The sequence below is a fragment of the Scleropages formosus genome, chromosome 19, assembly GCF_900964775.1.
Source record: "Scleropages formosus chromosome 19, fSclFor1.1, whole genome shotgun sequence".
Lineage (NCBI taxonomy): Eukaryota > Metazoa > Chordata > Actinopteri > Osteoglossiformes > Osteoglossidae > Scleropages > Scleropages formosus.
Window position 1 is genome coordinate 14,082,580 of NC_041824.1, and position 144,179 is coordinate 14,226,758.

At 42.4% G+C, this 144,179-nt stretch overlaps 3 protein-coding genes across 10 annotated transcripts; all 3 read right to left on the reverse strand.

Annotated features, from left to right (window-relative positions):
* Nucleotides 1–14,451: 14,451 nt before the first annotated feature.
* Nucleotides 14,452–23,528, reverse strand: LOC108939099 (probable peptidyl-tRNA hydrolase 2). Of its 4 annotated transcripts, none has more exons than XM_018760229.1 (7): nucleotides 23,253–23,528; nucleotides 21,567–21,676; nucleotides 19,346–19,417; nucleotides 19,167–19,241; nucleotides 17,495–17,592; nucleotides 17,149–17,263; nucleotides 14,452–16,509 (listed from the first exon to the last, which is right to left on the reverse strand). In XM_018760229.1, exons 2-7 carry the CDS (start codon nucleotides 21,660–21,662, stop codon nucleotides 16,423–16,425), a joined length of 543 nt encoding a protein of 180 aa, XP_018615745.1. In that variant the 5' UTR covers nucleotides 21,663–21,676; nucleotides 23,253–23,528; the 3' UTR covers nucleotides 14,452–16,422. The 4 variants fall into 4 exon arrangements, with proteins under 4 accessions (XP_018615745.1, XP_018615747.1, XP_018615744.1 ...); XM_018760231.2 differs by lacking the exon at nucleotides 23,253–23,528 and adding an exon at nucleotides 22,737–22,957; XM_018760228.2 differs by lacking the exon at nucleotides 23,253–23,528 and adding an exon at nucleotides 22,649–22,957.
* Nucleotides 23,529–26,264: 2,736 nt separating this feature from the next.
* On the reverse strand, nucleotides 26,265–32,393 carry LOC108939232 (SRSF protein kinase 3). The gene is made up of 12 exons (XM_029246444.1): nucleotides 32,334–32,393; nucleotides 30,883–30,992; nucleotides 30,272–30,380; nucleotides 29,908–29,995; nucleotides 29,595–29,682; nucleotides 29,340–29,446; nucleotides 29,007–29,175; nucleotides 27,379–27,455; nucleotides 27,133–27,240; nucleotides 26,928–26,997; nucleotides 26,743–26,835; nucleotides 26,265–26,467 (listed from the first exon to the last, which is right to left on the reverse strand). Exons 1-12 carry the CDS (start codon nucleotides 32,384–32,386, stop codon nucleotides 26,283–26,285), a joined length of 1,257 nt encoding a protein of 418 aa, XP_029102277.1. The 5' UTR covers nucleotides 32,387–32,393; the 3' UTR covers nucleotides 26,265–26,282.
* Nucleotides 32,394–45,080: 12,687 nt separating this feature from the next.
* plxnb1a (plexin b1a) lies at nucleotides 45,081–115,737 on the reverse strand. Of its 5 annotated transcripts, XM_018760512.2 has the most exons (40): nucleotides 115,502–115,737; nucleotides 92,512–92,626; nucleotides 89,930–90,017; nucleotides 70,378–70,451; nucleotides 69,081–70,194; nucleotides 68,369–68,551; nucleotides 66,430–66,558; nucleotides 66,166–66,266; nucleotides 65,528–65,660; nucleotides 64,975–65,131; nucleotides 63,733–63,841; nucleotides 62,687–62,795; nucleotides 61,439–62,275; nucleotides 60,443–60,577; nucleotides 60,179–60,295; nucleotides 58,897–58,990; nucleotides 58,609–58,775; nucleotides 58,296–58,447; nucleotides 58,056–58,161; nucleotides 57,400–57,536; nucleotides 57,127–57,303; nucleotides 56,699–56,933; nucleotides 56,215–56,457; nucleotides 55,430–55,606; nucleotides 55,077–55,225; nucleotides 54,736–54,836; nucleotides 54,299–54,516; nucleotides 53,036–53,214; nucleotides 51,675–51,741; nucleotides 50,898–51,044; nucleotides 50,556–50,721; nucleotides 50,169–50,272; nucleotides 49,907–49,991; nucleotides 49,338–49,504; nucleotides 49,003–49,163; nucleotides 48,632–48,779; nucleotides 48,396–48,460; nucleotides 47,827–47,902; nucleotides 46,278–46,352; nucleotides 45,081–46,180 (listed from the first exon to the last, which is right to left on the reverse strand). In XM_018760512.2, exons 5-40 carry the CDS (start codon nucleotides 70,170–70,172, stop codon nucleotides 46,076–46,078), a joined length of 6,603 nt encoding a protein of 2,200 aa, XP_018616028.2. In that variant the 5' UTR covers nucleotides 70,173–70,194; nucleotides 70,378–70,451; nucleotides 89,930–90,017; nucleotides 92,512–92,626; nucleotides 115,502–115,737; the 3' UTR covers nucleotides 45,081–46,075. The 5 variants fall into 5 exon arrangements, with proteins under 5 accessions (XP_018616028.2, XP_018616030.2, XP_018616027.2 ...); XM_018760514.2 differs by lacking the exons at nucleotides 89,930–90,017; nucleotides 92,512–92,626 and adding an exon at nucleotides 82,261–82,372; XM_018760511.2 differs by lacking the exon at nucleotides 89,930–90,017.
* Nucleotides 115,738–144,179: the final 28,442 nt, after the last annotated feature.

Genomic DNA, 144,179 nt, shown 5'->3' on the forward strand with positions numbered 1-144,179 from the left:
CAGTGCTTCTCTGGAGTCATGGAGCCACACTGATAAAGGGCATCACACACCAAAATCAGTCTGGTGCCATCATACGAAAGGGGTATTATTCAAGAATGGTTTCATACTATAGCAGTATCTTACCGTGTTTTACTGCTGTAGATCTGTATTATGGTAGTTTCGTACTGTGGTGGTGTGATACTGTAACATACTGTGTCATAACATGGTAACAACAAACACTGACAGTCTTACTGAAACATGACAATATTTCATGAAGGCAATGTCTCACTATGGCAGTGATTACCATAAAATTGCTTTCAGTTAGCTATGCCGAACTCTTCGTTACTGTAAAGATCCATGCTGGGTGAAGTGCAGGTCATCATGTCATGCAAAACCATTCTTTCAGAAGGGCTTCAGGTCCTGGTGGGTTGCTTCACAGCTTTGTCTGCAGCTCAGATCTGCAGCAGTTCAAGTCCTGACGATCTAAGGTTGGTAGGTGGGGAGAAAGAAGAGGAGAGCATAAATAAAACAAACCATACTATGAAAATACATGTTCTTGAAAACAGTGAAAACAGTCAAACGAAAACAACCAGTTCTATTCCCATAAGAAGACTGGCATAGGTGGATGGCATATGCTGGAAGCCAAGATGGCCTGAAGGAGAGAGGAGTTTTCTTAAGACTAAAGAGCCGTAGCTTGTTGCATTATGACAGGAAGGGTCAGTGTTGAGTAGCAGGTAGGTTCTTCTACTAAAACATGCACAGTGCAGAGAATCTGCCTTGCTATATGCACTCTGACTATATTTCAACCAAAACTTTGTAATGCTTTCATGCCATAAGCAACAAGGATCAAAAAGGTGCTGTAATACTCTTCAGACATAAATTATACTCATCCTATTTTAGCATTGCATAAAATTCTTATCAGTATGTGATCTGCAAATTGAACATATAAACTGTACATGTGTGAAATGTCATTTTATGGTGAAAAAGCAAATACCATGCTTCTCCAGCCACAATTTCCTCCAAACATCAGTGATCAGGTCAGCATCTATTTTTAGCAGCAAAAGCAAAGGACAGGATGCCCAAGGGACATGTGCAATTCATACATTAAAAAGCTGTCACTGCTTCCTGGCAAAGTGCATAAGATCTCTCTGCCTCTGGGAAAAAGGAGGAGAAAGAAGAGACTAGATGCCTCATATCTCAGAAAGTGTGACACTTGACTGCCTCCTGGCTGATAAGGGTGGTGTGTAACCCTCAAGACGGAGGATAATAGAAGGTGAAGGCCAGCTGCAATGGCTTTGCCCATTTTGCTCATTGACTCTTGGGAAGGATCCCGTGTGAACAACATTAGAGTTATAGGCTCTGGGTTCTATCATGTATAATGGCCATGAAGGAGCGCCTAAGCTTTCTTAGCCATAGCACCTCTAACCCATGACCTGCTTCCTCGCCCCAGCTCTTAACATTTGAATAGGAAATAAAGACTTTTGCACTTTAAGTCCTTTTGTAAATCTAAGAGCTTCAAAGGCAAGTAGAACCTAGAAGTTTGTTGTATAAGGAGGAAACCGGATGTCCGTAACATGCCCCTAAAACAGAAATGAATTCACACGAGAGAAATTAAATGAGGGAAATAAAACAGGGCACTCTCATTCTACCAGGCAGCACAACTGAATGCTTTATGGATTGAGTTTCAGAGGGCCACTCAAAACTGGGAAACTCTTTGTTCCGAGGCCTGACCTTCTGCCAGATTAGCACGTAGCATAAGCATTGACAGTTCCTGCCCTTCAGTCAAGTAAGATGCTTTCAAGAGAATCAGAGCCCACTGGCATCTCTTGCGAAACCTTGCTCCTGCCACAGCTTCTGCAGTGTTGGGAATATGCCAAATCTCACAAGTTCACACATCTGCTGACTTGTACAAAGTGTTCCAGTTTTCTACGGGAAGAGTGTTTGTTTTCACTCTGCAAAAGCAATGTGCCAGCCACATCAAGAGAGAAATATGGGATCCCATCCCCTTCAGAAAGGTTTTGTAGTTGTGATCTCAAAGCTCTGCTTCCAACATCCTCTGTGTCCATCTGTGGTAAAACAGTGTAATATGGGACAGGGAGAATCCCAAGGAGTTTACGGTAAAATGCAGCCATACTGAACACTTTGACTTAATGCCAATCCAAACATGTATACATACTCTAGACAGCACTGAGTGAGTAGTACCGAAAGGCTCGGGTCTTTGCATTTCGATTGTGATCAAGTACAAATTAACATAGTGATACAACACCCTAAGGTGAAGTAATTTTACCACAAACATTGGATAAGTTCAAGGAGAAATTTAGCCAAAAAAGCTATGTTGAAAGTGGGATCTTATTGCTGATACCTCTCATGGTGGGCAGTGGAGGAAAGGGCTACAGGTTAGGCAAGTGCATTTACACCTACTCATTTAGCTAACACTTTTCTCCAAAGCAATTTACTATCATATACCTATTTATAGAACTGGGTAATTTTACTGAAGTAGTACAGGGTAAGTACCTTCCTCAAGGGTAAAACAGCTGGAGGTGGGATTTGAACCCACCTATCCAAAGGCAACGGCTCTAACCATTACACTACCAGCTGTCCCCAAAGTATATAAAGTTGAGCTGTTACAGTGTTATGTTCCCATGAACTAATGGCACAGAAAAACACACACACATTTTCAGAACCGCTTGTCCCTTACGGGGTCACGGAGAACCGGAGCCTACCCGGCAACACAGGGCGTAAGGCCAGAGGGGGAAGGGGACACACCCAGGACGGGACGCCAGTCCGCCGCAAGGCACCCCAAGCGGGACTTGAACCCCAGACCCACCGGAGAGCAGAACTACGGTCCAACCCACTGCGCCACCGCACCCCCGCACAGAAAAACAGCTAATGTAAATATTGTTTTAAAAGTTGCCATGCTGGCTAAGACCTACAACTATGAAGCTTCGTTATTACGTTACGTTAGCTACAAAGCCAAGGTAACGTAATATTAAGCTACATTAGCTACAGACGCTACGTTATTCTTGCACAGGTGCCCAAACCAGCATGGCGATGATCGACTGACTTTCTTAATGTTCTTTTCAGTCACAGTTTAGTTTTGTCTTTTGTATTAGTTTGGTCTTTTTATGGCTCCTAGTTTAAACTTCCATTTTGTTTGTGGGGAGTGCGAGTGAAAGAGCTCAGTTTTGTCCCCGCTGGCAGGCAGGTCAATTGCACGCCAGAGTATCGTGTACTGGGACCGTGTCCTTGTGCCTCTCCGTGGCCTTGCTGTGAGCAGCTTGCCTCTTTTTCGCCTTCAGCCGAAATGGCCGGATGTCTCAGGCCACTGTGCACCGTCATACAGGTAAGGGCCTCTGTCTGTTCCTTTCATCTGCAGCTGTATCTGCTGTGCTGCACTGCTGGCTACGGGGCAGGTGGCAGTGTAGTGATTAGAGATTCTGCCTTTGGATCTAGACTTTGCATGTTTGAATCCCACCTCCAGCTGTAATACGCTTGAGCAAAGTACTTACCCTACTGCAATAAAATTGCCCAGCTGTATAAATGGGTAAATGATAGTATGTACCTTAACATTGCAAGTCGCTTTGGAGAAAAACATCAGCTAATGGCCAATAGTAGGTAACAGCAGTCCTTTGAACGCTGCATGGTGGTGCAGCAGGTGTTGCTCCTGCCTCACAGACCTGGATTGTCCAGGCATAGGTTTGAATCTATGGCAGGCATATGGAGAACATGGGTTTGATCCTCTCTCAGTCTGTGTGGAGTTTCCATGTTCTCTGTATGTTTGCCTGGGTTTCCTCCCAAAGACCTGCTGTTCAGGTAGATTTGTGACTCTAAAATCACCCATAGTGTGTGTGTGAAAGAGAGAAAGTCCCTTTCACTCATATGTGGATGAGTGACTCATTGTAAATAGTGTATCTTATATTGCAAGTCACCCTGGGTTAATAGGGTACGGTATTTTGTTTATTGGAAGTAACTTTGTAGAAAATCGTCTGCTAAATGAATAAATGTAAATCTGGCTCAGTCTGTGTGCAATTTAATAGGTACCTCCTTTCGCTTGTGTGGGTTTTTTCCAGGTACTCTTCGTTACCATAAAGATCCATGCTGGACTCTCACAGTCCAAAGATGAGTTTTGTTTTAATTGGTGACTATAAATTGCCAGCAGTATGTGAGTGAGTGTGGCCACCTTGTGATGGACTGGTGTCCTGCCCTGTGTGTACCCTGCTTTGACTAATGCCGTGTGAATCTGACATAGACTGTGGACCACTGAAACCTTGATTTGGGCAAGTGCTTAGCAATGAGTAAGAGAGAAGTTCTTTCACCTATTCTGCATTGAAGGAAAAAGCATGTATTTTTTTGTAATCTATAATAATCATAAATTGTTCTAAAGTATATACATATATTATGTCTAATGGATATTTTTCAACAGTTAATGTCACCTGAACATATTTTTGCAAGTTTGCATATTAAGATAGTTCTTTAGAATAACTACGGACAAGCATTTTCGGATGAATACGCATTTTCCTAATTGTAATAACTTTGCTCAGATAACCAGTGTGCAACAGATAAATCAGGCGACGGCCAAATGGTCTGAGTCCGTAACAGTGTGTGTGCGCGTGTGTAGGAGTGTGATTGTGAGTGTTTGCGTTGTGGCACACCTGAGGGAAGGTTGCCAGGGAATGGAGGGGAACTTATCCTCCTCCTTTTACAGTTTTAAAATTTCAACCCATGGCCATAAATTCCTCTGAAGCTTTTGCGGAGCTCTGGGAGAGGTCCCCTGAGGTCAGCAGCGAAACACGTGCGGTGATGCGGATTCTAAACGACACGGCTTGACGGCTTGCTGCAGTTTAACAAGAAGCACGCCAGCACACGGGGTCCAGGCACAGCTGCATTGTGCCGGTGGCTCCTTCAGAGCACATTTATTTCCTCTTGCCACTTTTACAATATGACAAAAACATTTTTTGTGCATTATGAATTATTGCAGGATAAAAGGTACGACATGTATGAGAGAGGGAGACATTTTTCACAACGTAACAAGACTTGCAAGACGGGATTACACTAAAGTATGTGTTGTTTGTCTAAATCAAGATCATAGAAAAAATATTATTTCATCAGAGAATATAATTACAAAAACCACAGGCATGAAAAATAAGGTGATGGATACATTTAGCATTTGTGTAGAAAGTATTCACACCGCCCATACTTGGACCACAATTTGCTGCGTCCCCAAAAGTTACAACACAATTGATACGATAACCATATTCTTTGTATGGTTAAGAAAACATACTTAACATTTTAATGGGTTGTGATCACTTTTGCTGTAACAGAGAAGTAAATAAAAAAATAGCAAACCGAAAAGTTTTCACCCCTTCACTTCTAAGGCAGTTAATATTTGGTAGCTTTCACAGTGGTTTCGACCTCGAGTACTTTCTGGTGTTTTGAAACCAGTTCTTCGCTTTTCACTGGTTTAATATTTACCCACTTCTCAATCAAAAATTGCTCAGATTGTTGAAGGTTACTTAAGGTGCGGCACTATACAGTAGCCTTAATTTCCTGCCATAGATTTTCAGTGGCATTTAAGTACAGTTTCACCTTTTGAAGCCATTCAAGAGTACCTTTGTCTTTGTGTTTGGAGGCACTGCTTTGCTGAACTCATTTCAGATCTTTTGCAGGCTGTACAAGTTTCTCCTAAAGTCTTTTTCTACATTTTGTTCAGTCCATCTTAGTGTCTACTTTGATATGCCTTCCAGCCCCTGCCGATGAAAAGCTGCCGCACAACATAATGCTGCCACTACTATACATCAACCTATGGATGGTGATTTTAAGTGCTCTTATTTCACCACAAATTACACTTGGCACTATGGCCAAATAACTCAGTTTTTGTACCATCAGATGTCTTTTCTCCATTCTTTCACTGGCTCCCGAATTCATTTAGCAAAATTAAATTCCTTGCCACAATATCATACAGCCCAGATTGGTGGAATTCCTGACTAGCTGTTGACTGACTCAGTTCCTCCCATCTCTAAAATCCTAAATATTTGTTCTTGAACTCTTCACTATTTCTCAGAAAAATTTTCTACTCCCTCAGCTGAGTTTCCAGGGGGCAGTCTGTTCATTGAAGATTCTTGGTAGTTTAACGTAGTTTTTACGTATCCTGCGTTTCCCAATAATTGGTGTAACGGTGCTTTCTCAGTGCCTTTGAATTCCATTTTTATCCCTCATATGACTGGCGTCTGTCAAAAGCTGTGTTCCTCAGTTCTTGGCGAAGCTCTTTCTTCTTCACATTGATTTATATGCTATAAAAAACAGGATGATGTCACACAGAGAAGAGTATTTAACCTTACAAAGGAAGGTGAACTGAGTTTAAGTAGTCTAAGTGCACAGATGTGGATTCCCATTGTTCACATTCTAATGGCAACAGCTTAAAAACACACTTTTTCGTTAAAATAAATGTTAAGGCAGTGAATAGTTTTCAAAGGTCGACTTTTCAGTTTCATATTTTAAAAGTGATTGTGGCTCATCAAAATGCATATATGTTTTGTTTTCCAATTAAAAAAAAATAAAAAAATCCCGTTCAAATGTGTTGAAACAGAATATTGTGAGCCAGTCTGTGGGGCGAATAGTTTCAACACCCCACTTCATATTTTATATAAATCCTGTAATGTTATTTTCACGTGACCTTAAGTTAGAACATATAGAAAAAGGTTAAATGTGTTCAGTATTTAAATAAATTGACTTTTCAGTTACAAAGTCTTTCACACAAGCAGTAGTACAGTGCCAAGACAGTGTCTTGTATTTCTTTGCTGACCTTTTATGACTTTGTTTCACGGCAGAGTGTGGTGTTGTCTTTTGTGCATGTACAAAGAGAGGCTGTCCAAACCTAGACAGATCATCACCAGGAGCTGTAACAAGCGTTTCTGTCCTGCCTACAGCTTCTTCTGTAAATTGTAAGTATCATCTCAACCAGACATCCAAACCCCTCAGGGGGATCAGAATAAAAAGACTCCTTTAGGTTACTTGGGTTACCTTGTACAAACAGCAATACACACTAGGAAAGACCTTATAATGTAAAAAATATGACTTGATAATGACTACAGCCCAGTGACACATAACTCCCTTTTCCCCACAGAGGCCTATGAAGCCCACCTCTAGGCCAGAGTGTCTCAGAGTGGCCACTGCTAGGTACTTTGTGGTATATCGACACCATCCAGGGTGACAGTGCTGGGTCTACAGCTACTTTAGCTGATCCATTTCATACCTACCTCTTTGCACCTTAGCAAAGGGACCCACCAACTCTTATCCACTATATTTATCTCCATTCTGCCCATCCTTGCCAGCATTCTCTGCATTCTTTCCCCCCTGTCTTGCACTGGTCAGTTACTGCAAACAATTACAAAAACTGTAACTGTTCATATTTCAGCTTGGTTCCATATCATTTTGGATATTTTTGAAGGTACTGCACTGCAGTAAAAGGCAACTGTGCACTGGAATAACATCCAAACTCCAGGGCCTCTGAACTGTGTGTGGTCCACAGGTGCCACCTGCCAACAACCGAGAGCAAGAATGAAGTGCTAATTTGATCTTGTGGTGCAGTTCATTCCTCAAATTGTATCATAGGTGTGTAGCTGTTAACCAGTCTCAGGGACCTGCACCTGAGGACACAAAGGAAGCGCTGATAGTTCTCACCTCCATGGTGGCACCTCACACTACAAGGTTTTTTCTGCTGCCGTGTGGCTATAATTTGGTCTCCAACCGTTACAGCATCACCTGATTTTAGCGATGACAGAATATTTTTAAAAGCCCTCTATGAGTCTTTTGCTATCCAAAATTATCCCTTTTGCACACATTTCATGCACAGATTCAGCACCTTTTCCAGTTAAGATCTAGGCAGGCTGTCTTTCCTTCAGCTCTCCAGCATCCATGTGTTTTTGGCTATTGACCTGATTTGTTTCAACAAAAGCAAAGGAAAAAAGTTGCCTTAATAAGCTAATTAATTGCACATCAATCCAGGAATGGGCGTTTGGCATATTTAAATGACACACACCTGTTTAAACTACTTCTGGCCTTTTTGGTGCTAAGGTGTCAACATTTCACGTAACGTGTTCTTCGTGTCCTCCAGGAGATCAGTGTTTCAAAGAACAATATTGCTCCAGCCTGCGCCTAAACCCAAGCAGCATAAAACCCTTGACCTGGTTTATGGAAGCAATGGGTAAGGCCAAGAAGTGCAAATAATATTGTTTGCCCTGCATGTTTCTTATGTCAAAGAATGTGTTTGAGCTTCAGTGCATGAAAACACTTATGTTCCAACTCTTATGATTTCCTCTGTGATTATAGCGTGTACCCTGGCGATTCTAACATTACTTGAGAGTGTAATTGGAAAGCAGCAGGAGGCTGATGAACAAATGGGAAAGTGGCTCATTGTGGCAAATAAACCTTTATTCAGCAGGTCATTCCAGTGGAGCACCCCTCCCACTGTAACACCACGACAACAAGAACTTGGACTCACTTGCTGTCTTTTAGCGAAGGGCTATAAAATTCCAGTTTATGGCCAATGTCTGAGCCCAGCTTGAGGTCAAGGTTTGCGTCACGTTCCTAATAAAGACGGGACAAAGGGACACACACAGTGCTCTCAGGAGGATAATGGGTGGAACAGGAGTACGGGACAGGAGCGGGTCCGCAGAGGCGCGAGGGAGATAGGGCTGGGATTCGGGACCTGGACAGGGACATGAAGGACTGGTGCAGACAGGACATGAACAGAAATGCACGTTAAAAGAGACTTTGAGAAACAGGTACATCAACAAGGACGTTTTGCTGAGCGCAGGCAAGGCGGTGGAAAGTCGATTAATAATCCGCAAGCACGGTACCCCCTTCACCCCTTTTATAGTGCTGGTCAGTAATTTGGGATCAGGAGCGCTGATGGGGCTGGGTGGATCTGGAGCGGCGTCCCTGCTGATCCTTCGAATCATTCTTCTGGGTTGTGGTGCTATAAGCAACAGTCTGGACTCGCTGTTCTATGTAACATCAGCCATGTTTAGAGAATGCCTCTCAAGTGACTTCTGAGCAACAGCAGAAGTTTATCTTAATATGATCTATTGCTCTGAGGAACACAGGCAGCGATGAGGGAGGCTCAATATGTATATGTGGCCTTACTGAGAAACCCAGAGGTGAAGTTAAGATATGGCTACTCTGACTTTCACCAGACAACAGTCACTAGGTTCCATCGCGATTTTAATCGAGTCGCTTAATTAAAAATGTCACAGAGTATGTTTCGGAGTCATATTACAAACTATCAGTAAACCACATCTCAGGCAAAAGTACACAATCCCTTTGCCACGCTGTGCTTCCATCACTACCTGGTATCAGTCAGGGTAACAGTGTTCACCAGTGCATTCCTCTAGTTAGATCAGCCTTCCACATCTCTCCGAGAGAGATGGGTACAAAATGTGAGCTATTATTGTCCGCTGGGGCAGAGCTCATCGGCATCCGCAGAGCTCAAATGCTGCGAAAAAGCAGAGGGAAACCCTGGATGAAATGAACCAAGTGTCCCCACCAAGCTCTCAAATCACAACTTTGAGAAATGGAACTAGCGTTATGTGCCCTTGTGACGCCATGCCACCCACGAGGGCACGTGGGTTCACACAGAGGTTGAGGTTATCGTGGCTAAACTGCAGCACAGCCACAACATATTAATAAGCATTAATACCGTCCATCAAGAATTATGCAACACAGAGTCTCACAATCAGAGGAAATATATCCAAAAAGGATAAAGGTACAACTGCTTTTTAAATGTTATTATTCCCAGTCAAATTGTTACTTATTGCTCTTGGCAGAGGACATACATACACACACACACACACACACACACACACACACACACACACAGTCTCGAGCCACTCTTCCCGGTGAACCGGAGCCTAACCCAGCAGCACGGGATGTATAGCTGGAGGGGAGGGGACACACCCAGGACGGGGCGCTAGTCCGTCGTAGGGCACCCCAAGGGAGACTCAAACCTCAGACCCACCAGAGAGCAGGACCTGGTCCAACCCGCTGCGCCACCGTGCCCCCTCATCCTGGCAGAGGAATATTGTGTAATATTGCCTTACACTGAATTGTGAGTGTACATTGGGTAAATTCTCTGAGTTTTACATGATTACTCAGTTTTAGAGAGAGGAGTGTGACAGTGATGCCATAAAAAAGATAGCCAAGGAAAGCCGTGCTGTTTACTTTGCACAGCCATGAATATAATAGCTCTTGTGAGATGGACAGAGGCAGAACAAGGTCATGGCGCGGATGACAATTGATGGATAGAGCCACAATTCATGTCCTGTGCCAATTTTCCAAGCAGTCTCTGGTGAGACAAGTTGAACTGCTATAAAAGGCAGTGTGTCTGCCGCTGAGAGATAATAGGGGTGTATGTACTGAGGCCATATCTATGTGTGATTGATAGGCGCTTGCATTCATTGACTTTATTTTGCCGTTATTTTAGTTTTTCTCTTGGTATTATTGTCACATTTTATGTTGTTTAGCTAAATAAAAACCCATTTTTGCAAAAACTTATTTCTGTCCAGGACCTTTTTCCTGCTTTTTGGCATCCTTCTAATAAATGGAAATATGCCCATTTAATTTTTCCTTCCATTCATTCATTTTCAATAAACATTTTTCCAATGCAGAATTGCTATGTCGCACAGCCAATCCTGCAAGCACATGGTGCAACCGAGGGTACACCCTGGAAGGGACACCGGTACATCATGGGGCAATTGCACGTGCACACACACACACACACACACACACACACACACACACACACACACACACACACACACACACACTTAAACTTCCATATACATACCATCAAATTACCAAAAGACAAACATCTCAGGTTCTGTGTGGCACCAGTGCTGACCCACTGCACCACTGAGCCTCTGCCCAGCTAATTGTTTTTTTTTTCTTCTCTCTCTCTTTTTTTTAATTTGAAACAGAACAGAACAGAAGCAGATTACAAAAACATGAAAAGAGGATCAATATCTCAAGAAAAATGCAGATGCATGCAATACAGGTAAATAACAGCACATGGGCAGATGGTTGCAATATTTAGTACAGGTGGTCAGGTAGCACTAAGAACTTCAAAAATTTGAGCACATCCTCCAACATGAATGACATTTGTATCGACTTGTATCAACCACATATTTCGGAAGGGACATGTGCTGCAGATCATCAGTTAATAGATTACAGTTTTTCTTGGTAAAAGTGACAACAGATTTACATTTGCGTGATGTGAAGATCTGACAATGCAGACATTTCTGAGCATTCGATATTCATGCTGTTCTTTAATGAAGGTGTCGTGGCAATAGCTTCAAATTTTCATGTAATCTTCTGTTAATTTAACATTCCATCTTGACTGAATACAGCCGTAATGCTGTCATGGATATTCGTTTTTTGGGTGAAGAAAAGTTAATTGCATTCTAATAACCCACTGAAACATGGCCGGCCACAGGTCCCCTTGTCCTGTTCCCAAGGTAAATCCGGTTAGCTGGCAGTCTCTCGTCATTCATCTTTAAACGCTCTTCCACATGAAGTAATTCACACAGCTACACATTTACACTGTGCAACCATTTAAATTGCAATGCTCTATTTAGAATTGAGGGGGTGCGGTGGCACAGCGGGTGGGTCTGGGGTTCGAGGCCCGCTTGGGGTGCCCTGCGGCAGACTGGCATCCCATCCTGCGTGTGTCCCCTCCCCTTCCATCCTCATGCCCTGTGTTGCCGGGTTAGGCTCCGGATCGCCGCGACCCCTCTCGGGACAAGCGGTTCCAGTCAATGTGTGTGTGTATTTAGAATTCTTAAACTATATTTGCTCTGCTAGAATTCTGCTGTTCATGCTTGCATAAGCAGCACTTCTTGAAAACTACAGCTGCCACCTTTTTACTGCACCGTTCTCTCTTGATTTTGCTGTTTGCTCGACTTACGGGTTTACTGTGCTGTCTTGTTTCTACCTCTGCTTTTACCACGCTGTCAGATTTCCTACTATTCTCTATCCTCTGCATACTACTGCACTGCTCCCCATGCCTTTGCCCAGCGCTGTTGGCATCACTAACTATTACACCGTTTCTCCACTTGCCATCCTCAGCAGGAAGCACATCACTGCTCACTCGTCTTGTACTCGACACAACACTGCCTCCTATCGGTTAATTTGGCCGCTACAATGATCTCCTTGCATTGTTGCTTTGCACCATATGGTCTTCTCTGCCCCTTTCCCCTCCTTGCCTCTCTCGCTCCCAGACTGTCCTCTACTGCACAGCTCTCCCGTTCCACTCGTTTGTTTCACCGAGTAAGCTGCCAACAGCAGTACAAGAGTACATCATATGCTGGTATTTTACTATACCGCTGTTGTGTTTCATGCGAGTTATCTGTAGTAACGAAAAAGCTGAGGTCTTCTGAGCTGATAAGTACCAGGGAGCTGAAGCTGTCTGAAAAAGAACCGAGACGGGACTTGGAAGAAGTGACCCAGGGAATGAGACTCAGGAGGTAGGTGTGGGTTCAAGGTCCAAGAAGCTTGGTTGCATTTGTGGTTGAAAGAGCAGGATTAGGATCCAAAGACCAAGCAACAGAGCACAAGAAAAGGCAAGGTTTCTCAATGAGATTCCACAACCACTCCAGGTCTTCTTCTTTTAAAGACTGTTTTATTGAGCTGTAGGTGTTTGGCGTCTATTTGGAATGAGACGATGACCTTCTCCTGTGGTCCTCTGGTGGATTTTCCCCGAGGTTGTGACAATTGTTTAAACCTGATGTAGAATAATTAATGTAATTCCATTGTCGCCAATGTTTAGTGCTTTCTCTGTATTCAAGATACAGTTCTCTAAATCTGAGGTGATACCATTAGGTTGCTTGCTACACACTTTTGGGCTTTCTTTATTTAGAATATTTCTCATGTCTAAATTCAACCAGATGTTCAAAGCCAGCTTCCTTCCACTCAGAATTAGACAGGATGCAAAAAAAAAACGGTTCAGTCTGTAATAGAACAAAAGTGGCCCAGTTCAACGTATTACACATGGCTCATATATCTCAAAATCACCAAAATAAATTCATACCACATTCCCCTCCAAGTGTCCTAATTGCAATAAGGTCACAGGCAGTCTGACTCACTGTGGTCCTGCACCCAGCTGCAGATGTACTGATGGACAGTCTCCAAAAAAATACAGAAGATTCTGGGAGTCAAGGTGGACATGGATCCAGTTTCTCTCTTTCTTGGTGTTTCAAATCATTTTGAAAGAACAGTGTCAAAAAGGCTTTAGGCTGGCCTGTATGCCCCTAGAGTCACATGGAACCAAGGCCAGGGGAAGGCTGACCCCAAGAGCAGGATAGTTTAGTTAGAACCAAGGGGTCAGGCGAGTTCTCCTTGTCGGGGACGAGCGAAGAGTCGGCGGTCAGAGTGGGAGCGAAGATCCCTAGACAAAGTCAGGGGGAGAGGCGAATGGTCAGAAGCTGGGACCAAAGAAGAGGAACTAGGACTGAAGGAGACCGGGACATAGGCGCAAAGGGGGACGGTTGTCTCAATGAGATTCCACAAGCACGAAGGGCCTGAGGAGGGTCTTTTAAAACCAATTGCTTTGATTGTCATTAGGTGCTGTTGATTGCGGTGCAGGGATGGACGTGACACCTAGACAAACCAAACTGTTATGTTCCAAGTGTGTGAACCCTTTTTAGTACATACTCATTCAGATATAAAGTATTTACCATACTGATGAGGGAACTTAACTAATACAGCTATACTGGCTCTACATTTGAGAAATTCACGTGTTTAAACTTGTTTTGAATATATGGCTTTATGGCTGAGCGCTTGTTTTGTTTTATTGTATGCTGTGATGGTTGAACGTTCATGTTTTGTTATACAGAAAAAGAAGTAAACATATACAAAACAGCAATTTGCATTATTACTGCAGAAAATCATACACAAGAAACATGCAGGGTATATATCAAAACATAATTCTTCACAAATTTGACATGAATTTTACATACTGAAACTGAAGATCAGTTTTATTACTTCCTAAAAATTCATGGTATTATTGGTTTTTGAGACTGAAGCAGCGTGTGCCATTTAAGTGCTCTTATATTTTAGTGAGTGGAGAGTCTAGTCAAAATCAGACCAACACTCCTGGTACTGATTTTAAATGAATAGCCCAAATTTTTAACTGAGGATCTAAGGGTAAAACGAGGAGTCCGTACGTACCAGTGGAGCTCCCAAAACTGCTACAGTCCCCCAAAATGCTTTCGGAGTGTATCCATCCCACTGGAAAGAATGCATTCTCAAAACACATGTGTTTGTGTATTTCTGTTCTATTCCAAGTTCTCTTTCAGAAGGAACATTGCAGAGAGACGGTATAAACTCGTTTGCCTAAAATTAATAAACTTTTCACTAAAAAGAATGTTAATGAGAAAAGAAGCAGTAACTAATGTGAGGACATTTTTTTTTTGGATTCTTTTAATAGTCACGCAGAATAAACAAGTTAAGAGTTCACTGAAGAAAGAAGTGCAAGCAAACAAAACAGCAGAGTTATTACATTTTGGTGCAGGCTGTACTTATTGTTACTGTCCAGCAAGGCTGCAGTGTACAGTGTATGGTAAAATGAAAGCGATAGCACAATTTTCCACCGATCCTCACAAATACTGAAAAATAAAAAGAACAGAACACTTGATTTTTAAGCTGCCTCTTTACAATATAACTGATGCATGTTGCCTGTGCACTATATACATAAATACAGCACCTGAGCAGTATCGGTGTCAGTTCTCTCTGTTGTTGGGAACAAAATAAAGAACGTACACCCCATCCTGCTGCACATTCCATGACTGGGAAGACGAAGGGCATCTCATGACTCAGCACAGCACCAAATAAAACCTTTCCTTTTCTGCACCCTGACTTGCTTACTCCTGATATTTTCTGGAAAGCTGTAGTGTGTGCCAGGTAAGATTTAAGAAAACCTTCCTTTACAGAAATATCAAATGACACAAGGGATAATGGGAGGGGAAGGGAAGTCAATGAAAGAGAAACACGTGAATACAGGATTTTCGGCAGAAAAATCCAGACAGTTTTGATACAACTTTTACAGTATAGCTCTACCTGCCACCAGGTGGACTGTGGCACTGAATGAATGAATGACTGCACAGCAACAAACACGAAAACTACATTAACATATTTCCCATTCTACAGCCTTTCTATAACCTTTCTATGCTATCCTTTGGGGAGAGCAATATTGTCAACTTTGAAACCTTATAAAGTAACAGAGCAGATTTTCACAACAAGTAAAATGTAGCTTTGAATTATATGCAGTACCATGTTTAAGCAAATAACTACCGCATTTACTTGAATATAACTTGTTCTCACGTATACCTCGCACTCCTAATTTTACTTTACGAAAAAAGAAATTAAAAAGTTTCGCATATACCTCGCACATGAAAAAAGTTTAAAGCTGTAAGCAATAGATAATCAATCAATGTTGTTACAGCAGTTTCAGATATTTTGGAATTCGGTTAAAGAGAATCAGCATTTCAACAATTGTTGGCTCGCCTTTGTTGATGAGTCGCCTACCAATGTTGTCCGTTTCACGCTCCGCTTTCAGATCACTTCTCATAAGTCATTCCTGAAGCATTCTTCGTAAAGTATCTCAAGTTTTGGAAATTACCAGTAATTTTTGCTTGAAATGTGGAGAAACGTTCTAGTTAGAGTGCTGGTTTTAAACTCAAAGTTATTGATTTCACAGAAAAACAGGGCAATCGAGCAGCAGGGCGTGAGTTTACAGTGACAGTTTACAGAGTGTTATGTGTGATATTGGCATAAACAGAAACTTGCATTACAAAACACCAATAAGTCAAGAAAAGCATTCCGAGGAACTAAATGTAGAAAGTTTCCTGCATTGGAGGACGAGTTGTTTGAATATGTGTTAGGTTGCGTAAAGAATTTTCTAAAGAATGTGAGCAATTATAAATTATAATGAATACTGAAGATTTAATTATAAACGTCAATTTAATTTTTTCCCGAGAAACTTTAGTTTCAGAAATTCCCGCATGTATCTCGCACCCGGATTTTTTAACTTTTGGGGAAAAAAGTGAAAGTTATATTCAAGTAAATACGGTAATTAATCAGGGTCCAATAATTTACAGTATTTTGGGGGAAGTGGTGAAAGCAACAGACAGTATATGAACATAGTGCTAAGGGATCTCATTCAAATTAAGTAAAAACAAGAAATGTTATTTTCATTGGAATCCGGTTATCCTCCTTAAAATAAGTGGGTTTCTGTTCTTCCAATCACAGGTGAAGGAACAGAACAAAAAAAATGATGAGCATCTGTGGAGGTTTTGGTGCCCCCCTCATGTGCCACAGACGCTCCTACAGGGAGGGTGATGTGGCCCCCTGCTGACTGTCCCGTGGCACAGCAGGGCACAACACCCCCATTTCTCAGAGCAGCTGCAAGCTTCCGGTCACGTTGTTCAGCAGCTCCTCCTCTCCCATCAACGCCAGGACAGTGTGTAATCCAGGCTCCGCCTAAGCAAAGCAAGACACGCTCTGCAGTCGTGTGTTTCTTTAAATGTGTTACATGTCCCCCCGAAATCCTGCAGCTACTCTGCAATACAACTGGGGAATATGTGGCTAGACTGCAGGTACTACTATGAACTGATGTCACCCATTCAACCTTACAGGCTGTGTGTCTCTGTCAGTATTATATTGCATTGCATGGTCGTTTACAATATTTAGCATTTGGTACAAACAGCTAAACAGTTGAGTAAGTAGCTTAACATTGCAAGTCATTTTGGAGAAAAGTGTCAGCTAAGTGAATAAACGTAATTGTAAATACATAATTTTAGTTTCTGTAATAATAATAATAATAATAATAATTAACACAGTGTCTGATCATGTAAAAGACACATTTTAATTTTTTTTTTTTTACTTAATTTAGCTGAAGCTTTTCCCCAAAATAATTTACTCATTTGTACAGCTGGGCAATTTTTACTGGAGCTGCTAAGGTACCTTACTCAAGTGTACTGCAGGGGCAGTGGGACTTGAACCTGCGTTCTTCAAATGCAAAGCAGCAGTGCTGACACCACGTCACCTGCCTGGAAGGATCAGGCCACCGTATAGCTGACTAACTGCAAGTCCCTGCTGTTGAATGCAGTGGGATCCTACCTGCGTCTGTCCCGCATCCTGCACCAGGTACGTGGGCAGACTGAGGCTCATGGCCAGAGCCTGCAGCTCCAGCAGGTGAGCCGTGTTACTGCCCTGCATCACCACCTTCTTTGACCTGCAAAGCACATCCCAATTATGAACCGATCTGTTGGATTTTTCCTCTCACACAATGCCTTGTCATTCCCATCTCCACCTTGATGGATAACCCTGCTGACCTCTGCGACAGACTGGACTGAATTAACACAGAAAGAGAATGAGCAACAGCAGTTTGAAATGGGCTCCGAGCTGTAGCAGGGTCAACAGACTCGAACAAGTCTATCCTGTCCATCTGCTCAAGAGGTCTCACCCAGTGTGGTCCCACTTCCAAGCCATCTCTCTCCAGCTGTTCTTCTCCTGCAGAACCTGGTAGAGCCCCACAGCAGCATGCCCCACCTGTGTTGCCACCTGCAAGTAGGTATGTTGAGAGCACTTCACACCAGTTTACACTTTGAATCTTTCACTTCATTATTATTATTATTATTATTATTATTATTAAGCAAAAAGCCATTCTCTTTCTCAGGTCACTAGAAATTCACACTATACCTTGGATTCTGGTACTATGATTATTCAACTTACAATTTTCTGAAGATACACTTTCCAGAAAAATTACTTATCTTTGTCTTTTTCTCAATCATCTTTTTCTTCTAAAATTTCTCTATTGTGGAGCAAAAGCAACCTGTATTTCCAAGGCCAGACATGAATTCCTTAATTCAACTCACTTCCACGGTGTTTGCAGCTCATGTGGGATGTTCATCAGTTCCAGTGATCAGTAACAAGGTATTGCAGGTGTTTTTGGAATGAATTGCTCTAAAACTGATAACATAATGTGGACTGAATAAAAATCTTATAATAAAGAAGCCTTAAAAATAAATTTTGATTTATTATAGGTATGCCCAAGACTTTTAAAGAACTTAACCTGTAAATAAATGTAGGGAAATCTATATTATTAAGCTTTTATTGACTCTTTAGATAATTTGAAAGTTACACTAAGAACCTTATGGCATACTTAGTTCAAATTGAACAGGTGGTGTGAAGAGTGCTTTGTTATTTTCTGTAATTTTAAATGAGCTTTAATTTAGTTGAAATTAACAAAAAAAAAAATTATAAAATCCTTACAGAGCATACGTTTTATAAAATTATAGCTGCCTCTGAGGTTTTCAGAGAATCTGACCTGTAAATACGTTAAGGTGCATCCTTGGTACAATGGACTATATGGGGCAGGCAGTGTCCGTTTCTCCGAAAATCATGTGTTTTTCATTTTTTCACATTTTCGTGTATTATACACACATATGCATATAAATACATAGCTATATGTATGCACAATGTTTTATTATGTGAAAACTTAAATATGCACATATCTGTGTATGTTCCTGAAAAAACTCACACACATCGAGAGAGAGAGAGAGAGAGAGAGAGAGAGAGAGAGAGAGAGAGCCCCACTGATCTCGGCTCATGTACAAGGCTTGCTCTGATTGGTTGATATATAACACAAGCTGTAATAGGTCCACACACGGCTCCACTGAATACACATTTTACACTGTCTGTATGTACACACATAGAGGTATTGTGCCTATATTGTGTTTTATTGTCAATAAATTTTATTCAAATTTTTCCTCTTCATTTTTTAAAATTAATTTTTACCAAAAATGAAAAAAATATTTTTTTGTCCAATGTCCACTGTTTCAGTGTTAATTGTTCCACAGGCAGACTTTATTATTAACTTTTTATTGATTGTGACTTAGTGGTAGAACTGACTTTGTATTTACAAACAGAGCTGAAAACAGACTTCAGGTCTTAGCCATGTTCCTAAGGTAAAGAGCCAGCGTACAGTGCTTTTTCAGGTTTATATTGTAATTGTAACTCTACTGAGCTCTGTAGTCAGTCTTGAAAAGCCATGAAATCTGTGACAACTAACTGGAATACAGATACAGCATTCAAATTTTACCTACAATCTAGATATATGTGAATAAAAAACTCACCTTTCCCACTCCCATGGACAGGTCCATGTTCACCACAAATACCATCTTAAATATAAGATCATCATCACCTTCCTCCTGAAAAACCCAAACGGGAAAGCTTTACAACCCAAAATTTTACGCTCAGCCCTGTTACACACAAAGAAAATCAAATGATTTGAGGGAACGGGACAAGAAGGGACCTCATTCTCCAGCTTGTTGAAGTAATACATGGCGGCCTCCTCCGCGGACACATTCCTGGTGTGGAGCAGGGCCTGCAGGGAGCCAGTACGCCACACATGACTCATTAACTTAAGGACATCACTTATGAACCAACTGTGAGACAAAATACCAGTATTCAAAGTTTAACAATGGTCAAATTCAAGCCTTCCTTTGTGGTCTACACAAGTTAAAGAGAAGATGGTGGAATTTGCATGAAAGCCAAATTTTTGGCCCATGTGAAGCTGAAACTCTCATGCCCCCAACCGCGTGCCCAATAACCACACTTGTGGGAAATTAAGGGTATAAAAGCAGCAGCCTGGAAACACCTGACTGTGTAGCCTCACCATTAAGAAGATGTAACTCGCTCCACGACCTGTCTCCCTTGTTTGCTCCTCATTCTTTCCTCCCCATTCCTCTCCACTCCTCTTGCCTCCTCGCCTCTCCCCCTCCTTGTCCCAGCATCCTTGTCTCGGATGATCCTTGGCTCTTCGACCTATGGCTTCGCTCCACCGACCATGGCTTTGCATTACTCCCTGAACGTTTGTAGATCGCCTGCCTAACCCTTGCTCATCCCCGACCACGCCTTCATCTTTCCCTGACCACACACAGCACTTGCGATTGAGTCTGTCGACTCGGTCTCCCACCATGACAGAACCAGCTATGATATTGCACATCTTGCTTAAATATGTCAACTCCAAATGCACTGACATACTTTTCAGGAGTCCTACTTACATTTACTGATTTAGCTCACAATTTTGTCCAAAGCAACTCATATTGTTAAGGTGCGTAACAGTTTGATGTATATATACTGCTAGGTAATTTTTACCGAAGCAGTTTTTTAGGGTAAGGTACGACAGCAGGAAGTAAGATTCAAACCAAAGACTTTTAAGTTCAAAGATGGCAGCTCTAAACACTATCACATCTACTGCCCCTATGTAATCATCTTCATTACAAGGGGCCAAATTGGGATCTTCCGTTCTATGATTCAGGGGCGTGCAGCGGCGCGACAGGTTTGGCCGGGTCCCGTTCTTTGGCAGGTCTGGGGTTCGAGTCCCGCTTGGGGTGCCTTGCAGTGGACTAGCATCCCATCCTGGGTGTGTTCCCTCCCCCTCCAGCCTTATGCCCTGTGTTGCCAGGTGGCAACACGAGAGGTTGTAGACATTGTGTGTGTGCATTTCATGATTCTTCATGAACACTACAAACACAACAAATACATAAACTATGTATGAAATTAGGGTTTCATTAACTGCAGTAAGGCCTTCACAAGCACTGTCCAGGATTTAATTACCTTTACTTCGGCCTTATTAATAATCGCTGCCGTCTCTGATGAGTAGACAGGATTCAAACAGCACCGTCATTCAGCAGAATAACAAGAGGATCCTTATGGATATTTGTTTCTAAGATGTCAGGCAATGTTTTAGATACAGAACAACAAAATGAGTCTGATCGGACAATTCCAAAACACTTAAATTCCTATCTGTCACGCCCATGATCGCGTGCCCTGCTCCTGCACCTGCGACTGATCAAGAAGGAATGGGATAAAAGGACGGCTCAGATACTCCTGAATATGGAACCTCTAAGAGAGCAACCGCAGCACCTTGCCTCGGTTCTTCCCCAGTGCGGTATCCTTCCGTTCGGCCTCTTGACTCTTTGTTCTCGTCTTCCCGGTTCTGACTTCAGCCTGCCCCTTCGCGTGACATTTGCCGATCAACCCGACCCGTGCCCGTCCCTGACAATTCTCTCGCCTGCCCCACTGGATAAACACGCTACCACATCTGAGTCCATCAGCTGGATCCCCGAGTTCCACCATGACACTATCACTTTATCTTCACGTGGAATAATACTCACGCGGTTAAACAGGCTTTGCGAATCAGCTTGTAACGAATAATTTCGTGAGCCAAGTTCTCAGAGGCCCAGAATTTGTTTCTGCGTACTTTATTCCAGTTTGGTTTAATGCCCAAGTCTCTCTCCCAGTTCTAAACAGATGACATGCTCTGTGCCAATTCTGCTGTAATGAAAGTTTAGTATTTTAAATATGTTAAATATGTTTCGGTGACTGACGGGTGTTTCTCAGAGCTGTACGACGGACAGGCTGCGCTTAGAATGCAAACTAGGCAAAGCGTTGAAGGCAGCCCCGACGAGGCGGGACGGCGCAGCTCTGGCGACGGGTAAGGTGTGATCCGACGCGCGTGTTGCCGCCACCTGCTTGGCCGCCTCCTCTGGGATGTCCAGCTCTCGCAGCTGCTGCAGGTACACAGCGTTCACCTCCTGCGAGTCCGACTGCTCCGTACCCTCCATAGTCCTCCGCCCACCTAGACACGGACACACACGCCTTCCGGCAATTAGCGGCCAACGCGCCACATCCACAGATCCTCCACATTCACATTTGCACGTACTCCTTTGGCCGGCGCTTTCCTCCAACGCGGCTTGGTTGGTTTGGGATGTCCGTTTAAAGCGCATTTCCGGCAATGCGGCTCAAATGTAGGTAGTGCATTTACCGGGAAGCGAGCGGTACTCTACTACGTCTACCACAGTTGTGCACAAGTCATTTTTCTCACGTGTCTTCAGGTTATAAGTCACAGTTCAGCAAACGCGGCACTGGTCGTGCCATGTTTTGCTTATGTGAACTCTTCATAATTTTGGGCCTCTGCTTAAGTAACACATGAGTCACATTCACATGTTGTGCCTCTCAGCTCCAGCAAGAGCTCGTACGACACAAACGAGGGACTGTTGTGTGTCTCCACACACACACACACACACACACACACACGTCGTCAATGCGTCTCATGTGATGAACGTGTCGTGAATGAAAGCAGACGAACCGAACGGAATGGCTGCGTTTCACTTTTAACATCATCATGAGCAGACCGAATTCCTCACTGACGCCTCAACTGCATGATAAACGCAATAACGTCGTGGTTCAGGCTTATTTATTATTAATTAAGCGCGCGGAATCATGGCTCCGACATGACATGTAGTATGTAGCCGGTATCATCATTATTTTATCATACAAATTTCTACTAGCCTGCGGTCGCGTGACAGCAGCTCCGGCCACAGAAGTGACTGTGTGCAGCAGCTGGATTTCACCGCCCGCTTTAACTATTAGCTACCGCCTAGGATTTGTGCCATTTATTTTATCGCTCACTATTATATATAATAGTACGCGTTTTGCCTTCGGGACCAGCGAGTAGCCGACCTTTTTTCCTGCTCGCGTGCTGCTTTACGGGTCCGCGATGACGTCAATGGCATGCACTCCCCACGCGGCGATGAAGGACACGTCTAACCTGGACGCACAGGGCGGCTCCGCTTCCCCCCGAAGCTTCTGCGCGGCTGGTCGCGTGTCGGCGCGCCGCTTTCCGCTCTCGCGCTTACCTCCGGTCACACTATTTATTGCAGAGCCGGTCAGTGTGGCAGCATGACAGCGCGCGCGCCGAGCTCCTCAAAAAGCGGACACGCGCCTCGGTTCCCGGTTACACGCGTCGCCTGTCACCTTGTCGCAGCATCGCAAGAGCGCCGGGCCGAGGCTGCGCTCTAAGACAAAGACGGCGATCGAAGAAGGCGTTTTCTTTTTTTCTTTTTTTTTTTTTCCTTTTTTTTCCCCCCCCCCCATTTCATCCCGCGGCGCAGGAATATGTACAGGACCGCAAAGTGGCTGAAAACGTCACAAATATTCGCTGTGAACTTGTGTGATGAATTCGACCGCAGCAAATTCTCTGACAATGAACGAGTGGAAGGAGGGGACAGGGGCCGATTTCAGATGAACTGGAAAAACGCAGTCAATTTTCACACATCTCACGTGTTCCGTTCGCAGGGGAGCATCTCTATCGATGCCATTTGCCCGCGTGTATTCGGTGGCGGGCGCCCGGCCGCACAGTGACGCGCTCTTACCGCGTCTCCTCTCCGCTAAGACGTTGATGCGCGGTAGCAGCTCCACAAAATCGGCCCCTTCTTTCTGGACATTTCTTCAGGAAACGAGACTTCCCACTAACGCCTGAGAACTGGAAGAAAAAAAAAAAAAACGGTTCCGCATAGATTTAGTTTGTTATTAATTTATTTGGTTTTCTTCATCATTACATATTTCTGGTGGCCCGTCAGTTTCCGCTGCTACAGTTACAGAGGTTCCACCGCAACGTTTCCGTTGTTAGAAATTGTAGTAAATTGTGTTGTCGTGTAGCTGCGTGTGGGAACAGCAGTGCTCAAAAGCCCAGCATCACTCCTGGAGAAAGAAAGACCCCCACCTTTACCCCTCCCTCGCACTTCTTCGAGCTTAACTTTTTGAGCGTTGTACTTTTACCACCATTGCCTCTATTTAGGGTACTTAATTAGTCTAGGATAGAAAGTAGAATAAATGTTACAATAAGACTATAAGTAGCACTTCTGAAGTGCAGGTGGTTCTGAAAAGGACACGCATCATATGGGAAGTTTTCAGTTTCAATACCGACAAACAACCTTGCGCAATTACAGCAATAATTAACACTTAAAAAACACATCAGTACAGCTCTAATTACATTCAATTTCTTTTTCCTTCATCGTTTACAATCATATGCCACGCAAATTAGAATAAATGTAAATTGGAAAGAGGGGGCACGGTGGTGCAGTGGGTTGGACCACAGTCCTGCTCTCCGGTGGGTCTGGGGTTCGAGTCCCACTTGGGGTGCCTTGCAACGGACTGGCATCCCGTCCTGGGTGTGTCCCCTCCCCCTCCGGCCTTACGCCCTGTGTTGCCGGGTAGGCTCCAGTTCCCCGTGACCCCGTATGGGACAAGTGGTTCTGAAAATGTGGAAATGTAAATTGGAAAGTAATAGTGCATCTTGCTTTGTCATTCTTCGGGTTTTATAAAGGCTTAACATATTGTTAAAATTTAAATTTTCGCCAAGGTATAATAGCGAGAACCTCAGTTAAATCCCAGAAGAACCAGGAATATCATCAGGCACTGACCTTCCTGTTGAGTACCACCAAACCATGGGGTCTTCAGACACTCCCACCCTCTCCACCCTTCCTCTAGCCACAGACATTGAAACAATCGTTGTCGCATCTCTCAGATGTGCATCCTCTGATATGCACAAGGTGATCGGTGTTGCTTTGGGTCAATAGGCCGCAGACCGTAATTCCAGTCAAACGAATGAGTGTCACGGCCGGCTCCGGAAGGAAGCGGCGGACCCAAGTGCAGAGCAGAATTCGTGGTTTGTTTCAGGGAAATCCGAGAGCGAAGCTCAAGGGACAGGAAATTGGCCTTCGAGGCATGAACGTTGTTACAAGGAGAATCCAAAAGGCAAAGTCAGTACACAGGCAAGAGGTCGATGATCATAGAAAGGTACAGGATCAAGGGAACAAGGGACGGGATCAGGGAACAGGAAGGAGTAAAGCAGGAGACTAGGAGATCGCCGACAACAAGGCTGAACAGGGTTCCGCATCAGCTGCTGGTTTGACGCAGCCTTTTGTGCCCCAGTCTGCACCGCGTCCCAGGTGTTCTGCGTCAGCTTGAGGGTGTGGGCATGGCAAAGAGAGAGGCCAGATGTCTGTGATGTGCCTGATGGAGCAGGTATACAGAGAGCTTGTACCACTACCACTGTTGACTCAGAACCACAAAAAAATCACAGGTATGCTCAAAAGGTAAAACGTTTTTGTTTGTGAACTAATTAAGATGAAACATAATGTTGAAAGAAACATAGTGCTTGTAGTTATTTTAATGAAATTTTTTCATATATATGTATTTACATTAAGGGGGTGCGGTGGCGCAGCGGGTTTGGCCAGTGCCTGCTCTGTGGTGGGTCTGGGGTTCGAGTCCCTCTTGAGGGCGCCTTGAGGCAGACTGATGTCCAGTCCTGGGTGTGTCCCCTCCCCACTCCAGCTTTGCACCCTGTGTTGCTGGGTAAGTCTCCAGCTCACCACGACCCCACTCGGGACAAGCGGTTTCAGACTGTGCGTGCGTTTACATTTTTTTAGCAGATGCTTTTCTCCAAAGCGACCACCAATGAACTCTTATGTAGTCTTATTAGCCAAACTTTCAAATGCATTTCATTTGACAGCAGATATTGATTTTATTGTAAAGAATTTGTTAAAATGTACAATATGCACAGAATTACAGTGAAAAGGGAAACACAGCAGTGTAAACCATGTTCATAGTTCATCGATAGTCATCTTGAGGACTATGATGTAACAGGTTAGAAAATAAGGAAAATGGATTACATTTTTCCTGGTGCTCTAAGATTTTTTTTTTGTTCTCCTTGTGGCCATGATGTAACAAAATAAACACAAGTAAAGCATCAATGTCACCGAAAAATAAAGATGTGCACATAAGAGCACAATGCAGCATTGAATTCAAATGCAAAATACAGTGCAAACATGAGGGTGAGAGATGGTGCCCAGTCCCAGCATCCCATACACACATTAGTGTATGTTCATCTCTTGGCACTAGTTACTGATCGGTTCTCTTAAGGACCAAGAAATCCACATTACTAGCAAAAGTCCTGATAGCAGGTTTAGTGTACAAAGTCCTGAAGGCTTCAGAAGTGAATGTTGGTAGAACAGGGTATGTGTGCTGTGACTTTGTGTCTGTACATTATTATAATAATTACAATAGCGGTTCACGCAGCCTACGGTAAGTGGCAGTTTTGTTCCAAACTAAAAAAGTCACTTTGAATCATCACATTTAAATAAATTTAGCATTTCACTGTCACATTTTTTCTTGCACTTATTCTTTTCATTCATGTTATAACAACACTGTCAGAAAACACCTCCCGTCTTCCAAGCCAGCGTCCTCTAATCTGATCCATAGATGCGCAGTGCTTTTTAGTTTTAGAGTACTTTCGAAACTAAATTCAGCTTTTCTTCGATTGCTGTCATCATAAGCCAAAACAACCGGTACTCTAAGACTTTAAGTGATGGTAAAGACGGAAAAGAAAGGCATTTCAGAGATCAGGAGTTGAACCAGGGGTGAGAGAGACACTGGGCTGCAGTCGCCCTTCGCTCCGGCAGAAAGCGCAGCATGTTCAACAGGAGGTCGGAGAAGAGCGAGGCTTCGCTCAGCCCCAAATGGTACTTTTCCACTAAAACTTCATACAGACCCCATGGTCGCAGCACTTTAATTCTACGGAGATCTCCTGTGCCACCATGGAAGGAGAACAGAAAAGAGAGATATGTGATGGATATTCAGCAGGTGGAGTTGACAGTGTTCATTTGTAAATTACAAGTGGAATTTAGAATTGTAAGGGAGATATCTAAAAAAGACAGTACAAATACAAGCAAGTTATATTTTTCTGTGCAATAAAAATGCATTTCTTTTTTATTTGGACCTGATAAACACTGCAAATCATTTTGAAGCAATTTGTATGAAATAATCAAAACAAGGGCGAGTGCAAATGTCCAACATATTTACCTCGGTGGTTAAAGTAATTTGTAGAATATTTTCCAGAGAGAATCACTGCAACAGGGATTTTTCCCAAAAGCTCAATAATATGAGCAAGGTGGTCTGAAAGCACAATATATGGTTAAACGAGGGCGAATGGGCCAAAAATCTAATTAGACAGCTTTCGCTGCTTTACAGCACTATTTTCAACATACCTTCCTCTAGAGAGAATGTCTTCCCTGCTTTGGGCTCAAACAAGGCCTCTCCAGTAACCAGCTCAAACGCCTGTATTGGTGGCAAACTTTCACTAACATGGTCCAACAGACAAATTCCAAATAAGAAAAACCAACCATCTGCCAACAGAATCCCTAATAACAGACAAGAAGGAGGATTCAGCATGCGGCTGAGGGTTTTACTCACCATGCAAGCTACACTCCATATGTCTGCTGGGGGGCCGTACTCTGCTCCCAGTAGGACTTCAAGTGAGCGGTACTGACGGGTCTGGATTTCATCACAGAAATGCTTGTACTGCCAGAGCACAGACACAAACACACAATGAGTTAAGAGATGGTGGAGAAGTCACTTGTGAGTATCCATCGCTTCTTCTGCAGTGTGAGAACCAACGGTTATTGTACGTTATGTAAAGCCTACATAGGTCAAGCCTACCACCCAGCAAGAACTGCCCAGGTCAGCAATCTTCACAGTGATCTTTTCCAGCTGGCTTGAAGTCCAAGGGATCCTCCCTGGAGCCGAGGTTAACAGAGACACACATTTGTGTTCACTAAGGCCTTGGCAGTGCAATCTATGGATATACATTGCCATATGTGATGCTGTGTGTGTGTGTGTGTGTATGTGTGTGTGTGTGTGTGTGTGTGTGTTCTGTCTTGTTACAATGTACAATTCATTCTTGCTTCTGTTTCTTATTTTGATATTACTGAGATTTCTCAGTTATCCTGAGTTTGGAATAAAGTTGGGTTTTACAATCTGCAAGAGACGAGGTGGAAAGAAACGCTGTGATTTGGTAATTTTCCTTCATTCCTCACGTTTACACTCAGGGAGCATTGTCATAGCATTGTGTTTAACATATCAAATTATAATTTACAAGTTTTGGTGTTTCAAGTTATTCTGCATTGCACGGAGAACTTGTGGATCCGTTCTAGAATTATCGATCAGGTGTGACGTTTTCTCAGAATCTTAAGTGTATTTTGCTGATTCGGTTATATGCTTACAATGAGAAACGTATTATTTGTGTTAAACAATTTATTCATTTACCGTATATTCTAAGTATCGCTTAAGTTTGTTTTATGAATCTTTATACATCTAATGCTGGATGGGATGTGAGTATTTCTTTTTGTTCTTTTCAGTTTCACACCTTTCTCAAATAAATAACGCCGACAAATCATAACAAGCATACAACGTGTATAAGGGCTCACGGGCACACAGCTACCATCAGTCCAGGACACCCACACCACACGCTGCCCCAGAAAGATGATGCGCATCATGAAAGATCACAGTCACCCTGCACGGGCACTTTTCTCTTCTCTGCCATCTAGAAAGTGACTCAGGTCTATTCGAACCCGCACTGCTAGGTACAGGAACTGCTTTTACCCCACTGCTGTAAGAGTATACAACACTCACCAATGTGCCACCTTCTGTAACTAGAGTTGGACTGCTCCTCCCAAGCACATTGGTAAATTACACTGTCACTTAAGCATTCTCATTCTCTAGTTCCGAGTTCTCTGGCTGTCAACTGTTACCATTATTTATTGCTATTGCTGTTGCACTACTCACTGTCATTGTCTTTGTTTTGTTTGTGCAGTATTTCTATTGTCTCTGTCTCTGTCCATAGTATGTGGAGAAGCATTCAGGAAGAATTTCATGATACTTCTACGTGGTACTTGTACCTATGACAATATAGTTGAACTTGAACTTGAACATGTTATTAAGGGAGCAGTTTAGCTGCCGGTCAAAGTATACGTTGAATGTGTACAGAGGACAGGACAGCGTGTTTCCTACTCAAGAAGGTGGCAAGTTGTTACAGTGAAGAGTACAGCTTTCTATATAATGTCAGAACATACTGTCAGCGATTACAGTGAATACAGTGATTTATGCTGCCATCAGTTCATCTATTAGGATTAGCTGAAGAGCTGTGATAAAAACCTGACGTGCAAAAATGTTCGAAAATACACACGAATGTATGAGACGGAAAGAAATTCTCAAGCAGCAATGCCACTGACTCCATATGACAAATGAGAGCAAATGGAGCATCGCAATGACATTGTTACTCTTATCACCTTCACTGTTCTGTAGCTGTGCTTCCATGAATGAGGGCTCCTTTGACACTGTGCCCTCTGCAGTCTTCCCATGGGGTTGCTTCTCGAAACACAACAATATGTTCTCAGGTTTGATGTCTGTGTGTATGATTTTACACTTGGTGTGCAGGTAGTCTAAACCCTGCAGAACCTGTAGGTGACAAAAGTTCTTATGGCACAGTTGTACATTCCATATAGCATTACAGAAACAGAAAAATAAGCATATTTTAAGGTAGAAGGCTAGTCAACTGAAACAGTAGTAGAATTTGGCTTCTTTCACAATTTTTTTATTAAAAATCAGCCTCTGACAGCTACCTGTTTAATGACATGTTTAACACAGGGCAACGAGAGCCCAGGGTTGCCAAAGCACTCCTGCCAACTGTGGAGATCTGGGCCCAGCAGCTCCAGAACGAGACAAACATCTGAGTTACTGTGTCAAGGTATAGTGTAACCTTACTAATCACTAGTGCAGTTCTCCACTCACAGTCTATACATCACAATTCCGTTTAATATAATATATCTAATAAATATTGCATATATACAGTATATAAAATCCTCATTAAAGGATACGGATACCGTTCTCTCCCACCACTCTGAACTCGTCCAGCAGCTGGACAACTTGCTGGCTGTAGATATGCTTCCTATTGGGTCCACAGATCTGGAGGGTATGATAGTAACAAGTAGAGACAGGGCCAAGCCCAGCAGTTGGATAATTGAAAACTGTTAAAACCACTATTGTTCTGAAAGGTCGAGCAGAAAGGTTTATTTTTTTTTGAGGAATGGAAATCTGTATATATATATAAACAGTTCCCTATAGGTCAGTCAAAAACTGAAGTGACAAGGAGATGACATTCACACATTTACACGCCATGCACATACTCACACAGCGCAGTATTGCTAGCTCATCCAGCGCTGCCTGCGTGAAGCACGGTCCGCTCTTCAGCACCTTGACTGCCACCTGTCGGCCCAGGCTGGCCCACCCCAGCACAAAATCAGCATCGTCATCCACATTAACATAGTCACCAACTGCTCAAAATTATTATTAACATCAATATCAACTTAACATCAAAAACTGTGCAATATCAGCAACATCAACATTAATGTCAAAATCAACATCAGCATCTGCACCCATTGCCCATGTGGGACCCAACGCCAGATGCCTCAGCTGGCTTCAGTAAAGCTGGATTTGATGAGGACTACTCTGAGTATGGAGAGGTGGAGAAATGGATTGTGTTGCGGATGCCTACCTAAGGTCCACACAGCGCCACACTGTGGAGAAGTAGCCCCAGCCCAGCTTTGACACCACCTGGTACCGTCTGTTGAGCGTGTCCCCTATCTTTACCGGGTGGTAACCCCCTACAGAGATACCAGATGGAGACTGTAACTGAAAAGCAAACTGGATCACGGCATGCATGTCTAGTAATGTATGACCTTGATGTTATACAAAGAATCAATTAAGTTGTAACATACAGTATAATTACTGTTACTTCAGTACTATTATAATACAGACACTCCTTGATTTACAGAATCTGTGTATCCAAAATTTTGGTAGAACAACTCTTGGCTTTTAATATTAAATTTTTGATTTACGAAACAAAAAATATCAGTATAACAACATTTATCCAAAGTATGTTAAAAATATTTGGAAGTCACTTGTTGCACAAGCGAAGCCAAAGTGCAGTAATGTACTGTGATAATGTTGATAATGATAATGTTGCAACAGCAAACATTTTCTGAGGGTTTGATGAATGCTAGATAAATGGTTCAATTAAAAAAATATTTCTGCAGAGCTGAAGCACACTATGGGTGTGTTAGCAGTGATGTGCAACACTGCAGTTTACACATTGGGCACACACACCATAGCAGTACTCGCTGGGATTCTCCTGCTCCCAAACCGCCTCTGGGTGCAGCTTCAGAAACTGGCTGATTTTACACTGATCGACAGACTGTCCCTCTTGGGCTCCCTTGCTGCAGAAACAAAGATCCACAGGACACAGGAGGGAAGATACAATATGTACACTCACACAGTTACAGTTAGATATGTGTCTCATTTAAAGGGGGTTTGCAGAGACAACCAAGCCCACCTTGGCAGCAAACTCACACCATGCACACAGGGACTAAGGGTTGCCTGTGCACCACAGAGTTTCGGGTTACATCTCCTAAGGAGTGGAATTCTTTTAGAACTCAATCCAGCTCCAGTTATAAGGTCCGCACGCGACACAGGGGAAAAAAAAAAAAAAGTGGCACGCTACTTTTTGAAAAGTCCAAGAAGGGATTTCTAGTGCTTGATTCTTCTTACTAATGTTTTGCAATTGTATGCAACATGGGGGGCACGGTGGTGCAGTGGGTTGGACCAGGTCCTGCTCTCTAGTGGGTCTGGGGTTTGAGTCCCGCTTGGGGTGCCTTGCAATGGACTGGCGTCCCGTCCTGGGTGTGTCCCCTCCCCGTCCGGCCTTACGCCCTGTGTTGCCGGGTTAGGCTCTGGTTCCCCGCGACCCCGTATAGGACAAGCGGTTCCGAAAGTGTGTGTGTGTGTGTGTGTGTGTGTGTGTGTGTGGCATTTTGTAAGACATCACAAGTGTGCAGAAAAGGAAACAAGCCAGATTTTAAATTATGAGTAATGATTACTAATACTGATCAGAGGTCTTGCAGTGTGTTTTTAAAATCTTTTGATCAGTAACATCTTAAGTTGATGGCTTAAAAAAAATGTTAATCTAGTGTTCAGCTGGCTTTGATTTTTGTCATTATGTTTTATATTATGACGTACATCTTGAGGGAAAAATGTACAAACATTTATGACATATTCTTAAATAAGTTCAAATCACAGTGATTTAAATGTAAAATACATACTGGATTTGGCTCCCAAATCAACCCATGACGGTGAAAGGATATATGCAGAAACAACAGCATCAATCCTCGTGCTCTGAAAAAGCAGGCACTGTAACCATAGCAACAGTGGTAACGCTGTCATGTGAAAAGCAGTTTGCGGACATACAGTATTCAGAATAGTAAAATGACCTATCGTAACTGTGGGTCATGCCACAGAGTTGGGGGAAAAAAATGCCACATATTGCTACCGGACATAACCCATGATGACAGACTTGTTAGTAAACATCACCAAACCGTTGCTTTTCTCTAGGCGTTTTGAAGCAATTTCTCAAGCTGATTTTCTTTCCAGTCATAAACGAATTCTTCATTAGTTCATGTTGCTCTAACTCAGCAGTATGTAATTCCACAGTGCATTTATTTACTCTTCTGATCTAGGTTTTTCTGTAGCTTGCGTTCACTTCACACTTGTCATGTACTCACGGGTCAGGGGTCCCTTGGTCTTGACCCTGTCCTGCACACAGGTCCTTCTGCATGACTAACCAAGTGAGTCTCTAATAGCTGTTTTGGCCGTGAGTCAGTGGCATCTGCAGAGTGCACAGGAAAACCTCGTTGCTGACCCTCACCCTCCCTTCAGCCACCAACTGAATCCCTCCACCCACCCTTCCACAAAGGAGCTGAAGGATATTTTGGTAAGGCTAGACAGTCAAGACTGGCCTTTCCCCAACAGCTCCCCCACACCCACGGCGAATGGCTCTAGATTGCTAACGCACCTGGTGGGAAAGGAGTCTATATTTTCCACCGCACCCGAATATAATTCATAGCCATTTTAAGAGAAGTGCAGAAACAGAACCACAAGCTTGGTATTTTCCATTAAAAAATTCATTACCCATCGAAGCAAGATCACAGCGTAGAATGTGAAAAAAATTCATCAACAGATCATCAAACTCATGCTCCTGAGCTATCAGTCTCCACTTTTATCTCTAACTGAAGATCTCCTGCCCACCTCCATACCACGAGTTGATAGAAAAAATTGGGTGTGTCTTACGTTTGTCCCATTTTTGCCATTGTTTAACGGAACAAGGAGAATCGAGCCAGATGGCAGCATCCTTCAGCTGCCTGGAAATAGGGCAGCGGTAAAAATACCAACACTTGATACTCGGGTTCCGCAGCTGGCATATTACTGCTAACGGCCTGTAATGTTAACACTGTCACCTGGCAGGCCGTTAGAGACACTTTCGGAACGGCAAAGTGGCCTGCGATAGGATGGCGGCTGGCGTCACAGCCCTAGAAAAAGAGCAGGCAGCATTACGAGAAGCACAGTGACATCCAGGTCAGCTGAGCAACAGCAGGATCAAGGGACCCGTGGAAACTTGTTACCCAAGAGGGTTGTTTTGCTGCTTTCACCGGAACCCTCCAAATATGGAACTAAAGCTGTATTTTTGTGAGGGAAACCAATACATTTAAACAACTTGCAAAGACACTAACGAATTATTAATAATATAAAGAATATGGAATGTGAGCGTAATTAGATTAGGATCCTTCTCGGATCCTCGCAGATAGCAGTATGTGCTCGCAGATTGAAAATGGTATCCTCTTGCCCTTGTTTTAATGAATGTGCAAGTATTTGGAATCTCCTGGTGTTCTGTTAATGTGTTGATGTGACCCAATCCACTGTTGTTTCATCAAAAGCAAACAAAAAATACTACATCAAAGAGGAAATATAAGTAGCCTAAATAAGCCTTTATTCTGTGATAAAACTGCAGTGTTTTACATACCCTCAAATCTTTATCGAAGAGAAGGAATCACTGAGGAAAGGCTCACACCTTGGGAAGCTGATGGGGAAGGTGAAGAGCTGACAGGACCACATGGTGAGAGGTTAAGTTTCAATAGCATCGGCAGCAGATGTCAAGTGGTGGAATCTACGCGGTTTGCTTGCTGGAGAGAAGCTTCGTGACGAGGTTGAGACAACATGTGAACCAGACGTGCGTAGCATCTTGCCCTCTTCACAGCCACATCAACCTACATCACTTCATCTTTGACAGTTCCATCCAATAAAGTTCTGCATATAATCCACTACCCAGAGGGACACACAGGGAGTGTGGGACAAGCTGCTAGTGTTGGTAGTGAATGGTGGACATAATGATTTATGTCTCCGATCCTGTCCATAGGTTCTAGTTTCAGTATGAATGCAAGCCTGCCTTGGTAATAAAATCCATTCCATTCCTGTAGTGTTTCAGAGTGCCTTTGTGTTACTACCCTTGTTCCATGTCCTTGCACACCCCTCACTTTACAGGATAACAGTCTTTATGGTGTTTTGCAGGGCAACTGCTGAAATAGATTGCTGCTCTCAAATTAGCACACTAAAGCACCTCTGCATGGTACTGATGTACCAAAAGGAAACAGCAACCTGAGTAGTCCCACAGGAGCCAGATGGGCATGCTGCATGCACATGACCACATACGTGTGGGGAGTTTGGGAATGGGGTCAATGGGGGCAAAAACTAGGGCCATGGAGGTTATCTGAGAGAGAGAGAGAAAGGCTTCCTAAGCCTAAGTTAAAAGCATGGTGGATTTAGCTATATAAATATTGATCTTTATAACCATTAAAATGGTTGTTATGGGAAAACTAAAAAGTGTTTATGGGAAATGTATTCATTTTACACAATTAGTCATGCTAAAAAAAAGGACACTGAACACAATTTAAAATACAATACACGTTACAATACAAAGACGTTATACAGAGTAGCAACACACACACACACACACATTTTCAGAACCGCTTGTCCCATACGGGGTCACGGGGAACCGGAGCCTACCCGGCAACACAGGGCGTAAGGCCGGAGGGGGAGGGGACACACCCAGGATGGGACGCCAGTCCGCCGCAAGGCACACCAAGCGGAACTCGAACCCCAGACCCACTGGAGAGTAGGACCTGGTCCAACCCACTGCGCCACCGCACCCCCAGAGTAGCAACAATTATAGTTAACTATAAGGATAAGCTAGCTAGCAGCTGAGGAGAGGAAAACAAAATAACTCTCACTGAAAAGAAAGGAGATAAATAAGCCTCTAGGAGCCCAAGTGCCAGAGGCTGCCCACCCCTCCTGGGTATTCTAACGTGGCAACACAGGACCTATTTAGATACTTCTATACATCTCTCTGGCATCTGTCTGCAGACCTATAATCCATGAAATGCAAGGTGGGTCTCCAGACCCCTGGGTGCTGATCCTGTTGGTTGAAGTAGGCAGTCATTGGCATCTAGCTTCAGAACCCAGTGATAGTTGTCAGCTCCTGGCACGTGGTAACCTCTTATGGGGTCCCCTGGGGCTGCTGTTCTCGTGGTGCAAAGGCACATCAAGGAAAAAGAGAATTACTCCCGAGTACATCAGTTGTGATCAGCTACTAAAGTACAGTTTTAAAGAAAAGGGTTTGTTCCCTAACTTTAAACACAGCAGACATCTTCTATTGTTTTAGGCAGAGCATTCATGGGTGGTAGAGAAAGAACAATGGTATTCTGTGAATATAAGGAGCAAATTGGCTTTTAGCAAGTGAGGAAACTGACGAAGTAAGTTGGTTCCACACCCTTTAGAACCTTGTTTGTCAGGAGCAACTTTAAATTGAATCTATATGCAAAGGGTAAAAGCATGAATAACTGGAGTACACACACACACAGACACACACACACACACAATGTCTACAGCTGCTTGTGTCAAGGGGGGTTGCGGCGAGCCGGAGTTTAACCCGGCAACACAGGGCGCAGGGACACATCCGTGACGGAACGCCAGTCCGCCGCAGGCCACCGTAAGCAGGACTCGAACCCCAGGCCTGTCATAGGGCAGGTCCCGGCCAAACCCGCTCCATCACCGCACCCCCCCAGAACTGGAGTAGCACAGCAGTATTTCTGGGAGCCGGTGACAATTCTCTTTGTAGAATCCTAGATGAGTTGAAGAGGCAAAAAGAAGTAAGCAGTCTAGTCAGACTGGAAGGATTGCAGAGCAAAGCCTACTTGAAATTAAGGCATGGACTAAATGCTTTGTATCTGGTACATGGAGAAATTGCAAACAAGTCTTCATGAGTGCAATGATATGAGGTTTGTAAGATAGCTCTGGCTGTAAGAGAACACATATTCCTTGCAGATGATGGAAAGCAAAAATGTAGGGCTTTGAGGTTCACATGAGAGAGTACACCGTTCAGAATTTTTGTCCTAGAAGCATGATCTCCATTTTATCCCTATTCATGGTAAGACAGTTGTCACTTATCAAGGCCTTGCTGTTGAGGGAGCACGACAAAAGCTTAGTAAGCATATCTGAAGGCTTGATTAACAGACAGAGCTATGGTGTAGAAGTGGAAATTACCATTATTCTTCCAGATAATATGACTTACCAGAAACATAGAAAACAAGAACAGCGCTGGCCCCAGTACAGAACCCTGAGATATTCCATATTAGACAAGAGACATTTAGGATGGGTAAGATATGATGAGTCAATACTAAGATACACACACACATACACACTTTCTGAACCGCTTGTCCCATACGGGGTTGCAGGGAACCGGAGCCTACCCGGCAACACAGGGCGTAAGGCCAGAGGGAGACACACCCAGGATGGGATGCCAGTCCGTCGCAAGGCACCCCAAGCGGGACTCGAACCCCAGACCCACTGGAGAGCAGGACCCGGTCCAACCCACTGCACCACCGCGCCCCCTAATATTAAGATATACACAATGAAATCCATAGACAATGCAGGAGTTAAACTACTTGGGCACAGTACCAGGCCCATCTTCAACCTCTGCAACAAGATATCAGAATCAATGGTTTCAATGACTATAGTGAGATCCAGTAGGATGAGCACTGCTGGAAAGACTGACAGGATGCTGTTAGTGTCTATGACCAGGGTAGTTTCAGTAGTATTGTGTGAGCAAAAGCCGGATTGATATTTTTCAGATATTTTGTGGCTAGACATTAGAGGAACCGTTCTGCAACATCAGAGAAAAGGACTTTCGGAACTGAAAAAATTCCAAATTGGTCTGGATGTGCTGACAATAGAAGGATTTTAAATTGGTTTCAATGACACACTTGTTTTATTCTTAATGTGTGCAAGTAAAAACAAAACAAAGAAAGCATATTAAAGAAAACAATCTCTCAAGACTGACAGCGTATATCTTAACTTTTACCAGACATACTAGTCACCTATAGAGGAAGGATAACAAGTCAGGGTAGTGAGATGGAATTGGAATGACATCAGCGTTGAGATAAACACTCGCTACTCAGGGGACAAAGCGTTCCCCCTGCAACTCATTAGAAACCCAAGTTGAAGCCTACGCTTGGTTGCTCATGACACCTTTGCCAATTTTAAATCCAAACATGAAGATGCACTGGCATCAGCTACTCGGGGAGAAATGACATTGTGAGTTATCGTGGACATTGAAGTCTGGCTCACGTGAGAAACCCTCAACACTTGGTTCTAATAAAGAACAAGAGTCACCTGAATGCCCAGTGCTGACAAAACCACAAGATGATGAGAGTCTCACACTTGCAAACGTGAAAGCTGTAGATTCAAAGAACATCCAGGTTCAAAGATTCAGCGCCAAGTCATATTTCAAAAAGGGATGTATCGTCATCCACATTAGAGCCTTATGAAGAGTTCACAGCCTAGGTGAACAATGAAGTTGTACTGACACATTTAGTCCTCTATGGTTGTTTGGTGGTGTAGCTTCTGATGATAGGGTAAGTGATTGTGGAAAGAACTGTTCCGTTGAAAATAGTTTTTATTTAACTCCCCCTGTGTGCTACCCTGTGCTCTCCTGCCTCACCTTGCCCCACTATGTTAGGGATCTGCAAGTCCTGGAACATAAGGTATTCCCTAAGGGTCAGTGGGAGGGCAAAGGAGCCAAGGGTTTGAATTCGAGCAGGGCCAAGGGCACGGCGAACTGCCTGCCGACACTGGTGCTTGAGAGAATGTGGCTGTCGCACCAGGTTCTCCAGCCAGGTCAAAAGCGTGGGCCTGAAAGACAGCTGCTTTGGGGCCTCGCCAGTCTTCTGCAAAAAAAATGAACACGCTACAGGTGGGTGAAGCTGAATAATTCTTAAAGATTACACTAAAGATTAATGTAATTACATTACAGAATTAAATGTGGAGGGGTAACAAATGCTGAAGCCAAGCACATTCCCAAGAAGTTAAGAAGTAATTTTTCATGGTTGTTACTTGAATTTATATAAAAGTATAGCTGTATAACTGTATATCTATCTTTAAAAAACTGCAGACCAGATTTCAGGTGTTTACATACTCTACCTTCTTCTTGTAGAAGATCTTGGCTTCAGCTTGAACTAGCAACTGTATGCACTCAACCTGCCCACTGCACGCTGCCAGGTACATAGGTGTGACTCCCCAGCTGTCCGGGAGGTCCACACCTGCTCCATGCTGCAGGTAGACGTGGGAAAAACATGGATTATATCCTACATGACGATTACTATTAACCTTTGTTTAGCCGACGACTCCAAGGTGACCAACACAATGAGGTACAGCTCAGAAAATAACGTTATGATAATCTGTGTGGACGTCACAAAGTTTTTCCTAATGAAACACTTTGTCCTCGTGTGCCATCCTGATCACACCTGTCTCACCTGTATGAGAAGCAGAGTGCGCTTGGGGAAGAGACCCACCGTAGCATGCACAGGTGTGCTCCCATGTTTGCACTGTGTGTTCACAACTGTACCATGTTCAAGAGCAGCTGCATGGAGGCCTTCTGATCCTTGTAGGCTGCCCAGTAGAGAGGTGTCTTCCCATAGTAGTCCTTCTTGTCAATCTCCTCTTTGTCTGAAGAGAAACACTGAAAATGGGGGGGGGCACACCAATATTCCCTAGGGCTGTGCATAGTGCAGTATTTATGCTTTGAAGTCTAAAAGTTCAAATTCCACACCTGCTGTAGTACTTTGAGCAAGGTACTTACCCCAAAACTGCTCACGTTAAAAAAAAAAAAAAATTATCCAGGTCTACAAAGGGATAAATAATTGTAGGAATATTAACGTTATGCATTGCTTTGGACAAATGAGTAAATGTAGTGCTTCCTTCTTCGTTGTGAAATATTTTGGAGCATCACTAACATTTCCTAGTGTACCACTCTTCACAGTGTGACACTCTGTTACAGTGTGCGTCTCTTTGCTGTGTTAGTTCCCGAGGTGCTGTACTCACTGTCGGGGCCTGCTCTGCATTCTGTGGATCCCACAGTAAAATACTATGGTGTAAAAGTAGCCCAGAGTCATCGATTGTCTCAGTATCCTGCTCTGTAAATCATCTTTATCTTCATAACCTTATACTGCAAATCACCATGGACAGAGCTGTTGGCTACATGATTGTCACACAATTTTTTTTTTTTTTTCTCTACACATGATGTGCATTTTAATAGCATTTGGAGGACTAGGTGGTGTGGCCACAGCTCAAACACCACAACACATGTACTTCATGTTGCAGAACAGACAAGAAAACAATTATTGCAGTAAAAACAGATGTATTTCTCTGCACTGGCTTCCTATAGCTGCCCAGATCAAATTCAAGACCCTGGTTATTGCCCACAAATGCATCAATAGAACTACTCCCAGCTATTTACAAGACTTAATCAACTGCTACACCGCAGCCAGACCCCTTCGCTCATCTACTTCTGCTTGAAAAGTAAAGCACGGAGGTTCTCGGATCTGGCTCTGTTGTGGTGGAACTACCTTCCCCTCCCATTCAGAACTGCTGAAACTTTGTCTACTTTCAAGAAGGGTCTGAAAGCTCACCTTTTCCGGACTCCAGGCTCCATCTCTCCAGCTCATGTGAGGTGTAAATGTTCATGCACCGTAACCCCCAGATAAGCCTTTACACAGCCGCTACTCCTGTATATTGTACGTGAATGTTTGTGTACCTTATTTAAAGAAAAAAAAAACAAAAAAAGAAAAAAAAAAAAATGTAGGAAGGTGATCAGGATTAGTCTCCGAGTTTTGTGCATCTACTCTTGCAATAAACATCGGTGCATGAAGTTGAAAGAAACAAACTACCCGGAGGTTTACTTAAGAACCATGTCTGCAGCCATGTCTCTTTCGCCTACGTTATGCACAAATTGTATTTTCTCTGTATTTACTGAACGTGGCTTTGGAGAAAAGCTTCTGCTGAATTAATACATGTAAATGTATTAATGACAAGGAAAATAGTTCAGGCATCCAAAGTGACGCGTTTAAGTGAATTGACAGTAAAGAAATCATCAGATGATAACCGAAAGAGTGTGAAGTGGTGACCTCCTCTCACCAGAGCAGAGCAGAGCAGAGCAGAGCAGAGCAGCTTCGCCACGTTGCCGCGGCTCGCGTGGTGGTGCAGTTCGCTCCAGCTGCACTTGTTGCTCAGCGCGGACTGGTAGCGACGCAGGGGCTGCGCAGCAAGAGGCAGGGGCTGCGCAGCAAGAGGCAGGGGCTGCGCTTTCACGCGACGCACGTCGGCTCTCGACAGCGAGCTCATGGAGAAACCCATTGGCCACGTGAGGCGCAGCGTCGGCGCGAGGACGGCCTCATCTGACTAGGGCTGAACGCGCGGGAGCGCTGAGCGTCACTCTTCAGAGTCATTAAATAATCATAAAATACCGAAAAAATCTCAGCACTTTCACAGATTCTGAAGCTGATCACTAATATTTAAAATGAAACTATATTGATTTTTACCAGAGCAATGATGTGTTCTGCCTGTCTCGTAAAAGTATGTAGACGTTTGCAGAGATAACTACACACAAGGATCTTACTGCATATAAATTATCAATCAATGCCTGTTCCATATTGGATCAACGTTCATGCCGACTTTACCTGCTCGTGCGGTGACGTCACAATTTGCGCCCATGTGGATATTTTGAAGAACTTGATCGACATGATCTGCTCCTCTTTTCAAACAAAGTAAAGAAAGTGCCATAATCGATTATATCTGGAAAAACTGCACTAAGAAATACACTCCCCGCAGAGAGTGCAGTACGAAATCCGGGCCGTCAGCCCGTGAATATCTTTATTAAACTCACGTTTTTTAAACGCTCCGCTCTGCGAACAGGTGCTGTAGCTTTGAGTTGTAACTGCGCATGCGCGCCACTCTCCTCTCTCTACAGCGCCCGTGTTGCAGCGGAGCAGCTGACGTAGATTTACCACGGTCTTACCACAGACTTATCACGGACTTATCATAGATGTACCATACACTTCTCAGAGCTATCATAGATTTATGAGAGTTATACTTTTATTATAGAATTATCGCTAGAATGGAGGGGGGGGCGCAGTGGGTTTGACCGGGATTTAACCGGGTCCTGCTCTCTGACAGGTCTGGGGTTCGAGTCCCGCTTGGGGTGCCTTGTGGTGGACTGGCGTCCTGTCCTGGGTGTGTCCCCTCCCCCTCCAGCCTTGCGCCCTGTGTTGCCAGGTTAGGCTCCAGCTCCCTGCGACTCCATATGGGACAAGCAGTTTCAGACTCTGTCTGCGTGTGTGTATTTACATTTATTTAGCAGATGCTTTTCTCCAAAGCGACCACCAAAGAACTGTTATGTAGTGTTAGCAGCCCAATTTTCAAATGGACTTCATTTGACAGCAGAATGTGTGTGTGTGTTGTTAGAATGGTAATCCATGTACATTGCATTTTGCTATTCTTTGGTTTTTAAGATAATTTAAAAAACTGACACTGATAAAAACAGTAATACTAATACGTGACCTCCTATGTGCTAAAAATGTGTAAATATTTACATTTACTTATCAGATGCTTGTCTCCAAAGCAACTTCCAGTGAACTCTATGCAGTGTTATCAGCCAACACACCTTATTCACCAAGGTGACTTACACTACTAGATACACTACTTACAATGGGTCACTTATCCCTACATAATGTTTGATCATCAAAAAAAATCTATGCCACTACTTGTGTAAAGTACACTGGTTTATGTGGTGGTATGTGTCAAACTGACTGTACTCAAGAATCAGTGTCTGCATCCAGATCTCTCCTTCTGTTGCTGTAATGCACTTTTTCTATTGTTCTCTGAGATGTAAGTCGCTCTGGAGAAAAGTGTCTGCTAAATGAATAAATGTAAATGCAGACACTTGTCTAGTCCCTTGGGAGCAGTAGCTCTAGTGAGCGCCAGGGATCCTATTCAGTCACTCGGCGGAGATCAGCACACCTGTTCCCAACAGGCCAAGAAAACTGCGAAAGAGGAGAGGACATGAGTTGGGAATCTTTTGCCACTTCTAGCCAACTGGTCCAGGGAAGCGCTGACTTCTTTAGGCCCTGTAAATAAACTTTGCACCTGAGTCACTCCAGTTAACGTCTCTGTACCTCCTTGACAATAATCGTCTGGGATTAGATCTCAAGCATTGCAAAATGCAAATTAGAATTTTTGTATGGTTTTCAACTCATCCTTTGCACCTTCTATGGTGTACAACACTTTTTTTTTTTTTTTGTTTTCGTGCAAATCTGGTTGTGGCAGCAGGCAGTGCAGCGGTTAGAGCTGTTGTCTTACAGTGTTAAAAGTTCTTGGTTCAGATCCCCCTTCTTGCTGTAATACCTTTGATTATAGTACACATGCTATGTTGCTCCAGTAAAAGTATACACTGCTGTAACATGGAGGCTCTGGTCCTTTGGATTGTGCAAGTCACTGCTGCAGATGTTCCACCAGTCTGTTGCAGCAGGTGCAGTTTTGTACGCCGCTGTATCCTGCGGCAACGGTGTCTGCGCAGGTGAAGCCAGGAAACTGACTGAACGCTATGTAAGGCTGGTCAAGTCCTACAGATTGAACTGGACTCTCTGGACCAAGCAGAAAAGAGAAGGACTCAAAACAGCTACCATCCATCATGGACAATGACTTGCACCCTCCCCATAGCACCCTTGATGAACAGAGTAGCACCTTCAGCAGCAGACTGGTCCAGCAGAAATCAAAGGTCATTCCTGCCAACGGCCATTAGGCTCTATAGTTAATGAGTCCTCACGATGTCGCTGTTGGTACTGGGCTATCGGCAACACTACCCTTTCTTTCCCATTTCTTCTTTTATTTATTTTCCTTTTTATTTACTCAGATTGTCCCGATTTGATTATTTCTTCACTTATAGTGTGATTCCAGTGTCTGACACTGCGTTGCTGTTCTGCTGCTGTGTTGCTGCATGTATCATAGTAAATCATAGTAAGGTGTCTTGGACAGAGGTCTCAAATAAGTGAAGGTTAATCCAGATTGTTGGAAGCAGGCATTGCTGGTTTAGGCACAACGTGTACCTTGCAGTCAGAACTCACTTTGCTGAAGGAGGGTAATGATGTACCAGAGCTGCAGAGCCAGGTTCTTTTTCAGCCTGCTTACAGAAAGAACTTTTCTTGTCACACTCATAGCTAATCCATCTTTCATACAACCATCCAAAGTAATACAAGATAACACTGAGACAAACACATACAGGATAGGCCAGGTCACTTGGACATGGAGACGAAATGGATGCACCCTTACAGCACCTGTTTTTCTTGCTGAACACACTTCTTATGTGACCTTCCAGTAATAATACCGAGGCTGGATCATCAAACAAATTACCTAGTTAAGATGGCTTTATTAAATCATTATTTACAGTGCTATTAACAGACAGCATTAAAGCCCTTTAAAAATGCTGTTTCCTTCCCAGTTCTTCCAGCAGAGTCTATTCTACACAACTTTTGTACAGCGCACAGAAATTTCAGTTTCCTTCGACTGAGTTTATTTTCCATTTACTTTAACAAGTTCTTCATAACAGGATAAATAACTACATTAGTTGCATTAGTCAGTAATGTCGCACTACTCCCTACCAACCTGTTTACACAACTGCTCATTCAGTATTTGTCATTGCCCTGTCTACTTTAACTAGCGGGAACAAATAGAAGCAACACCTTTTAAATGTAACCAAGACACATCACATGAACATTAATGAGAGAAGACATTCTTCCTTTCTTTCACTGAAATTATTTGCAACTGTAAAAATTTTTTTAAAAATCAAAAATTTGCACTTAAAGTTTTAAATGAATTTTCTGTTCACTGGATGACAACACACACACAAAATATATATATATATATATATATATATATATATATATATATATATATTATATATATATATATACTTTTTTTTTTCAGTGTACTTTCTGAGGAGGAGGGTGGCAAATTCAGTTGTCTCTTATTTTATATTTTGCACATGAGCAGGTTCTTAGAGGACTTATGTACTAAAGCATTGCCATGAATAGTGACAAACCTGAGTAGTGCTCATCTTTAAATCAATAGCAGCTCCAAACCCTTCTCATTACATTTTTTCACAACTATATGCAATAACATGCGTCTTTCTTACAAGACTGATCACACGATACATACAGGACATTATCGCTTACATCATAGAAGGGTGCTTAATACATTTTTCAAACATATAATTGGATTAATTATAATTTTATTATATTGTCTTAATTCTTATTTTTAAATGCTTTCCTCGGGTTTTTCTGAAACTGAACGTTACAATGGATGTTAGATTTTATTACTCATAGAACAGCCACCTTCAAGCCTCACCACCCGCTGACAATTAAGTACATTTTTTACGGTACTCAGAATTAAGCAGTGATACTATTAAAATATTGCACTTCACAATGACATTAATCACTGCAGCATAAACAACTGTGACCCTTATTAAGCACAGGGAAAGCAGAAATCAGCCAAACTTTGTAATCACAGCACTTTGTGCACATGAATTTAGATTCAGCAACAATATCACTGAGCGGTTGTTTACTAAAGGTGCTGCTAAATGACCCTCCTTTGTGTGCAGCAAGTAATCAAGGTTCCTTCTCAAGTCACCTGTCATGTTTCTTCAGCATAACATTTCTCCCCTGAAAATTAACTGAACCAACAGGCCAGATAAGCTGTGAAAGGAAAATGGACTTGATTCCAACATTACAATAGGCCTGCAGCACTTCACTTTAGCTTCCTTTTGGTCATAATTTAATTACGAGTATCAGGTAGAACATTACTTGGGTGAACTCAACCGTTAAGGTACCAAGACAGAAACTGTAGTTCAACAATAAGAAGAAGCCTTAATGGAATCTTTAAATTCCTGATCCAAGCTTGTTAATATGAAAGACTAACTTCAAACCCAATCCACCTTTGTGGTTCCAGAAAAAAGCCTAATTTTTGCACAAATCTGAACAGAATTCTGACTGGGACTAGGTGACAGACAAATCAGAGTGACCTGCTTCATTTTGTTGCTCTAGAGAAAAGAAAAAACCCAGAAAGGAACTGCAAAAGCAGGAAGACAGGAACATCTTACAGTTTCCAAAGAACATTTTCCCATTACAACGTGAAAGAGAAACTCACATTTTAAAGACATTTGCACACTGTGTAGCAGGCCACTTAATAAAAAGAAGAGGTAGAACGTGGCTCATGGATGCAATAATAAGACTAGTTTCATTCATTTGGGAAAAAAGACAGGACAACATCTAAGAGATCATACAGACTGGTTCTAGGTCAAACTGCAATTTCTTTAGCCCGAATGACCACCCATTTTCTTACCAAAATGGACCATTAAATACCATTTACCAGTGTAAATGTATCTCACTGTCACAGCAGTGTGTGACAACTGTGGATCAAAGAAAGCACTGTTAGCGCTGTAATGCCCAGCCTCTGCATAACAGTGTATGCGGAACAGGAAATGCACTACAAGAACAGTGCTGCCGCACAGCGCCTTTATACTAAGACACTCAAGAGGGTAACTTGTGAACTCTTTTCAGAGATATAACAAGCAAGACTGAAACAAATGAACCACTGTGGAAAGTAAGCACTGATTATTGTTGATGTTCTTCAGAGCACTTGCTGTTCGGTCCCCAATTACTTGTTTCCACTGAGAAGCAGCTATCAGCTTGAAACACTTTGGCAACCCCCCCCTTCCCCCCCCTTCCCAAGAATGTCAGGGAAGAAAAAGATTGCATGTGAATTTATACATGCAGCCCCCGTTTCTTTCCATGGTGCAACTGACAATGTACAACATCTCTAATGTTCTAAGAAAAAGAACCAAAACATAGGAGGCAAAACATTGGGCTTCCAGCCAGTGGCTACAAGGGGGTGGTAGAGAGGCTCCAGGGTCGCTCCTCTCTCTTCCTGCACGCCACCTATTGGGGAGAGAAGAGGACGGCTGATCCAACGTGGCCTCCTGTCCCTTCCCGAGGTCTCACTGTCCTTGGCACTGAAGACATCTACACTGTCATAAGTCTGTCACTTTGTTCTCCACAGCGGCAGCGATTTGCTGCAGCCTGTAGCCAAGCTGCATCTTCTGGGCTGTGGTGTCCTCCTCTAAGGCAGTAATGATCTGGGGAATCATTGAAGCACAGACTGTTATGAAATCAGCACAGTGCACCATAAACCTGCCCTTCTCCTACTTCTCCCGAGAACTAAACGAAACATACCTGGTCGTAGTACTTGTTGATGTATTTATACAATTCGTGCAGCGCCACAAGGTAATTCAATTCACCTGAGTAATTCTGAACAGAAGAACAATCATTAAAAGAATCCAATAATTTCGCTCCATTTCACTGCCATGTATTACTTCACTGAAAGCACAATGTGTGTTTTTCTAAATAGGCAAAATAAATGTCCCTTCACTGGCCACTTTATTAGGCACACAACTGTTTACACATATAGATTGCCCCTCACAGTTAGTGAGCCACGTGGTTGTGACTCATCACATAAAGCATGCATGCAGGGTCCAGAGATGCAGTTGCTGTTCAAACGAATATTGGAATTAACACCATGTATGATCTAAGTGGCTCTGAACGTGATTGCTATCGCCTGTAGTTCCAGCATGTCAGAAACAGACACCATCCTTGGATATTTAAACAGGTGCGATACACAAAAACCATCCATCCAGTGAAACTTCTGTACACTATAACACACTGTTAATGAAAGAGGTCAGAGGGAAACAGGCAAATATGTTAGAGCTAACAGGAAGACTACAAGTGCAAAAATTACAGCTTAGTACAACTATGCTGCGCTCAAAGGCAACACCAAACAACTCATTGAGCCTTGAAACAGAAGCTTACTGTGGATCATCTCCTGTGAGCTCAGAGAAAGCACACAAGATTCCAGCATTCATACAGTCACTAAAACTACATGGTCAAAGAGTGGGAAAACATCGTTCGGTCTGTCAACCCTCAGTTTCGGTTGTGACACGCCGATGGAAAAGTTAGAAACTGGTGTGAAAAGAGCAAATCCATACAGCTACTTTTGCAAAAAGAGTAAATCCATTAAACCACTTTTCCTGGTGTTAACAGCACAACTTGGTGCTGTAATGGAGTGCGGAATGTTTTGTTGGCACACAATATGTTTTTTAGTGCCAAATGATCATGAATTGGTTGCAGCAAAATACAAAGACACTCTTAGTGAACAAGTGCATCCCTACAAGCCCAGTGTAGTATTCCTTAAACTGACAGTTACAACAGGATAATGTACTATGACACAAAGCACACCTCATCGCAGGATGGTTCCACAGGCATGAAAGAGCCTTTACTTTACTCCAGTAGTCCGCACAGTTCACATCTCTCAAGCCAACAGAGCATCTTTGGGATGAGGTGGAACATGATGTTAGCAGAATTAACGTGCAGGTGAAAAATCTCCAGAAACTGTGTGAAGCTGTCAAGGCAGCACAGACCAAGAACACTGTGGAGTGTGTCCAGCTCTTTGTTACTGGAGGCAAAAGAGGATCCCACCTGACCCGATCTAAGTGTATCGAAGAAAGTGGCCAGTGAACGCATTCAATCTTCAAAGAATGTGCAGCTTTTCTGTGCATTATTTCTTTATATTGTGAATGATAGCATATTCTGTACTTAGAATTATGAGTACTTAGTGCAGTAAAGGTATTAAGTACAGAGAACACGGGAAATATTCCACTTTGAAAAAGAAAGATGAAGGGAATTTTTTTAGGTGCTGTTGCAGGTACACACAAAACAAGAAACCTACTCTGGACAGCTCAGCCAGAGCGGAGTTCATCTCCTGGTCGCTTGCAGAGATGGTCTGTCGGATATCGGCATAGTACCTGTTCAGACAGAAGGGTGAACAGGAATACGGGCACTTTGGGGTTCTTATCATATACGCAAGGACAAGACAGCCCACGCACATATTTTACATGAATATCAACTCTATATTGCTCTAAAATTACCCTGACTGCTAAGCAAAAAATGCAATGCTTCATATAAATGTTAATTTATCCTGCTATCCAATGTCATTAACTGCTTGTCCTGATTAGGGTTTCGGGGGTCCAGAGCCTGTACTGGAATCACTGGCCGCAAGGCTGGGGGGTTATATAAATGTTATATTAACATTTTTATACGCATGGGCTTTTACCATGCTCTTTGTTGCTGCTGCTGAGTTTATTAGAGGCTCATGTTCCCTTCCTGCTGGGCTCTGTAATGGATTCCATACGGTCCTATTACCCAATAACAAACTGCCAGGTCAGGCTCTGTTCCATGAGCAGAAAGACACCTGCCAAAAGCCCTCATTCCCCTGTATGCCAAGTGGCCAAGTCTCACCTCTCCACCATCTGTTTGTACCGCGGGATATCTCTTGCATACAGCAGCTTGTTGATTGGTGAATCCTGCAAATGGGAATTTAAGCCTTTTTAAAATGGTCTTGGTACAGAACTCTGAAGTGCTGCCAAGTTGCAGAAAACCATGTGGATTAAGACAAACACACCAAACAGTGACAACAGAGACATTGCCTGTCCCCCAGCAACTGATGTGATTCTACTGTACAAAGCGACTCTCACCCTGCCCAGCTTGTGCTCCGCAATAGTACAGGAGTCCATGAAGGTCTGAGCGATGACTGATAGCACAGCGTCAACATTATCCGAGGCCTGCACGTCAAAGATGAACTGGGGGTTCTTGATGATGTTGATCCAGAATCTCAAGGGCAAACTTTGGGGAGAGCAAAAAAAGAAATGACCTTTGGTATTTCCACCAATGTGATGAGGAAGGAAGAAAACAAACACTTTAAAACTGCAAAAGGAAAAAACAACATTTAATAAAGAGAGATAAAAATGTAAGACTGCTAAACAATCTGGGAAAACAAGAGTCAGATGGATAAATTCAGACACTCAAGAACCGTCCACAGGCTGTCCTGCAAAACAGCTCATCCTACCTGTTGGTCTTCCATATATGGATAGTCTCTGGATCAGTGATACCATGTTGTGCTGCATGCTCATCAAGCAGGTCAAAGAAGTACTTGACAGCTAAAGGGACTGGCCTGCTAGTGCTGAGGACCACTTGGAACAGGTCATCCACAAATTTCTGCAAGGTGCCCTGAAGGGGAACAGGGGCGAGAGAGAGAGAGAGGCAGAGAATGAAAATTGCTGTAAACGATGAACTGACATTCTGCACTAGAATTGTAAATTAAACCTGTGTGTTCCCCATATGCTTTTGTCCTTCCCTTTATTCTGAATGTGTGATGCTCATAATTCTAGACTGTGCCAGTACCTTCATGGAAAGCAGACGTGTGAGGTAGATCTCTGGGATGGCCTTGGCCCTCTCCCTCTCCTTCAGGCTGCCACGCCGATGCCTGGGCAACTCTGTTTCCTCACTAGCCTTCACCAGATGCCACAGTTTCACGCCACCTTCATCGGCATCCTCCAGCATTGGTGTCTCTAAAGGGTAATGGAGGTGTACAATGAAGGAATGAAGCCCATTCAGTCACCAGATCATTCGACTACAGTGTACAATGTGTACAATCCACCTCCAAAATTCCAAAACAAAGAAGCAGAAGAAGAGTCATTACACTTGTTTGTGTAGTGTAACTGTAATCTGTAATTGTCTATTCTGTTCTGGCATATTTGCATTACCTCATGTATTACGTGGACCTTGTCACTATGTGCCGTGTCTTAAGCTGTTGTACGTGTGAATTTCAGTCCAGGGACTAACTAATGAAGTACTTAGCCCATCAATGGTGTTGAACTACACTGTTAAAAATGGCTTGCAAATTTTGTAGCTCCTGACAGGACTAATGAATTCGTATGAAATGCTCAAGCCAGTGGCATAAGGATTCTCACTCTCTCCGGCAACATAGTCATGGCTGTCATGGTGAATGTGCTTGTTGAGGCGAGGAACCAGTGCCACAGTTGCTCCGTCTGGCACCTGGGGATCAGGAGCACAGTGAAAAAGTATGATAAACAGAAAAATATCCAGGTGTCATTTTCATATATAAATAATCATTGTTACACTAATGGAAAACTCATACACTTTGCAAAGTCAACATCCCTCAGCGTACAAGAAACTGCACTTAAGTGAATAAGAGACTGAACCCTAGCCTACCTTGTAGTGTTGCAGAGTGTTGAGGCGTTTCCAACTTCCCTGCACCACAGATGTGAGATCTTCATCAGAGAGGATCAAGTGGCCTGCCACGCCTGAACGCCACTCTGAGGACCATCATACAAAAGTAAAAATCACAGAGAAGGCTGGCGGAGCTACTAACAAATAAACCAGCTGGGTGCAACAAAAGTGTAGATGATGATGCAGCAGAAGCTCAGGGGGCCACTATTTCATAGTGTTATCCGCCTACAGCTCCAGAAATAAAGTGTTCACCAAACAGTTTTCACTTATGCGTAACAAATTAGGTGAGCACTTTGATTTAAACACTACCCATGATTCTAACATCGATTTGCAAAAAATTACAGGTGAACATCTAAAATGTCAGATTACCAAGGTCAAGGGAATCTGTGTGTGGCCGGTGGGAGAAGGGGGTTCCCTTGTACACCTGGTCCAAGATCTTCTCCTTCACCTGAGTGATGGTGTCACAGTCCAGCACCTTGGACGGAACTGACTGGGCCTCGTTCCCAGACCCACTCTGCATCAGCACATTTAGCGTCTGGGAGTGGAGGAGCATCGGATTAAAATCTCTTTCCTTTTGACACCTGATCATCCCAGTTAAGTAATTAATGCACTTATCACTGTGAACACATTGAGTGCACTGATCAGGATGACTTCTTTAAGCAGTGACTTTCTCGGCAGACCCTGAATTTCCAGTGGTAAGGTGCTCCTCACCAGCGTGTGGTACTCAATGTCATCCCTCAGCAGGCGGTTGTCGTTCAGGGTGTATTTGGCCTTCCCTGTTATGGCATCCACTGGGCCCTTGTCCACCTGGTGCTTGATGGCTCGGAACAGCATGTAGAGGGACTCCCCTGCGGAGTCCTGGAGACGATGTTAGGGAGACAGATGGACTACTATGATCAAAGGCCCGCTTGGTGGTTCCACATGGAAAAGATCCAAAAGTAAAGCACAAAGATTCTCGGTTCTGGCTCCAATGTGGAGGAATGACCTCCTCCTCTCACTCAGAACTGCTTAATTTCGCTCTACATTTAATCAGAGTCTTGAAACTCACCTCTTCCCAACTCACTTCTCCCATGATCTCTTAAGTTCACGTAATGTGTAAATGTTCATGCTCTATAACGTTCAGATCGTAACTGTTGAATAACAGATAAACTTTTGTGCAGCTACTTGTGTAATTAAATATTTAATAATAATTTTAAAATATTATTCAGAATTGTTGATTATTTGGTTAAACCTTTATGCAACTACTCGTGTGATGTACATTGGTTCATATGGTGGACAGTAACTAACTGTACTTTAGAATTACACGTCTGCATCTACGTCTCTCTTTCTGCTAATGGAATGCACACATTGTATTTTCTACGAGATGTACGTCGCTTTGGGGAAAAGCGTCTGCTAAATGAATAAATGTAAAAGTAAATGAAAGCCCATCACCACGCAGCAAGGGCTGAGTGTGTTCGGGTGCGCTGCTTTACACACGTTCAATCTTACCCTCAGGAAAGCATAGAGGCAGATAGACATCCAGTTAGTCAAGAGCTTCTCCACCACAGACTCCGTTCTGCAGGGGGGAACAACCAGGAACACTCCATAAAAATTCTCACTTAACCCAGAAAACTGAATCCAAGACAATTTCCCAGTTTACATTTATTCATTTAGCAGACACTTTTCTCCAAACTGACTTCCAATGAACAGTGTGTTGTCAGCCCACACCTTATTCACCCAAGGTCACTTACACTGACAAACTACTTACAATGAGTCACTAATCCATAAGCCGTCGAAACATGTTTTCTTTCTGTCACTCACACTCTAACACACACACACACACACACACACACAAAGGGTGATTTGGGAGTCACCAATCCACCTGAACAACATGTTTTTGAACTGTGGAAGGAAACCCATGCAGATATGGGGAGAACATGCAAACTCCACACAGCCTGAGCAGAGATCAAACTCATGTCCTCTCGCACCATCCAGGTGCTGTGAAAGAGCAGTGTTACTTGCTGTGCCATCATGCTGGCCAGTTTAAGAGAGTATTTCAAATAAAAGTATTTAGTCATATCATATCCTCATATCCTCTTGGAAGACACAGCTGTACAGCAGGGAGGGGAGAAAAAAAAAAAAAAAAAAAAAAAATCACATTAAGTCCTGAACCCATAGATGTTATGCAAATCATTCTGCTTTTAGTCAAGGGTGGATGCTGTGAAAGGCTCTGGAAAGTTCATCTAGGGTGTGAACCCTAGTCTGCTTAAGAAAACATTTCCCTCAGAAGAATCCTTAGTTGTTCTATTTAACTAGTCTTATACCTTCCTTATCTTTATGGGCAGCGGTGCCAAGGTGCGGCTGGGTTTAATTCCCTTGCCTGCCCTAAATTACTCCCCTATTTATTTTTGTTTGGGCTGTTACCGCATCCTCTGCTTCTTGGATGTTTTAGTTATTCACAATCTTTCATGAGTATTAGGATTTTACAGCAGACCACATTTCTAGAGCTCAAACTTTACTGAAGTGTTTATTTCTTTTGTTTTAAACCTGATTGGTTCATGAGCCTTGTTCATGCAGTGGACACAGGCCTCTCTGGACATAAATATCTGGCCTGTTCAGGGGGGTAAATTTAAAAAAAAAAAAAAAAAACTTAATGACTTCCTGTCGCTGGCAGTATTCTGTGTAATGCTTTGGCTCAATTGCAATTTTATTAACAAAATATTTTACTTTATTAGCTGCAAGAGTCTTTGCTATTCTTCCACAATGTCTGCAATACAATGTTTTCTCTTATCCTCTGTATGTGTTTCATGAAGTGACACAGTGTTTTGAGCCTCACACACCCAGCCTCGCTCTGTTCTCTGCTTTCTCACCTGCGGAGCATGAGCTTTGGGTTCTTGGCCACATACTGCTCCACCAGGTCATTCAGGAGCGTCCTGAGGATGTCGGTGAAGTACTCCAGCTTGCCATGCAGAGCCACAGTCAGCAGGGAGGCCACATATGCACGGTCCCGGGGTGAGAAGGTCCTCTGGCTCTCCAGGGTGTGGATGAACTGAAAGAATCACAGAGGGATATTTACTGAAGTACTGCACAAATGCTAATTTTACTTCAAAACATTTTTGTCTTGTACTCCAGCATACATAAATTATTGAACTAAAATGGGGGGCGCAGCGGGTTGCTCTGGTGCCTTGTAGAGCCTCGGCTGTGTGACCGCATGTGGGTTTGATCCTCACTCCCCACCCTTGTGAGTTCTCGTGAGTTTCCTCTGGGTGCTCTCGTTTCCTTCCATAGCACAAAGACACGTGTTTCAGGTGAACTGGTGACTCTAAATTGACCATAGTCTGTGAAGGTATGTGCATGTCTGCTTGGCCTGGTGCCCCATGCTTCCTTGATCGGCTCTGAACTGCTGCAAACCTGAGTTAGGATAACAGAATGAGTGAGTGGACTAAAAACTGTCTCCATATCCTGATATAGGTGCTGACATAAAAATGTACCGAAGATAGCAGCTGTAGAAAAATATACATAAGTATATGGAGAATTTTTTTACAAGGAATAACTAAATGTCAATAGACTCATCCCTCAGTTATTTGGTCTCCTGACATCTTGTTTTTCATGTATCCAGACCACAGTTATTAACTGGTCTGAATTTTCATATATGCATATTGTGTCTGGGCTGTGACATTCAGTCCTGCTTGACAAACTGACATTGCATTTGAAAATTGCACAAAGGAACTTTCTAACAGAGACGATGACATGCACTGCATTGTGGGAAGCATGTATCCACATTCTCGGTTGTGTCTTAGCACTCTTGTCTCGCTAACGTACAATTTTGTTTGTGTCCTCTGATTTGTACCATTTTGGGTTAATTTTCAAATTCTTTTTTTTTTTTTTTAAATGTGACATATAGCATTAATCTTTGTGAAGCCAGCGCAGGCACATGGCCCTTCATGAAATTTCTACCAATAGTTTGTTACTACCCTATAAATGCTGTAGAACTGGATAATCGGCAATATGTGTATACGACCTAGGTTACTTAGTAGGAAATTGTAATCCATACATGTGCTGTAATATAGGTCTACCATCATGACACAGTATGTTGCACTGTATGCTACCCTTGATGAGGACTCATCCTTTACCTTAGTGAGGAAAAGTTTGCTGTTGAGCAGGTTGGACAGCTGCACCAGACCTTGCTCTACGGTTTGCCTTCGGCACTCCTGTACATCTAGATCACGATGAAGCGGTGACTCGCGATGCCCAGGGAAGAAGATCCGTTCTGCGTACATACGATAATCCAGGAAGGGGATACCAGAGCCAACAAGGTCACTGGACATATCCATCATCTCTGTCATGAGATCTGAGGGAGGGGATGGAGAGGATGAAAATGACATCATCATTTCAAATTTAAGCCAGTGCAGAAAACATGTTGATATCTCTTGATATTTATAACATTTCACAGAGCTCATTAATCACATAAGAATAAGTGAAGAATGAACTGGTCAAAAAAAAAGTTTTGCTATCTGCTGAACATGAATTTTTTTTTTTTTTTTTTTTTTAAATCAACTTCCTATCTTACCAGTGAATTCCTTCTTGCAGCGGTCTCTCACGCTAGTCTCAAGGTTCTCTAGTTGAATCTGGACCTTCTTGTAGTCCCTCAGGGCTTGTTTGCTCTTCCTCCTGCCAACCGGAAAATTGCCCATGGAGATGTTAGCTGTATCATTTTGGCTAAAAACAAGCTCATGTTCACTAAAGAGGTGAGCTCGGAAATAAAACCCAGGTGGGGCTGGTACGTAACTGCCAGCATAGTCTCACAGTGAAAGCAGTGCTGACAGGCTCTGTTGGCAGCAAAGGTGTTTTTGTTCCTACTTATTTGATTAAACTACAGGGAGCAGGAAGGCTGTTTGCTGAGAGCGGCACCTGTATATGAGGACGATGATGAGCACAATGAGAGCCACAATAGAGGCCCCAACACCAACTCCAATTTGGGCCTCCAACGGAAAAGTGGACAGACTTTGGATGTCGTACTGGACCTTGCCCAAGGAGAAGTTCAGGTTGCCCATCAGGACCTGTGCTTGGAGAGCAGGAATTCAAGAACAAAGGTGTAGTGACAGGTTCAGCCTGGCCCAGTTAACACTGCATTTTGGGTTGGAGACTCAGTAGAAAACAGCATGTCTCGCATCTGCTGTCAGCTGCTGTCTTATTTGTACTCTACAGAATCCTGTTAACATTTACAATCAATACGAGGCCTATAAAGGTTTGTTAGGACTCACAATGAACTCTGGGAGGGCATCTGTGCCATCACGCTTTCTCCCGGGACCCGCCAAGGGCTGCAGGGCCGGGGGCTCGCAGTAAAGGTGGTTTCGAGTCAGAGTCTTTACAGAGCACACTCCCTCTCCAATCAGAGCCACCACCTCCTCCTTGAAGATTGCCAAATCCAGGTTCTCTCCCTGACAAGGACCCAAGCCAAAAAACATTTAAAAAAAACATAACTTGAAAAATGAGCTACAGATGGAAAGTTGATTTGAGTATTCACACTAAGACAAGTCACAGAGTTGCTTGAAAGTATGTGAACCCCTTGTGTCGCTTAGTTTTCCCACAAAATGGTTACTGAATGAGAAGCAGTGTTTCTCGTGTGACAGAATAGGTGTTTAATTACCAATTCCATATTTTGCTTTAGAGGAAATCATGTGTGTAGTAGAAAAAAACTGAATAAGTGCAGGTGCAAAAATAAGTGAACCTCCAAGTTGCACTGATTAAACAAAGTAGGTAAGTGGAATCAGGTATGTAAATCAATCATTTATTAATCTTTATAAGTTTAAAAATTAAGAGTAAGATTTTATTAGTTTATTTTAATATTTTATACAAGGATAATTTTCCATCCCTATAGGGCTCACATTCTTTCAAGCAGCACTGCATGTAAGTAAAAGATAAATAAAATAAATTCAGGAGTTACTAAATCAATGTTCAGGCAATACAAAGCTATATGGTACATCTGTGTATGCCTATTACTGCATATCTATGGTATATCTGAGAGGAGAACAGCAGTGTCCCAGACCTCCACTGAGATGATACTGCCTGGTTTGTATCTGTAGGGCTTGCTGGGATCATGGTGGTTCAGCTGGTGCAGTGTGGGGTTGACTTCATAGCTGAAGGCGGTTGGGCTCACGGAGGCAAAGTCAAAGCGCAGGTTGTCCAGGAGGAACTCCACCTGAACTCGAGCACGGTGAGCCTCAGCCTCCAAGGTGGGCGTTGGGCACAGGATCAGGGTGGAGGTGTTCACTTGGCAGCGCTCTGTATACTGGGGCCACAGATGAACAGGAATGTGAGGTAAGTGGGTAAGAAAGGCAGACCCAGCCACACTCTAGACCACACTCAGTGTTTGATGTTCCATCCTGGGGAAGGTACATTAACAGTTTTTCTGTGTTTCCAAAGACATTTATATTTACAACTATTCATGTAGCTGACAACTTTCTTTAAATCGTCGGAGGCAAAGTGAAAGCGCAGGTTGTCCAGGAGAACTCAACCCATCAGCGACTCACCTGTTTCATGATACAGAGTACATCCTTGGGACAGCCAGGTTCTGGAACAATGCGCCGATGCCTCAGTGAACCTGCGTCGAGGGACTCCGGTTCTGCGGCTCTTCTGGCCCTGCTCCTCCTCCTCCGCCTACTGGTTGTAGGGTGGTGTTGCTCCAGCGGGGACACCGTCACCAAGATGTGAGGCTCTTGAACCACATCCAGGTTGTGTCCAGATACATGAATCATCCGCCCACCACTAAACATGTATGGAGGGGTTCGAAATGAGGTATTTTACTAGTATTAGGTCCTTGTTTTCCCCTCAAGTTACCTCTGTTAGTAGGTATTTGAATACCTCAACTACAGCAATACAAATACATTATCCAAACTACACAGCACAAAATGGAGAGGAAGCCAAAAAAGATGGTTAAAGGGAAGGATAAGAGTGTCACCTCAGGAAGCTCTTGGAGGGGGCAGCAAAGGTGATGTTGGGATTTAGAGTGTAGTGGTAACTGCTGCCCAACAGATGGCGCTCAGCGCTGCCGTAGCGCACCGTTACACGATGCTCCCCCGTCCTGTTGCTGACACCAGTCCGGCACTCAATCCTGTTCTCCTGCACTTCAGAAGAGCTGCATGACAAGAACATTGCGTAGACCACAGGGGTTTATGCCGGACGGCTGATATAGGTAATTCTATGTACAGTATTTCTAAGGAAGAGAGCTCACATGAGGCAAGGCACGTCTCCAACGAACACGCAGACCTCGCTGAGGTGACCTGTGAGCAAGTTCCTTCCTGTAATGAGCAGCAAGGTCCCTCCTGCTTTTGGGCCTCTCAGAGGTGACACACGACTAACCACCGGGTCCTGGAGACACACAGACAAGTCTTAAACGTGAATCACTCGCAAAAACATTTTATGAGGTTCATACATGTTTCAACAGTTCTGAAGAAGATGGTAAAACTCGGATCGCTGTCTACAGCGGGTTATTAACACAGCAGAGAGCTAAACTGCTAACGCATTAAGGTACATTATGTACACCCATGTCCTGTTATAAAGATGCTGAATTTATAGACATTCAGTTATGTGAATTTCAAGAATTTGCACCACTTGACCTGGTGGCTTTAGTGCTGCTGAGATCAACTAACCCCAGCAGATGAACACACAAACAGTTGTGTGTACACACTCAAGATGCTGGGAATGCAGCCCAACTCTGTATCTGAAATCCCACACTGATTTTCAGGAACAATTTAGGTTCGTATAAAAGGAAATGGGTGTATTAGCAAATTAACAATGTTTGTTGTCACAATGAGGAACCAGATAAGCCAACCGATGTTCAACTAGTTGTTTTAATCAAACAGTTCAGATCTTTCATGCTGTGAGTACCTGGTAGCTGAACTTCTGGCTAGACAGCCCATACCCTCCACTGGTCACTTCCACTGACACCAGTCCACTTCTCTCCCCCATGCTGGCTGAGGTCACACACACAATTCTGCAATAGGGCAGAGCCAGAATGGAAACAAACCACCACTATCACAATTTAAGCTTCAAGCCAAGTCAGTGACTATCTTGCTCTGAGCACTCTTGCGCTACTGCCCTCTCCCACTTTGACCCGAGGCCAGTTACCTGGAGGAGACTTCATATCGACTGAGGAGCACAGAGCAGGGAAGGCCGGCTACAGTGACAGAGTGCTGGATGTCCTGGGCTTTCTGGCCCAAGTTGGACCCTGTGATGGTGATGGCGGTGCCACCTTCCAGTGGACCTGACAAGGGCTCGAACTGCCGGAGAGATAAGGAGGCCCAACTGCCCTTAGATCTGAATGTGACAGAGATGCTTTCTGGCTCAAAGAAGAAGTGCGAAGCCCCCCGGTGTGACAGAATTGCAACGCAAGCCCACATTTGCTGCATACTGAAGAGAGAAGTTTCAAGCTGAGACTCACAAAGTGAACGAGGGGTGCTGGGCAGGTGGACTCGACCTGATTGGCGCAGGTATCCCTGTAGATACAGCGGGCCTGGGTGCCCCCGCACCACACGCAGCCATACTTTTGGTGAGCCGTGCGGCAACGGCTGCAGTCAGAGCGTCCCACAGAGCAGTTGTACAGGGTCACTGTGGCGCAGTAGTGTGAAACAAAGGAAGACACAGAGTGTGAACACCACAAGTCCATGTGGTAACCAAGACACAGACCACTCATGTGAAGGTGCCTCTGAAGCTCACCATGGCTGCTTACCGTGGAGGTCCTCAGCGCTGTCCAAATGGAAAGAATTTCTTCTCTTTACATGAACCACGACATTATACTCCTCAAGGGAAGCAGAATACGAATACTGCAACAGCAACAATACCACAATAACCTGTCATGAGCACAGGAACTCTCTGTACCACCCTTAAGCACCCATTACATACCAGAATCCTGAACTCTGACCTCTGCACCCACTCCCCATCCAGAATGACACCAGCCGCTTTCGTAAGGTGTACAGAGACTGTCCTCTCAGGGCCCTTACAGGCTCTGCTGAAACCTCACTTAAATTGGTGTCCATCCCAAGTACAGCTGCTGTATTTCTTTAATACGTTCCATATCGACTTAGATTAGGTCACACTACCCCTCATTTCCAAACAATTATTGTACAAAAAACCTGACTTTCTTGCACTACCGCTTTAAAATCTGTTTACATTTCTATTTATTGAACCGATCACACCACTGCACTTTATCCCATAGTGTTTTTAGTTTAGCAGTTAGTAATTGTGAATTGTACGGTAGTAGTAATAGTACATGTATGTCCTCTGTGTCACACTGTGGTCTAAGAGAAATGCTATTTAACTCCGATGTATGTTCTAAACATATTGTGGAAGCGACAATAAGGTTGACTTTGAGGAAGATCAGAAGCAGAACACGACGATATTAAGCTGAGGGAACAAGAAAAGTCCTACAAATTCCCCCAAACGCAGGCAATGGTTGATCTATAATTCTACACTCACCAGTAGCATTGCACTCGTACTCTAATGAGAAACAATTGCCCAAACTCTCCATTATTGCTATTAATACGATTTACTATTGATTTGCTAATAATGACGCTGTCAAAATAAAGGAATAAATTCTTCCTCTGGGATCCAAAGCTAATTTACTTTTTAAATTTGTTCTCAAACTGACACAATGTCACTTAAAAATCACTGAAAACATTTTTTTTTTTTTTAAAAAAAAAAAAAAAAAAAAAATCACAAAATTACATCATCCTCAGTACATTTCTGTGTTCGTCTGCTGAGGCCAGTTATCCATCAGCATGTGGTCATTTCACCCTACAGACTGAAAAGTTCAAATAAGTTTGGTCAGTGTCCTTACACCATAGTGAATGGTTAAATTTTTTTTCCTAAGCGCCCCTATACCCAGTGGGCATATTACAAGGAAACGGTGTGCAAATGAGTGCGTATTGAATCATCAAACAATGTGAACGAAAGGACAACGCAATAAAAATACATATATACATACATACAGAAAAAAACTGAAAAAATCTGACCTCATGCAGCTGGCAAGTGATATAGAAGAGTGAAATGTCCAAATCATCCACTTCCACATATGCATCTACAACCACGGCTTGTCCTTCAATCATCAGTTCACACTCATAGTCTTCATCCTGCGCAAAATGAAATTTAAAAAAAAGAAAAAAACAGAAGAGTTTAGTTCACAAAAAGACCTTACAAATATGCTGCACACAGCCACACAGGACAGATTAAGTAACCCATCCAGCTCTGATTCTCAACAGTACAGGTCAGAGTATCACCTGAAAGAGGTGAAGGTTGCGTGCTATCAAGGTGATCTTCCTTTCCACACCTACGGGCAGGAGGGTGGAGCCCTGAACGGTCTCAACACAGGGGCAGGCTGAAGACCCCATGTTTCCAGAGACCCCTTCGTCACCCTGCATTCATAGCACAGGCTTCATATTAAACCTCTTTTTAATAGAGCAACTGCAACACAGGACTTAACTGGGCAGAATATCTTTGCTGCACAGGGTCAAACATTCTTCACACACACCTAACAGAACTAACATGTGTAATTTTAAATACAGTCCTACCAGACTGTTATGCTTCTGCACCTCTGACCGCTTGGTCCATGCCCAAAATCAAAGCTTAAAAGTTTTTGATTCTGGCTCTAATGTGGTGAAACATCCTACCTCCCTCACTCAAAACTGCTGAATCTCTCTCAACAAGCAAGCGGAGTCCCAAAACAGATCTTTTGGACTCACATCTTCCCTGACCTCCAACATGCTCTCTAAACAGGCATATTATTTGTTTCAAAAAGTTATATACAGCTACTCTTGTAATGCGTATCGGTTTACACAGTGGTATGTGACAAATTGACTGTACTCAAGAATCACGTGTCTGTAACCAAATCTGTCCGTCTATAATGCACTGTTGTATTGTTTTCTGAGACATACATATGTTGTTCTGTAGAAAAACATCTGGTAAATGAACAAATTTAAATGTATATATGATCCAGGACAAGCTATATGGAAGGTCAAAACATATAAATGCACAGGCAAAAAACAACAGTCTCGGTTTGCACCCAACCGTTGTTTTTCATATTTGAAGCTCATCTTGAAAGCAGTGTCAGTGTGAGTAACAATGAAACACTTTCATAATACGATGCACACAGCAAGCTGACAGACTTGAGAGAACACTAGGGGTGGGGCTCTCTGGTGCACAGGGAGGCTTACAGTGACCCATCAAAGGGGCAGCCAGGATTTTGACCATGTCGGCCCATCTGGACTCGGACTCACCGGCAAGTAATAGTCGGAGTCATATTGGGGGTCTTGCAAGTGTGAGTAGGCAGCAGGGGCCTGGTCGGCATCCCCATCCCCTGAAAGCACAGTGGCTGAGAACACGGTTGTGTCACTTTCTGCATTGGCCTCCATCTCATGTCCTTTTCCCTCTGCCAGCCCATGTGAGGTCTCGGGAGCATCATCTGTGCCTTCCTTAGGGTTTAATGTGGGTGGCATTTGGGAAGGAGACCTTTGAGGTGGGTACGATGTGGCATGTTGGCTGTCTGGCACCGTAAGGGGGAGAGATAAGACACTAGAGATTGAAGTGGATCTGTCAGAAGATGGCTCTGATTCAGTACTGAGTCCCTCCAAGGACAGATTGTAATCAATCACAGTCTCCTTGGTGAGATTTACATGAGGCGGAACTGGAGTGTTGAGGACATCCTCCTGGGGCTCAGCAGGTGGCTCCACTTCCCCTCTGCCCCGCTCTTTGGATATTAACAAAGAGGTGACATCCTCAGTGCCCTGGTCTGAAGTTGTCCCTGTCTGCAGAAGGGTGGTGGCTTCAGCAAGTGCAGTGGTAGCGTGGTCGAGTGTGGTGGGCCGAGGCGTTGTGGGTGTGGTTGCTCGTGGTGGGGTGGCAGGGATCATGGTGGGCTCAGGGGTGCTGGGTAAGCTGACTTTCAGGGTAGTTGCTGAAGTATCATCTTTGGCCCCGACAGTAGCCTGTGCAACCGTGGACGCGGTGGTGAATGATGCAGAGGAGATGGTAGGTGGTAGAGTCGCAGCTGGGATGGCTGACGTTAATGCTTCAAAGGCAGCATCCATAGGTGTAGGTGAAGGGGGAATTTTGAACTGGCAGTTGATGAAATGTTGGTCAAGGAGTAGGGAGGAAGAAGGGAGGAAAGAGACAGAAGGAAACAGGCAGAAAAAAAATACAAGAGCAAACACTTAACACAAAAATCACGCACAAAAAATCCTGACTGGTTTGGCACTTCAGACGGTGACAAAGACATGGAAATCATCAGCAGACACACAGCGCATGCGCCCAATGACCGATGGGTGTTACTTGTTCTTGCAGCTTTGGTATGTTTGGACATGAAGCAAAACAAGTTAGCAGATACAGAGACAAGCTTATCCATCAGCTATAATCAATCAATACATCACAGGCCATCTGTGCATGTCAACTTACCGTGTCAATCTGGAACCCAACAACACTAAGGGCCAGGGTACTGTGCTGTTGAGAAACAATGCAGTGCAACCTACCTGCTCATTGTAAATGATGGCACTGTGGTCACAAATGGACTTGTGGGTACATAGATGCTGGTGGACACACCAATGACAGCCCCAGCGGCTGTGCACGCAGCCACGACACCTGTGTTAGGGTAGAAACACAGAACACCAAGCTGCCTTGATGGTAATGCAGTGATAATGTGGTAATTAAAACCCCATGGGCATAGGAAACAGAGTTCCATCCAAGAAAAAGCACAGCAAGTATGAATATGAGCATCCTGGGTTCAATTCCTATTTTATCTGTAGTACATTTGAACTAGGTACTTACACTCAATTGCTCCAGTAAAAACTACCCAGCTGAAGAAATGGGTGAATACACATAAGAACATTAATATTTACTTATTTTGTAGACACTTTTCTCCAAAGTGCCTGCCAATGTACACTATGTAGCAGCATTTAGCCAACACCTTTTCACCCATGGTGACTTAAAATGCTAGACGTAGAACATACAATGAATCACTCCAGTGAATACAAACACTATGGGCAATTTAGAGTCATAATTTACTTGAAAGCATGTATTTGGACTGAGGGAGGAAACCCACAAAAACACAGGGATAACGTGTAAGTTCCACACAGACTGAGTGGGGATTGAACTCATGTGAACTGTACAAAGCTAGCATTGCAAGTTGGCTTGGAAAAAATAACAGCAATAATAATAAGAAGAATAATAATAATATCTAGGTAAAATAGATCCCTGCCTTTAAGGGAAAAGATGTTCGCAGCCTGAATAGAAACATACGACTGAGGAAATGTAACTCTGACCAAAAGGCTCTGAGGTTCAATCTTTGAAAGGGTCCATTTCCATAATTCATGATATTGATTTGCATCCCTCCTTCTGTAAGTGTGAGCTGAAGATCACTGTTGGCTTATAGTGACCTCTCTCCTTTCCTCTTAATTCTAAAAAATATATTAATGAATTACTGAATGTTCATATAGATTGATGCTACTTATTCAGAAACTGAAAATAAGAATGACAGGGAGTCGGAGAAGTTTACAGATTTCAGGAGCATATGACTCACGGCATACTTCCGGAGAGCTGCTGGATGGCGCTGCAGTCATAGAAGGTGAACTCCGTGGTGGCAACAGTGACATTGAGGAAGCGGAGGGACAGGATGACCGTGGTGGAGTCTGTGTGGGGGAGACAGTGTTCCACATGGAATTACAAGTGAGTTATTTGGCCAAAGAGGTGAAGGTTTGTCTGTATTGATTGGGAATGCTTTCAACCATCTCACAAAAACATGCATTTCTTGACAGGAGTAAGAATGACACCAATATGCATAGTGCTGTCTGTAAGAAAGCTTCCACATCAAACAAAAAAGTTATTATTTACAAGTCATCTACAAACAAATCCTTTCTTGCCATCTATTATAGTGATATGTAAAAAAAAGTTGTGTTCATGTCTTTTGTCACACCAGTGTCGTGTAGTGAAAGGTCTCAGTCTTGATCACTAAACTTAGACAACTTCTAAGGTACTGGTCTATGTCATTAACTACCACGCACAATTGCAGCACAGGAGTGCAGCAGGTAGTGTTGCTGCTTCACAGCACTTGGGCAATTTGGATATAGGTTCAAATGTAGCTCTGTGTGTGTGTGTGTGTGTTCATGTGGGAATTCTTCCATAGTCCAAAGACATGTCAGGTTAACAGGTGACTGTAAATTGTCTGTAGTGTGTTTGTATGTGTGTGGCTTCCCTGCAAGGGAGTGGTGTCCCATCCAGGGTGTAGCCCCCATAGCCTAGAACACAATGATTCCAGAGTAGGCTCTGGACTGCCATGACTCTTACAAGAACAAGCTGTTAAGAAAAGTGAGTACTACTACCACTAATAATACAAATAACACTGAACTTTCAGCAGACTTTTCTTCCACAGCATCCAATGCTGTACAGATAAGTTACTTGGACTTGGAGAAAGCAATCATGCAGTGTAATGTGCCCTTTAGGAAAGTAAATAATGCAATGAAAACAAAAAAAAACTGCAAAAACTGACAGCAAAATTTCAACACAGCAATAAAAACAAAGGCACTGCTGACATATTTCAGTATTATTATATGCATGACAAACAGCGAAACTGCTGTTTGCTGCATTTTTTGTTTCCAAATACTTTATTGGTCCCAAAGAAAACTGGATTGCACTACAGCAGCACACATGAAAAAGCAGGCAGAAGACAATGGAACAAGAAGCAGCACTGATGCTCAACTGTCAAAATAGGAAAGGAACATTGCTGTAATCAGTGGAAGTCTCCACTGCATTGGAAGATTCTTACCCTTCCCAGTGGGTATGGAGGGCACCTGGCTAGCCTCAGGGGAGGAACATGTGATGCCTGCCTCGGTGACAGTGGCAGGGCTCTCGTATCCCTGAAAGAAGCAGGAGTATTCCTCCTCTTCTGCAAGGCTGGGCAGTCCTGGTACCGATAGAAACACCTACACAACAGGATGGGTGAGGAGAGCGGGCCAACAAAAATGCTGACACGGAAAACCTTGTTTAACACAGAGGGTTGAAGAGTCTTACGGCATTTAAGTAAATCCCAGTGAACACCTTCATCAAACTTATTGTCTCTGATTGCATGCGTCAGCCGACATCATTTAAATCTAAAGGCCTTTCTCTTTTATTGATAAAGATACCACTCTCAGGTTGCACTCTGAATTACTTATCCGGACGGATTAGAGCAACTGACTGAATGATGAGAACACTGCATGAATGATGATAGTGGCTATGGTAAGAAAAAACTACGAAATTATCTGCACTACGGCAAGAGAATCCAAGACACTATCTTGACCCATAACCCAGCCCCATGTCATCCAGTGGGGAAGGCATACATCTCTCCTTTCCTCCCGGCTGATGTTGGCAGGGCTCAGTGAGAGGATCTCAAGACACCGCTGCTCTCTTTGGAAGCTCCAGAGCCACTGTCCCAGCTGCTCCCCGCGTGTACACTCCCCTCGCAGTCCACACCTGCCACATTGGCACAGAAGGGAGGAGGGTCAGCTTTGTCTTTCCACTGAGACAGCTGAGCAGATGTGCAGGTCACAGGTTCCACAGGTGCTTGCCAGGCCAGCGCATTGCTCGGTTATCACAGCTTTGTGCGCCATTATCAAAAAGATACTTGGCTCTTGCAAAAACCTAATGAAAACACCAAAAGCAATCTGAATGTTTAGATATAAAGTGATTTTACAAAGCTAGTGACGCAGGAATGGGTTGGAAAAACAGCTCTTCTGATCCATAAAAGGCAAAAAAGAAACATTCCAAAAAAGGAGAACATAAACTTGAATGTTCTGGGCAACAAAAGTGAATTCTCCACATGTCTGCGAAAACAAGGTGGAACAAATGCATAGAAATAAATACTGTCTGTGTGCTGTAAATTATCATAATTAGAACAATGCATCAAATATATTACGCACAAAGGATTACCAACTAAAAACATGAGTGGTACAGTATATTGGTGATTCTGTAAGCTTACCTTCCCTCCAGCACACACCAGCCACAGTACGGGTCACGGGCGGATAAACAGGACAGGCAGTCTGAATGGTCATGGCACTCAGCTACTGGCCTCTTCTCCACCTTTACCAAAACCATACAGAAGCTTTGTTACAACAGCATAATATTATTAGTAGAGAAAGGGTCCAACAGAGGAAGGGGTTTTAGGCTGAATCATGGTCAGAATTGCTGGTTTGAAACGTTGGTGAAGCAAGAAGGTGGCGGGTGAGCTGTCCGTTATACGGACCGTATGGCTGGTCATGATGAAGAGATTCTCATGAGCCTGGTCCAGGAACAGATCCCCGCTGATGGCTGTGTTGGCCTGGACAAGGACAGTAGAGTATTCCTCTACCTCACCAGAGGGCCCCAGGAACACCTACAGGAAGAACACAGAACTCTATGTAATAAATCAAAATCTTAGGCAGAATACATGGTAAAGGTCACAAAAAATACCTGTGAAAACTTTCATCTGAGTACCTGGGGGGTAACAATTTCAGCAACAGTTGCTGTCAGTGTTAAATACTCCACAGTTTCAATATTCCATAGTCTTCAAACTTAGAATACTAGGTTTTATTTTACACAAAGCCACAGTACCTAAAATACCCATCTAAACAGCCACTGTTCCAACAGTGAAAGGACTGTAAGACCATAATCATGGGTTCTAAATGGTTTCCATTACCAAGAAAAAACATACATGGGGGAAAAAACTAAATCTCCCAGCTGAAAGAAAAAATGTTTGCGCAATAACACATAGCTGAAAAAAGCCAAGAAATAATGTGCAGTGTACAAGTTTAGGTTTATACATCACTCAAGGTGATATAATGATACTGATATGAAATGAGAGAACCATAATGAATGTAATGCAGTAAAAATCTTGGTCAATGGGGCTTCAGGCCTGCCACTGCTAGACTGCCACTGCTAGACTACCTGCGGTCAACTGTCCTGTCTCCTTCCAGTGTTCCTTGAAAAACAGGATGGAAGTACAGGGGTCTATCGTCTCCCCCTTCAAATCATTGCTTCATCTTCTCATCCCCTTTCCTTCATACATTACGGTACGGTCCTCTTTCTCTTATCGAGTCATACTTTTCCACCTAGATCTTGTGAGAGAAGGGGATGCCAGGAGACACATCTCACACCGCTCTCCGCGCAGTCAAGAGGAGACAACAGCGCTAAGTGCAGCGTACGGATCTTCGTTTTTCTAGTTCTACAGATTTTACATATGGCTAAAGACCTGACACGTGTGCACATAATCTGAAGAGCAGCACCTACAGCTACTCACAAATCATTAAAGCAAGGTGTTTGGGAAACTCCTAAACACATTAAAGCTAAACCGCCAACCGCCCGTGGTTTTCAGTTACATCTGAAAGAAACATAATGTAGTTTTAACTCTGGAACAGTTTGCGCAAGAGTTTCAGGTCATAAAGTTATCTGACATTTAAGATCTCAGGTTACCCAGCTTAATATGGTTTTAATAGATTTCGCACTGCACCGGCCAGCGACCAGCCTAATGTAGAAGTACAGAGGAGGCAGGCCTTGCCCCAACACCTCACATTAGAGCCCGCAGTGTGTAGGTGCACTATAGGATACAGCTCTGAATGATTAGATCAACCCTCTGTAATGGCTCTATGACTGGTGAGCTGTGCTCAAAATTTCTTTGATTATAAAGTTTCCACTGTCTGCAAGTCACAGCCCAAATGACTATAAATGACTATTATGTGTTTGCCCCTCTATGTAAATTGTTCCCGAATGTCGGCGTCATCGCTTTATCAAAAACACGAGTGTGTATACTTGTCTATCAATCAAGAGAGCAAAGAAGAAGCCCATGTTCTCCTTTGAACTTGTTTTGTAACGATTCACTGAAAGCACTTGTCAAGTGTCATGAGAAATGATGACGTCCCCAAAGTCCCATGCAAGTTCACTTCAAAATGCCTCAAATTGTTTTCTGCATGCGTACTGATATCTTCATCTGTTTGCATTTGGCTGACAGCATAACGTAACGCACAAGGAATTTCACAGCACATCCATGCAAAAATACGTGAGAAAAATGGAACAAAGAACTTGCTAGGAATTCATGGCGTTTTGATGATACTCACAGCATCATTCGCATAACTACAGCTAATAATGAGGTAAGAATGTGGTGTGTATGCCTGTACACTCATGATTTATGTTAAAAAGAGCTACACTACCTTGTGTAGATTTCCTTTGGAGTCTCCCAGGAAGGCAATGGCATGACCATCCCTCACACTGACAGCCACTGCTGTGAGACGGGCAGCGGGACTATAGAACACAGGTGCTGCCTCCACTGGCACCCGACTGGCCATTGGGCTGGGGGTGTGGTCAGAGCCACAAGGGTAGGCTGCCAGGGTGTTCTAGAGATGATTAGAAAAAAATAAAAGCTTCTAAGAACAAAATGGTCTGTCTGTCACAGTCAACTTGCTTTGCATATATGTACCACAAAGCAATTAAGTCTGTCTTGATCTCTGCTCATTAACCAGGCCTCCTCTGAAAAAGTAAATGCGATCAGCACTTCCTAACAGTACCACATTAACTTATGGACCACTGCAGCCACGGAAGAGGATGTGCAGTGTTAACAGGAAAGTACATGCTCCACTGCATCCAGGGCCCACCCTGTGTTTACAGCAAGGCTTATTAAATACAGCACGGATCACTGGCCTTCCGCTTCCCAAAGCGGCACAGACTGGCCTGGACACAAAGTCCATAACAGTGTTGAGCGTTACACTGGCTTCCTATAAACATCATTAAAACGTCAGAGCAGAAGGCCCTTAATGTTGCAGAACATAGAGAGAGTTAAAACGATTGAAAAATAATAGCTCAGATAAGCAGTATGCAAGATCTCATGAATCTCTGGAGCAACAGGAGATGGAGCAAATATCTTACCAGAGGCAAGTTGGCACAGTTGGACTTGACCTCATACTCAATGTAGGCTGTCTCAACTCCTCCCTCGGTTCGGCCATCCTGAGTGTAGCACAGGTCCCGTGTGGAGTTGATTTGCTTGTCTAGCTCCTCCAGAGGGAACACACAGAGTGCCGAGTCCTCGCCAGGCTTACTGGAAGAAGCCAGACGAGTGGAGAAGACCCCCAGGAGCACCTTGCTGCCCGGGCCCCCATTTGGAAGGCCCACACATGCCGCCTGCAGGAGGCTGTAGCTGTTCCCCTGTGGAGAGCGGCAGACCAGCGGCACCTCCACGTATGAATAGTAGGAGGTGTCGTCAAGACAGACACGCGATATGTACGTCTTGTATTCGCGCGATTGCGATTTGATGTCCCGCCGACAGAAGAGAAAGTAGACGTGCGAGCCGTGGGAGAAAGCCTTAACAAAGTGGTGGTCGTACTCCGAAAGCCGGCCAGCCACCGCCAGCTTGGCTGTCTCCTCGTAGGAGAAGACGGGCTCAGAGGCTAGGTTGCGGGTTGAGATAGGTGGGTGGCTGCTGGTGTAACCCCTCCCTACGAAAAGCACTGGCAATCGACCGCGTGACTGTACAACCAAGCCCACAGTGGAGACCAGAGGGTCATTGGCTGCCACATATTGTGTGTCTACAGGCCTTTTAGTGGAGAACAGCACATCCTGGATGGAGTCCAGGCTACGCTTCTGACAGATGCCCTGGTTAACACTACCACAGCTGATGAGCTCCTGGGAGTAGGGGTTCACCAGCAGCAGCTTGTTGTGGTTACTGGTGCGCCGAGCCTGGGGGCAGTTACTCTCTGTGACGGGAGGCAGGCAGTCCTTGCTATCCATCACCGGGCCGGTTATCTCCTCCAGCACTGGCACCAGTTTACTGTTAAGCTGGAAGAGGCGGTCCTGTGCCCCGATGTAGACGGTGCCCACAGAGGGGTCGGGATGCAGGGCGAGGTGCTGGAAGCTGGTGTCATTGCGGGAGAAGGTGAGGTAGATGTGGTCCGGTGGCACACCGAAGCTGCCCCAGAGAAGAGACAGCAGCATCAGGCCAGAAACAGCAAAGCTGGGGGCCATGCTTGGAGCCACGGCAAACACTCTGGATGCGGGACGGGGAAGAGACCCAGACTGTGGTTAATACAACTGCTGAATAACACTCCAGAGATGTCTCCTTTCATTTTTATCTGCCTTCGTCAAAATTCGCTCCAGTAAACAAGACATAAAGAAAATGTTACAAGCAGAAGTTAACAATTACTGAACCAAAGACTGAAATGTGTCTTACCATTGGTCTCCAGTTTTGGGCTTAAAGAGGCATTTTCTCTATTGGCCACCTAGCTGCATTTTCGTGAGCACAACCTGCAAAAGATCATAGAACAGAACACATTGACTACAAGAAAGTGTCTCTAAGCAGGACAAAAGTGTGTCGTGTATAACAACACAAGAAGAGTGAGCTGAAGGTGGCTGAAGGTTAATTAAAAAGAACTCGAGAAAGAAATCAGAACCTAAACCTGTGGGAGAAGCCATACTCTATGCCATCCAGCAAACTCAGATCCTTTGGCAGCACGCAAGGCCATCTTATTCTGAGTGCTCCTGCCATGTTAACAGTCTGACTTGTGAGACAGGCCTTGTCATGCACACAGTGCCAACATCTGCGGTGTCTGACTAAAGGCGAGAGGCTATCGATAAAGGGCTGTAGCAGTGAGCAAAGCCACAAAAATGCTTTTCAAATCCGAAAGTCACACATTACATAGTTTAATGGAAGTTATTTTCAGTTCCATTTTGCAATTTTAGAGCACTTACAGCCTCTATAAATTCAGAGGGGGAACACAATGCACAGCAATATTTAGGTTTGACAAGACGTAAAATAATTTCTGTGATCTGCGATTGGTTACACACAATTTTCCATTTGGACTGCTTTCTTTGTGGTCCTCACATGTGGTTACATTTAGCCAAGAAGCAGCAGCCTCTCTGTTAGCCTGTTCCTAGGTAGGTGACCAACTGCGCAGAGTTACTGAGATACGAGTACAGGTAGAAATACAGCACATGATGAGAAATGCAGTGTCGATGATGGTCTGTGCCAGAAGTGAGCAATGATGCATTTTTTGAGAATCGCCCTAGGACAAACAGGTGAGGCTTAGCTTGTACAGACAGGCTGTTGAGGTGGGGATGCATACCATGCAAAAGGGACACCAGAGAGAGACACTGTCACCACCACCTTTGCATTTTATATCAGTTCTAAAGGCAGCTATTTGTGTAATGTGTGCAGGTAAATATGCTGCTATATGACACACTGTGTGTCTGCTTCTATATCTCTGTGTCTTTTGTGAAATGCACTTAGTTGCAAGTTTACTCTTGTTACTTCCATCTGCTACATGAACAAATGTAGCGGATGGTTTTCCTTCTTCAAATAGATGAATGAACATAAGACATTGTGATATTGGAGAACTTTCATCACACCCCTACTTTAGCTAAGTTCCCACTGGGTCACCATGAACAGCAGTCTCACATTTTTGAAGCTTCGCTCTGTCCCGGCTCAGTCCTGGGTCAAACTGTAGAACACAGTGCAAACCAAAAATAAGACAAAATATTCTCTATGTGGCTACTCCTACAATATATGTTATCAATACTGGTGCTACTGGACCAACTGCTTGCAGGTCAAGAGTCGCATGTCTGAAATGCATGAATAAATGTAAATGTACAGCCAATATGCCATTGATCTTTTACAGCTGGCCTCTTGTAAACATAATGAAATGCTCGCCCCCTGTTAAGGGCAACAATCAAGTTCTTTCTTTGCAGAGAGTATTTAATAAGGCTCCTTTACGCCTGTTCACCGTCAAGTCTCAAAGACAGACACTTAGAAATTAGAATTTCATTAGACATTCAGTAGAGCAAAGAGATCTAGTTAGGAAAGCATTAACCACAATCTCCACAATTCATTGGAGAAAGAGCTCACATAAAGGATGCACTTTAACCTGTTTACGGATGCTCGTGTCTCATAAAAGCACATTTTTCTGTCCTGCTGAAGCACAATGGAAACAAGACGCAGGCCACTTGCAATTTTTACGAAACATCTGCAGACTGGAGATTTAACAGACCACTTTAATGACGCAGCTCGTGCCGTTTGATGACTCTTCATGTGGGCAACGCAGGCATTTCTTACAAAAAGCGGTCTGTCGCGCTATCCTGGGAACTGCATCGGGAAGTGCCAGAGTGCTGGTATGAATTCTGGGAAGGATGTGTCTTAATGTCTTCTAACATGCAACGAGCCATTAGCAGCGTGACAGGGCACCGCAAGCTGCGTTGGACTTTTCGACCAGTTTCGGATTATCAAGCTCCAACACGTCCCCACGGCCGGCAAGGCCCAACATGTGGAACGTGTCTAATAATGCGTTGCTTAAGGAGTATCCGGAGGGGGAGGGGTCAAGACGGACGGATGATTAAAACAGCTACTAGACAGAAAAAACAAATAAGTAATTAGTGGCCGATGACTCAAAATACAGACAATCGCTGTGGAGAGCAGCTGATTAGCAGGATCCTGGAAACCCTAACTGAAGGAACACGGTGACATTGGTAAAACATGCCACTGCTTTCTGAATTGGACATCTTTCCTGATTCTTTGTCTGTTTAAACATGATCCACTTTTGAATGGTATAAAATAACTATGAAATGAAAGCAAACAATAAGGCCTGCAAACAACTTTGTAAAGTTTGACTTCTAGAGACGTTTTACAATTTAAATGTTCCCCCCCCATGTAAAGATTTCTGGCAGAAGAACGGTGAAGAAATACTTTGTACAATCCATTAGAAAATTTTTATTCAATTTTGTGAAGTCAATTTGAATATTTTATTTCATTTTTGTGGGCAATGTCCTGTTTAGTTTGATACGCATCTGTGCCAGTTTTCAGTTCTAAAAAAAAAATAAATAAAAAATTCTAGCACGGTATCAAAACAAAAAATATTCAGTGTAAATTAAAAAAGTGTTTGCATCGTACATAATACATTCAGTTCATTTCAGCCTTTTGGTCACAAAGAACTTCTTATCGCCTTTTCCCATCGTCCAGATTCTGGCTCCTGTCTTTACTGAGAAGAGACTGGAATAGCACATTTTTACATAACTTCAGCAGCTATGGCTTTAACCTGGCCTGAGCTGTGTTATACTCCCCATTTTACACCTGCTGGGTTATTCATAGAGCTCTCAGACAGCGAGTGCCGCACGTCTCTCCCCACTGGTGAGCTCCAGGGATCACCGGTTTAGCTCTGCTAACAGCTACACACAGGCAGTCTTTTTAGCAACTGTTCTTCCGGGGAACCACTCCCACTAACATGGAATTCTGGATGTGCTCCAGTCTCTGGGGGGTGGACATGGGCTGGGGGTCAGGAGGAAGTTTCCATGGTGGCGAGCGCCCCGCCTTGTGCCGCAGCTCCTCGGCACCGAGGCCAGCCAAAGAGCAGGTGGGGACAAGAGCAACAAGCTCCCGCCGGTCTTGGTGTCGTTCCGCTGAAGCCACAGTGGTGGAGGCCTCCACAGCACGGCCAGACGGCAAACATTCATTCCATTGTACCACGGTGCCAGCGAAGGGCAGGGAAAGCACTAAAACGGCTGACCCCTTTGTCACAAGAGATGTGCGGTCAGCTGAAAGACAAACCTTCCGCATGAAACATAACAGGGAAATAGAAAGCGATTTAAAATGCCAGCACAGCAAAATAAAATGCTCCATATCGCTGGTCTGATTACAGGTGACAGCTTAACAAAGGAACATTGCAGCATAAATAATTGTGTGACTTATGGTTACCCTGGATCTTCAAGTTCCCCAAGGCAAGAAGAGAGAATAACACGGCATATTAGTGCACTGCAGTCCTCACAGGTACTGAACCCTGAAGAAAAGCAACCAGTTTGAACTGTGCCAAGGAAAGACTTGCTAGCAAAACTGCCAACAAAAAATGTTGTTGTTGTTTCAATGCCCAGGTCCAAAAGTAACACTCTACATTATAGCTGGTGCCTCAGTCATCACCATTACTATTTCTCCAACAAAATGCATCCATCCAACTAAGGAGAGATTTAACACAGTACAGCCCTTCTGTGTAACTTTCCTGTAACTTCCAGTGGTGTATTGTGGGAAAACAGTGGTTCAGTTTCCCTATGGCTTTTCCTTGCAATGCACCCTTCTTCATTTTGACAAGCACGTATCAGGCTCTCGGCAATGCACTGAAAACAGTGTGGGTCCCCTTGTCAGCTTTCCAGTGAACAACCTCTCATTGCTTGAAAACAAACGCATGATGAAGACATCAAGATCGGCATGCTTTTAGAGTTGGCTGTGGCCTCAGCACAGAAGGGTGATGCTGAGCAGAGCCCTACTCTTGTTTGTGTTCCTCATTGCCATGTGAACCCAGTAGAATAAGCTTCTTGCAATTCTATGGGACAGCTGAGATTCGAACCTGCTACCTTTGGACCCAAAGGTCGCAATTTCGAATATTGCTTCCAGCTGTAGTAGCCATGAGCAGGGTACTTACCTTAAAAATTGCTCCAGTAAAATCACCCGGCTGTAAAAATGGGTAAATAATTGTAGCTAGACTAACATTGTAAGCTGCTTTGGAGAAAAGTGTTACATGAATAAATATAAACAATAACAGTTCACCAGCCCTGCGTTTTGCCCTGTCAGTCCTTTAACTGCCCCATCTGAGACTGGAGCCTGATAGCAACAAGGGCTGACACATTAATAAGTAAAAGGACAGAAGCCTGACAGGCAAATGCCAGACTCACGGTGCCCCAGCTGTGGTAGAACCACTGATATCAATCACGGGGAGTGGATGCAGTTGCCCCTGCAGGGCTCTGCCTGTCACTGGACTTGGGGGGTGAGGGGGGCTTCTTAATAATTGAAGATGGAGAGCAGCTTTTATGTGAGACCCCCTGTGGTGGAGGGCTGACTGCATAAGTGGCACAATGAGGATTCATGTGGAGACTACGGTGTGGATGTATGACAAAAGTTCGCTCAGAAAATCTGAGTGACCGCTGCAGCCCATTAGCCAACACCGCGTCCTGTATTCCAGCAACTGCCATTGCAGGCACTAACCAGAACTGCATAAATGTTTAAATGCGGTGATCACCATAAAGCAGGAAGAGCTGAAACCTGAAAAAGAGACAGTTTGGGTTCCATTTCCAACTGAAGAATGGTACAGCTGTGACAGTCCAGTCTTTTTTTTTTAAACAGATATGCATCTATTCATCAGGACTACCTACAACACCCCCCCCGCCCAAGTCCCAGCAAATTAGTGTTGATGCTATGGCCCTGAAGAGACGTGTCCTCTCTACATTTCCCGAAATGTAAGCCTTCAGCATGTCCTGTGTAGTTGCTGGACCATACAGTCACACGGTCCATACAGGTGGCATAATGATCAAGTCCTGCAGAAGCAGACAGGGAGCAAAGAAAGGTCACCCTCTCCCACAACTGATCCACTTTGTCAAACAAGAAGATGTAGCAAAAGGCATCACACGGACAGAGAAGCATGGAATGATTATTGTTCTTGGAAACAATGGCTCCATAACAGTAGATTTGGGTTGGCAGCTCAAGTTTCCCACCAAAATTTTGACAATACTTTTGAGGCCAGGAATCATGGTATGGTCTGTAACAGTCCAAACAATCATAATGACTAAGCTGACTATCCCGTGGGAGGAAGGCCTGGAGGCAACCCATGAGAGTTAGAGGCATAAATACTTATAACTTGTGACCGAATGCTGGGAAGGATGATGGGGGGCAATCATCTATCCAGTGGTGATGAGATACAGAGGCTTTGTGGGGACTCAGTGTATACTGATTGACACTGCAGTGACAGGAGCAAAGCTAAGAAAGGTCCTGAAGGAACTGGCCTAGAAAGCAGAAAATGGAACCTTCTGGGCAGTGGCTAAGAGGGAACAATAAAAAATGCAGACCACATGATTTATGAAAGCAGCTGGAAAACTGTGAGTAGAGAAAGGGATATGTTTGCTGTGGTCACAGAGAGAAGACAACACACAGAAGGAATGGCCTGTTACAGCAGGTGTAGGGGTGATGTCCCTACCGCTGGCCCATCACTAGGAGATGTTCTGAGATGAAAGGGGCAAAACATCGATGAGGGGTGGCTTCTGATTCCACAACTGGTCCAAAGGCACCGGCTGAGGTGCGACAAGAAGCACTGCCCAGCAGGAAATACCTCTATATATATATGGAACTGGTACAACTGTTGTGACAGTACAAACTATCCCAATGGTGTTCACAGCAAAAGAAATCTCAAAAGACTTTCAATGCACTATGATCAATATACCATGTGCCTGGTATTTAAGTGTGCAAGAGGGACTGGAACCATACGTAGCACAGAACTGCAGCAGGGACTTTGCTTAGCTTACAGCATAGTGATTTCAGCTACTGTTAAACCACAGAGGCTATACTTAAACAAAACATTTCAGTCTTCTAACACCAGCGCACAAAACAATGTAATAAGAAACTATGCATGAAAACCTAAGAAAGGAAACAAATATTAAAAAAAGAAATTAATGAATAAACGGTCCACCAGCGACAGGAAGGAGGGAAAATGGCTGTTGGGATGGTCCCGAGAGGGGGAGGCCATGGGTCAGAGAGTTGGGGCAGCTGCCAGGCCTTCTACTAAAATTGCAGGCTTCCTTCTTAGACATCATACATGAGACAAGTCTATTTTGGCCTGTTATCATGAGGAATGTGCACTCAGTGCTGACATGGTGAGAAAGGGGGGGATTGTGGTGCAAGCTGGATTTCTAGAGGCTGGTTTCATAACCTAAATAAACTATGTCGCCATGTTAGAAGTGTTTTCACTATCCTAGAATGTAACCAGAAGTGTCGATATAAGTTGCACATCCACAGTGCTGCCTGAAAGTATGTGAACTCCTTGTGTCCCTTAATTTTACCACTAAAAATGAAAAACAGTAGCAGCGCAGGTGCAAAAATAAGTGAACCCCAAGTTGCATTGGTTAAACCGAGTCGGTAAGTAGAATCAGGTGTGTAAATCGCAATCACTTAATAATTCAGCCAAGTTTATCTTAAGATTTAAGGTTAAGATTATATAAATTTCTTTCAATATTCTATAAAAAAAAAAAAGACCATCCCTGTAGGGTTCACATACTTTGAAACAGCACTGTATTTCTTCTATTAGGCCTCAAGTACGCCGCTTTTTTTCTGCTCAGCACCACCCTTGTAGTTACATGAGTAAGTTCAGCCTTCTTTCACCATGAACAATACAGGCCAAAATGTGCACACTGCTCACCCAACATCTGGAGTGTGCTCCTCTTGTGACATGACCACTACAGATGTGAATGATGAAATGTAAGAGGATTTTAAATTAAAAAAAAAAAAAAAAAAAAATCCATCCTTCAAGGAATCTTTGGAGAATGTAAAACATTCAAAAGCCTGAAATGCAAGGAACGACACTGCTTCTTGAGAACAATTTTGCATAGGTTTGATTTTCTCAGTTTAAGTCATGCCACGCGCTTCTGCAGGAAGCTATAGCTCATAATAGGCATACTGTGCAGGTGCTCGCTTGCAGAGTGCCACTGATTTGGCAGAATTACCTGTAGATTGACATATCACAGTAAGGTTATGGTGAAAAGCATGACACATCATGGTTTGTGCATGATAAGGCTTTTAAGGTATGTTTTAAACTAATAACTGTTTGGGTACAGGGAGTACAAAAACATGTCTGTGTGATCTAATCAACATTTTAGCAGGACGTTTGATTTATTTTCCCAGTGCCTGGGTATTCATGTTTGTACACTCCCTGCGTACCCGGCCTCCCACAACGCATCCTTTCATTCACAAAGGGCCTCTCTTTCATGCTGTAGAGAAGGCTGAAAATGCCCCTTGGTGTTCTGGTTGTCCTGACAACAGACCATAGTCCTTAGATGAAAGAGGGTCCCTGAGATATCCACGCTGAACGGCCCTTACACCCAGCGCTTTAATCCGCATCCCTGTTCATGTAAAACCACCAAACGACCCGTCTGTGCAACGTGTTCTCTGTGTGAATCCTTTTCATGGCTGATGGAGGGGAAGTTCACTGTGATCCAAAAACTTCATGCTTCAAAACCAACTGCATGCACTTCTCTAAGCACATGAAGTAAACTGTGTAAAAACCTTGGACTTCACAGTCCATATCACCCCCATCACGCATCCTCTTTTCAGTGTTGCCACACCTGCTTCATGAACTGCTATTGAGCCCCAAACATCATATCTACTGAAAAACCCATCTCATTTTTCAACCAATGAAATGTACAGGCTGAACCTTTGCAGTTGCCAGCCTGTAATTTGTACTGCAAAAACCCATCTCATCTGTCACCTAACCTGTCTGCTCTATGATTTCATAAGGCCTTATCTATCAAACTCCTGATAGAAACAGAACAGCTGTGCCATATCATCCGTTGGAAGGAAAAGCACAAATATTTCCCCTAGCAAACTGTGCCAAAGCAAGGTTGGAAAAAAAAAAAACAAAAAAAAAAAAAAAAAAACAAGTGTCACATGTGAACTGGGAAAAAGAATGACATCATAGAGGACATCAACAATTGATGGAGGTGGACTACCCGGGAACAGAAACGCTCCAAACATGGTGATGGTCCTGGCAAACATGTGGGAGGAGAAGAAGCAGACCAGGGAACACAGGCCTCACAGTGCAGCATGACACAATAGGACACTGTGTGGGCCACGTTTTTGCTGACGGAAACCATGGCCCCAAAACACTTGGCACATGTGTTCCCAGGGACGCACAGAATGTCGCACCAGTGTGCCAACTTTTAATTTTATTACTGCCACTTGTATGTACTCTGAAGAGACAGAAACACATAGCTCTGAAAATACAAGGCCCTTTTCTCTGAAACAGTGATTGGCTGTATTTTCCCCTTCAAACACTTTTAAAGGTTGAAATGCTTATATAGAAATAAGGGAAATTAATGCACATTTCCCATTAACTGGTCTTAATTTCAGAAATCTGAACAGCAAAAAAAAAAAAAAAAAACTTATTCTATTATTAATTATATTTTGTTTCAACCCCATGCCAAGTTCACCCAAAAATCATTGTAAATGATGCCCAAAATCAGAAGAAAGAATATCAATTATGCATTGTTTGATTACATTCATTTTAAGAGTGCTCTTCTCACCCAGAACACTGAACAAAGTTGTAATGCTAAATAATGTTACTGACAATAATGCAAAATAAAGATATAAGATATTATCCATATACAATACATAAGATCCTACCCAAACCATACATGGCCAGACCACAAATGAGAACATGGGTACCCCGTTCCCAAAACGCAGCGTCTCACAGCTTGTCTCACTCAGCTGCTTGACAAAACTTTGAAATGTGATCTCAGTTTATTGTGTTGGACCAAGAATCCCCAGCAGCTTGGACTGGATATCTTAGACCAGACAAATGAAAAGCTTGACCAGTTAATGGCAAGTGTTCTTAATAATAGCAAAGCAGATGGGGTTTTAGTGTATTTCTAGAGATAAAACGTGACTAATTTCCATTGGCACTCCTAACACACATAAATATCACTGTGCTGATTCTTAAAAGAATAACATACACGATGTGTAAGACTTCCAGTCACTCACAAACATACCACGGTTTCATTTATTAAAATATAGTCTTTCAAGTACTACACAATAAAATAACATTCATTCGCAACAACTTGTGCAATAAAGACTTCTGCCTGGTCCTGTGTCTGTCCTCCAGGGCTCATGTCTCAAAGTGGTGAACTACTCAGGATAGGTGGTGCACAGAAGGCTGCAGGCTTTGGCAGGGCTTACTGTAGGATCTGATGTACTCCTCCTTCTACGATCCAGGGGCAGAGCTAACTGTGATCTGATCATTGCACTGCATGGTACTCCACATGTTCTCGAGTTGATGTTTTCCTCAGCTCACTGGACACCTGGTCAACTCCTGACTATAGCTCAAGTATTCCAAAGGTCATGGAAAAAATGCAGCCTAATTAGTTTTGGCAACCAAGTAAGTCACTGCCAAGTGCAGATATGTGATTTTTTTCTGGTGTTTTTAAGTCAAGTAAGCTGGCAGATGATAACAGTGACAGGTAATAAATACAGGGTGGAGAAGATATGGACATTCAGACTTGAAGTTTCCAGTGAAATCCCTGCTCCTCGCCACTACCTTCGAACAAAGTCCGTACTCTTAGCTGCCCCAGTAAAAATACCCAGTTTTTTAACTTATTAAAATGCTGTAAATAGCTTTTGGCAAATGAAAAATACTATTGCGTGTTCTGAAAACCACTCCATTTGTTGGATTTTCATTGCATCCCAAGAGTTCCACTGCAAGAAGCAGAATTAAGTCATTCTTAATGGGGCGGAGTTGTTATTGAAGCTACATCCTTACTGGCAATCTTACAGAAGCCCCTTGTAAGACAGTTCTGCACATAAGCAGCCTTCAGTGTACCTTGATGGTGCAACACAGGAAATTGCAGGAAATCTAAATATTAGTATGGAGGGTCTACAGTCAGACTCGCTATGTATGAACATGCATGTTTCAATGACAGTCTTTGTATTTCACTGTTGCTTTTCACAACGGACGTTAAATGCCACGAAGGAAGAGACCATTTCAGGACAAGGTGTGACGCAGAGAACTTGAACTCCCAGTAAAATTTCTAGCACAACACGGAGCTTTGACCTAGAGTCTCTGTTAGCGATTTTCATGTTTCAAAAACACTCCTACTGCGCATTCTCTAGCTGTTGGATGTGAAATTCCCTCAGTGTCATTTCCAGCTGGTGGAAATGCCAAATTGTTTGCACCTTTCCACATGACCAGTTTTTTAGGTTCATCTTTTCAATATGCTGTCATCTTTGAAACCATCTGAGTCCCGCTAACTCTTACGAGTTGTAATGTAATCTTATTTTACATCAAAGAGTTTATCACCAAAACAGACAAAACTAATGAAGAACCCTTTCCTTCAGAACTCTAACTGGATGTTCCACTTAAAATATCTGGGATCTTGTCTTGTGCTTTTATGTTTTTTTTTTTTTTTTTTTTTTACAGTCTTGGCATAATTACTCAGGCTTCTGCAAAGATTTCTTTTTAATTGTCTTCCAGCAGGTTTAGACTGAGATTATTACTAGTGGTTCCTGGGGAGTTCACACTGAAATTCAAATTCACTTTTCAATTGGTTCGTGTTGTTTTGGTTACAGCCTCCAAAGTGTCATGAGTCCTTCCAGGATAAAGTCATCCTTGACTTCTCCTAACCCTGACCTATGGCTACAGCCATGGCAAGGAAGTGCCAGAGAGATAATGGATGTCTTGTTGCTGAGTTTGGAGGAATTCTGAAACATCGCAACAAGGATGAGTAGGAGTCACCATCAAGTACAAGGGAAGGATAATGAACAATCTTCATACTAGGTACAAACTGTTCTAGTGATCATATCCTAATCCATTCCTATAAACAACCTTTTTTAAAGTACATATAGGTGTATCAGAATTAAGAACACTTTGTCAGTATGTAGCATACTGGAATTAGTTATAGTTTGGTGCCAAACATTTCCACATACACAATCGCCCAGTATGTTATAATATTGCATGATCCACTGTGATTCAAAGTCAACATGAAACTGACACATGCATACTTCCAGGGTTCAGAAACACTTAAACTGATGAACTGATGGAGCACAATTCCGTTCTGTCTCACAGCGCCTAGGTGGTGCGAGAGGATGTGGGTTCGATCCCCGCTCAGTCTGTGTGGAGTTTGCATTTTCTCCCTCTGTTTGCATGGGTTTCCTCCCACAGTCCAAAGACATGCTGTTCAGGATCCCTCATAGTGTGTGAGTGACACAGAGAGAGTGTGTTTCACTGATGTATGGATGAGTGACCCACTGTAAGTGGTGTGGTGTATCTAGCAGTGTAAGTCACCTTGGTGAATAAGGTGTGTGGGCTCATAACACTACATAGAGTTCATTTGAAGTCACTTTGAAGGAAAGTGTCTGCTAAATAAATAAATGTTAAGCAATTCAGCAGAACTGGCAACCAGGAGGTGTCTTACTGGGTCAGCTGTACACCTGGAAAATGACTAGTGGAAAATTGTGATTACTTAAAGAATCTGTAAACAATTGAGTCTCAGGACACAAAAACACACACTAAACCCCACAAAGGTTTATTAATAACCTTCAGATCACCTGTCAGCTCCTTCATTCCCTCTTTTTTCTCTCAGTTCTTCTGATCTGGAAGAAAGGAATGCTACTCCCCCATTTCCCTCCAGAATTAGTCATCTTTCAGTTCTTCAAAGCCCTGTAAACACATACAGCTAATTTAAGCAGAATAATAAACCGCAGAGCATCTTCTTTCAACTCAGAGACAGATTTTATTCTGGAATACACTAATGTACAACAATATACTGTGTGGTAAATAGCTAGCAAATATGATATGTAGCATAAAGTGTTTCAGATCCTAGGTTACACAGATCAACAGAAACCACCCAAAAGGTTACGGCTTATATTTTGAGTTTTAAAAAAAGATGTACTTGGCATCAATGTGGAATAATGTGTTGAAAATCATGGCTGTTCTCACTGAAAACCAATTGCTGAACCACTTTCTTCGGAATCACACAACAATATAAGAGAAACACTGCATTGCTTCAAAGTGCTTGAACTAGCGCTCTCATAAGTCTTTTTAATGAATTGCATGAAGTCATTAAGTCACAGCTTGGTCGGTCCCACTCTCTGGCAGGTCTGGGGTTCGAGTCCTGCTTGGGGTGCCTTGTGACGGACTGGCGTCCTCGGTATCCCCCCTCCCAAGCCTTGCGCCCTGTGATGATGGGTAAGGCTTCAGATTGCCACGACCCCACTGAGGACAAGCAGTTTCAGACAGCGCGTGCGTGTGTGTGTAAAACTTTCAGATATATTCAGGATTAACTGCAGTAGAAAACAGGTATATACTGAAGTCTGACAGGGCCAGTACTGGAGATTGTGAGGTTGCATAAATGATTTCAGTTCTTAACTGTGAGCTGCGAAAGAACCTGTTGTCTTGTTCCAAGTGGTATTTCAGAGGTAGCAGTGATAAAAGCAGGGGACAGCCTGGCAGGGCAGAGCCAAGACATTATCCCGAAAAGCTGGATAACAGGTCAATTCACACAGAACCGTAAAATGTCAGACGTCAAACTCAGTCACTCTATCCACTGCACAGAGCGAGGAGGGCTCTGTCAGACAGCGTCAGCCAGTGGCCTTACACAGAGAAACAGAACACTTTATTCATAGCACAGAAACAAGGTGTTGAGGCATCAATCACATCTCAGCATTTACAGTCAATCCAGAGCTTTCAGGAGATGATGGCTCACCAGAAACAGCACTGGGCCAAATTTGCCACAGCCACTGTGGCAAAGAGACATTACGACCTTTGTTTTCGGTCAGCTGGACATATACTACTTGACTGGACATACACAACCTTCACTGTGGCTTTAAGTCTGCACACTGCACTCATGGAGTAGGTTTAAAGTGATACCTGCTAAACATCTATACATTTAGCTGATGTTTTTCCTGCTTTTCTCCAGAGCAATAGATAGTGTTACACTACTTACAATGATTTAATAATGTATACAGCCAGCTATTTTTCCGTTTTTTTTTTTTTTTTTTTTTTAAACTGGATCAATTCTAGGTTAGCACCATGCTAAAGGGTACTACAGCAGGATGTGGGATTCAAACTTGCAACGACCAAGTCCAAAGGTGGCAGGTGTAACCACTACACTAGTTCTAATTTAATGTTCAGTTACACAATATCTACAAGCAGCCTGACCCATTAATGCAGTTACACATCTGCTCAGTCAGACTGCACTCAAGCTTTTCCCATATTTTGTGGAGGCCAGTGGCCTGACAAACAAGTACAACAGGAGGAGATTTCAGCATATGTGGCTGCTGCCTCTTCCATCCCTGACCAGGCTGTGTCCTGAACCTACGACCCTCTGTCAAGGCTGAAACTGCAACAACAAGGACACAGAACTTGTAAGACTGCCTGCATTAAAGAATGCCATGTTTCTGGCATCAAGTGCAAACATTTTATTGGTAATGACCTTTAAAAAGATAAATGCTTCAGTAAATGATTTTTTTTTTAAAAATCTGTGATGGTGAAATAGCAACTATCCAAGGAACAAAGGGCAAAACATTGCTTAACTTTAGTGTCCTCGCTGTGGACAGCGGAGACATGACGGTCCTCCCAAGAACTTAATGGGAGGAAGGGTGCTGGGGGTCTTCCTGGCCTTCTGTCACAGAAATGAGAGCTGGAGCACTTCATTTAAAAGACAATGGACACCCCTCTGAAGCTGCAATTGTCCCCCCTTGCTGTTAGTAGAATAAGAACTGGAGTGCGGAGTGGGGACATGGATACACAGAATGGTATTCTACCCGGACACGTGCACGCACAGACGCACACAGACACACACACACACAAAAAAATCCCTCTGAACGCTCATTATCTCCTGCTGCCACTTAACCAGTGACAGAGAATCAATGGAGTCCACTGATTTGGACAGCTCTATATATTAAGAATCGTGAGTGTGCAGTGCTGATTGGAGGAGGGCTGGGGATTGGACAGCTGCGCTTTTGATGTACACTCGGCCGACACACTTGGGAATGAAGGAAACGAGATGGAGTTGGGGGTGGTGACAGAAGGTAGGAGCAGAACAGAGCAAGACCACCGGAATCCTGCCTGGGGGGGGCGTAACGTCAAATGTCTAGACTCTTTTGGGTATACCGGAGGACTCGGCGTCTCACGCCAGCCTACATTAAGGTCCGCAATCACTAACATGTCAGGGATTATAGTCTAGCCTTCACAGAAACTTCCATTTTACTATCTGCTTTAATACATAAAAAGATATGCATCCCATTTCCACCTCACCTTTCCCTGCCTGTCTCTTTAATACCACTTTGTGCAAACTTATTTTACCCTCGCTGAGAGCACTTTTTGGAATTTCTCTAAATAGCCCCTTTTCCTATCATGTCTGCCACCGTTAGTGAGATCTCTGGGCTAGACAAGGTTGAATGGAAAGGGAGGCGTTCGCCACACTAATTCCCGTTGCTCAATGAGAGCTGACAGGAAGTACACAGCTTGAATACACCGCTCAGGAAACTCTCACACACACAGACAGTGCTTTGTGTTCACATGGTCTTGGTGACTTTCACCTGTATAACCTAGATATAACCAAAAAAAAAAAAAAAAAAACCACACATCGAAGAAACAAAAATAATTTTAAAAACATTCTCTTGGCTACCTAATAAAAACACTCCTCTTTAAAAAGGATCATCCCCATTGCTCATTAAAGCTGAATTCATTAGGTTCTGTTTATTGCTCGAAGGTCTGATTTGCCAGTTGCCATGTCCAGACACAAAAGTAAGTGAATCCATGTCACGTGAATCCAGATCTCTGGGGCATCTTCCTACACAACAACCACACAAATTCGAATTTCTGAATTTTGGAATATGCACCCCTAAGAACTGAAAGAGTATCAGCACAATCCTGAATCAAAGTCCATGTTTGTAGGGGGGGCCCCTAAGGTACAGGATGCACTGAAGTGAGGGGGGAAACGCAACCTTGCCCAAAGCTGCCAGGACCTTAGATTGTCATTTAGGTACCCGGGTAGGCTCGGTGGTGCCATGGGGTAACAGACTGCTCTTCATTAGTCAGTCAGTACCCATGAGGAGAGGGAGTCCCTCGTGGCTCTGGGCCTCGGGCCTCTCCCAGACAGAGAACACCTGGCCACGACATCAATTATGAATTGGGGTGGTTGGGCAGACTCAGTCCCAATATCCTTCCCCTAAGGGAGAGGAGTGGCAGAAAAATGCATACACATGGACCAATTAGTTTTCCCCCAGGAGGTGGCCATTTAATAACAACAGCCACCCCCATCTCCCCGCACATCTTTCATTTGAGCTTTATGCAGAAGCAACCAAGGGTTCATAATGCCCATCAACAAAAAAGACAGCCATTTGATAAAAATTTTATGTTGAGCTGACATCTTGATTTGACTCATTCTTGTATTCTGGGTACCACTGCATCTTATAACCCTGTGATAGTACAAAAATACAATTATTAAAATGGCAAACTAGATATTCTGTATACTTTAATCTATACTAAGAATTTATGCTGCATCAGTTATGTGTGCAGCTGCCAAGGCTTTACATTTCAAGACTCTAAAATTAACACACAATTCTTTAGAAAAATACTCTCCCAGTGTAGACAGCACCAAGATTTCCTACCCTGTCTCAATGATTGGGTCAAGTGTCAGGAAAAGGCATCGCTATCTGGACACATTCAGGGCAGCCTTTTGCAGAACTGCAATAGTTATCACAGGATAAGGTATTCGGAGAAATTCTGGTTTAGTTATAGTAAAATGATTACTGCTCGATGTGGAAAAGTTGTTGCCCACATGAACTGAGAGACTTAAGGTTTTTTTTTTTTAAAAAAAGAAAAAATGTTAGAACAATAGGTGATTAAATACGGTGTGGACAGAAGTGTAGACATTTTCAGTAAATTGTTTTCAGAAACAAAAGTACTTCTGACAAAACTTGAAATATGAAATACGATATGAAATATGAAAAAGTGAATGGGGAACACGCAGTATGTAAAAAGCACAGTCAGAAAACAAGCTGTTATATACTTAAAATTAGGAAGAGGCTTAGCTTAGAGTAATAATCAAACTGTCGTCTTCCTCAAAAAAAGAAAAAATAAAAGCAATGCCAACAAAATCAAAAGGAAGTCACCTACTGGACCAACTGCAGGTGGAAATATAAAGCTCAAAAATAGCTTACAGGATTTGTACTGATTCTGCCTTGAAACATAAGGCAGAGAAATAGACCAAGAGATGTGGATTGACTGTCCTGAAATCTAATGGAATTTTTATAATTGTTATGACTGAATACAATAACACTTTCAGTAATACTGTTTGGATGTACAGTATTCCATCCTGTGTCCTAGGGATTCAAGTATGAAATGATAGTTCATATGCAACAGCTGAACCAGAAATGGGTGAGATGTAGATGATTACCTGGATCTTTCTGTCGGGACCCTTCCAGGCATCAGAATGCTTTAGTGCACTTTAATCCAAAGACAATTTAAGGAGTGATGGTAAAAATGTATTTTGCAAAATTTGCAATTCATAAAATAAGCAAAAAAGAATGAAGAGTACATTAAGTAAAAGGTGTATTACTTTGAATAAGTTCAAATGGTTTTTATTGTCATTCCTTTATATAGCTTGTATACAGTGGAACAAAATGTTGTTTCTCCAGGGACCATGGTGCAGCACAGAACAGCATGCAGGACCACACACACACACATCTGATACCGCTTGTCCCATACAGGGTCATGGGGAGCTGGAGCCTAACCCGGCAGCACAGGGCGTAAGGCTGAAGGGGGACAGGACACACCCAGGATGGGACACCAGTCTGTCACAAGGCATCCCAAGCAGAACTCGAAACCCAGACCCACCGGAGAGCAGGACCTGAGCCAACCCACTGCGCCACTGGACCCCCATGCAGGACTACATAAAGTGCAAATACACAACAGTGTGAGATGGGTACAGGACAATAAATACACAGGACATGGGCTGTAAATTGTAAACTGTAGTGTATCTGAATAGCAAGACATCTGAATAGCAATTAGTCACTAAATCCCCAGTGTGACTCCAATGAAGAAGCAGATTCTGTATTCACCTAGAGCCCCAGGTATGCTTGGTGTCATTTTGACACTGAAATTTCATTACTAAATTCATGGATGGGTTTCGTGCCTCCTGCCTACACCAAAGCTGAATATTAATATGTGTACATTGCAAGATACTGCACTTCAAAGGTATTCACTCAAGGCCGTTCACTGAAGGCCAAGCAAGCACATTGCGGAGAACATGACGGAATTTCTACCAAGACATGAAAGGAAGCTCCTCACTCATTCAATTTCAATCAACAGAAGTTACACTGAACTCTTGTGAAAAGGCATGGCCTGTTGCAACTCTGTTAATGATGTGAGACTGGTTCACCACAATCAAAAGCCACAAAACCCACGAAGAGGACCGGAGAGGTATTCAGAAGGGGAAAAGGAAGTATGGTGGAAAAGGTTGAGCGGGGCTTATACAGCAAAAATTTGTAGCATTCCCACTCTTTGCATCAAAACAAGACTTCGTCAAGCGCACAAGGAATACTGCTTTAGTTAATTAGATTTCTTCCTTCCTTGTCACAACTCTAATGGGTTCTGGGTCTTCCAGAGTGAAAGTGACCTTGTTTTAAATGAAGAATGAGAACACTGGCTTCTGTCAAGATGTCACACATGTCATTGACGGGCAATATGCAAAAATATTTTGACTAGGAACAGCAGTATACAAGTTGTTTATGATAATGTAGTATATCATTGTCTTCTGGTTAAATTTCAGATAACATTTCAATCATTTATTTAGGAACACATAACTTAGATAAGCTCACCTTAACTAACTTCAATCAGTTTCAAAACAATACAGTATAATTAAGATAATATGCACAGCGTAGAACATATGACAGATTAATATCATCTGCAAAAAGCTTGGACCATGAGAAGATTTTTGACTTTATTATATCCTTTAAATTCAGACTGAATGTCTGGAAGGGCACAAAGGACACAAACCAGGTCTGCATTTCTAAATGGGGCAGTGCTTTCATGGTCCCCTTCTTTGGAAAAATTCTTATTCAAACGTCTGAGTATGCATGTGCTGGTTCTCACAATTATTAACACAGTCCTCTTGACTTCTCCTAAAGCCCAAGAAAAGAGGACAGACTTGACTTTCCATCTGCAGACAACTGCCAACAATCTTCCCAAAGACAAGGAGCTTTTAACTTCATCCATGTCAATAGGTCTTCAGCCAAAGGCTGAAGACGACTAGTAGAGTCTGAAGAAAGAATGCATGAAAATGACAGCAATACAAAATGTTCCCTTAAAAGACAGATCAGGAGAAAATGTCAGTATAGCAATGATGTAGAAATAGATGATCATCAGACTCACTGGATCTATGTCTATCCTCAGCAAAAGTGTAAAATGTGACTTCTAAAGCAGCTCAGCTTGAGTAGTCCATCCAGTTGCCACATCACAGCTAGAGTGCATAAGTTTATGCAAGTTTCTAGAGAATGTTGACAGTAAAAATGCAATTTTTTTTCTACTGCTTCTCACCATTGATTAATCTCACTCAACTTCACTTGCAGCTCTTAGAGGCCTTATTCCAATTCCTGCTGTCTAAGTTTTCCACTTATTTCTTTATCCTTTCAGACAGCATTTGCTAAAAAGCATCAAAATGTCCTGGCACAAGTTTTCATTTATTAATGTTAAATAGAATGGACACCTTTTGGAATCCCCACAATCATGGATATCAATGTAGTGGAGGAGGGCCATAACAATCTTAACAGAGTGTTACAAAGCTTATAAGTAAACTGCCTAAGACCTCAAAAAACATGCCCATTGCTATATGTCTAAGAAACAGAAAGGCTCAAATAATGCATTAATCCTTGCACACAATCCCCTTACATCAACAAAGTAACAAGAAATTAAGAAACAAACAAGAAATATTTTTGACACAGGAGAATTTTCCCATCTTCAACCCTCACTAGTAAGTTGCCTAACAATCGTTTTCAGTTCAGCTTCATTTGAAAAGACTGATATTAATGCTCTTTGCTTCTTCCTCAAAACTGTGATGTGGCAATTAATTTTCAAATAGCATATTAAAACCTCACATCTGATCTTTGTGTCCAATTACAATGTACTGTAACAAGTTTCTGCCATGTATAAACAGGACCCTAGTTTCCTGTAGACATGATTTTACTATAATTTAATCTGTCAGTCTCTTACCTTCCATCCTGGGGAGCGCAGCAGGGACATTACAATCAAATGGCATCTGAGCTGTACTTCTATAGAAACCACTAGCATAGGTTCAGGTCTACAGCAAAGGAAAAAAAAAACTGAGATCCAGACTAATGATTCCATATCTCACTTTCATACTGAAGTGAAAAAGACAGGCCTTTTGTTTTTCTGTCATACAAACCAGATTAAGTCTCCCATGATATACAGTGCTGCTTGAAAGTATGTGAACACTTGTATCTCTTAGTTTTACCACGAAATGGTTACTTAACCAAAACCATTCTGTCTCATCTGACATAAAAGATGTATAATTACAACTTCCACATGTTGATTTAGAGGAAATCATGCCTTTAATATAAACATTTAAATAAAGCAGGTGGAAAAATAAGTGAACCTCAAACTGCATTGGTTAAATCAAGAAGATAAATAGAATCAGGTGTGTAAACCATAATTTATTAATTTTATACGTTTAAGATTTATATTCATTACAAGAATAATGATCATCAGAACATATACTTTCAAGCAGAACAGTAAGATGCATAGGCAAACCTTTTCCAGCTAGGACCTAGCTGATGCACTTCCTCAAAGAATGAGGAAGTCTTTGGGAGAAAACCCATGAAGACACAGGCAAACTGTACATACACAGAGCCAGATTCAAAGACAGATCCATTTTATTTATTCAGCAGACCCTTTTCTCCAAAGTGACATTCAAGTCCACAAAAATAAGTAGATTTCATTGTCAGGAAAAAACATTAAGAGATGGAGAGACATAGACGCAGACGTGATTCTGGAAGTACAGTCAGTTTGTCAGATAGTTGTGTATAGAATTGATGAAGTAAATGTTTTTAATGTTTTGTACTTATTGTTCCAAAGCCAAGGAGCTGTGAGGCACCAGTATTGTCTGCTGTGTCAACCACACAGTCATTACTTCCCCTTTTTAGTGAGATTGACAATGCTGCCTGAGAATCTATGTATAGGGAAGAGGGTGGTGGCTGCAAAATGGGGCAACAGCTGGGAAACTATCCTAGCTACAGCATACCAGAGGGTCCACAACTGGAAGTCACTATTGAGAATGATTTGAAATGTGTGTGTCAGCATATGCGTTACAGGCTGTGTCTTTAAGGATGGCTTAAAGATTCAGTCCACAAACCACATCAACCAAAAATGGTTTTAAAAGCGCCACTGATTATTGGGCGATTATTTCTCATACAGAAACCCAACACAGATAAGTATAATAGAAAGGAAATGCACCAATCGAAATAATATGGAACGGTTCTTGCAGTTAATTTATTTTTCACTATAAAATTTATATTTTATTAGAAAAATAAGGACTATTATGAGCTGTGTGGACTTAAATACTGTATATCATCTAAAAATATTGTAACCCAAAGTAATGTTTACCATAACCCATAATATAGCTAGTTTCATAACATTAACAAAATCAGTAACATCACATTCTAAGTAGAGCACGTCAGGAATTGCTCAGGGAGAGACCCAGCGACAAATATTGTGGTAAGCGCAGTGACATGTTGCCAACTCCTGCAATGGCCACATTTGCAGAATCATCCTGTTCAATAAATACAAGTAAATACAGTAAATACAAAGTGAATTACAGAAAGCCAGTTCACTGCGAACACGTTTCCCAGCAGCACATCTAATTACTGTTGTGAAGCTTCCAGCTCAGTCTTACCTTATGTATATTTTAATTTATTTCATCTGCCAAACAGAACAGCATCTGCTCTGTGTGGTTTAATACTCAAGGGGCTTATCCATATGGTTATGTTTCCGCATATCCAATCTAACCACAATCTCACTTTGCAATTTAGGGACAGACTATCCCCTTTGTATAGTGGAAAAGGGATTACAATTGTCAAGCTTTCAGTCTTAACTACAGTAAATGACCAATGCATCACGCAGGTAAATGTTCAAGTTGATTCGGTTTTTAGCCAAGATTCATACTGATTTACTAACAAATGCAAATCTGTTCCTGTACAAATCAATTCCAATTAGAGGTTAATTCAGTTCCAGTTCATTCCCTACAGTATGCTTCACTTTTGATGTAGAATAAATTAATTTAGTTTAACCAATGCCAGATTGCCACACCCAAACTTGCTTATTAGATTATCAAGCAAAACAAAGGAACTGCCTTCATCGCTTTGAATGCAAGTGCTAGACATCAGCTTTTGAAAAGCTCCTGTTTACATACATAATGGCAGCTATGACAGCTTCACCAATGCTTTTAAATGTCCACCCAACCACTATGACAACTGCTACTGGAAGTAAGCAGGAGCAAACAATTACAAAGTCCAACAGAAGTCATCCAAAGCAACTAACTGCCTTAACTGCAACTCACAACAGACACAACATATTAAAGCTGAGGGAGGTAAACAAATTAGAATATAATTTGGGTATAAAGATCATCATGAAAAGAAGAGAAGGAGGGACAAAAACAAAGAACCAAATTCTGGAAATGAACAGAACAAATCCTTACAAGGCACTTTCTTCTATTATGAACCTTGCAGTATTTTAACCAATAACCACTGGAAGAGAAATAGAACAGATTTCACACTCACCTGGGGAACTACGATGTTTCAGAATGCGCAGCTGTGGCCTTCCAGGACCAGACTTTTTTCCAGCACCGAGGGAGAAAAGTCACTTGTGGCTGCCAACCTCAACAAAATCAAAAGTCTAGAAGCCAAAGAAGAAATCAGAACCAGAGGTTATGACTCAGAAGTGACAGATAACTCGGTAATACTCCGATCGTGGTGGAGAAAGCTGGCAGCAGAGAGATGGAAGTTCCCACTAGTCTTGATGACACTCTGTAATGACCTCACAACTGGCACAGTAATATGTTTATCAAAGGGCATGACTCGAAGACGCTGCTATGCTGCAGTATGTCCAGACAGCCTCCAACCAAAGAGGAACAAATGAAAGGAATTAAAGTGGAAGTGATGGAAAGACCCAGGAATGGTCAGCCAGTAATATTCAGTATTTTTATTATGAAGCAGCCTACATTTAAAAGGTTTACTAGAGTGAACTAAACTCAGCTTTCTTTGGTATTATGGGACATACTGGCTATAATTATACAACAAATGTCAAATTAACAGACCAACAACTACTAGCTATTTTATACATTTACCAGCGAAATCAGCAAAAAAAAAAAAAAAAAAAAAAGGCCAATTGGACTGGATATGTTTTTCTAATTTCCTTACATGACTTTGGTTACTGATAAAATAAAACAGGCCACTTTACAGCTTCAGAACTCTGAACACCTCTAGAGTTGCAGCCTAAATATAATGCTGGCCAGGAATTTTATGAGTTAAAGTGACTTTACACTTTGCTGAGTGCTATGACTAGCATTTTTCTTTCCATACTGCAACGTACACGTAACAGCTCTGGTGACCTCCTTGAATCCCAGGTATTTCACTTCCTGAATATTCCATGTCTAGAGCCCAGGCTTGTGCATCATGGCTGACCACAGAAAAGATTACAGAAGGACTGAGTGTGCCAATGTGTAATTTCTTGTGTAATGACTGTGTGATCTGCCCCAAACAAGACCTCCTAAACAAGTAAAACTTCCCCACCATTAGCCCTCTGATCCAAGGGCAAAGTTGAAAAGTTTGTAGATAGTACAGGAGACATAAACATGTGTTACCCCAATTTTGACTATAAGCTAAAGGTCTATAAGCAATATTAAAAACCTGCTCAAAGGAAATACTTCAGACATGCCATAATTGCAATCTGAGCACCTTCCTGGAAGGCCTACTTCAAATTTTCATGTGTCATTTATCAGTTGTTGGCCATTGCAGGAACTGGCATTTATTTTTAACATTATTGCATAATTTTGCAGGCTAAATGTCCCCAGTATTTGGCAAGAACCCTTCTTGTAATAAATGTTTTTTGTAATCCAAACAATTTTAATTTCACACACAACCAGAGAAACCCTTTCCCTAGTTTAACAACATGCTTGCAGTTAAGTTTTGTTTGATAGTGTGAGCTTTCTGACCATGGACAGCTGGTTTTCTGCAAACATCAGATTTGGTTTAATGCTAGACATTCACCTTTTGTGGGAACAACTTTTTCTTTTCAGTTCCAGCTCAAGTTCCCTGGTGGGAAAATAAAAAGCAGTATGTTTTTACTGGCGTGACAAGGTTCATTTATCTGTTCAACTGAACCAAGCCACCATGACCACACAGGTTGCTTTCTTCTGCATGACTGTCCCAACCTTCTGCTACCTCGTTTGCTTATCCAGCTGAGGCAGTAATCCACCACCACACTGAGGCATTTGCCCTTATTACCTAATAGCCTGGAGACAGGAAGAAAATACAACTGACAGAATTTAACTGCTATCGAACAAAATGAATGAAACAAAATTGGAATCAGACACAATAGTAAAAAGGACAACACTGGGGCAGCTGGTAGCATAGTAGTTAGAGCTGCTGCCTATGACCCAAAGGTTGCACATTCGAGCTTCACATCCAGCTGTGGTACCCTTAAGCAAGGTGCTTACCCTAAATTGCATCAGTTAAATGACCCAGCTGTATGAAAGGGTGTATAGTCATAAGTACCTTAACATCATTAGTTGCTTTCGAGAAAAGTATAAGACAAATGTAACAATGACTTTTCAGATAAAATATGAAGCTTGCATGACAGACACCAACTGTCATGAGGTTGACACAAGCATCGGCACCAACACATGCAAAAGGCTCAACTGGACACACTTCTGTTTCCACACTAAGGTAACTGCTGGAAAGCAAAAGTCACCCTTTTTCTCTAATGAGGAGACAAAATAATATCAAAACTAAAAACAACTACCATCATTTGCTACCATCTTCTGGAATGCCCCGAGTTTCCCCATTGAGATGCAATTTAAATAAACATGGAAAATTAAAAAAACCTACATAAATATGTATCAGTATTATGCTTCCCTAATAAGCTAATTAGAATTTTGGTTACAGTGTTTACACAACCACTAAAGATAGCAGGGCGCTATGGTTTCCACTTCTGAGCCTCCAGTGTTCTCTCAAGTCTTAGGGGATTCACAGAGCTAACTCTGACAGCATGCAGTAATCAGATATTTGCATGGTAATGTGCTCTACAGGCAATAATAATAGTATCAGGAAATGGGAATTCATTCAGTAATCACAGAAATAACACTGTGAATATGCCTTTCACTGCTAAAAGATCTTTAGCTTAAAAAAATAACAGGAAACGTCACAGCACTTTGTCTGCCAGTGCAAGGATTCAACACTGGAATGATGGGCTACTAGAGGCTACAGTGCATTTAATACAAAAGCAGCTCACATTGCTCTATACCTCATGCTAATATGATTAGAGCCTTGGTTTATGTGGCAAACTGGTGCTGAGCACATTATGCCAAACTTTGCATTGTGAGCGAAGTGTTAACATATACAGAGTTGCAGTGCACAAGAACAAATACATGCCCTGGATCTGCATAATCACTGACACTAGGAATCCACATCTCTAACCTTCTTTAAGTAAAACTGCTCATCTCACTATGGATTAAAACTGAAAATTTTTATTTTCATTGTGTCAACAGACTTTGGAAAACACAGTGGAAAAAAAAAAAAAAGAAGAGAAAAAAAAAACAAAATGAGCATAACAATATAAAATATAAAGCAAAGCTGGGAGAGCACACAGAAGCTTATTGAAATACTTATTTTTGGGACAGAAGCATTTCGGCAGGGACCCTTCATCAGCGTATCCGTATGGAAACGCTGATATATATACAATCTTGAGGTTGTAAAATAAGAAATGACGAACAACAATGGAGTAACAACGTGAAAAGGCAATTAACAAAATAGTGGAAACAGCACAAAAATAGCTGTAAAGTATAACAGGACAACTGAATGACATTTGACACCAAGCAAAGAACAAAACCAGCAAATACAGACCAAAAAAAAAAAAAGGAAAATAAAAACAACAGTACAACCATTACAATCAAGGTGTTTACCCTAAATTGTTAAGGACCAAATGAGCGCAAACAGTGCATGGATTCATCTTCATGTTTTCACTGACCACTTTATTTAATGAGTAAATACATCTGGTGGCCTCTTTTGCCAAGACATATGTCTCCATCGTCACCCCTTCTCTAAAGTTTTACTGCCTCAATCCCCACATCCAACTGAGTTGACATGGCTTGCCACTGGAGATTTCCCTTCCTTGTTCCCAATGGTGCACTTATGCTCAGTTATGCCTGTCTTTAAAGGCAGCATAGAGTAATAAATCATCTACGTGGATAGATGGGTTTTTCTGCCTTTCACTTTAGTAGTTAACAGTTCACTTCGATAAATAAACTTTACAATTTATACATCACTTTTTTAAAAAACAAATGTTTCATTCCTCAGAAAGGTTAAGGACTGTGGGAACACTGATACAATGTCACTCTTTCATTCAGTTGCTCAGTGTACCACTTTCCATATCTGCATTCTATCCAAGCTGATCTGCTCACCCAATCCTCCACACACACACACACACACACACACACACACACACACCTCACGGGAGCACGGGAAAAGAACGGGAAAGGGGTGAGAGCCAGATCCACCCATGTGAGCTACATCTCACAACGCAGCCCACTGTGCCGACCAAGAGCCCACCATTGAGCCTGCACAACATTTAGCCATGAGGAGCAAAGGTTACATTTGCAGATAAATGCACGCAAAGTCCTGCTTCAGGAACCACCAGAACCTGCTTCATCTGGCTTTTGCACCAGGTTAAACTGGATGGAATACTTCAAATAAGTTGCCTGAACACATTAATTTTAGGTCTTCTCCACCGGTGTAAAAGCAAAAAGATGAAAGCCTATAACCGCAATGAGACCACAAGCTGAAGGTCACTACATTTAATTTTTGTTTAGTGCATTTCCTATTATAATAGTATTTGATCACCTAAGTTAACATTATTTAAATTAATGAGATTTATGAAGAAGTCCCAAATCACAGCTAGTCAAAGCTATGCTCAAACAGAATAAAAAAAAAAAAATTTGAAACATCTGATAATAGAACTGTAAAACAAAATATATAAACAAGAACATCATTAAAAAGCAATAATTGTCTAAACTGAAATTGTGCATTTCACGTCAAGTAAAATACGAGGCTGATGAAAAAAACAAATACAGTATCACAAGTGAACAACACTGCAGTGCTGCCATTTTAGAACCATTAATGGAACAGAACTACTGATAATGCACTACCCTACTCATATGGGGCACCCTCAAGGAACACGGGACTCAAAAATATAACCTAATGATTCACGTAATACAGTATAAGGGCATTTTTTTGTTTTATTATTAATGGCAAAGCAAACTTGTGACAGGGTTGTTAGAATGGAACTGCATTGTTAGAGGTGGACCACCTGTATTACAAACACACAAGAGTCACTACTCTGAGACCAGTTTCTCCGTTTTGATGCCCACCGTCCAGCTGCCCATTAAGCCTATGGTAAACAACTTGTATGAACTTGAATGACCTCCTAACCTGACACAATATCCAGGAAATAACTGGCAATCTTGTCACTACACTGCAAACACGAGGGCAAACGGTCACAAAATGTTTACATCATTAATTGTTTACATGTGAACTCTGAGGTGGCTAAATGAATGCCTGTGTACAAAGACTACAAGAAAATATGACCTGCAAAGGTCCATTGTTTGGTACCCTGAAACCCTGAAGAGTTGTTTCTCTGGCTTGGACAGTTTCCCTGTATAATTGCTAATCCAAGCCCCTAAAACAGAGGAATAATGTTATAACTCATTTCACTTTTCATTTCCATATTCTTTGGACCATGTCCCCTTTTCTCATTCACTCATGCAGAAAAAGGCACCCTTTTAAAACTCGATCATAAGCAGCTGACATGGGCTTTAGCCACACGCTTAGGCTGACACAGTAGGCAACAAACACCAGGAGGGCAGCAAGACAACCCCCGACCTCTCACCCCTGTCCTTTTCTTGGCCACAAGAGTGGTTGTGTAGGAAACATTCTGGTCATCTTAGACAACTCAATGAGCTCCTCGGAGGTTCCGTTACTGGCAGAACTACTGGTGGCGGGAGGACTACAGCGGGTCTCAGGACCACCCGCAGCCTCTTCACGGCATCCGTCTCCGTCAACATTTGAGTTCAATAAAACCCAGTTTTAGTAGTTAGCCCAGCTGTACAACCCTACCGTCGCATCCCAAAAAGTTAGCTGTTCACAGAACAAAAAAACTGGATCTCAATGCACACATTTTTCTACATCTACACTGTTAGACTACAGAAGCACATTATATTCCACTTGCATTCAAACAGCGACCATGCTGTTGAATGGCTAGCTGGCAGCCCAAGGGTTAAGTTGTGCTGGCAAGCTACAGAGCCTTCTCAGTGGTTTCCTCTCAGCTAACTCAAGAGTTGGAACAAACAGCGTCTCTGGCATCCCTGGCCAAGATCCTCCATTTAATTAGAAAGTCCAGTAAAAAGGCATTCCAATATCTTTCCATTTGATTTAACACTAAGCACATTCAGGCTCTGAACTGGGACGCTGACATGGCCGACAAGGGTTACAGAAAGCATCTTTCATTTGTCCAAAGCTGAGGATCAGGTCAGCACTGGGCCACTACAGCCCCCATTTAGAGCTCATTAAAATTGTCCAGAAAATTCTGTCTACAAGGAACCACTCAACATATATTTATCTAGATTTTAATTGAGCCAAGGGAAAAAAGGGAAAAAAAAAAAAAAAAGAAAGAAAAACAAACCTAACAAGCCCCTCAAGAAATGAATCACATTCTTTTCTGTGCTGTTTCTGGGCATGTTCCAGTTTCCAACATGTGATTAGACTACTTCTGAAAGACAAATGTCACATGGCCAACCACAACATCCAATGCTTATTGGTGCACAGTAGTGCTGAATGAGTTCTATTAAAATGCTGATGGATTCATGTATGACATTAATCACTTCCCCCTTGTGCATTGAACTGATAGCCAGGAGAAAGCTCAAACCTTCAAATAAACCCTTGGCTGGAAAAGAACCTGTTTTTACAGATTTTGCTTGAAAATGAAGAAAAAAGGCAACTGAATGTTAAATAATTCCTTTGTAAATCTATTGGTTTGTTAATCTCTGTCCCACTGCTGCAGAAAGAACCCCAAATCAAATCAAGATGAGACCAGTGATTAGTGCAGCTTAAGGATGAGGGACAAAATTGAAAATCAACCTTCACTCCTTAAGGATATATTTTTTTGTGTGTCATGAAAAAAACAGCTCCGAACTGGATGTATGCCAATGGGTGGATTAGAACCCTGGGCAGACAGGCAGTCACAAAACAGAGGGAACACATTCATTTCTATATCATGTGTTGTTAGCAGTCAGATAGAAACAAAGGGTTCAGAAGTACACAGGGGAAAGAATGGAAAATTGCAGATAGTGTAGAAATCCTGAGATGTGGAACAACTGAAAAAGGCCCATGCTTTTCAGGTAATCTCAAGCCAAAGTTACAAAAGGCCTGATGACTGAAAACAAGTCCAATTATTGCATTAGTCACACCTGTCAAACTCAAATAAGGTTAGTCTCTATTCCAGATCTTAATTTTATCAGTCAGTTGAATTTGGGGACAGAATGAAAAGCCTAATTGAAATGAAGAGCATGATTGTATAACCCTTAACCCTTAACCTAAGTGGTAAAAAAATAAGTAAATACCACTGAATTACCTAACACCTCACAATATCGGGAAACTGTCAGGAAATACAGAATTAAGTGATGCAGAATGGACGAATGGGCCAAATTACAGTCACAGCAGCACAGCTATCAGTTAGACAGTAAAAAAAGGAGTGATCTGATTCTGAAAAAATAAATAAATCAGGGATGAGGGCAGTGAGTTAAGGCAGGATAAAGTAACTCATTTCCATTTCCCTTTGTAATTCAAAGGCAGACTTAACTGTGTCCAAAGAAGTGCTTTAAAAAGAACGTTAAGGCTTAACGTTAAGAAAAAAAAAAACAGAAAGTAGCACTGGGTTCATGGGTGGACAGATGGGATTTGCACAGGTCGATCTGCATACAGTTGCAATACCATATTCAGCACCGAGATGCAAGGATCGCTGTGAAACTGTGCAAACTCTGCAGGAATTACATGGCATTGGAATTTGTATAGGAGAATAAAGTCACTGTACTGTCGTGTAAGTGGTACAGAGGAACAGTGGTGAAACATTCCCAAAGCCTATGACACTTTTCTGTGCAAGTTTTAGAACGATGAATAAAACTCAGTTCAGTGACAGGCAACTTACTAGCTGGCTCAATATAGGCAGAAAGGAGAATAGAACCCTCAGACAGAACCCTTATGAATGCCCTCCTCAGAAAACAAGCCAGAATAGGTTTGGGTGAGCTCATTCGCCGCCCATACTGTCAGCACCCCCATGGAGTCATGTGCAGGACAGCAAACTGGGGCAACAGACAATACTGGTGACTTCGTGTTCCTGCGATGCTGTACGCCATTACTCCAATAACGGGGTTTATTTCTTCAGTGAAATCATCCCATTCAGCACACTACAATTACTTATATAAGAAACAGTCCCTGGAGTTAAAAAAAAAAAAAAAAAAAAAAACACAAAAGATACCAAAACAAAAGATGTTTTTGTGCATGACACTGATAACAGCAACATCCATCGTCAACCACCGCTTGTCCTGAGCTTACCTGACAACATAAGGTGCAAGGGACACACCCAGGATGGGACAACAGTGTATTGCAAGGCACCCCAAGGAGGGCTCAAACCCCAGACCCGCCAGACAGCGGACAAAGGCTGAACCTGCCGTACCACCACACCCTAACAGCAACATGTTTTATAATATTTGTAGCACAATTATTATTTCTAGGATATTTTTAAATGTTATATTCTCATACATTATCATGTAGCGCTGCGACCTCACAGCACCTGGGCGGGTGGGTGTAGGTACAAATCCAACTCAAGCCATTTAGCTGAGTTGCCATGTTCTCCCCATATCTGTGCGGGATTCCTCTGGGTGCTCTGGTTTCCTCCTACAGTCAAAAGACAAGCATTTCAGGTGGTTTGGTGATGCTAAATTGCCTATAGTATCCAAAGGGGTGTGGGCTGGGTATCTCCTCTCCAGGGTATACCCCCCTCAGCCCTGCATTCAGTGATTCCGGGACAGGCTCCAGACTCCTGCAACCCCGATCAGGACAAACAGTTACTGAAGATGAATGGATGGATAGATTAATTGAGGATTGTGATTGGTTCAGATTGTCAGTGTGTGATGAGAGCTGTATACCATACATTTTGCAATGGAAAAAGCAATAGTGCCCATGTGCTTTGCAGTGAAACACACAGTAGGCAGTAAATAAAATGCCCATTGTGGAAGCTAAATAACAGAACAACATGCCAAAACTGCCACTGTACTGAATAATAAGTTTGTTGTATAAAAAAATGGGCTCTAAGCCACAAATGTGTTTTTTGTTTTACAGGACCCCATTGTATGAAAGCTGAATGTATTCCAACATTACCTTAAATATGCTTTTTAATCTTAGGTTAAGGCAGCTTCAGCACAGTTTTTCTGAATGAAAAGAAGAGCAGTTTTTCTTAACTTTTAAATAAAAATAACATAAAAATAATCATAAGACTACAAAAGAATATTACTCAGGTTTATTCATGAATATCAAATTAATCATTTTGTAGCAAGTTCCAGTCAGTTTAAACCTGATAGCCTGGTGGATGTCAAAGATATCAAAGATTCACAATATTAATTTTCTTGTTTATATATATAGAAAATTGATAAACGGGCATTTTGAGCAACCCATAGGAACATCCCTGCCCTCCATAAAATCTGGTCATTAATAATGTAGGCTAGCAGTATCAGCAGAAACACATTCTTGAGCACTGCAGCTACCTGAACATTTATAGTTTACCGATGTTAATTATAAATGCATATTACATACAGGGTAGCAGGTAGCATAATGGTCAATGATATCGATATCGATTTATAACTCGGATTGAGTCTTTCTCCCATCTACAGCTATACTTTCTCTCAGTTACAATACATCCAACTGTATAAAGGGGTCAAATATTTTAAATAGCATTTCATAAGAATATGCTAACAACAAATTAACCATAATTAGTAATGTCGCACAACTTCTAATGGGAAGTACAAACACGTCATTGTATTCATTGATCTTTTCCATACATAAATCTGCAATCTTTTATACAAAACAATTTTCTTCCTCAAATATTTTGGGGGATTTTCATGGACTACATAGTACTTTGGATGGAAATTTATACTTTAATGATGCTGTAGCTACTTGTGAAGGCTGGTGACCAGTTCATCACCAGTTATTAATCACATGACTGTTTCACAGCTTGAGGGATGGTGCAACACAGTGTAGCATGCCACTCACAGGCTCCTATTTTTAAAAACGCAACACTGCTGACAAGACGAGCAGAAATCTTGGGATGCCAAACCCACCCCTGACAGTATGTGTGTGGACACAAGTATGTTTTGTTTTCAGCCCGCTTCTTTAAATAGCCCAGGTTAACCCCTAAATGCCAGAAACGCCCCGCCCCCTTCCTACATGGAAACCACACTTGTACACAGCACAAGTGTCAGCAGGGTGGAAAACCTGGCCTTTGTACCATGTTGACCATTTCGTGTCCAGTTTTCAACACAAAACCCCTTTCAGTTGAGGCTCATGTTGTCTTACAGGGCTCTCTCTCATACCTGTAGATTTGTCCCAGATCTGAAACATCTCCTGCTTGGCATTCTCAACATGGTCACGCACTGCAGGGATTCCATAAAAGACTTTAAAATAATACCCTCTGTCCCACTGTTTGGCACACAGCTTCATTCCAACCCTGTAAGTCATGCTGCCTTCAGCTGGATGTTGAACACTCCAGATGAAACATAAATGACAATCCTCAGCTTGAAAACCACTGTTTCTAGTCCACTGTTATGAGCTCAATGACATCTAAAGCATGGATCCGAGTAAAAACACACACACACACAGGCTGAAGCCACCTGTCCCAAGCAGGGTCGCAGCAAACTGGAGCCTAACCCAGCAACACGGGGCGCAAGGCTGGAGGGGGACACACCTAGGACGGGACGCCAGTCCGTTACAAGGCACCCCAAGCGGGACTCGAACCCCACACCCGCCAAAGAGCAGGACCCGGCCAAGATCGCTGCGTCACCACCCACCCCGCATTCCTTAATAAATACAGCTTTTTTCCACCACTTATCCAATAAAGCTCCATATTAGTGATTCAACAGGTTCACAGGCAGATGAAGCAGGAAACAGTTCTCAATAAATTACTAATCAGAAAAATCTTTGGCTCATGTTTTTCCTCATAAATCCCTCTCTCTGTTATGGGTAATGGACAAAGAAATTCTCATACGCCTTCTCTCTATAAAGGATTTTTCTCCTGGATAGGTATAAACCGAATTCCTCAGACATCCTTCAGTATATACAAATTCATAAACTGAAAATGTAACAGGGACTTCTGCTTCATTTGGACCACAGGAAAAAGCAGAAACGGCACATCAGATTCAGCTGGTACTACAACCAGGTTCCTTCTTCAACTATCCCTGCAACAGCGAAACCACGAACAAGCAGGAACTTGAGCTCCGCCTTTAAACGGAGTGTGGGCCGAGGCTTTGGCTTCAAGGAGTTTCCCCTGTCAGATGTTAATCCCATTTCTCAAAGCAAGGGGATTACCACAATCTGCCATGCCATTTGCAGCCAATAAAATAAAAAAAAAAAAATAAAAAAAAAAAAAGGATGAGAAAGCAAGTAGACCATGGTGGCTGAGTGCTTTGCTCTCCTCCAGACATTTGAAGTAACCCTCACTCAACCCCCATGATGATCTTCATCCCCATGATCCAACTCAGTGTGGGATTAGATCCTTGAGAGGTTTGTCTCTGGCCATGTAATCAATCTCCCAAAAAAAAAAAAAAAAAAACTAAGGATTACTCTAACACCTTACATGGGCTCCAACATACACAGATTTCCCACACAATCACTTTTGAACAAGCCAATCTTATTTTTTCAAATAAAAAAACTGTCAATACACCTGGTGACTGACAGCACACTACATATCTAACATATGCCAGAGGCCATGAAAAAGACCTCAGAAGTATATCTCTTTCAGTATGCATTGCTGACATTTACTTATCTAATCCTGTGGTTACCAACAAGGGATTCTACAACAGACAGTAAAAACAGAATACACTAACAGGGGATTCTACAGTGTTACAGCTTTAACATTTAACCATCTTTGACCGAGCCAGCTGTGTTTCTGTTGCATACTCTGTACAGACAGCAGATAGCAGAGTGGTTAGAGCCCTAGCCTTGCACTAAAGATCAAGGATTGAATACCTGCTCCTACTGCAGTATCCATAAGTAAGGTATTTTCTCTGTTTAAAAAAAAAAAATGCAGCAGAAAAATCATCTTATTGTATAAATGAATGGACAATTATAAGTATTCAGACTAATACTAAGTTGTATTTACCAATGGTGTAAGATACAGTAAATGAGTAAAGAACATAATATACTAAAACAAATAACACAGATATGAGTGAATAGTTAATTCATTTATAATCAGTAACTGTTCTTCCACTGCATGCTCATGTCTTATACCAAAAACACAGCATACGAGGCAAGATGCACAGTGGACGGGGCCTCATTTCACTCCAGAGAGCCAATCATATGAGACAGAAAAGCTGATTTATTTTTTATTTTTTTTTTTTTTTAAAAGAAGACGATATATACTGTCATGAAAGGAGTGAGAGAAATGAAAATTTACTGGTATTTCAGGCACTTGGTACCTTGGATGGCACAGTAAGTTGTATTGCTCTCTCACAGCACGTGGGTGGTGTGCGAGAACATGGGTTTGATCTCTGCTCAGTCTGTGTGGAGTTTGCATGTTCTCCCCATGTCTGTGTGGGTTTGCTCCCACAGTCCAAAGACATGCTGTTCAGGTAAATTGGTGACTCTTAGATAACCAATAGTGTGTGAGTGACAGAGAAAGTGTGTTTCACTAGTATATTGACAAGAGACCCCTTTTAAGTAGTCTATCTAGCATTGTAAGTCACCTTGAGTTAAGGTGTTGGCTGACACTGCTACACAGTGTTCAACAGCAGTTGCTTTGGAGAAAAGTATTTGCAAAATGAATAAATGTACTTGAGAAAAAGTGATCAGGGTGCAGTAGCCCATCAAGTGACACCAGCAGCTGTTCTGTGTGCCCTGTCATGTAAGGAATGTCTGCATGTAACATTGTACTCAGCAATAAAATACAGCGGAAAAAACTGCCAAAAAAAACTTGTATACACTTCTAAATAAAACTATTTCTTTACCCAAAAAAAGGTACCAACTTTATCAATATACTGCTGACGCATACAAGGTCTGACACTCTCAGCACATATCACAGAAGATTTTCCTCCACATGGTTTAAGACCAAGGCACGGCACTATTGATTCATCTCACCAACATCTGCTGTTCTACTAAGCAGGAGCTCTGTTGATGATCTAAAGGGAGAAATGTTGAATAGCACATTTCACATAGCTGGCATTGCTTAGCTTCAGCCAAATATTGGCCAGCACATGGTCTCCTTTGGCCCCTTATCAGAGGCTTTCCCACCAGCTGGCAAAGCAGTAGCAATCTTTTTCCACCTCGCAGCACCCCTGTTATTGAGTGCTATCACAGAGGTAAGGATAAAGAGCCTAACCTTCAGCAGGAAGAAAATGACAATGAAATGAGATGAGCACACTGACAGTTGTAAAAGGTGTGTTGCCTTCACCTATACTAATGGCGTGGCTGAAGAATATAAATCAATTCCCAGTTTAGTTTCAAAGGCAACAGTGATGCCATGCCATCAACAGTCATGACCTAAAGGTATGCACGTGATCAAACAACTCCAGACATGTAATGTTTTTTGTACAACTCGACACTCAGAAGGATGCAGGTGGGCTCTTTTTTGTGTCTGCATTCGTGGGGAAAGCTCAACTTTTACGTGCTTCCAAGAAGACAAACAAGGTCAAAGGAGCAATTTTTATGCCATCTGAAACAGAAGGGAATGTCAACCCTTAACCTTCCAGCCCCTTGAACCCCAGCCTAAGACAGACACAGCCACTGTTGATCTCCACTATATTAAAGGCAATGGGTGTGCAGGTGGTAAAGGCATACACAATGGCTGTAGCTTCCCTAAGAAAACCTAAATGCACAGAAGTGCAACTGCTGGCAAAGCTTTGTGGCAAGAGGCATCAGGGAAATGCAGTGACATGTATCAATGACTATTAGTGCATGAGTCAATTACCTAGGCCTGAGCCGCTCTAACCCCTGACGGAGCAAAATGAACAGTCGTGTGGGGGATATTAAACAAGCACCTACTGACAAATTGGATTTAAATCACAATAAAAAGATTGCTGGCTATGAAGAAAGAATGTAGACAACAGTTGTTGGAAACCAGGTATGACAGGCATGTGGGAATGCATCTTCCAACAGTCAACAAACAGCACTAGTCATGGCTGAAAGATGCTATGTGGTGAAAATACAGCGTACAAATCACAATATTTCTCAACAACCCTCAGTGTAACAGGTGGTGGAAACAAGCAAAATGTCTCACACAGCATGTGAGAAACATTTCGGCCTAATCTTGAACCCTGTCTTTCTCCATGTTAAAGGCAGATAAAATCAGCCCATAGAACATGCAGGGTGTCCTGTATCTGCCATCAGTCTTCTTCAACTTATCTAGAATACTGCACCATTTGGTGCTTCCTGTTGCTTGCTAAACTAGAAGTTCTCTTCTCAGGTCTCTCTTGAGCTTCCTTTGCTTAGGGATCCAGTTCAAGGCTCTGGTCTTTATGTACAGCTTTCTACATGGCTATCTAGATACACTACTTACAATGGGTCACTACTAATGGGATTTTCCTGTAATGTGGATTTTGGGGGGGTTATATGGGTTGCCCATGACCTCTAATGCAGCAGAAGCTGAACAGGTGGACCACAGCAAAACCTGAATTGTTACTTTAGACATGCTTGAAGTATGTGAAGAGGTTGGTGTTCAAGAGGAGCCACAAAGTCAGGATCTGGGAGCAGACCTGATGTTACATGGAATGTCATTCAGCAGCCTGGAGCAAAAGAGAATGAGCGTTCCTTTTCAGTGTGTCTGGAAAGAGGAGGCACTTTGACAGGTAGGCATCTTGAACCATTTGAACGTTTTGCGCAGGAGCATGAGGAGGGAGAGGAGACTGGAGGTGGTGAACAGTGTAAGTCACCTTGGTAAGTAAGGCGTGTAGGTTGATAACACTACATTGAGTTCACTGGAAGTCGCTTTGGAGAAAAGTGCCTGCTAAATAAATAAATGTAAAGTCCAGAGAAGTAACAGCTGCTACTTGGTTGGGTGATGGGAAAAGACTCCCACCATCTTTCCTGCTTGCTTAGCACCCCCACTCCTTGTGACGCCAGCTTGACACACTCCTCTTGTCTCTTCCTCCTCTTAAATGACACAAAGCAGAAAACGGAGGGCCCTCAGTCCCCAAGGAGCCCAGTTCTGAGTGTGAACCATTAATTAGAAGTGGCTCCCACAATGATCACATTAGCTAAGAGGAAGCTTTTTAGTATGCTTCTGCAATCCACTTTGAGCCTACTAAAGGTCTTTGGGTTGTCACACATGGGGTAAAAGGGCAGCAAACAAAATCCAACCAAGACAAAAAAAAACCAGGCAAGATCCAACTGACAATGGTACCGCAGAGGTTCGGAGCTGTGGGTGAGCCTCACGCTTCCAAAGGCCCTGCTTCAATACTGCTCTGAGCAGCCTGATGGGAAACCTGCAAGAGACATGAGGCAAACGTCCAGGCAGCAAAATCCACAAATTGAACTAGAGAATTATTCATTACAACACACTAAGTATTGGCTAAAAATGGCAAAAATCTGTCAGTTCTTCCAATGATCAATAGCTACTGTGTTTTTATTAAGGAATATTGCATATGAGCAGTAAGTTGACATTTAGTTGAGTTTAGTTCCAATAAAAAGAATGACTTTGAAATAAAGACTGCTGTTCTGTCCACATGGAAAGGTGACTGATTTATCAGTATTGAACCAATGTGAACAGGCAGATTTAAAAAGTAATTCTCCCTAAATAGTGTTATTTATTTAACTGACTCTTTTCTCCAAAGCAAGATTAGGCTTCTACTCTAAACCTCATAAAATTATTTACCCATTGATATGACTGGGTAATTTTTTACTGCATCAATTTAGGGTAAGTAATTTTCTTAATGGTACTACAGCAGAAGATTAAAACCCTGCCCCTTCAGTTCCAAGGCAATGGCTCCATCAAAAATACTATCTGCTGCCCCTAGTATAAGAGAAGATTACGGTTGAAAATTACTTTCAAAAGTTCGAGGGGATTTTCTCAAAATTTGCACTATCGTTAAATGTATACACACAGGTTATGAGAAATATGTCCAGTTGTCTCCAAATAAACAGAATTTGCACATCATGCTGATAAAGGCATCTCATAAAATTCACATTAGAAGGACTATAAATATTTCCATAAGCTCAGGTGGGCTCCCCCATTTTGCTCTATATCTTTGCCAAATCTTTATTTTTCACATACATACACCAGGGGTTTCTGAGCATGCAAGCTCCCAACTTGATTCTTAAACTAAATTGAGTGCGTCATCTCTTTATCCAAACCTGATTGTCTAAAAGAAATGCATCAGGGTCATGCCTAGGTACAAAAGAAATACTGCATATTGAAAAAGACAGTTATTTAATAATTTAAACATTAGCATCAGGGGTCACTTTCCCCAACACTGAAATGCTACAATAAATGAACATCAGGCTACATTTAGTCTAATTTCTAAGAATTCGTTGCTATATCAGCATTACTGGGGATTCTAATGTCACAGCTGGAAAATAATCCATAGCATTCTTTTTCACTTTGGGCTGTTAAGACAGAAGTTTTCACTCCAACCACCGCAGTGAGTAAAACCTGCACTACAAAGGAGGGTAAATTAGATTTTAAAAATAATTTGGATATTTGGCAGTCAATGAATATTAATCATTTTTCCTGCATTCCATTTCTAGCTAAAATATCTCTAACTTTGTGCTTTCACTGAATATTCCCAAATTACATAATGCATTTACAAGTCTTCTCAAGTTTATGTTAAAATCTGTCAGGCCTATGAAATCTGTCCAAATTGGAGAAAAGTGCATGAATCACTAAGCTTTTGAATGAGACAGGAGCCTGTATTGTGGTACTGAGCTTCTGGGCAATACAGCCTGACCGCAATGCAAAGCTTCTTTGAGAGTCCAAGGCTTCCTCTGTTTGACTTGTTATTAATGATCAGCTCAGTTACATCACACCACACATGCATTTAGCAGTGCAGGTCACTATATCCTCTTTGTTCAGCGGCAATAATTATTCTGTGAATTTTACCTATTACACAGCTAAATCAAGTCAGAGATATGGCAATCTGTCTATCTGTTTATTAGCGTAATAAACTGTACAACACCCATCAAGAAGATGGACCTCTGTCACCAGTAAACATACATTTGTGGTTTGGCAGATTCCACAGTGCTAGCTGCCATTAAAATCGCCTCTCCACCTGCTGGCTGTGGATAGTCCAAATACACTTTGGAAAGGGAGAAGTGCCCGGATAGTTTATATATTCATAGAGCTTATCAAATAGGCTGAGCTCCTTGTACACACAGTCAAAGGGGATGGAATACCATTGTATAGAGGTAGCAATGAGGTTGTGTCCCAAATGCTCAAAGCTTAACTACACACACACACACACACACATTTTCAGAACCGCTTGTCCCATACGGGGTCACGGGGAACCGGAGCCTACCCGGCAACACAGGGCGTAAGGCCAAAGGAGGAGGGGACACACCCAGGATGGGACGCCAGTCCATTGCAAGGCACCCCAAGCGGGACTCGAACCCCAGACCCACCAGAGAGCAGGACCGTGGTCCAACCCACTGCGCCACCGCGCCCCCCCAAAGCTTAACTAATGAAACAAAATAAAACTGATAAGATTTCAAAGATATAGTGGCATCAACAAGTAAGCAAATATCATGTTACCATGTACTGAATTCTGTGTGATTGTAGTTGCCATGGATATACTTTTTCCATCTACCGTTGTTCTTTGTTCTTAAAGCATGTGAACTTGCCCATTCAAGGAAGAAATTTGGAATGTGTTGCCCAAGGTTTTCTAAAGGCATCCACTCACCAACCAGTTTCCTGGCAAGCCTGAGACACTGACTAAGTCTTTCACAACATCACAAAAAACAAGAAACAACTTTGAAATAAATGACTAGTGACACGGAGCAGATTACCATTACATTCAAAGATCATATTTTTCTAAAGTAAAATTAGATTCTCAAGATTTTTAAAAGTCAGATAAGGGAAATTACAAAGGTATACAATCTTGTTAAGTATACCGAGGTATGTATATGAAGAAGAAAAAAAAAACTTGAAATTCACAAAAAATTCAAGGTACAAAGTAGCCCTAAAATATAATAAATCACCTTACTAAAAAGCAACAGATAATACATTAACCCATAAAATCCAAACACTATACAAACATTTTTTTGTACTTATGACAACAATTTTAATCACATAAACTATGCATTGTACATAACTAGACACTTGCGTTGGTTCAGAACAATGACAGAGTCTGAGATTTCAAGGCCTATCTCTAGAGCCTTCCACGTTTAAGACGGACACAAAGAAGCTCATGTCTCATACTGCTGCTGCACAAAAAACAACAATGAAACTTTTATTAACCTTGGTTTGGGACTTCAAAATCCAATAGTCCAGCAACAGCTTCTTTTTCCATTTTGCTCCTGGGCATCTGCATCTAACAGATCACCCCACCAGAGTATAAACACATTTCATTGTAATTTGCTTTCTTGCCGCCATTCCGGTCAGAGGCTGCAGGGAGACGGATGGGAAGCCGGCTCGCTACAGTGAGGCAATTGGATTAAGGCTAAGAAAAGGAGGGTATAAAGCTGAACCTGGATAAACCTCCTGGTGGTGCAGCAGATGCTGCAGCAACAGCAGGACCCACCCACAGCCTGTCCCCTGATAACAGGATGAGAAGCGGACCCTGCTGGAGAGCCCTGCAAACTCTCCTTCTCCATCCCAACAGATGATTACACATCCTAGAAAGGAGGAACGGTGGAAGCTCTTCCTCACCAGCAGGAATCTTAAATAAATGCATGTGCCTGATGTAAATGAGCCTTTGGCTCATTCCTTACCACCTTAATAACTTATCATTTTGAAGGCAGTGTGAACGCCCCCTTGCACTCCAGGATCCAGATTTGAATAACACCTGCTGCAGTATCTTTGATCAAGGAACCTGAACTGATACAGTAAAAACTGTCATCCTGCAGCATAAGTGGGTAAATCATCGGAAATAGCTGAACACTGTAAGTCACTTTCGAGACTGTCACCAAATAAAACAATAAAAATGCAAATAAAATTGTACAACCCTTTTGAGCATGTTCAGTTCAGTTTATTTTAATGGAGCAATCTTCTCACACAGTGACAGAGCGTTGAACAACAGCATAAGACAATGAAACAAAACAGTTGACAATATACAGTATTTATGCAGTTATTAAAGCTATAAGTATGCCTACGGGCCACGGAGGAAAGGAACAAAAAACACCCAACTGAAAGTCAAGGGAGAAAAAAAATCTTTGGGGATCCAAATACCAGTGGCTGCCCACTCCATCTGGGCATTCTAGATAATAAAAATACCTTTAAATCAATTTACAGCTAATAATAACACTGTAGCCGAGTGTTAACTTCATGTCCTTTACAAAGGTACGTCTCATCCATCATGGCAGGTGGTCGTCAGCTTTAGTCAGCATGGGGTTTGCAAGTCTACTCTTGTTGTCTGAATAGCCTGCTCCATAGCCATACTGAGGCATCTGTTCCTCAACCAGCCCCAGGTTGTTGTGTGTGGTCCTAACATCTGTCAGGATCTGTATCACTAGTGGTGTATTCCACAGTATAAATACACAGAAAAGCCAAACCAAAAAGCACAATTTTCCTAAAATAAAGCTCAATAATACTATGAGAAACAACAAAATATTTTAAAGTCCTCAAATAACAAAGCAAAAGTGTCAAAGTTCCAAGCCAACATTCACAACAACATTCACTGCAAAACCTGCAGACACATTAATCTAATCAATGCTGACTGGATGGCAGATGGATGTAAGCAGAGAATATACAAAAAGTTGGCATATGGAAGGCAAAAGTATTGCCTGACTGTATGGCAGAGAGCAGAACAAAGTGACCTGTGTTGACCTGTGAGTTTTCATTAAATCAGCAGACAAACCAAATCTTGGCAAATACACACTGCATTAGTGTGAACCATAGCTCGTGTCCTATCTTAGCCACAAAAAAAAAAAAAAAGAAATTAGCAAAACTATTCATAAAACTGTTTTATTAGTATTCATTTTGTACATTTCTTTTCTCTACAGACATCTGTCCCACTGCCAGTCTTGCAGCTTTGTGGAAAGGCGCAGACAACATGCATAAGCTGCTCATTATAATGATGGAAGAATGTGGTGGAGGACAGATGGCTGCCCTTTCAGGAATGCCAAGATATTAAAGAGATCTTCAGATGAGCATGAAGAAGGACTTAAGGCTGTGCCCTCCTCAGGACCTTGTGTGACTGGTACAGCCTTTGGCGCTGGGGCCACGGACCCCTGTTGTGAACTAGCTGGGCTTGAACAACCACCAAGAGAGCTCTGTTTTATGGTTCCTTGCAATAATAAAGGCTCCACTATCATATTCAAAGTAAAATACCAAGAAGAGAAGTACGAGCCTTTGCTTTGTTTCGGTGATTTTCTGCATGGCTGGTATAGGTCATATGGCCAAAATTAATACAAGCTGGGCTTAAAGAAAAGGAGCAGGACACTGACTATATATGACACAGAAATGTTTGCAGGAGACAATCAGAATCAGAGAAAACTCCTTTTGTGAGAACACAAGACTGAAACACTGACACAGCTATGGACGAGAAAGGCGATACTGGGAGTCAGTGTAACCACTTGCAGTTCTGGCAACAAACACTGAGCTGGATAAGAGTGCCTTCAAAAAGAGTTGAAAAATCCATGCCCCATTTTTCTGTGAAAACAATGACATTTTACTGTACACAAGCTATGACCAAATTGCTTAAAAGTGTGTGTGTGTGTATATATATATATATATATATATATATATATTTTTTTTTTTAAATAAAACCATTGTTTACAAAGCAGTCCTCATGTTTTCCATATCATTACATCTTTTTCATCAGTTTTATTAGCCTTTACTGGATTCAAGAGATACATGTTGCACTCCAACTATATTACAAACAGGAACATTTTAAATGTGGAAAAGTGTTTTCAAACATACTCTGCTAACATGGCATAATCTGTATAAATGGCCTCTTCACACACAAAATGGTGCAAACATTGTTCTGGCTGTGATTTCCTGAAAGGCCAAAAAACTATTATGGGGGTCTTAGCTTAGCTTAGCTTTAATGACAGCTGATTCTGACACCTTTCCCCTTATATGGCACCAGTGGGTGTCTCAAAGTTCAAAGCTAATCTGACCCTAAAATATGGGAGTATGTATGTGGAGTGGGGAATGTGACACCCCACACACTCAGAGAGCTCATCGCCACTCTGTAAGATCACAGTTTGCCCATCATGTGATTAATGAGAACATTATACCCCTCTATAAGTCAATGCATCAATCATTCCTATACAGCAGATGCTGATGATTGCTCAAGTTACTACAAGGCAACAGACTGCAACACATGCATAACACTTAGTCTTTTACAAAAGATTTGCAGACACACTCACATACATACTTTTATTATTTAGCAGACACTTTTCTCCAAAGCAACTTCCAAAAACTCTATGTAGTGTTCAGCATAGAGTTTATACAGTAGTGTATAAGCCTGCACACTTTATCCACCACTTACAATGGGTCACTCATCCATACATTAGTGGAACATGCTCTCTCTCTCACTCGCTCACTCACTCACACACTATGGTGAACCTGAACAGCATGTCTTTGGACTGTGGGAGGAGACCCACAAAGACACAGGAAGAACATGTAAACTCCATACAGACTGAGCGGGGATCAATCCAACGTCCTCTCGCACCACCCAGACGCTGTGAGACAGCAGCGCTACTCGCTGTGCCACCGTGCCAGTCCCATATGCATACACAAACTAATCAGAAAAGAACACACACATCTTCTGAACCGCTTGTCCCATACGGGGTCACGGGGAACCGGAGCCTACCCGGCAACATAGGGCGTAAGGCCGGAGGGGGAGGGGACACACCCAGGACGGGATGCCGGTCCGTTGCGAGGCACCCTAAGCGGGACTTGAACCCCAGACCCACCGGAGAGCAGGACCCAGTCCAACCCACTGCACCACCACAGAAAAGAACATTTTTATTAAATAAAACTCTTGGATTTGAAAACAGTATCTTGGTGGTAGCACCCCCAAGCAAGCTACTTACCTTGAAGTGATACAGTAAAACTGCCTGCTGTATAAACTGCTAAATAAACGTAAGTGGTTCAGTATACAAAGCATTTTATGTTGCTGTGGAAAAAGTGAGTATGTTGCTACAGTGTATTTATTTAATTTTGTTAGACTGACTTTATCTGTAGAGGGAAAGTCTACTCCCCCCCCCCCCCCCCCATGTAAAACCTAGGTCAAGGTTACTTGCCCTAACTGATACAGTAGGAACACCCTGCTGAGTAAATGGGATTGGCTACGAAGTTAATGAACTTTGCAAGAGCCCGGCTTTGAGAACACTGTCGGCCAAATAAGGATTAATAATACATCTTAAATTATCTCAAAATAATGTTCACTGAGAGACTGATACACAAACGGATAAACGGACAACTTTTATTCCTTTGCAATAACAGTCTGTGCGTTCTAAACACGGTATGAAAAAAGGTGTCAGAGCAGCGACACCTATCGGACGACAAGTGAATATACAGCAGGGAGACGGAGATTAGAGCCGTTCTTTAGATTTACCACAAACCACTGGACCTGGAACATTGTTGGTTTATTTATTAATTTGTTTGTTTTTCTTCACTTATGCCAACAAATTGTATCATTCTAGCGCCACCCTCAAATGTTTTTAAATTTTAAAATTACAGCCATTTATTATTACTGAATGCACTGTCTGACGTGCACGTCGGTCGTGCAGGCTGACCGCTGAGTGAGGCGCTCTGTCGAAAAGTTCAGCGTTTTCGGTCACAAACGCACAGAAAGTGCAAAAACGAGCTTAAGTTTCAGCTAAACATTAGCACGGGGGTCGAACTCTTTTTTTAAGTTTTTATTCTTCATCTAAAAAAAAAAAAAAAAAAAAAAAAACAAAAAAACTCCAACTAGTCCAGTCTGAATTGACGAGTAACACGCACGTCTCTGCGTTATTATTTACACTGGCAATTTACACTCACAAGCTGTTTTTAGAAGACAGAGTTCAGTAATGCAGTCTTTTTTGTTCACGACGTGTCACAACGCGTCCAGTTTTATTTTTATGATGTTCTTACCTGCCGCAGTCCTCCGTGTTACAACACGAAGAGAAAGATATCCTTCAAGTTCAGCAGCCTTCAGGGAAACAGTCCTGAAGTACAGTCCAGAGTGGCTCCCAAAAGTCTCTTTTGGTACTTTGTAGCAGGACGGAGACCGCCGAGCATCCCGTTGTTGTCTCTGTCGACCGCGCGCGCGCGCACCCGCTGACTGAGGGAGACTGAGCGCGTCCCTTCGCCTCCCTCTCGGGTGCGCGAGCCTGTAGCCCCGCCTCCCTTCGTGAAAGGGTTTGGGCGCCGCCGCCTGTCGCGCGCGCACGCGCGCGCTCTCTCTCTCTCTCTCTCTCTCTCTCTCTCTCTCTCTCTCTCTCTCTCTCTCTTAAAGGTGCGCAGTTTCTCTCCGGTGTTCCGTCGCTACGCTTTTCGTGTCGTGAGTGAATGAGTAAAACGCCACTGCGCCACCGCACCCCCTATGATGAAAATATATATATCTGTTTGAGGGGGGGGAGGTGGCGCAGTGGGTTGGACCAGCCAGGTCCTGCTCCCTGGTGGGTTAGGGGTGTGAGTCGCTTGGGCCCCAAGTTGGGGTGCCTTGCGATGGACTGGCGTCCCGTCCTGGGTGTGTCCCCTTCAGCCTTATGCCCTGTGTGTTGCTGGGTTAGGCTCCCGTGACCCCGTATGGGATAGCGGTTTCATATGGGAGGGGTGGGTGTTTCTAATTACAAATACCTATAAATGATATACTTGAATTTTTTTCATTAAGGTCATTAATACTATCATTAAGATAACCTAAATTTTACACAAGAGTGAGATGCAAGTAGGCAGTAGTTTGTCTCAGCTAGTAGTACTATCATTTTATAATCTAATTTCAGGAGATGGGGTTTCCAGTTAAAATCCCACCTCCTGTGAGCTGATATAGCTTTATAAAAGCAGTGATAATGTATTATGCTAGTCTGTAGTCAACTGTCTTGTTTGTTTCTTTGTCTGATATGTTTGTTTCTTTGCCTTATGCCTGTGTTCAAACGCTCTGTGTCACTGCATGAGAAGAGCGCTATATAAAAATAAATTGAATTGAATTGAATTGAGTATAGTAAGAATACTCTCCTGTAAATAGGTACATCACATGTACGCCACCTTGGACAAAAGTGTCCACTAACTGGAGGATAGTGGAGAAGGGTATCTGCTAAATAAAGGTTAATTAACCATTTATTCAGCAGGGAATTTTTACTGGATACTACAGGTGGAGGTGGGATTCAAACCCACGATCTCTGGTTCTGAAAACAGAGCAGCTTTACATGTACATTTATTTATTTAGAAGACATTTTCCTCCAAAGCAATGTACATCTCACAGAAAAATACAAGTTTATTATATCAACAGAAACAAACTTAGATGCAGATGCGTGATTCTACGACAACAGTTAATTTGTTACATTCCATCATATGAACCAATGTATATTACACAAGTAGCTGCATAAAGGTTTATTCAGTATTCAACAGTTATAATCACAAAATTATCGAACATAAACATTTACATGTTTAACATGCACTTAAGAGTCATTGGAGAAGTGAGTCTGAAAGAGGTGAGTTTTAAGACCCTTCTTAAATTTAGGGAGTCATTCAGCAGTTCTGAGTGAGAGGGAGAAGGGCTTTAACCACTACATTACCAGCCGCCCCTGCAGACAGCTGGCAGTTACAGTTTGAATTTTACATGTATTCATATGTATTACATAACAACCCTATGTTCAGAAGTAAGATAAAATAGCTGTGATTTGAGAAAGCCTGCAAAATCATGGTTATGAAGTGAGAGGATTCAAGTCACAACTGTGGTGCAGGTCATCGCTCTCTCAGCAGAAGTCACAACGGTGGCGGCAGCCCAGAGAAGCTGACAGTATGTTGGACATGTCCAGTGTCCACTCCTTTTCTTTCTTCCTGTCCTGATGATGTATAAAGGACCAAATCAAAAATGAAGGCAGGCAGCGTCCAGATGAATCTTGTCGACTGCTGAACCCAGCAACAGAGGTGGCCCTGCTGCTATATCCTTGGCAAAGGTACTAAACGTGAATGGCTTAAAGAAAATTATCACTTTTAGAAATCGGAAGGAAATAAAAAGTGAAGAAATGTGAAGAAAGGCTCATTTGTTCGTTCATTCGTTCATTCATTCATTCATTCATTCATTCACTCTAAGAGCAGAGCTGCTCTGGCTGTGGCTCTTCTGTCGGGTGTGTCTGTCCCTCTGGGTGCAGGACATTCAAGGCCCAAACACTGACTCATTCATCCCCCCAGTGCCTGGGCTCCTTGTGCTGAATATCAACACGCTTGATAAAGAGAGCCCTAAGAGGCTGGACATGAGGTCTCGCACGTCGCTACGGGTGACATCCTATGCAACGGTCCCCACTGCCCGCATTTTCAATATATCTCAGTGTATCTTGCATCTTTCATAAATGCAGGTTTGATCGTAACTCTATCTCACAGAATTTACAATAACACTTTAGCATTGTTATCATTTGCTATACAGTCTTCCCCCACCTTGCAAAGGTAATGTGTCCAGAAAAAAAAACCTTTGTAAGGTGAATTCTTATAATTATATTTAGCTCACATTTTTTTCCATTTGTTTTAGAGGTATACATCTTTACATGTCCCAAAGCCTCAGACCCAACACCTACAGTATTTATGCTGAGATCTGACCAAATACCATTAATATGGACACAGTTACTTTAGCAATTACATTAATTACCATCACACAAGATTATAGTGCAATTCCCCTTCGTTAATTACTCAATGGAGGATGTGCTGGCGCAGTGGGTTGGACCAGGTCCTGTTCTCTGGTGGGTGTGGGGTTTGAGTCCTCCTGGGGGTGTGTCTTGTGATGACCTGGCATCCCATCCTGGGTGTGTTCTCTCCCCCTCCAGTCTTATGCCCTGTGTTGCTGGGTTGGACTCTGGCTCTCTGCAACCCTGTATGGGACAAGCGGTTTCAGATAGTGTGTGTGTGTGTGTGTGTGTGTGTGTGTAATTACTCAATAATACCATCTGACTGCATTCAGTCTGCTCTTTTGTGGCTGTCGTGTACCGTACGCTTAACAAAAGCTCACTAAAAAAACATGCATACACATGATATTCTGTGTTTATGTGTTAATTCAACAAAAAACAGTAAAGACAGAAGAAATCCATGAAAACAGTACAAATTAATTCACACTCACTGACCCACCTGAGGGTGTGTGGTGGCGCAGCAGGCTTGGATGGGTACCGTTATGTGTCGGGTCTAGGGTTCGAGCCCCGCTTGGGGTGCCTTGTGGTGGAGTGGCGTCCTATCCTGGCTGTGTCTTCTCCTCCTTGCACGCTGTGTTGCTGGGTTAGGCTCCAGACTGCTATGACCCCACTTAGGACAAGCAGTTTCAGACTGTGTGTGTGTGAACCCCCTGACATGGTGTCTCACAACACAGGGGCTGTGTAGCTGGACGTGGGTTTGACCCCAAGTCAGTCTGTGTGGAGTTTACATGGGTTCTCTAGTAAAAATATGTTTCAGGTAAAGTAGTGATTGTAAAAAAAGAAGTAGTGTGTGTTACACTGTACTGCTATAAAGATGCGTGAATGACTGTAGGGGGTCCAGTGCAGTGTATCTAACAGTGTAATTTACCTTGGATAAAGGTGTCACACAGACACTAGTTAATACTCATTGTAAGCTGCTTTGGAGAAAGGTCTCTAATAAACAGATACAGGTGCAAATGTTGTGTGAACTTCGAATTCTCAGTCCTTGAAAACTCAGATAAATTCCTCATAAGCTGAAAAAGGGCTATTAAATACAACCCAATATAAACCTTCATTCTCGTAACTCAAATGAAGGTATCTGGGGTATGACCGTACTTACACCGTATCTGTGAATTTCAGGTAAGATTATAAAGTGACACTGGACTGAATTGGCTTCAGCAATAAGTTTTTTTTTTTTTTTTCCACATCGCTGGGCTGTTAGATCGAGACAATGGTTGGATGATACCTGGTTGTATGATATGCCTGAAGAAATGTTTGCGTGGTATATTTGTGTTAACACATCAATCAATGCGTCAAATGTCTGTTTTTAGAACATCAATCAGTGATAACGCATCTGTTTGTTAAAATATCAATGAGAACAGTGCACATCTGTTTTCCTCCTTTCACGGCCCTGTCCCTGATACGCGTAGCAGAAATAATAACTCAGTGTTTCAACTTCGTATTAAGAATATGATCGCCATATCGAGGCTCGTCTATCTCTGTGATCTGTGTTTCCGCAATGATGGTACTGTGCTCGTTATCATCGGCCGTTTTCATTGCGTAACTCTTGAAATGTGATCATGGCACTTCCTGTGATGAAGTACAAGGGTACGTTTACATTAGGGCCCTACCAGTGTTCGTCTCACACACACACACACACACACACACACACACACACACACACACACACGCTGTCTGAAACCGCTTGTTCCGAGCGGGGTCGAGGGAAACTGGACGTAAGGCTGGAGGGGGAGGGGACGCACCCAGGACAGGAAGCCAGTCTGTCACAAGGCACCCGAAAAGGGCCTCGAACCCCAGACCCACCGGAGAGCAGGACCCAGCCAAACCCACTGCACCACCACACCCCTCTCACCAGTGTTCCTGCACAGCTCAATTAATATTGGTTGTCTCTGTACAACACACACACACACACACACAGACTTGTCCCATTGGGGCTGCGGGGAGCCAGAGCCCAACCCGGCAACACAGGGCATAAGGCTGGAGGGGGGAGGGGACGCACCCAGGACAGGACGCCAGTCTTCGAACCCCAGACCCACCGGTGAGCAGGACCTGGTCCAACCCACTGCACCACCGTGCCACCGCACCTCCCCCTCCCCCCACTCTACAATAGCATTAATAAAATAGCATTAATAAAAATGTGAATGTAAATGGTGTGCATAAAACGTTCCTGAAAGAATCAAAGTGCTCCATCCAGCTCATAGTAAAACAGGGTGCGCTGCTTCCCTTCCCACAGCTGCACACCATGCTGACAGACATGCTCTGCACACATTTTCATTTCCATTAGTCATGGAGCTCTGGCGTGTTATTTGCCTGGCGTTATTGGGGCAATAACACACACACACACACACACACACACACACACACACATGCCCCAGGGGAAAGAGGGCCCTGTCACACAACAGATTGATGTTTATACCCACCACATATTCTGCATATTGGATTTGCACACTTGGCTGAGTGGCTTTGCCCTGTTTGTTGGCAGGTTTCTGAAGGGAATACTATAAAACCACACCATGTACCAACTCACAGTATCACACCAGGTTCCAGAAGGATTCTTATTTTAATGGCCAGACATCTACTTTGTGTTTTCAGCATGTACCTATCACGGGCATTATGTCTGAATATGCGTGTTATTCTTTTCCCTGGATGTTTCACACACTATTTATGCCCCTGCAGACATCAGAACAAATGTATGCATTCACATCTTTAAGTTATAAAATGTGTTACTTTATGTTAACCGTAAATAAAGTGATATGGTGATCATAAATGATAGGAGACATTGTGCAAATCTCTTGTATTACATTGTTGAAGCAATTATCTTAAGATGTATTTAAGTCTTCTATAGACTTGGGTAGCTTACTGTCACAATACAGGTTGCCCCACCCAATATTTCTGAATTACCTCTTTTCACACACTGCACAAGCACACTTCCTGAGACTTGAACCAGCAGCCTCCAGGCTATTTGTGCAGTTCACTCAGTTCACTCACCACAGTGCTTCCCGTGGACCTCTGCATGCACTGCAGCACCTTTTGCCTCTCTTTACACATGTTGCCCTTTCATTTTCCCTCCCAACATTACGGTGTGTATGCAGTCCATCTAGAATATACCAGGCAATGCATGGATGTTAATATTGTGTGTGTGTGTGTGTGTGTGTGTGTGTGTGTGTGTGAGTGACCTTGTGGATTAATGTGAAAATCAATACCTGAGCTCTGATCTACATTCAGAGTCAGTGACGTGTGACCCCGGGGTGTTCCGATACAGTGAGATTCAGGCAGGTTCACAGTCTGGTAAATTCTACGGAACAGCGCTTAGAACTATACTAATACCAGCAAATATTTGCTTATTTCTATTTTAAATTTGGGGGGGGTGTGGTGGTGCAGTGGGTTGGACTGGGTCCTGCTCTCCAGTGGGTCTAGGGTTCAAGTCCCACTTGGGGTGCTTTGTGATGGACTGGCGTCCCATCCTGAGTGTGTCCCCCCCTCCAGCCTTATGCCTTGCGTTGCCAGGCTAAGCTCTGGCTTCCCGCGACCCCGTATGGGACAAGTGGTTCAGATTTTGTGTGTGTGTGTGTGTGTGTGTGTGTATTTTAAATTTCATTGTAAATTGCAATTTGTTATTGGAAGGATTTGAAAATACTTTCATATATTTCAAAATATGGGTATTTCTGAAAGCATAGACATATTTTTTATAATAACTTGTTTGAATTTCATTTTCTGCTGTTATTTTAGGAATTTGTTGTGCATCATTAGGATTTTCAATTGTCTCATAATTTTTTAAAATTACTTTTTTGAAGAAGTGTTTCAAGTATCTGAAGGTTTTTATAATGCATTGTATCAAATTGTGATATGTATTGTAATGTAATATAATGTTAAGAGAATTTCTAAAATGACACTGGAACTTTTTTTTTTTGAAGGAGGTTTTTTTGGTTGTCTGGAAAATATTACAGACAAGCTGTCATAAAAATGTTATAGAATAAATGGAAGTTAAACGCTTATTTACGTTTACATTTACATTTTCATTTATTCATTCAGCAGACACTTTTCTCCAAAATGACGTACATCTCATAGAAAATACAATGTGTCTATTATATGAGCAGAAAGAAAGATTTGGATGCGGATGCATTTAATTCCTCGACAGAAATTTTCTACTTTGGCACCTACTTTTGTGAGATTCATCCCCTGGGGGTATCTGCTAAGGTGTCAGTGACACGTCTTTGAGATAAATCTGCATCCTCAGGAGTTGCGGTAGAAGAGAACAACATATCGTACAGATATATTATTCTGAGGTCTGCGTCGCTTTGTAGAAGAGTCTACTAGATGAATACATGTAAGTGTAAGTGTGTCACACATTTACATTTACATTTATTCACTTAGCCGATGCTTTTCTCCAAAGTGACTTCCAATGAACTCTCTGTAGTGTTATGAGCCCACACACCTTATTCACCAAGGTGACTTACACTGCTAGATACACTACTTACACTGGGTTACTCATCCATACACCAGTGGAACACACTCTCTCTGTCACTCACATCCACTAAGGGGGAACCTGAACAGCATGTATTTGGACTGTGGGAGGAAACCAGAGCACCCAGAGGAAACCCACACAGACATGGGGAGAACACATAGTGACAGCCTAGTTCTACAGCTGTCTGAACAAAGAGCACACACATCAAATGCACACAGGCATTCTAGTCTCATTATGAAACACACTTTTCGCCCCACCAGGACAGCAACAAAACAAGACATGCAGCACCTGCTACCATCTGTAGGAGACGCTACAAGATCAAGGACCTTAATGCAACCAAAAGTGCGGAAAAGTGTCCTGAGCTGATCATGTCATTATAGAAAAACAGCAATAGGTGTCACTCTAATGTTGGTTCTGAATGAAGAACACAGTTTATACACAGTTGTCAGATAACTGCAACGAAAAAAATAAAAAAACTAAATGGAGAATCTGGGGAACTTTGATAAAACACTGACATAACATTGAGGGTGCATCCTACCCCATTACCTATTCTTCTGAGACTGGAAGCAGACCTGCATGTCGCTACACTGCTGGAGCAGTTAATGATAATGGATAAATTAAATGTGAGAAAAAATATTTTAAAAATTCTGTGTCATACACACACATTGTCCGAAACCACTTGCGGGGAGCCGGAGCCTAACCCGGCAACACGGTGCGTTAAGTGTCACGGCCCACGGGGGTAATGCCCCTCCTGGCCAGAGGCGGTGCCACTCTGCCGCTAGTCAACACCCACGTACCAGTTCACGGTCTCATAGGCCACGGAGGTACAAAAGGAGCGAGCGGAGCAGGACCGATTGCGGGTTCTTAATCAGCGGTTCCATTGTGCTCTCCTGGCGATCAGTAGTCTTTTGTTTCCTCAGTTTGTCTCATAGGTGTTTATGTTCCAGTCCCGAATGCCCGTCCTGTCAGCTCCTGCCTCTTGTTCTCCAGCATTTCATCACATCTCTGAGTTCCAGTCATACTTACAGAGTAACATTTCCCTGTTCACCTTAGGCTTGGTTCCAGCACAGTGTGTGTTTCCTTGTCCCGCATTTCCTGTGTCACTTCTACCAAGTGCTTTACAATCTGCACTGTGCACTCCTAATATCACTTTGAACATGGGGTCATTCTACTTTTCATCCATCTGTCTGAACCGCTTCTCCCATATGGGGTCGCGGGGAGCTGGAGCCTAACCCAGCAACACAGGGCGAAATGCTGGATGGGGAGGGGACACACCCAGGACGGGACGCCAGTCCATCACAAGGCACCCCAAGCAGGACTCGAACCCCAGACCCACCAGAGAGCAGGACCTGGTCAAACCCACTGCGCCACCACACCCCCCTCTGTGTCATACACACATACAGACACACACATTTTCTGAACCGCTTGTCCCATACAGGGTCACGGGGAAACGGAGCCTAACCCGGCAACTCAGGGCACAAGGCTGGAGGGGGAGGGGACACACCCAGGACGGGACGCCAGTCCGCCGCAAGGCACCCCAAGCAGGACTTGAACCCCAGACCCACCAGAGAACAGGTCATTACATTTATCTGATGCTTTTCCCCAAAGCAACTTCCAGTGTCAAAGTATTTACCCATTTGTACAGCCGGGAAATTTTACTGCAGTAATTTAGGGTAAGTTCCTTGCTCAAGGGTACTAGAGCTGGAGGTAAGGCTTGAACCTATAGCCATAGTTGAGAGAGCATCCTTGATCGAGATGTCTGGTTCCAGGGCCCACGTTATATGTGGAGGTGGGACAAACTATGCCTAGCTGGTGCTTTTCCACTTCCTTCAGGTGCTTTCCCAACCAGAGAGTGTAAATGCTTCTATTTTGCATTATTAAGTTTGTGCAAAACTTGACGATCCCTTTTATCACAGCATGACTTGAGAATGAACCATAAATGTTTGATGGGGTTGAGGACGAATCGACTACATCCTGAAAATGGAAAAGTATCACCCCATTCCTCGGTGACATGCTACACCCTCTGGTTTGGATCTTTGTGAAGAAGAGTTCATACTGCAGCAGGATAAGGACTCCAAACATACCTCCAAGCCTTGTAAGAACTGACTGTGATGGACTTTCCTCCACAGTTACCTGATCTTAATCGCGCTGAATATTGATGGGGGCACTTGAAGACCAAGGAAGGCAAGAATTCAGTAACTTCACAAGATGTTCTTTGAAACATTCGCAAATCATGCTGTGATAACACGGCTCATCGGGTTTTGCACAAGGTTATGGAGTCCATGCCAGCTCTAGTGTATGCTGTCATTAAAGCAAAAGAGAGACATACCAAATACAAAGAAATTCTGAAATTCATGCAATTTTTTTTAAAAGATTCTCCTTTTCGCTGAAATTGTTATGCTGACAATATGCTTTCTGTATTGAATTAGGAACTAAGGCAAGACAGAAGCATTTTTACGTGTGGTCGCAGACTTTTGGGCCCCATCGTGTATGTACACAAAAAGTAAAAAGAGAGCTGCAGGACATCATTCAAGAGTTTATCGTCATGTGTACACTAAACAGTTCGTTACACCATACAATGAAATTCTTACTCTGTGAATCCTCTCAGCAGCCTATGGCATAAATTGTAAGGACATAAGGAAAGAAAAACACAAGGCGTAAATCAAAAATTTACAAAAATTACTATTAGTGCAAAAATCCAAGAAGCGAAGTTGTACACATATATAAATTGTGCAGTGCTCAATGTAAAGATGGAAGTCGTACATGTGCAAAGTCCTGCAGAGGTAGATTGGGTCTATTTGCAGTTGGGGGGGGGGGGGGGTGTATTTGTGTGTACAAGGTATGCGGAGGTAGTCTGTGGTCTCTGATGTTATCGGTATTATGGATGTCTGTGTAGGAAGGATGGGGTAGTTGACACCTCTCAGGCTCAGAAGGTAATCTGTGTCTGCCGTGATGGGTGGAGAGGCAGTGGATGGGTGTCGTTCACTGCAGGTAAGTTCTTCAATTCAGACTGGATCGGAGCAATGAAAGAAACCTCAGGCCTGGGCTGTTAAACAGACAGGAGTCTGTCAGTGTATCTCAGCAGTGAACCTGGGTGGGATTGTGTGGGCACTCTTACATCGCTGGAAATAACAAAATTCAAAAGGCCGCCCCTTTTGAAACTAGAGGTTGAGCTAATGCAGACAGAAGTCAAAAGGAACCAGTTGCATTGGTCATTTCCATTTAAGGCAATTTCCACAGATTGAAAAGGTAGTTAACAAGAAACGTCGTAGATTTTCACCCCATAAAGGAAGCTTCATCATGACCTGGCACTGCATCGCTTTTGTTGCATTATATTGTGAGTAACACTGCAAAATAAATCTATTCTTATAATAATAATAATATGAAATAACTGAAACGCTCATCTGTTAAAATATTAAAGCCACTAGTTAAATCAATTAATGTACTGAAAATTAATTGTATGCAGATGTATGAATTTCTATAATAATTAAATATAAAATGTGTCCTGTCTTGTTCCACTTGTGCAGGTTTCCTGAGTCGTGAATCTGCTGCAGGTGTTGAGAAGAAAGTAGTTAAACTTGGGGACAATGTCACACTTCACTGCAGCTTCACACACTTGGCAGAAACACTTTGGTTTGGACAACGACGTCATCAAACACCTTTCCTAATTCTCTCTGTGAAAACTGGAAGAAATGGTAGTTTAGTCTCTAAATGCCTCCCAAATACCAGTGAAAGCTATATTGCCGAGTTCAACAAAGAAAATACCTCCATCAGTCTGAACATTTTAAATATCAGAGCGTCTGATTTGGGACTATTTTACTGTCTTACCACGAGTGGCTCAATGAAGTACATTGGACACGGACACCTGCTTTACAGAGGTGATGTACTCACATGTATTTTTTATATACTTCTCTTTTGGGAAGATCTAGAGTAAATACACTTTCTGTCTTTGTTACTCTTCAAACAGAGAGATCCAGCAGTACTACAACTGTGGTTCAACCGTCTCCTCCATCTCCTCCATCTCCTCGACCTCCCGAGAGGACAAAAGAGAAGTGCTGGGTCCTGCTGGCTGCTGTGTGTCCAGTCTGTGTCCTGGTTACTGCTGTGCCCCTCACAGCCTGTCTCTGTTGGCTCCGTTATCGCACAAATGGTAGGTCTTTCATATATCGCACAGTTCTTTAAATGTGAAATATTCACTGTGATGTTGGAAAGCCAGAACCTTGTCATTATTTGTATTAGTCTTGATCCAATCTATTTGTATTCTGATGAACTTTCAGTACAAACATTAAAAATAGAGATAATCTTTGCGTTTCAATTGCAAAATAAAAAAAATTTAAAAAATTTAAAAAAAAACAGAAAAAATATACTAATTTGAAGTCAGGCATGCAGTTAGATATTATGGTAAATTATATGCTTTTGTATAATTTTATAACAAAACGTATGTACTATTTCTTCCCTTATAAATAAGGTGAATAAAAATGTTGCGAATATGTATACAGTACACATTCAGAAACTGTCTGTTAACACTGAATATAAAAATACAAGCAACTGGACCAACGATGTAATGAACAGAGTTCTCAGTTATTAAGAACTGTAAATTTGTATTGAAATGAAAACATTGCTCTTTAATAGGAAAAAGTTTTCTAAAAATTTAAACAGTACTGTTAAACAAAATCAGTTTTTGTAAAGATCTGTATTGATGAATAATATATACATTTATTAATTTATAGACAAAAAAGTAAATAATTGTAAAGTAGAAATAATTTTTAAAAAGTTTAAATAATGACAGTAGATATGGAGGATTGCATACTGTTTCCATAATGAGTAATTTACACCTCTTGCTTGTACACATAATTTTTTGTTTGTCTAATTCTCCATTCAAGCGTATTTCACCACAACATAATTACTCTGAAAGATTAATGATATATTTTTTTTTGTGTATTCATTTGAACAGGTGAAACCTGTTTGTCTGTGATGCCTCACTTCAGATGTAAGGAGAGAAGAGAACATGTTGCCAGTGAGGACAGAGTACAGGTACACATTAGAGTTTTTCACATACACTTAGACAGAGTCCATGTACTCTGCCCTTTTATCAGTATTACCTTCATTCACGTGCAGTACTTTTCTCATGTCATTGTTGTCTTATTTCTTTGAGACATTTTGTATTTTCCAAAAAGTTAGAAATGATATTCTATTATTTGATGTTGGCAGGATGAAGATGATGGGTTGCATTATGCCACATTAGATATGCCAACTAGACACAAACGAAGCAAATCATCTCCAGTACAGGACCAGTCCAGTACTTATTCAGCAGTTACACACAAGAGATGAGAAGCAGTTTAAGGAGAGAGGAAAGTGTTTTGTTTGTGTTTTGTGTACTTGTTTATTTGATTTGTTTTGCATGGAGTCTTTTTTCAAATGAGCCAAATATGTGGAAATGTCTCAGCGATTTATACAAGTCTCATCTTATGTCACCTGAGTACTTTGTATAACAAGGAAAGATATGGAGAAATGTAAACCTTGAAGTTTCACATTTCTGGTCAGTTTATGAAGACAAAAATATAAAAGACATTTTCTTTGTTAAAATTACAAGTGTGTATGCTGTAGGACATTACGAATTCGGTGTAGAACACTTTTTTTAAAACATTTTGTATAATTTTTACTTGTATTAAAGCACCTAAATGATACTGCTTCAAAGTGTTTTTTTTTCAAGAAAACAAGCTGAGCATCTAAATACAACATTATTTTTTTTGAACACCAAAATATATCAAATAACAAAACTGAAAGGGTATAGTAGTATGAAAAGTTAAGCCTTTGCACCAGATATGTTAAACCACAATCTCTTGTCCACTAGACCAGCATTTCCAACCACAAACTATATATAAACACTGCAACAAAACAAGCAATTGAACTGATCTAATGAAATAGGGAGACAACAAAGCTCTGAGCTTACTGTTCCATGCACATATCTATTAGCACAAACAGTCTAACTTTTTCAGTGGTTAGACTGACAAGTGATTTTTGTGCCCTTGAGTAACGACACTCTGCTCAACTTTCCATGCTGTATGTGGTATACAAGTTTGCTCTCTATTTTAACATGTGGGAGGGTTCAAGAAAAATATTTACCCTCAGTTTTCTACAACACACTGTAATTCCTCAATTCCACCCAAGGGTAAAAACTGTGATCAATATCATAACACAACTATTACTACCAGATCCTCTATTGTCAATGCATGTGCTGTAATTCCACCACAAGAGGCAGTGGAACCGATGTTAATTTGGCATCAAGGGAGGAAAAGAAGCCACAAAACCAGTTAGTTTTCTTTAAAAGCCCTGGCTGATGGGCTAATTGAGACCAGGTGTACCAGAATGTTCTCGGTTGCTGCAGGGGTGAAGCTCTTGAGTTCCACAGGGCTTTTCATACCACTGCTATACAGGTGACACAGAGATCTTCCTCTCTGCGACTGAAATCTTTCACCCCCTTCTTGACCTATAAGTCTGCTATCACCTCGGTCAAATTGGATAATCACCCTTTATGTTCATCGTGAGCTACAGTGATGTCTGACATGGACTATTGCAACTCCCTCTTGTCTGGTCTTTGGCCTCTGCCATCAGGCTTCTTTAGTTGATCCAGAATACTGCTACACTAGTTGTGTTCAACCTGCCAAAACATTCTCATGAGTCTCATACCCTCATTTCTCTCTATTGGCTTGTTGTGGCTGTTCACAGCAACCTCAAGACTGGATATAATGTACAAGACAGTCTTATCAGGACCCAAACACCTGCAGGAACTGATCAATCCTAAAGTGTACAGTAAGCAAACTTCCAGGGGTGGAGGAATTCACCAATCTTTCCAGACTGTATGGATTGATCAGATACTGCAGGTATTGGGGTGTTAAGGAATAGTTTGGTTTTGATCCTGTGTGGTAGACCAAACTCTGTCTCTCTCAGAACTGCTAACTTGTACCTTTCAAGCAGGGTCAGAGAGTTCACAACAGGTGGAAAAAGCACCTGGAAGGTGAAGGATCTCAGTTTTGGAGAAGTTGAGTTGCAGATTATGACCAGTCATCCAAGCAGAGATGTCCAAGAGGCAGGCAGCAATTTGTGTGGATACATCTGTGGCTGCAGGGGAAAAGAGAAGAGCTTGGTATTATCATCACAGAAGTGGTAGAAGAATTCTTGAGAGGTGATGACAGAACCAAGGGAAGAGGTATAAATGGATAAGAGCAAGGGGCCCAGCACTGAGCCATGTGGAACACCAGTTGAGCAAGGTTGAGGAGATGAGAGGGAGCCACCCTAGACCACCTGGTAGGTAAGACTCACACCTTTTTGTTGCTGTTCCCTTGAGGCCATGTGGTCCAAGAGAGAAGAGTAGAATTCGGTAGTTGACAGTATCAAATGCTACGTACAGGTCAAGAAGAATGAGGACTGAGGAGATGGAGCCACTCTGAGAGAGTATGTTATTGTAAAGAGGGCCATCTTGGTGTAATGTCTGACTGTGAATCCAGACTGACAGGTATTAAGGACATAATTTTTGGCAAGAAATACAGATAACAGGTTGTAGGTAGCACGTTTGAGAGTTTTTAACTCTTTTTGTCTCTGAAGAATGAGTCAAATAAGGCAGCAATGAGGCAGAAGGTGAAGGAGGCCAGAAGAGGGAGGCAAAGTTAATGAGGAGACTGTGTGCATTGTTGGCTACTGACTGTAGCTTGTTCTGGAAGAGGTAGTTTGTGCTGAAGAAACTGCAGAGTGAAAGGATCCAAGGAGCACTACTACATCTACGGGACTTTTTAATTTCCACCTTTGCCATTCAGCAGCACAAAGTTCCGTTCTGTTCCGCATGGTGTACATGTAATGACCATGGGTTGGAATTGGGTAATGCTGGTCTGATCTTGAGGACAGAGAGAGTCTAGAAAAGAGGACAGTGGTGAAAAGAAGTCATTGGTGTCATCATCTGTGGAAAAAAGTTATGGTTTCTGGAGAAGAAAAGGTCAGGATGATGGAATACCTTGTGAGTACTAGAGGACTAAGACAAAGAGAGGTCAAAGGACTGCAGTAAGACCAGAAGGTAGGTTACATGAATGTCTTTGACATTCAGGATAAAGTCACCCAGGAGGATCAGTAGTGTGTTGCACACTAGGAGAGAACACAATAAGATACCAAGGTCAACCAGGAAGCAGCGTTGAGGGTAATAGAAAATGACCAATAACAGAGTATCCGGGGCAGCAACAGAGACAGTATACAGTAGAATTCAAGGAAGGATAAATCAGGATGGTGAAAAGGGAGAACCAAATGTTCCCAATGGGGAGAGATAAGCAGGCCTGTGCCTCTGCCTCTGTCAGGGGAATAATAACAGTACCTACTAACACTAGTAGGAATCACTATAATGCAAATATCATCAAAGAAAATTATGTTTATAATGAGACAAAATCTTCAAACTGGAAAAATGTAGAATAACAGTACTCATTTTGTTCATCCATTTTACTCCCATTCTTTTTTATACTAATGAATGACATTAGTCATTAGTAGTATTAGTCATTAGTATTAGTGTCACTAGTCATTGGTTCATCCACAAACAATAGGGGAAAATGATCATATGGAACTTAATTGAAAATATAAAAAAGAGAAATAAACCAATAACACTATAACACTAAACATATTTTCACAAATCCACATTTCCTGAATCTTCAAAGTGCACAAAAAATTAAAATTTTAAGCAAAATGCAAATCTGCTGTTTTTAATTTAAAAATGCACAATCCACACACACATTCTCTGAACCACTTGTCCCATACAGGATCGCAGGGAACCGGAGCCTACCCGGCAACACAGGGCATAAGGCCGGAGGGGGAGGGGACACACCCAGGACGGGACGCCAGTCCGTCGCAAGGCACCCCAAGCGGGACTCGAACCCCAGACCCACTGGAGAGCAGGACCCGGTCCAACCCACTGCGCCACCGCACCCCCTACCACACAATCCATTAATTAAAAAAAAATCTCAGAAATAAAACAATGAAAATAATTATTCGATTACAAACAAAATACAGCATTACTGTCCTCACAAATACTGACATAGGCCTAAACAACATTTTACATTATATGCTATTAACCTGGCTTTAAACAGCCCTTTGAAAATGTTGTACAGGAAGATGTGAATAAGTGAGATATGTACACAGAAAGTGGGTTACTCTGACTATTTTAGTCCTGCTGTCTGTTTTGAGCTCTTGGCAGTAACAGTCTTGTGATGTTGGACTTCCGGTCCTCCTTCAAACAAGAGGAGAAACTGAGGACCATGAACCACAGGAAGTGAGTGAGTGGAACATCTCATTGTTTGTGTGAAAACTGGTCATCATCATTAACAGGTTTTACGGAGAAATTCTTTATTTTATACCATTCACTGGAAACAGATTTGTGGCTTAAAAGCATTGTTTAGGAACTTCATAGAAAAAAAGGTGTAATACCACAAAACTGAACTGTTTCTTTGATTCTACTGTGGTCACAAGTACAGCGCTTCACTTAACCTGAAGTTTATAAAAAATCCTGAAACTTGATAAATTATTTTCTTTGGAGTCTTCAAAAGGAGGTTATTTACATCAAAATCATCTCAGGCTCAGGAGTTAGGATCTGGGCATGCTTGCCATATGTAACTTATTTAGTTGCATCGCTAATGTACCACATCTAATGATGAAATAAATTCATACCCATGCAGTGAACCAGCAGTGGTAAACCTCTTTTAACGACATCATGTTACTGGTGAAAGCAAAATGTTTGCTGTTGACCTGCACTGTGATATACTGCGAAATAAACAGGAAACAACTGTTTCATTTCCTTTTAAGGCAACAACCACAGAGTGAAAAAAGAAGTTAAGAATAAATGCTACACATAAAGTGTGAAGCATCATGAAGTGGCTCTCTGTGACCCTTGCTGTATTACACTGTGAGTAGTATTACAAAATAAATTTAATAGTGATGAATAAAATAAACACAATGTTCATATATACAATTTAAGACAGTATCTGTAGTGAAAAAGTAGGCAATTGCATATTAAATATAGTGTATCCTGTACACCATTCCCTGTCCTGTGTTGTTCCACTTAAAGGCATCTTAGTTGAATCAACATATGTATTGAAAATGAAGGGTATGGAGATGCATGAATTTCTATAACAATTAAATATTAAATGTGTCCTGTCTTGTTCCACTTGTGCAGGTTTCCTGAGTCGTGAATCTGCTGCAGATGTTGAGAAGAAAGCAGTTAAACTTGGGGACAATGTCACACTTCACTGCAGCTTCACACACTTGGCAGAAACACTTTGGTTTGGACAACGATGTCATCAAACACCTTTCCTAATTCTCTCTGTGAAAACTGGAAGAAATGGTAGTTTAGTCTCTAAATGCCTCCCAAATACCAGTGAAAGCTATATTGCCGAGTTCAACAAAGAAAATAACTCCATCAGTCTGAACATTTTAAATATCAGAGCGTCTGATTTGGGACTATTTTACTGTCTTACCACGAGTGGCTCAATGAAGTACATTGGACACGGACACCTGTTCTACAGAGGTGATGTACTCACCTGTATTTTTTATATACTTCTCTTTTGGGAAGATCTAGAGTAAATACACTTTCTGTCTTTGTTACTCTTCAAACAGAGAGATCCAGCAGTACTACAACTGTGGTTCAACCGTCTCCTCCATCTCCTCCATCTCCTCCAGCTCCCGAGAGGACAAAAGAGAAGTGCTGGGTCCTGCTGGCTGCTGTGTGTCCAGTCTGTGTCCTGGTCACTGCCCTGCCCCTTACAGCCTGTCTCTGTTGGCTCCATTATCGCAGAAACGGTAGGTCTTTCATATATCACGTAATTGTTCAAATGTGAAATAGTAACTACACTGAATCACTGAACCTTGTGATTATTGTTCCAGTGTATTTATGATTCTTCTCATAAACCTGTGATAGTTATTATCCAAAAAAGACATCTTTATTCAAATCAAGTCAGTAATCTTTACTGCCATTTACTCATACAGTGCAACTGGAATCTCAGCAGTTTCTCAGTCAGAACAGTAAACATTACTAATAGGAGCTGAAATCTGCACAAACTGTAGACACTATGCTAACTATACACAGTATAGCATATATCTAACAAAACTACACACATTATACACACAGAAAAGTAAAAATGACTCGTGGGAATACTGTTGCACATCATAAAGAACAGTCTGCATACAGTATTTTTAAAATTTAAAGCTGCGCATTTTTATTATTAGTCTTTTAACTGCAAACTTACAAAAGTACACAAGCTGTAAAAAAAAACAGAAGTAACACACAGTTCACAAAGGTAAACATTAAAAGTAATTTGTAAACATATATAACACAGTATTGTATATACACATTTTTAAAGGAGAAAAAAAATATTATTTTTCATAAATTTTGTTTCCACTGAATACAAAATTTACAAGCAATCAGAACCACAATTTTTCATAGGTTGTTCTTAATAATGACAGACTTTGCTTATGAAAAGAATGTGATGTTCTACAATTGGAAAGTAAAAGTTCAAAAGATGTAAACTGTATATACAATTTTAAACAACAATATACAGACATTTAACATGAGAATTCATGTATACTGATTTTATAGGTGAAGAACTGAAGTAATAAAAATGGATATAGAGGATAGGAACTGAATATTGAATGACCTTTCATGTAAATCTCCATTTATCTTTGGCATATTTAAAGAAGCTGAATGATAATAGTACCCGTCATTTTTTATGGAAAATTAATGCGAGAATCCTGTCTTTGTCAGTCATGTCTACTACAGTCCGATGTGAAGCAGCAGAGCAGGAAGATGGGCGTAAAAACACAGTACAGGTACATAGACTGATACATCGCACTTCGCTCGCATCGTTTTTCTTACAGCATTTTCATTCCAACGTTAAAAAAAAAAAAAAAAAAAATGTTCTTTGCTGTTGGCAGGTGGAAAATGTTGGGTTCCACTGCAGAACACTGGACATTCGCACCGCTACGTCTGAAGACCCGGCGTCGTTCAGTCCTTTGACAACAACTGTTATATACATTTGATCTAAAAACGTCTTCGTGACATTTTGGATGTCACTTTTTTTCTTTGTTTTATGCAGCCTTACTTGCAAACGTCCTAGCAAGTAGCAAAAATGTTTACGTGATAAGACCTGTCATGTAAAAACTATTCAAAAGTACGTTATTTGCCCTGTTTAATTTACAAAACCTACTACAATCACGGGGGGTGCGGTGGCGCAGTGGCGCAGTGGGTTGGACCACAGTCCTGCTGTCCGGTGGGTCTGGGGTTCGAGTCCCGCTTGGGGTACCTTGCGACGAACTGGCGTCCCGTCCTGGGTGTGTCCCCTCCCCCTCCGGCCTTACACCCTGTGTTGCCGGGTAGGCTCTGGTTCCCCGTGACCCCGTATGGGACAAGCGGCTCTGAAGGTGTGTGTGTGTGTGTGTGTGTGTGTGTACTACAATCACAAAGTACGAAACCTTTCAGCAGGGCACGCGACATCCGGTCTCGTTTTCGTTCTTACTACCGTAATTAACCGAGTGAACAGTCATGTAGAAATTTACATGCGTTATTCTCTCCTGTTCTACCGTCGGTTCGTCTCCGAAAGCGGCTCAAGAGAGTCTACCTGAGATCCGGGTCTTTTACAGGGCGGATGAGCGTCCAGTTTTTTCCTGCCCATTTCTGTAGCCAGTCCAGTCAGCCACATTTTTAATTGCTGAATAAAGTTATCGCAGGACTCTGATGAACATATTTCTTCTAATAAAATTTTATTCAAATAGATTTGATTAATTCATTTCAAATTCTGTCGGTTTGTTTATTAGTCAACTTAAATTTTTGGTCTTTAAAATGGTGTGAAATAATAATCTGGTTTTGAAATATTTGGAATCACACACACACACACACACACACACACACACACTGTCTGAAACCTCTTGTTCCAAGCAGGGTCCCGGTGAACTGGAGCCTAACCCAGCAACACAGGGCACAAGGCTGGAGGGGGAGGGGACACACCCCAGATGGGATGCCAGTCCGTCGCAAGGCACCCCAAGCAGGACTCGAACCCCAGACCCGCCACAGAGTGGGACCCGACTAAGCCCGACATGCCAGCGTGCCCCCCTAATATTTGAAATGCTTTGTTTAATTTATGTAGGGATTGTGATTGGGTGGCAGTCAGCTGACAACGGAAAGGCCTGGTAAACTTCCGCTGGCCCACTGGGAGAGGAGTGCAGAAAGAGCATGAGAATATTAATGCGACTGTTTGGTAACAAGGGAAAATCTTCAACCTGTATACACATATAATTTAGGGAATTCAGGGTCCATCTTTACATTATTATTAGTCTCTTGACATATTTTCACTTAAGGTATTTTAGGGCATTTGCTGGACTCCGGGATGCTGGTAAAGGTGAGCAAAACAGCCAATAAAAGTGTTTTCAACGTTCAAGAGCTGGATATTACATTCAAATTACAACTGAGGCCCATGCAGACACAGTCAGGATAACAACTGACAAGTGACGGCCATTAGAAATTACTATCATCTTGTTCATCACCTGACAAGCTTCTCAAGTGTGATAGATGACAGTCTACACTGAAATACACTACCATACACTGTTCACATTACTACTACTGGAACTGGTTACCCCAAGGAGAGCATATGAAACAAATATTGGTGTCATTCACCTACACAACTGGTCTTGCAAGGGACACCCAGAAGAAATAACAGCTGTTCAGACTGATAGAACGAAGGAAGAATGGCCATGTTTATTCCTGGTAATGTGTATGGATTGTGCAGAAAAAGGCAAATCAATATCTGGAAATTAGTTATGACATACATTATTTCTGAAATAGCTCCAGTGAAAAATTCTTATTTAGGTTTTCAGTAAAAAAACTGCTGACTCCATGAATGATGGAACTAGTGCATGTTGGTTTAGTTGGTTTAATGTGTATGATAGTGTAAAAGCCCTCCAAAACAAGGTGCCTGAGACATGAGAAGAGGAGCACAAAGAAACAGAAACCCACCTGCCGACAGGTGAGCAGGAGACAGTGAGCTTCGTGAGCAGGAAAGCAACTTGCTAAAAGAGTCAACACAGCAAAGGAACTCAGGGGAGAGAGTGTACTGGTGTATTGTAATGGGGGATTAAGTGATGGAAAACAGTGGGAGCCAATCTGAGGTATAGCACTAAGAGATAGCACAAGCGATGGGGTCGGCTGTGAAAAATTAAAAACAGTAAATGAAGCCTATGGCAGCAACAGTCCACCCAGTAATAGGTGTAGGAAAAGTGGTGCCCAGACAGGGCGAATGGGGTCGATGGAGGCCAGATGGAAGGCAAACCCCCAAAAAGCAATAGAGAAAACTCAGCACTGCAGGCAGGACATACTGCTGAGTAAGTGGGAGTGTAGAGATATTAAATCATTCCATCCTTGTAACTTTTGTAACTCACAAAGTCCACACAGGACTCTGGGACAATGGCTTTTCTATAGTACACCAGCTTTTGTAGGACCTGTATTTGAATATAGAAGGTGTAACTTGAAGTTCTAAAATATGAGAAATTAACTACAAGTTACACTAAAAAAACAGCACTACATATTTTAAGTTGTTAAGCAATTTCCTATTTAGTGCCATAAGTATGTACAGCATGAATGATCTTCTTGCTGCGTTCAGCTTTACATTTATTCACTTAGCAGATGCTTTTCTCCAAAGCAACTTACGACAGATACAATGTAGTGTTCCTAGCCCACACACCTTATTCACCAAGATGACTTATACTACTCACAATGGGTCACTCAGATCTATACATCAGTGAAACACACTCTCTCTGTATCACTCACACACTATGGGGGAACCTGAACAGCATGTCTTTGGACTGTGGGAGGAAACCCACACAGACACAGGGAGAACATACGAACTCCACGCAGACTGAGCAGGAATCGAACCTACATGAGACAGCAGCGTTACTTGCTGCGCCACCATGCCGCCCATAGCGTTATTATCACTGTGGGTAACAGTCCTTCTTTTTGTACTATTACAATAACCAACAAATACCAAACTCATTGAATTAAGGCAGTTACATAATCCTATTCTGGTTGGGTGTGCTTTACTGCCATTTATATTTACTCATTTGGCAAGCATCTATATGTTATACTATGTTTTACTGCCATCTACCTGCAATATGTGAACATTCAATGGCTTTATAGTGTATAAAATCCCACGTCATGAAATGTATAGGCAGTCCAGCTGACAATGGTGTTACGCCAGTTTTAAGCATGTAATGTTACTAGAGGAATTTTGTTTCTGCTCTTACCCTGGACCATGATCAATGTAAATTTGGAATGTTAAAATATGTTTTTATACAGTAAATCAGATGTGGTAATTTGAAAATAACTGACATTGGTGCACTGCTAGGGAATTATCAGTGATTTTTCATAAATAATATAAAGAGTATGGAAGTTCCAGTACTTGTATTCAAGCTTACTGTTGTGGAAGTCAAATTCTACAGCTGCTCTGACTTCAGTGGTTCAAATATGATTGTGACCTTTTCCCTGGCAGGGAGACTGGCTATAAGAGACACAGACAAGGGTGAACTGGTGGAACCAGGTGAAGATTATTTACAGGGTGTTCAGTGAAAAGAGGTAGTGAACTTAGACTGGACAATCAAGCCAACATTAACTGAGAGTATGTATATTCAGGAGGTAAGTGCAAGACACAGCAAAAGCAGGTCTTTGCTGTTGAAGATTCAAAGTAAATAAGTTTATATTGCACTCTTTAAACTGAAAAATCTAATAATGCAAGTGCAAGTTAAAATATTTTAAAATACTACACAGCAAATTCTCTACATAACACTATTTCAAACAGACAGAGATTCAACACGGCAGTAACTGGGAACTCCTCTGTAGTGAACAGTGTCTTCATTCTACCACGAGAGGGGGCCTGGTTTGCATTTCTGTGTCATATCCCTTTTATTACTATAGTAAAAGGCATCGAAGATGCATATTAAACTTACTTAAAAACAAGTCATTGAAGACATCTGACAAACAGTTTGAGTGTTTGAGAGTGGAGTAGAGTTTAGTGTAGTGGATAGAACTGCTGCCTTTAGACCCAGAAGTTACAGGTTAAAATCCCACTTCCAGCTGTACTATTTTTGAGCAAGGTTCTTCCCCTAAATTATTCCAGGAAAGTTTCCGAGCTGTATAAATGGGTAAATTATTGTAGCTTGCTTAGCATTGTAAACAGCGTTAGAGAAAAGTGTCAGCTAAATTAATGAACATAGTGCCTCGACCACGATCTTGCCTACTATAGCAAATAGAGCTATCTACCTCATCTTCGTCCTTCGTGTAATAAATGAAATTATTTTATTATCACTTCACCACAACTACAAGTGTACAGGTGGTGAAAACCTTTGGTGTGTTTTCCGCAGCTCTTCAGCATAAGTTACAAATACACGGACTACAAAAAATATACACAATAAACACCTGTACAGTATGTAGTGTTCACATACTACAATATACATGTGGGACTCAAAGGTGTGCAGATGCAATATACATGGGAGGTAGAGTAGGTTGTGCGTGTGCTGGCGTTTAGAGTTCACCAGTCTGATGGCCTGCAAGAAGAATCTGTCCCGCAGTCTGCTGGTGGGGGATCTGATGCTGCGATACTGTCTGCCTGATGGTAGAAGCGAGAGTAGTCAATAGCTCAGGTGGCTGGAATCTCTGATCCTCCTTGCTTTCCTCACATACCGCCGGGTGTAGATGTTCTGGAGGGAGGGAAGCCCACCTCTGACATTGCTGGGCTGTACGCACCACTCTGCAGAGCTTTGTGGTTGAGGGTGGTGCTGTCCCCATACCAGGCGGTGATGCAGCCAGTCAGGATGCTCTCCACGGTGCAGGTGTAGAATGATTTGAGGATGTTAGGGCTCAGCCATCTGAGGAAGAAGAGGTGTTGGTGAGCTGTTTTTATCACTGCCTCAGTGTGAGTCAACCATGTGATGACCTCTGTGATATGAACACCGATATGAACTCATAATCTTCTATTCCCAGTGCCGTCCCCTCACATCCACACCTATTACAGTTTGTGGTGGCTCTCGATCAAATAACTTCTGCAACTGAGTTCACATACGGAATCACTCTGTGTTTATGATAAATTCTGGTACTAGGAGTGGATGTTCATAGCGGGCTTGGGATCAGGACTTTTTATGGACGTCGTGCGACAGGGCTAATGTAAACAGGTATATCTACATTGCTTTCATCAAGAGACAAGCTCCTCAGAGCTCCACAAGAATCTGGTATCATGCATCCTCAACCAAAGGACACCTGATATTATGGGATTAAGAAATACCTTTTCTGTGTGACATACACCTGTCTGCATTGTAATCAACTGTTTTTTCTTGTCTACAATACCAGAACCCATTGGCTGACCATCCAGGGTGCTAATATGATGCCTGGGTTTCGATGGGTTGACATGCCCATAGAAAGCACCAAATTAGAGCCCATAAAGATTCCTGCTGCCCCAGAGTCCACCAACTTATGTGGACATACTGGGTTTTTATCCCAGCAAATATGAACAGATAGTCCTAATTATGAGGAAGGTAATAAGATACCACTTACCCAGTCCATTTACTTAGAAGTTGGGGCTTCTTGCCTCTTGGGCTGACACGGTCATGTTCAGACATGATGGTCCCCCTCCCCACAGTAGAGACTCCAGCATGCCTGAAACCGTCATGCTCTTTCATGCAAACGCCCTCGGTCCAGTTGCATGGGTTCCGCTGGGTCGTCAAAAAGGTAGGGTACAACTTGTTCCCTTTGGAAATGTTCCTGAGCTAAACTGTTGATGAGTAGTTCAACCCTGCCACTAAACAGACTTCACACTGCCATAGCATCTTCAGGATCAGTGTTGGATTTTAATCTGCCAGAGATGGCAGATACTGCCTCCTGACAGGAGTGCATGTTCACAGGTTTGAGCTCCTCAAAGTGTTTCTGGCAACTGTATTTTCAGTGCCCTCTTGACTTGACATGACAACCAAATCAAGAGATCCCCAAAACGCATTGCCTAGAAAACCTTTCTTCAAGGTTTTTTTTTGTCTCGGTTCCTTCACAACCTTCTCTAAGAAGCCTGAGTGCTCAAAACATCTGTTCAGTCTTTGGTGAATATTCAATTCAATTCAATTTATTTTTATAGAGCGCTCTTCTCACGCAGTGACACGGAGCGCTTTAGCACAGGCATAAAGCAAGAAAAACAGATACAAACAGATAGTCGACTAATGGCTACCATAATGAAGAACTTATTATAGAGCTATAAGTATACCTACTGGCTGCCGGGGAAAGAAAAAACTCCCAACTGAAGGTTGAGGGAGAAAAAAACCTCTGGGGGTCTACGGGCCAGTGGTTGCCCACCCACACGCACATTTTCAGAACCGCTTGTCCCATACGGGGTCGCGGGGAACCGGAGCCTACCCGGTAACACAGGGTGCAAGGCCAGAGGGGGAGGGGACACACCCAGGACGGGATGCTAGTCTGTTGCAAGGCACCCCAAGCGGGACTCGAACCCCAGACCCACCAGAAAGCAGGACCGTGGTCCAACCCACTGCACCACCGCACCCCCCTGGTTGCCCACCCCTCCTGGACATTCTAGACTGAGTAACAATTGTAACCCATTGTGTAACAAGTAATAATGATATTGTTGGTAAATGGCATCTTGGATCCCCAGCTCGGCATGGAACGTTTTGATCGTCATGGCAGATGGACATCATCCTCTGTCAGCACGGGATTCGTCTGTCACCACTGGCCAGCCTCCTCAGGTCTTATGTAACGAGGTAGTGCTCAACGAGAAGATGGAACAGAGTTAGTGATTTGTTACTTAAGTAAATTTAATATGCATTTTTATAAAGGTGATAAACAACCAAGACAGGTGGAATTACATTACGAGGTGGATTGCCTGAGTGAGCATGTAAGTCTTTAGTCGGGATTTGAAAACAGAAACAGACGGGACATTTCTGGCAGTAACTGGTAGACTATTCCACAGTTTAGGTGCTCTTTAACTAAGATCTAATACTGAGGTCTTATTGATCACAGGTACTTTAAGATAACCTGCATCTAATGAAGGGGGTGCGGTGGCGCAGTGGGTTGGACTGCAGTCCTGCTCTCCTGTGGGTCTGGGGTTCAAGTCCTGCTTGGGGTGCCTTGTGACAGACTGGCGTCCCATCCTGGGTGTTATATGGTCAAACTTCCTAGTTCTAGTGATAATTCTCACAGCAGAATTTTGTACCAACTGTAGCCTGGATACAGTCTGGTATGGACAACCCAACAATAAAGCATTACAGTAATCCAGCCTGCTGGAAACAGAAGCATGAACCAGTTTCTCAGAATTCCATCTACAAAGGAATCGCTGCATTTTAGCTATGCTTCTTAACTGAAGGAAGCACAACTTAGTCAAAGCATTTACATGCGATACAAATGACAGCTTTCCATCCAGCAGGACACCCAAAAGTACGCCTGAAGGTAATACCATTTGTTGTAAAGATTGGCGTGATTATGTCAAGAGTTTTAGCATCACCACCCACCACAAGTACCTCTGTTTTACTGACATTTAGAGATAAAAAATTATTACTCATCCATAATTCTATACTGGTAAAACAGTTAGCTAACAACACCACATGTGATGGATCATCAGGCTTAAACGATACATACAGCTGTATGCCATCGGCATACGAATGGAAATTCACATTGTGTTTGCGAATAATGTCACCGAATGATAACATATAAAGTGAGAACAGTAATGGACCCAACACAGAGCCCTGTGGCACACCATACTGAACCGTAGTAGAGATAGAGGGGTGCAGTCGTCAAGATTTCAATACAAACTGTTCACGGTTAGCTAAATACGATTCAAACCACTTCAGAACGGTACCTCTTAGTCCAACCAGGTTTCCAAGTCTACTTAGTACAGTAGGATACTATGGTCTACAGTATCAAACGCAGCACTCAAGTCGAGTAACATAAGAATAGAGATCTGACCAGCATCAGAAGAAATGAGAACGATATCATCATTAACAACACGTGTAAGTGCCGTTTCAGTGCTGCGACCACTGTGCGGAAACCAGACTGAAATTTTTCAAATATATTATGATGATTAAGACATTTTACAATTTGGGAAGCTACGATTTTTTCTAGAATTTTGGATAAAAACGGTAGATTGGAGATCGGTCTATATTTACATGGGTTATTTACAGTCCAGATCCGATTTTTTAGGGGTCTAAAAACGGCGATTTTAAAAGCGTTTTGGAAGCAGGCATTTTAGACTAGTAGTAGTAACGACGTTTTAACAATATTAACAATAGGTTCTGCAAGCACGGAAACTGCAGATTTCCAGTAATTTAGTGGGGACTGGGTCTAAGGACAGGTTGTACCTTTCATAGAGCGAATTAGCGCGGTAATTTCCTCTACAGTTATTACCTCGAAGCTACTGAGATGGTGCGGACAACTATTATCGTCAGAAGCGCTTATGGTGGCTAAAACCGAACTCGAGGGCACTATGGATTTGCGGATATTCTCTAATTTATTATTGAAAAATGACATAAATTCATCATTAGACTAGTAATGGTAGCAGAAATACATGATTGTTTGTTTATGTGTTTACCAGTTAAGTAAGCGATGGTATTAAACAGGAAGCGAGGGTTCTTATTATTATGATTTTCATCAATTAACTTTGCGTAGTATTCGGATCTGGCTGCATGAAAAAGTGCTTTTTTATATGTTTTTTTTTTTAAACAATCGGACCAGATCGGATCGCTCTAGTCTAATTTACGACATCCCTATTGCACGAGTTGATTCGTTGAACCATGGCGAGTTTCTTACCGTTCGAATAAGTTTAGTTTTTGGTGGAGCCGCAGAGTCGAATTTTAGCACCGAGATATAATCTAAAGCCATCTACGCTCGTTACAAAATTCAAGATCCTAATATGATCAATAATTTTAGCAGTAGTATTGTCATATGCTGCACGACTTGGTCTTACACTTACTATTGTCAAACGGCACGAGCAGGTGTAGATCAAAGGTTACTAAATGATGATCACAAAATAGCCTCGTTTAAAGGAATAATATTAACATGATTAACATCTACGCCGCAGGTTATGACGAGATCGAGCGTATGGTTACGGGAATGAGTAGGACCGGTAATAACTTCTCGGGTAAAACCGACGGAGTTTAAGAGAGACAGAAAACTAGTATCCGACGACAAGTCTACATGAATACTGAAATCACCCATCAGGATAATTTTGTCATGATTAATGACTAAATCGGTCATGAAGTTGCTAAATTAAATTCCTCGAGAAAAGAGGAGTACGGTCCAGGTGGACAGTAGTAGATAAGGAATAATTATATTGGGGTTTGAGTTGAAATCTAATTGTAGAGCTTCAAACGAGGTGATATTTATCACGATTTCTCGGTGTTATTTGTAATCTAT

Bases quoted from the DNA above. Each gene is read 5' to 3' on its own strand.
- LOC108939099 (XM_018760229.1), bottom strand. From the start codon at position 21,662: ATGGAGGGTACGGAGCAGTCGGACTCGCAGGAGGTGAACGCTGTGTAC. The intron at 19,418-21,566 runs GTGGCGGCAACA...GGCTCCCTGCAG, and splicing joins CAGAGGAGGCGGCCAAGCAG to GCCCTGCTCCACACCAGGAA. The intron at 19,242-19,345 runs GTCCCTTCTTGT...TGGGTTTTTCAG, and splicing joins TCAACAAGCTGGAGAATGAG to GAGGAAGGTGATGATGATCT.
- LOC108939232 (XM_029246444.1), bottom strand. From the start codon at position 32,386: ATGCAGAAGGACCTGTGTGCAGGACAGGGTCAAGACCAAGGGACCCCT. The intron at 30,993-32,333 runs GTGAGTACATGA...TTGTTTCTGCAG, and splicing joins GACCAAGGGACCCCTGACCC to CAAGGGAGCCCAAGAGGGAC. The intron at 27,456-29,006 runs GTGATAAGAGTA...CCTCGGCTCCAG, and splicing joins ACAGCTACAGAACAGTGAAG to GGAGGATCCCTTGGACTTCA.
- plxnb1a (XM_018760513.2), bottom strand. From the start codon at position 70,172: ATGGCCCCCAGCTTTGCTGTTTCTGGCCTGATGCTGCTGTCTCTTCTC. The intron at 57,304-57,399 runs GTGAGCTCTCTT...CTTGTCATGCAG, and splicing joins GGAGACGTGCCTTGCCTCAT to CTCTTCTGAAGTGCAGGAGA. The intron at 47,903-48,395 runs GTGAGACTTGGC...CTGTCTGAACAG, and splicing joins TACAAACAGATGGTGGAGAG to GTACTATGCCGATATCCGAC.